This window comes from Mustela nivalis (genome assembly GCF_964662115.1).
Source record: "Mustela nivalis genome assembly, chromosome: 14".
Classification (NCBI taxonomy): domain Eukaryota; kingdom Metazoa; phylum Chordata; class Mammalia; order Carnivora; family Mustelidae; genus Mustela; species Mustela nivalis.
Window position 1 is genome coordinate 86,513,761 of NC_139033.1, and position 144,179 is coordinate 86,657,939.

General features: G+C 40.3%; 1 protein-coding gene and 1 pseudogene across 2 annotated transcripts; one reads left to right on the forward strand and one right to left on the reverse strand.

The window, feature by feature from the left end:
* Positions 1 to 1,303: 1,303 nt before the first annotated feature.
* On the reverse strand, positions 1,304 to 83,313 carry SLC5A1 (solute carrier family 5 member 1). Its single transcript, XM_082697884.1, has 15 exons — positions 82,968 to 83,313; positions 77,456 to 77,527; positions 56,736 to 56,840; positions 56,051 to 56,110; positions 54,768 to 54,872; positions 41,693 to 41,798; positions 40,479 to 40,559; positions 39,023 to 39,243; positions 38,658 to 38,793; positions 37,128 to 37,235; positions 32,333 to 32,483; positions 29,728 to 29,896; positions 19,109 to 19,324; positions 16,638 to 16,743; positions 1,304 to 3,455 (listed from the first exon to the last, which is right to left on the reverse strand). The coding sequence occupies exons 1-15, from the start codon at positions 83,100 to 83,102 to the stop codon at positions 3,238 to 3,240; spliced, it is 1,989 nt and encodes a 662-aa protein (XP_082554010.1). The 5' UTR covers positions 83,103 to 83,313; the 3' UTR covers positions 1,304 to 3,237.
* A 43,097-nt stretch (positions 83,314 to 126,410) lies between these two features.
* LOC309848032 (chromobox protein homolog 3 pseudogene) lies at positions 126,411 to 127,919 on the forward strand (annotated as a pseudogene). The gene has a single exon. The product of its transcript is annotated as a chromobox protein homolog 3 pseudogene (transcript).
* Positions 127,920 to 144,179: the final 16,260 nt, after the last annotated feature.

Here is a 144,179-nt window from a genome sequence, read left to right on the forward strand (position 1 = left end):
AAACATTAAAAAATTAAATTTACTTTGCAATACTAAAAAATCATGGGGGAAAAGCCATGCATTCCATGCTTTGCTCTCCCCTCCTCTGGAATTCCACTCTTGTCCTTGAACAGTGAGCTTGGTCTTGGCTGGATGTTCTTGCTGATCTTCTGGGGGAGAGGCCTGTTATAGTGATTATCAAGTGTCTTTGCCCAAGGCAGAATTGTACCACCCTTGCCCGGGACTGGGCTAAGTAATCTGCTTGGGTTCACTCTCTGGAGCTTCTGTTCCCTGAACATTTTCTGTAGAGCTCTGGAGGACAGGAATGAAAATGACGGCCTCCTGATCTCTGGCCGAGGGGAGCCAAAAGCTAGGGCCTCACTCCTCAGCACAGTCTCAGAGAAAAGCACTCAATCACATGCCTCTCCCTAGTCTCTGGACACACTCCAAACTCACCCAGCCTGTGACCGAGCATTTCTGTCTCTGGCAAACAGCCTGCTTGGAGTCCCCAAGCCCTGGAGATTTCTGCTGCTCTGCTCTTCCAGGGAGGTCTCCCCAGATCTGCCACAAAGAGCAGTGGACTGACTGTGCCACGTATCACAGTTTAAGGTAACTCCAAGCTGACAGAGCTCACTCCTTGGTTCCATCTCTGTAGTCAGCTTCCCCTCTCTAATACCTGTGAGTTCTGCTACACGAAGACATGCCCAACCCTTCTGTGACCCCACAGGACCTGAGACCATGCTGTCCCCACAAGAGCTCCACCCCTGCTTAGCCTCTGGAGCAATGTCCCTCGGTGGAGCAGACTTTTAAAACTTCTGATTTTGTGTTCCATTGTTCCACTACTTGCTGGCAGCCAGCCCCTCCCCCCATGGTCTATCTTCCCGTTGCTTTGGATTTGCTTCTCTGCACATTCTACCTTTCAGAAAGTGGTTGGCTTTCAGTCTCTAGAATTGCTGCTCTTCTCTTTGATTTCCTTTTGGATTTGTTGATTTTTCAGTTCTATACCCATCTTCCATTTCAGGGGGAAAAAAGTAGCTCTTCTTTGTACTCCTTTATACTTCCTCTGTACTTCTTACTGGCCCCTGGTCACCCAAACAACTTAGTCTGTCCTAAAAAGACATTATGCATTGAAAGTAGAATTACCTCATATTTACTAGAGAACTTGAGGTTGACATCATCTCCTTTGCTACCTTTTATTCAATTTGCCAGACTCCATTCTCACCTTTTTTGGGCTCCTATTTCCTAATCCACATCTTGTGCCAACTAAAGCTTACCACATGCATGGTCAGTACTTAGAATATCTAGAAAACAGGAAACCCGGATGTTACATTTTTAATGTTTTTTATTAGTATTAAAGTAATGCATTTTAATTTATGGGACTAAATGAAGCTTAATATAACATCTGTTTTGCATCTTTCAGGTATGTATCTTTCATACCATTTATAAAGTGATCTAGTCACATCCAGAGGAGGTAGGTAGATGCTATAAGCACCAAGGTCCCCATTTTTCAAAGATAAAAATACACAGTTGAGGTAAAATAATTTACCACAATATACACATGAATAATTGGCAATGCCAGAAACTTAATCCAGGACAATCTACTTTGTGCTCATTTCATCCACCTGCTTTCAATCCTTTCCCTTTATCTTCTCAAAGCTCAAAAATACCGCAAACTTCACATGAAACTGAGTTTGCTTAGTAATGCCAGCCACATGAAATTCTCCACATTTGCCTCCTCTGTGCCTCACTTAAGGGCAATATGGAGGGTGTATCAAATAGTGTCCTACCTTCTAAAAGAACAAGCCATCCCTTTGTCTGTTGAACCAATTATATGCCTAGAAAGCACTCTCAGCAACACAGAATCTCATATTCCAGCTCTTTCCTAAACTAGCTTGAAGTAGGTCAATACTAATGTAAATTTTTCTTAATTTCAACGTTTATATTACAACATAATTGAGATTTCATAGGTGGGACTAAAAGAATTTAATTAATTAATTACAACTATATTTTAAAACGTCTCCCTAGGTTGAACAAATATACTTCTGTCAACTGAAAGTGTTCAATGTTACCACTCAGAACAGAGACCACCTACCCTAACTTTGGTCAATAGATGATCACCACTTAAGACACCCAAAAAGGAAAGGCTGTGGTCACATGAATTCATGGAGAGGAGAATCTTGGGATAATTGTTACCATGTTACAGGAGAATGTGGCTGCTTTGAGAAGACAGATGCCCTAAGAGGTACCTTTGTTCTATTATGTGAGATAGATCAGTAAGCTCATTTGTCAGCATCCACGCTGTGGGGAAGAGTGGCCTCTAGAAAATGCCTTCCAATTGATGAAAGTCATCAGATTGTGTACTGGGTACTTTGTGCAGACACACACACACACACACACACACACACACACACACACACACCAGATTAACCAAGGGCCAGGCTTACATAAAAATAAAGCAAGTATTTATAAGTAAGTGCCCAAATCATTCCTTTGGTCCATAAGCATTACTGAGTGCCCAAGACATTCTAGACAAAGCAAATGACAAGTGAAATCGCAAACATAAAGAACTCACAACAGACATTTTAAAGAAAGCCAGAAAATCCCCTTGACTCAAGATTATGCACTTTCCATACTGGCCTAAGGCTGGTGCCTGGGTTCCTCCATTTGGGGTAAGTCCTGCCATCCTCAAGCTTTCCCTTCAGAGAGCAAAGCATCCAGGACAGGGACCCTATCAAGTTCCCATCTTCAGCTTCAATGCATTTCGTCTGTTTATCAGATTGATTTTTCTTGTGCCAGGAAAAACTTGGCAAGGATATAATGAGAGGGTAAATATTTTTCTTAAGAAAAGATGGTCATGAAGGGAAAAGAACATGAGCCAGGGAGATCACAATCTTAAAATAATATTCAATAATCACAAACAACACTGACATTCTGAATCTACCTGAGAAAAACTTGCATCACACATGGCAGGGTTTCTTTCTTGGTGCTCATTTTCCTGGACATGACTGAGTTGGGCTTTCCTTCTGCTGCTCTAATATGAACAGCTGATGATACCACACTGGCCTCAAAAACATAAGTTAACAGCAAATTAATGATTTTCTTTAGTTAGCCCAGTAATTACAGCTGTACACACTTATCAACAAGGCAAAATTTACAACTGACGGTTTTATCACCAGCTTAACACCACAGAATAGAACTAAAGAAGGCAGGGTAAAAAGTCTGGCCTTCCTGAATACAACCTGCCACAGAAGGCAAGGCTCAGGCAAAAAATGCATGGCAGAAAACAGCCACAGACAGCAAGATGATGCCATTGATGTTCACTACTGTTCGCCACAAAGGCTTCTCAGAGGTGTCTGTCATCTTTAGCTTCATAGCTTCCTCCTCTTCCTTTGTCATCTTGGGGCCCTTCTGCTGGTCCAAGCCACAAAATAGGTCATAGGCCCGCCTGAAGCATCCTTTTTTCTCCTCAGGAACTTCTGTGTCAGGGAAAAGGTAAAAAAAAAAGATGGTTAGATACAGAAGAAGGAGGTACAAGGAAAGGTTTCAGGAAAGACACCACAAAAGGGAAACATCTGCAATCTGCAGATATTTCCCAATTTTCTTATTTGCAAGGATGGAAATGGTACAAAATATTTGAATGAACTTAATTATAAGATGATGGTAATAGATGGATTCTATATCTTTATGATCAACTAAATTAAGCCTATATCTACCAGACCAATGCAAATACATTTTGATTTTAAAAAGTCAGAATCAACCAGGCAATAATAGTCTATGAGAAGAAATGTTAACAATGGGCTGGGAAACTATGACATAGAACAACATGGAAAATCTACCTCTGAATCACATAAAAATATCTGTTTACCACATCATTGGAAAGCAGTGAGACTTGCATGACTCAGGAGCATATTAAGCTACACCTGAAAGTTCCAAATCTTTACAACAGATCCAGCCATGTGGTAATGACTGGTCTGAATACTCCCTGATACAGGCTAGCAACAATGAACACTTCCAGAGCTTAAGATCTGATGTTGCATAACAATATTGCTGAATCAAACCACCTAACTGGTCTTGCCATTCAAAGTGGGTGCCCACCAAGGGAACTTATTCTCTACTCTGAGCCAAGATGTGGTATTAATAGAATCCCAGGTCTACAGCTCACTAGATATGATATCAAGCCCATTGTGTTTTCAACACTGTAGTCAGAGACGAGTGATCTATACTCTCCCATTTTTAAGAGTCACAGACTTTTAGAATTGCAAATAACCTTAGTAATTAAGCACATACATATACCAGAATCAAAACTCATGTTTATGGTTTTGCTAATTCACCTGTCTTATTTTCAAGTTCAGGTAAAACGTGGATAAATAATACCTTCTTCATTATAAGATTTTATGAGAGAATGCCCAGTGTGTAATAGATGTCAAGAAGTAATAGTGTCCTATTCTCTTTTCTCCCATGCACATAAAAAAAGAGAGGTAAGTCTCCATGTACCCCTCCACTTTGGCCATCCCACCAAAATAGAATCATGGAGAAGGAATAACAATAGTTGGACTCACTGACCAGCCCAAGGGAGAAATGAGTGGTTATCTGAGTGGCCTTGAGAAAGTCTTTATATATCATTTTCCCCATCTGTAAAGTTGAAAGAATTATATTTGTGTTATCTACCTTACAAGTAAGATATGGTGCTTAAATTAATCACTAGAGTAAGGTATTCATAATTAAAATATGACATGATCATATCATAATCAATCATGATGACAATGACAGTGATGATAACAATATGGGGTTGAAGATACAGCTTCATGCTCCTGTTTCTCAGATAATGGAGATGGTGACAACCATTATCTATAAAAGCCTTCAAGAGATCTTAATTTATTTTACTTTAATGATCCAGGGCCTTCCATCTGTTTTCACCATGAATTGACCAAGAAACAACAGAATTCAAGTGTTGCCATGAACCTCAGAAGTCACTAAGCCAATTTTCTAGCCAGTGGGAATCTCCTTTACGGAATCTCTGATAGATGTACACTTGCTGCTCACCCTTTTCAAATCAACTCAGAAAATTCTTCCTTAGTAGCAATCATAATGGTAATAATTATATTCAATTCTTATAAAGAAGCATTATCTCTTTCAATATTCCCAACAGTACTATAAGGTATAGGCTATCATTTAGAATGCTTTTATATTAAGAACCTAAGCTTTAGGAAAAAATGGAATCACTTGCACAAGGAGTGAATAGAGAAGTGAGGATTCAATCCCAGCTCTTCTTGAATCCCAATCCCACACTATGTGTTTGCACTATCCTGCCTCCTCACATTGAGTTAAGATTGGATGACTTCCATTCTGGTGAACAGAGGACATTGAACTGCAAAGCACAACAGGACCTCTTCTTCATAATGTCACTACTTTCAAGAGCAGGAGACATAGCTGATTTTCCAATACATAAAAACAGACACAGAGAATTAGACAAAATGAGGAGACAAAGGAATATGTCCCAAATGAAAGAGCAGGACAACACCACAGCAAGAGACCTAAGCAAAATGAAGATAAGTAATATGCCTGATAGAGAATTTAAAGTAATGGTCATAAAAATACTCATTGGACTTGAGAAAGAGTGGAGGTCCTCAGTGAGACCCTTAACAAAGATACAGAAAACAAAAAAGAACCAATCATAGATGAAGGACTCAATAGCTGAAATTAAAAATACACTAGAGGGAATGAATAGTAGACTAGAGGAAGCAGAACAGACCAGTGACCGGGAGGACAGAGTAATGGAAAGCAATCAAACTGAACAAGAGCAAGAAAAATAATAATAACAATAAATAAAAATATGCTTAGGGAAATCAGTGACACCATGAAGTGTAATAACATTTGCATTATAGAGATCCCAGAATGAAAAGAGAGAAAAAAGGGGCCAGAAATTTTATTTGAAGAAAAAATGGCTGAAAAATTCCTGAATCTGAGGAAGGAAGCAGAAATCCAGACCCAAGAGACACTGTGAACCTCCAACAAAATCAACCCAAGGAGGTCCATACCAAGACACATAGTAATAAAAATGGCAAAATGTAGAGGAGTTGAGATAGTGGAGGAGTAAGGGGATCCGGTTTGCCTTGTTCCTCACATACAACCAGATAGTACAACCAGATAGTTATCAAATCATTCTGAACGCTCGAGAAATCAGAGATTTGAGAAAACAAATGCTTTAAGTCTACCAGTAAACCACAGTTTGGAAGACAGGAGGTGTGGAGACTTGAATCTGGTGTGATATAGCTGAGGATATAGCACAGAGGAGGGACCCTGCTTAAGGAGGCTACCAAAAAGCATTATAAGCAACAGAACTTTTAGAAATCTTCTATGGTGGGGGATGTGCCTGGCTTAAAGGTGCTCAGGTGGTGAAGCAGAGCAGAATCCTAGGTGTGACAGTGAGGTCAGAGGATCCCTGGGGTCTTAAGAAAAACAGGTGGTTCCTGTGTGGCTTACTTCCCTGGCATAGGAGTGGGGAAGCCGGCTGAGAACAACTCTAGGTGCTGGCTTTCTGCTATGTTGTCATAAACTATGAACCACTGAATGGTCATGTAACCACATTCTTGGGAGGGGTTGAGCAAAAGGCAGAAGTCTCGTGAGATGCCCCCATTCCCCTGGAAGGAACAGTGTGGGTCCACACTGCCTGAGTCCATAAAATTTGGAGTTTTGAAACTCATTCATATGCTTAAGATTAAAAAAAAAAAAAATGCTTGGTCACAGACCAGGTGAACACAGAGTTCTGACAGAAACCAGGAAGACAGGGTGAGTTGGTTGCTTTTCTGTGAGAGCTCACTGAAGAGGGCGGGTGCAAATTTTCAGCTCCAGGGTTAGAGAACAGGACACAGGCATATTCATCCCACCTATCAGTGCTGAAAGCCTTCAGGGAACAAAACAGCACCAGCTAGTAGAGTCTGGGACCACTTACTCCAGGCTCTGCCTCTGCTCACTGCAGCCTCTTTTCCACTAGGGAAGTCCACCTAAGAATTCAGGCAACAGACCACTCCCACAAAAGACCAGCACAAACAACTCACTCTCACCAAGTTTACTGATCATTGAGGGCTGCAAAGCTTCAGCTCTTGGGGAAAATAGTATATAGCATTCTTTGTATTCTTATTTTTTGGTCTTCTTAGTATTATTTTTTGGTTATTTTCTCTTTTCAGTTCTTTTTTATTCTTAATTTTTATTTTTATATATACTTTATGTTTTTAAAATTTTTTTCTTACATTGTAGTGGGTGTGTGTGTGTGTGTGTGTGTGTTTCTTATTTGAGACCTAATTTCTTTTAACAAGCAGACCAAAACACACCCAGAATCCCAGAATCTAGTGGAGTGTTGTTGTTGTTGTTCTACTGCTGCTTACTGTTGTTTTGGTTGTTTTCTCTTTCTTTCTTCCTTTCTTTTCTGGACAAAATGATAAAATGGAGAAAAATCACCCCAAAAGAGAGAAGAGGAGGGAGTACTCACTTTCAGAGATTTAATCAATACATATATAAGTAACATATATAAGTAAATTCTGAACTAGAATTTAAAACAATGATTATAAAAATATTAACTGGGCTTGAAAAAGGCATAAAAGACACTAGAGAATCCCTTATTGTAGAGATCAAGAGAACTAAAATCTAGTCAGACCAAAATTTAAAATGCTATTACCAAGATGCAGTCCGAAGTAGAAGCCATAAAAATGAAGATGAAAGAAGCAGAAGAGAGAATCAGTGATACAGAAGATAAAATGATGGAAAATAAGGAAGCTGAAAAGAAGAGGGTAAGAAACCTACTGGAGCACAAAGGCAGGCTGAGGGAACTCAACAATTCCATAAAGTGAAATATTATTCATACTATAGGAGTCCCAGAAGATAGGGGCAGAGGAAAGGGGCAGAAGGTTTATTTGAACAAACTACAGCTGAAAACTTTCTTAATCTGGGGAAAGAAAGAGGCATTCAAGTCCAGGAGGCACAGAGATCACCCCCAAAATCAACAAAAATATATCAACACCTCAACATATTATAGTCAAGTTTGCAAATTACAAAGATAAAGAGAATATCCTGAAAGAAGCTCAGGACAAAAGGTCCTTAACCTACAAGGGAAGGTACATAAGATTGGCAGCATTTGTGTCCATAGAGATCTGGCAGGCCAAGAAGGACTGGCATGACATATCCAGTGTGCTAAATGGGAAAAATACACAGCCAAGAATATTTTATCCAGCAAGACTGTCATTCAGAATAGATATAAAGAGTTAAAGTTAGAGATAAAGAGTTTCCAGGACAAACAAAACTAAAGGAAGCCTGCAAGCCAGGCTTGGCTAAAGCCAATCCTGCAAGAAATACTAAAGTCGGTCTTTTGAGCAAAGAGAACTATTAGGACTTCATCCGGATGAAAATCTTTTGCACAGCAAAGGAAACAGTGAAAAAAACTAAAAGGTAACCCAGAGAATGGGAGAAGATATTTGCAAGTGATTTATCAGATTAAGAATTGGTATCTAGGGGGGTGCCTGGGTGGCTCAGTGGGTTAAAGCCTCTGCCTTCAGCTCAGGTCATGATCCCAGGTTCCTGGGATCGAGCCCCGCATCAGGCTCTCGGCTTGGCGGGGAGCCTGCTTCCTCCTCTCTCTCTGCCTGACTCTCTGCCTAGTTGTGATTTCTCTCTGTCAAATAAATAAAATATTAAAAAAGAAAAAAAGAATTGGTATTTAGGGGCGCCTGGGTGGCTCAGTGGGTTAAAGCCTCTGTCTTCGGCTCAGGTCATGGGCCGGGAGTCCTGGAATCGAGCCCCACATCAGGCTCTGCAGGGAGCCTGCTTCCTCCTCTCTCTCTGCCTGCCTCTCTGCCTACTTGTGATCTCTGTCAAATAAATAAATAAAAATTTTTTTAAAAAAAGAATTGGTATCTAAAATCTATAAATTACTTAACAAACTCAACACCCCTCCCCCGCAAAAAAAAATCCAGTCAAGAAATGGGCAGAAGACATGAACAGACATTTCTCCAAAGACATACAAACCATAAGAGACTCTTAATCATGGGAAACAAACTGAGGGTTGCTGAAGAGGAGGTGGGGGGGCAGATGGGGAAACTGGGTAATGATATAATGAGCACTGAGTGTTATATATAAATGATACTAAATTATACCTATGAAACTAATAATACATAGGAATACATGTGTGTTAACTAAGTTGAATTTAAACAAAAAATTTAAAAATAAATAATTGACTTTCTCTGCTTGACTTATTTCATGCAACATAATCTTCTCCAATCCTGTCCATGTTCATATAAAGTTGAATATTCATCCTTTCTGATAGAAGCATAATATTCCCTTGTATATATGAACCATATCCTCTTTATCCATTCATCTGTTAAAGGGCATCTTGGCTCTTTCCACAGTTTGGTGAGAGACTGTGTACTCTGAGAAACAAACTGAGGGTTTTGGAAGGGTGGGCATGGAGTGATGGGTGAGCCTGGTGGTGGGTATTAAGAAGCACATGTATTGCATGGAGCACTGGGTGTGGTGCATAATCAATGAATCTTGGAACACTGAAAAAATAAAATTAAATATAAAAAATAAATAAATACAATTGAAAATAAAAAATAAATAAAATGGCAAAAAGTAGAGGTAAAGAGAGAATTTTTATTTTTTTAATTTAATTTTATTTTTTCAGTGTTCCAAGATCCATTGTTTATACACCACATCCAGTGCTACATGCAATACATGCCCTCCTTAGTACCTAGCATCAGGCTCACCTAACGCCCCAAACCCCTCCTCTCCAAACCCTCAGTTTGTTTCTCAGAGTCCATGGTCAAGAGATAATTTTTAAAGCAGCAAAATAATAATAATAGTAATAATGAATAAAACAAAACAACTATGTACAAAGGAAACCCCATAAGGCTATCTGCTAATTTTTCAACAGAAACTTTCAGGCTGAAAGGGAGTGACATGATATACCCAAAGTGCTGAGAGGGAAAAAAAACTTACAGATAAGACTATTCTATTCAGCAAGACCATCATTCAGAATTGATAAAGGGTTTCCCAGATAATCAAAAGTTAAAGGAATTCCTGACCACAAACCCAGAAATGTTAAAAGGGCACTCTTTGAGTGGAAAAGAAAGTAGGAGTAAGAAAAATAAGAAACACAAAAACAATAAAAATAAGTTTATAAAAATCAGTCAAGAGATTCACAAAATAAAAGGATATGACACCATATACTTGAAACATGGTAGAGAGGAATAAAGACTGGGTTCAAGTTTAAGCAACCATTATTTAATGTAGACTGTATAGGCATAAAATGTAATATACAAACCTAACGGTAACCACGAATCAAAAACCAGTAATAGGTATGCAAAAAATAAAGAAAAAGGATTCCAACTATATTGCTAAAGAAAGCCAACAAACCATGAGAGAAGAGAACAAGAGAAGAAAGAAACAGAGAAGAGCTACGAAAACAACCATAAAACAAGGAACAAAATGGAAATAAGTGCATACCTATCAATAATTACTTCGACTGTAAATGGACTAAGTGCTCCAGTCAAAAGACATGGGGTGGCAGAATGGATAAAAAAGCAAGACCCATCTGTAAGCTGCTATAAGAGACTCATTTCAGACTGAAAGACACAGGCAGATTGAAAGTGAAGGGATGGAAAAGATTTAATCACGCAAATGGAAGTGAAAAGAAAGCCAGAGTAGTAGTACTTACATTGGAAAAAAATGACTTTAAAACAAAGGATATTACAAGACACAAAGAAGGGCACTATATAATCATAAAGGGAACAATCCAACAAGAGATATAACAATTGCAAATAATTATGAACCCAACCTGGGAGCACCCAAATACACAAAGCAGCTAAAAACAAACATAAAAAAAGTAATTGGTAATACAATACAATACAATAATAGTAGAGGACTTTAACACCCCACTTACATTAATGGACAGATTACCCAAACAGAAAATCAACAAGGAATTGGTGGCTTTAAATGACATATGGACCAAGTGAATCTAACAGACATATTCAAAACATTTATCCTAAAATAGCAGGATACACACTCTTCTCAAGTGCACATGGAACATTCTCGAGAATAGATTACATATTAATATAATAAGCCCCAACAACAACAAAAACAACAAAAAAAGTCCATATCATACATCCATTTTAACACAATGCTATGAAACTAGAAATCAACCACAAGAAAAATATCTGGAAAAAAGCACAAAAACATGGAGGTTAAATAACATGCTATAAACAATGAATAGGTCAACCAAGAAATCAAAGGGGAAATAAAAAAACTACATGGAGACAGATGAAATTAAAAACACAGCAGTCCTAAAATCAACAAGTCAGGAAATGACAGATGCTGGCGAGGATGTGGAGAAAGGGGAACCCTCCTACACTGTTGGTGGGAATGCAAGCTGGTGCAGCCACTCTGGAAAACAGCATGGAGGTTCCTCAGAATGTTGAAAATAGAACTGCCCTATGACCCAGCAATTGCACTATTGGGTATTTACCCTAAAGATACAAATGTAGTGATCCAAAGGGGCACATGCACCCGAATGTTTATAGCAGCAATGTCCACAATAGCCAAACTATGGAAAGAACCTAGATGTCCATCAACAGATGAATGGATCAAGAAGATGTGGTATATATACACAATGGAATACTATGCAGCCATCAAAAGAAATGAAATCTTGCCATTTGCGACAACATGGATGGAACTAGAGCGTATCATGCTTAGCGAAATAAGTCAAGCAGAGAAAGACAACTATCATATGATCTCCCTGATATGAGGAAGTGGTGATGCAACATGGAGGCTTAAGTGGGTAGGAGAAGAATAAATGAAACAAGATGAGATTGGGAGGGAGACAAACCATAAGTGACTCTTAATCTCACAAAACAAACTGAGGGTTGCTGGGGGGAGGGTGGTTGGGAGAAGGGGGTGGGATTATGGACATTGGGGAGGGTATGTGCTTTGGTGAGTGCTGTGAAGTGTGTAAACCTGGTGATTCACAGACTTGTACGCCTGGGGATAAAAATATATGTTTATAAAAAATAAAAAATTAAAAAAAAAAAAAACAGCAGTCCAAAATCTTTGGGAGGCAGCAAGTGCTGTTCTATGGGGGATGTTTATAGCAATACAGGCCTATCTCAAGAAGCAAGAAAAAATCTCAAATAAGCAACCTAATCTTACACCTAAAGGAGCTAGAAAAAGAAGAACAAACAAAACCCAAAGCCAGTAGAAGGAAGGAAATAATAAAGATTAGATCAGAAATAAACAAAATAGAAACTAAAACACACACACACACACACACACACACACACACACACAATAAAACAGATCAATGAAACGAGAGTCAGGTTTGTTGAAACCAAGTTTGCTGAAAAGACCAACAAACTTAACATACCTTAGCCAGACTCATCAAAGAAGAGATAAAGACAGAGAGAGAACTCAAGACTACAAAATCAAAAATGAAAGAGGGGAAAAAACAACCCACACCACAGAAATACAAAGGATTATAAGAGAATATTATGAAAAATTATATGCCAAAAAATTGAACAATCTAAAAGAAATGGATAAACCTCCATAGAAACATAGAACTCCCAAAACCGAATCAGGGAGAAAAAGAAAATTTGAATAGACCAATTACAAGCAATAAAATTGAATCAGTAATCAAAAAACTCCCAAAAAACAAAAGTCAAGGACCAAGAGCTTCACAGGTAAATTTTACCAAACATTTTCAAAAAGAGTCAATACCCAGTCTTCTCAAACTGTTCCAAAAAACAAAAGAGGAAATAAAGCTTTCAAACTCATTGTATGAGACCAGTATCATCCTGACACCGAAACCAGATAACAATACCACAAAAAAGGAGAACTACAGGTCAATAATGCTTATGAACATAGATGAAAATATCTTCAACAAAATATTAGCAAACCAAATCCAGTAATACATTTTTAAAAAATCATTACCATGATTAAGTGGAATTTATTCCTAGGATGCAAGGGTGGTTCATTTATCACAAATCAATCAACATAGTACAACACATCAATAAGAAAAAGAACAAAAACCATATGATCATTTCAAAGAAACAGAGAAAACATTTGGCAAAGTGCAACATCCATTCATGATTAAACCCTCAACAAGGCAAGTTTAGGGGAACATATCAACACAATAAAGGCCATATATGAAAAACCTACAGGTATTACAGTCTAGAGAAAAATTGAGAGCCTTTCTCTTAAGGTCAGGAAAAAGACAAAGATGCCCACTCTTACCACTTTTATTCAACATAGTATTGAAAGTCCTAGCCACAGCAATTAAACAATTAAAAGATATAAAAAGCATCTAATTGGTAAGGAAGAACTTAAACTTTCACTATGTGCAGATGACATGGTACTATATGTAGAAAATCCTAAGGACTCCACCAAAAAACTACTAGAACTAATAAATGAGTTCAGTAAAGTTGTAGGATACAAAATCAATATACAGAAATCTATTGCATTCTATATACTAAAAATGAAGTAGCAAAAAGAGAAATCAAGAAAACATTCCATTTCACCAAAGATGATAAAATACCTAGGAGTAAACTTAATCAAGGAAGTGAAAGTCCTGTACTCTCAAAACTATACAACACTGGTGAAAGAAATTGAAGACAGTACAAAGAAATGGAAAAATATTCCATGATCATAGATTGGGAGAAAAAATATTGTTAAAATGTCCATATTACTCAAAGCAACCTCTATCAAAATACCAACAGCATTTTTCACAGAACTAGAATAAATAATCTTAAAATTTGTATAGAACCACAAAAAATCTCACATAATCATAGCAAACTTGAAAAAGAAGAAAAAAACTGAAAGGATCACAAACAAACTTGAAGGTATCACTGTTCTGTATTTTAAGATATAGTACAAAGCTGTAGTAATCAAAACATATGGTATTGACACAGAAACAGACATATAGATCAACTGAATGGAATAGAAAGCTCAGAAATAAACTCATAAATATATGGACAATTAACCTTCAACAAAGGAGGCAAAAATATGCAATGGGAAAAAGAATCTCTTCAACAACCGGTGTTGAGAAAACTGGACAGCTACATGCAAAAGAATGAAACTAGACCATTTTCTTACATCATACACAAAAATAAACTCAAAATGAATTAAGGACCTAACTGTGAGACCTTAACTCTAAAAATGCTTGAGGAGAGCACAGGCAATTATTTCTCTGATATCAGCCATAGCAATATTTTTCTAGATATGTCTCCTGAGGCAAGGGAAACAAAAGCAAAAATAAACTATTGGGAGTACATCAAAATAAAAATTCAGGGGCGCCTGGGTGGCTCAGTGGGTTAATGCCTCTGCCTTCAGCTCAGGTCATGATCCCAGGGTCCTGGGATCGAGCCCCACATCGGGCTCTCTGCTCTGTAGGGAGCCTGCTTCCCTTCCTCTCTCTCTGCCTGCCTCTCTGCCTACTTGTGATCTCTATCTGTCAAATAAATTTAAAAAAAATCTTAAAAAAAATTTTTTTTAATAAAAATTCATCATCACTAGCCCTCAGGGAGATTCAAATTAAAACCACATTGACATATCACCTTACACCATTTAGAATGGCCAAAATTAACAAAACAGGAAACAACATGTGTTGGAGAGGATGTGGAGAAAGGGGAACCCTCTTACACTGTTGGTGGGAATCCAAGTTGGTACAGCCTCTTTGGAGAACAGTGTGGAGATTCCTCAAGAAATTAAAAATAGAACTTCCCTATGACCCTGAAATTGCACTACTGGGTATTTACCCCAAAGATACAGACGTAGTGAAAAGTAAGGCCATCTGTACCCCAATGTTTATAGCAGCAATGGCCATGGTCGCCAAACTATGGAAAGAACCAAGATGCCCTTCAACGGACGAATGGATAAGGAAGATGTGGTCCATATACGCTATGGGGTATTATGCCTCCATCAGAAAGGATGAAGAGCCAACTTTTGTAGCAACATGGACGGGACTGGAAGAGATTATGCTGAGTGAAATAAGTCAAGCAGAGAGAGTCAATTATCATATGGTTTCACTTATTTGTGGAGCATAACAAATAGCATGGAGGACATGGGGAGTTAGAGAGAAGGGAGTTGGGGTAAATTGGAAGGGGAGGTGAATCATGAGAGACTATGGACTCTGAAAAACAATCTGAGGGGTTTGAAGTGGCGGGGGGGTGGGGGGTTGGGGTACCAGGTGGTGGGTATTATAGAGGACACGAATTGCATGGAGCACTGGGTGTGGTGAAAAAATAATGAATACTGTTTTTCTGAAAATAAATAAATCAATTAAAATAAAATAAAAAAAATAAAAAGCTTCTGCACAGCAATCAACAAAACTAAAAGACAGCCTACTGAATGTGAGAAGATATTTGTAAATGATATATCTGATAAAAGGTTAGTATCCAAAACATATGAAGAACTTATTCATATGTTTATTGAAACATTATTTACAATAGCCAATTTATGGAAGCAGCCCAAGTCCATTGATAGATGAATGGATAAAGAAGATGTGAGATATATATCATGATAGATGCCAAGGAATATTACTCAGCCATAAAAAAGAATAAAATTTTGTCATTTGCCAAAACATGGTGTATAATGCTAAATGAAATAAGTCAGTCTTTCAAATCTGTTATATTCTCCTTCAGTGTAGAGACACTTTTGGAGGTGGGAGAAGCAGGCAGCATATTGATGCCTCCCTGCTCCAAGGAAGCAGAAAAGGTTTATCTTTTTCAACAACCTGATCAACTGCCTATGGCTCCAGGTTCCTTCCAGTACATGCAGAGTTGCAGGTTTCAGAACTAAAATGTCTTGGTTAAGACCACATTATATCAAAGCTGGGATAATAGGCTCTGACCTCAATTTACATATCTGTAAAATAGGGCCATAAGAATAAATGATCTTTAGGGCCCTTTCCAAAGCTAGGATTCTCTGATATTTCTGATGGCCATATTCAGAATCTATTCTGCTGTACCTGTACTTTCCTTCAGATGGAGTGATGAGACCTCTAGTCCTGCAGATAAAGCACCTATGACCTTGTACTCTCACACCTTAGCACATCATACATCTCTCCACAACCATCCTCCATCCAGTCCCAACTAAAGAGAAAAAGTTCTAATACATAAGCTGAGGAAAACTTTTCTCCATGATCAGGATAAATCTCTGAATACTGACTAAGCATTATCTTACTGGACTTCAGAGACATTTAATTTTCTAAATCTTATGTGGATATAAGACACCAATGAGCCTCTCACCATCCTTCTGGTGTCACTAGACTGACCATAGCTTAGATTCCATCTGCTTTCAGTTCACAGGCTCTGACTCTTTCCTTCTCCCATGTCATGCCCCAGTCAAGTCAGGGTAGAAAATACACCACTCATACTTAGAGAGCATTCTGAACTATGAGGTATAAGGAGGCTGAGGAGATTCTGCACCTCTCTATTCCTCTTGACCAGACCTCAGATTGAACTTCCCAAAATCCATTTATCTATCTCATCCCCCACCTCACTCACTTATAAAGAGAGATCTGAGCTTTGATGTAGGCATTTTGTAAAGACTTCAGTAAGGTAGTCTTTCTGTTGGAGGAGTAACATTTTAGGGCTTGGGATAGGCTCTAAATCACAAATTACCTATTTCAATGGTCTCTTCTGGGGTTTCTTGAAAGTCCTCCTCTCCTGCATCCAAGTCAATACGCTCCTCTTTGCTGTTGCGCAGGCTCCAACACAGGCGGTAGAGCTGTGGAAAAAGCATAACAGGTTGGCAGAAAGAACCAAACAGTGTCTGGTGCCAAGAAGTTGAGAGAAAAAAAGAAATGTGCTCAAGAAAAGAAAAAGTGCATCATTTCCTAAAGGTGTCAGTGAATGATTAGTTATTGCTCTAGAACACATAGGATACTGGAGATGCCCCTTTTAAAACATTGATTTGGTCAGTGTTTGCTGAATGAAACTCATTTAAAAATGCAAACAACAAAGAAGATGTGGTATATATACACAATGGAATACTATGCAGCCATCAAAAGAAATGAAATCTTGCCATTTGCGACAACATGGATGGAACTAGAGCGTATCATGCTTAGCGAAATAAGTCAAGCAGAGAAAGACAACTATTATATGATCTCCCTGATATGAGGAAGTGGTGATGCAACATGGAGGCTTAAGTGGGTAGGAAAAGAATCAATGAAACAAGATGGGATTGGGAGGGAGACAAACCATAAGTGACTCTTAATCTCACAAAACAAACTGAGGGTTGCTGGGGGGAGGGTGGTTGGGAGAAGGGGGGTGGGGTTATGGACATTGGGGAGGGTATGAGCTTTGGTGAGTGCTGTGAAATGTGTAAACCTGGCGATTCACAGACCTGTACCCCTGGGGATAAAAATATATGTTTATAAAAAATTCAAAATTAAAAAAAAATGCAAACAACAACAACAAAAAGGTACTGTGGTCTCTCAGTACTGACCAAAACATAGATAACAGTTTCTATCCACATTATCTCTAAATAAGTTGAGCACTTCGATGTAAATTACACACATGAATATAATATTCAAAGACTAAGAGATTGCCTTGAATAAAGAAATGTCTGTCTTGAATGAATGAACTCTTCTTATATATGATGACTAAATTTGTTCCTTTTAGCATTGGTGCTAAGAAAGAAGACCAAAAACCCATTTCTCCAGACCAGAAGTGTAGAGCAGAGTTTGCACCGTGTGTTTGTCACATTATAAGAAAATAATCTGTAGAATCATGAACCATATTAGAATTGAGTAGCACTGGAGACAGTTTCTATGTACATGAAACCAGAAACTTGAAGAAGTCTGAAAGTCAATGAAATGTATTCATTCCAGCTATGCCCTCTTCGATGACTACGTTGCTTTCTCTGCTTCAAGGGGAATCATGGATGGGGTGCCTGGCTGTCTGCCTTCAGCTCAGGTCATGATCCCAGGGTCCTAGTTCGGAGCCTTCTTGCATCAGGCTCCCTGCTCAGCAAGAACCCTGCTTCTCTCTCTCCCACTCCCCCTCCTTCTGTGTCTCTCTCTGTCAAATAAATAAGTAACATCTTTAAGGAAAAAAAAAAAAAGAGGAATCCTGGGGCTAAATGTGTTTAGGGCTGCAATACTTGCAAACACTGAGACATCAGGAAGCAGTTAATACAGCACAAAGAAAGCCTATTGACAGATTCAGCCAATAAACATAATGGTGATTCTTCTTTTATAAAAGCAGTCTGTTTGACATTAAGATTAGGTACAGTTTTGAAAATTTGGCAAGGAGGTCGAAGGTCTCTTCGGGATTCCATAAGTCCCTGTATTTGTATATGCATGAGTAAAAAGTTAAAAAAAAAAAAAAAAACCCTTCTCTTTCTCTATGGACTAACATGATCTTGGGTAAACTCTACCTCTGTTCTTAGAAACCTGAAAAAGGTTAGTATTAGCTGTGTTGGATGCCCAAATTATATTGTTTATGGTAAAAGTGACCTATAATTAGAAATTTTCATCTGCATTGGGAGAGCTATGAATGAATCCTAAACCAAGGGTGACATCTAGAATTAAAGAAGACTATTTGCCATTTTGGAGTCTTGAATCAATTGGACTTTGATATTTGAAATTCCTCAAATTATATGGATAATTGTTTGGAGGGTTAATAGGGGAAAAAATTAAGGGTATATCATACTTCAGATTTCCCTGAGCATGGTTTTTTTGTAACTATGTCCCTTGCTGAGACCCCTGAAAGTTATGCCATGGGTCTACTAGAAGAAATCTAAGTTTCTATTTGAGACTTGAGTATCTAAAACAGGCTAGTCCCTGTACTCACCCAAGTGATCTCATTCCCTTGCACCTATGCTGTTACTTGGTGAGCAGGATCCAGAGATTAGCCCCTGGACTGAAATAACTGTGGTGAGGACTCCTACAGAAGACACACACTTGACACCACCTTGCTAGCACATCGTGTTTTCTGGCTTGTGTCTTTCTATGTAAAACCAACGGTAAGCAAGGACTGTTTTAGTCATGTGAGTGTGAGATGTTTAATTGAGGAAAGGGCAACAAGGTGGGTGTTGTAGCATGAGCATGAAGCAAGGGAAGGACACATTCCCCAAAACGGATACTCACGTGCACATCTGGAATTGGTTTGGTGAAGAGAGAGACAACCACGATGACGATGACAGATATGACAAAGAGGATGATGGCAAAGTACAGGTAGTGCACACCACAGATAATCGTGGGACAGTTGCTGGGCTGCATGCAGCTCCCAGTTCCATAGGCAAATTCAGTCACCATACGGGACACCCCAACCAGAAATCCTATGACCAGTCCCCAAAAGGCTCCCTGTGAAAGAAAACCTTGGGTTAATTAACACCAAACACACAAAACATCAGGGAATTCCTGGGAGACAGAGAAAAAGGAATAAAAATGAGACAAATGATAGCTTCAGGCCTTCTGAAGCCAGAATGCTGGCGTTCAGAATATGGCTAAGAGTGTGATGTCAGGCCAAGCCTGAAGGTGTGTTTATCATGTTTCAGTGATGATTTTACCTGGGTCATAAAACAAGATTGATAATATAATGGGGTAGCAATGTCTAATAACTTGTGTCTAGTGTCAACCCAAAGCCTTAATTCCAAAAATTAATTTTTAATTTTATTTTTTTAATTAATTTATTTATTTTCAGAAAAGCAGTACTCATTATTTTTGCACCACACCCAGTGCTCCATGCAATCCGTGCCCTCTATAATAATAATTTGACTCTGATCGGAGAAAGACAACTATCATATGATCTCCCTGATATGAGGAAGTGGTGATGCAACATGGGGGGTTAAGGGGGTAGGAGAAGAATGAATGAAACAAGATGGGATTGGGAGGAAGACAAACCATAAGTGACTCTTAATCTCACAAAACAAACTGAGGGTTGCTGGGGGGAGGGGGGTTGAGAGAAGGTGGGGTAGGGTTATGGACATTGGGGAGGGTATGTGCTATGGTGAATGTTGTGAAGTGTGTAAACCTGGCAATTCACAGACCTGTACCCCTGGGGATAAAAATATATTATATGTTTATAAAAAATCAAAAAAAATTTTTAAATAAATAAATAATTTGACTCTGGTTCCTGTAGCTGCTATCACCATCAGCCTCCAGATTTAAGCACATTCAAAGGTAATGTAATTACTTATGAAATAATTTGTTTTCCTTGAAGCCTTTGAAAAACAAATTGGGTCTTTGAGGGATGGAAGAGAAAAGAATGTTTCCATCAAAATATAAATACTACTTTCTTCATAGTCCCTTTTATAGATCCAAAGTCACTGTTTTTAATTTGAAAACACAAGATTATATTATGTGTCTTTACATTAAGTTTTGGGTTTGCATATTAAAAATATGGAAATCCTTTAAGAGACTAAAAATACAGGGGTACAATTTTTCAGGGTTTTTTTTAAAACCCCTTCCCTCCTTTCCTTCCTTCCTTATTTCCTTCTTGCTTCCTTTTCAGTCAGGCCTCACCTAGAGAACCAGGTCTAAATCTAGAGGCCACATTTTAAAAGGATAAGTGACAAAGTACAGTGAGCTCATAGAAGGGTGGTAAGAAAGAGCTTTCATGTCAAATGTTGATCCTTGAACTTTCCTAGCCATGGGTACCCCTGCACTTTATATCCCAGGTGTGTTCAATTATCAGTGTATTCATGTCCTATGTCTTTGTACAGGTCACTCTTTATCTGGGAGAACACAAGCTCCTCCCTTCCTGGTAACCTTATTCTAGCTTACATGTCCCCTCTTCTCCTAAGACAGAATTGGATGGACCCATCCTCCGTGCTGTGACTGCACTATAGACACACCTCCAATTCCAGCACCAATTCCCCTTCTGTGGAATCACTCAATCACTTCTCTCTCTCCCCATCTGAACTGGGAATTTGCCCAGGGAAGGAACCAAGATTTATTCCCTTTGTGTTGTCAGCTCTCCGTCTAACTTCTGGAAGTATCTGCTAGGTAGATAGATGATGGTAGATGGTAAAGGATAGATGATAGATAGACAGATAGATAGATGATAGATAAATAGATGAGGAAAAAGATGTCCCCCATTCATTCCCCACACACATATTCATTCAAAAATTACTTTTTTACTTTAGTTTGTATGAATAGTATTGATAAAATCTGCTATAAAGTTTTTCTTCTCTTTTGCTTTTTTGCTTTTTTTTATTTTTATTTAAATTCAATTAGCAGGATGCCTGGGTCAGTTGGTTAGTGTCTACCTTTGGCTCAGATCATGATCCCAGGGTCCTGGAATTGAGTCCCACATTGGGTCCCTTGCTCACTAGAAGCCTGCTTTTCCCTTTGCCTTCTCTACCTGGCTCTCCCCCTGCTTGTGCGTGCTCTCTCTCTCTCTCTCTGACAAATAAATAAATAAAACTTTTTAAATTTAATTTCAATTTTCATTTCATTTAAATTAATTATTTAATTGAATTAGCCAACATATAGTCCTTCTCTTTTGGCAATTAGTATCTTCCTGTTCCTTTCAGTTTATTCTCAAGAGGCTCTTGAAAAATCTGGGAAATTTTGACATTTTCCTCAAGATTTTAATGAGTCACCCCTTTTTTTTTTTTTAAGATTTTATTTATTTACTTGAGAGAGAGACAGTGAGAGAGAGCATGAACGAGGAGAAGAAGGTCAGAGGGAGAAGCAGACGCCCCATGGAGCTGGGAGCCCGATGAGGGACTCGATCCCGGGACTCCAGGATCATGACCTGAGCCGAAGGCAGTCGTCCAACCAACTGAGCCAGCCAGGCGTCCCGTGAGTCACCCCTTATTAAACACAATCCCTGACCGGTCCTGAGAATCATTTTGTAGTCTCTATGTGCTGCTCTCCAGAGACTCTAGCAATGGCTTCTCACCCTCAGACCTGTGACATTTGGGCTGGATAATTCTTTTGTGACTGGGGGTTGAGCCTGAGGGGAGCTGTCCTGTGTATTGGCTTCCACACAATAGATACTAGTAGCATTTTCTGAATCAAAGCCAATCAAAATGTTGCCAGACTTTGCCAAAAGTTCCCTTGGGGAAGGGCAAAATCTCCCCCAGTTGAGAACCACTACACTCTATCCCAATTTTTAGCCTTATTTTTTGGCTGCCACAGTCCTTTGTTGAACTGAATCTGTTTTTAGTCCACAGCAATACCCAGATGGGCTTCTAGCCACACTATACTAACTTGTATTTTAGAAATCTCTCAGCTTCTGCCAATCCCTATTGAAATAAATCTGAAGAGGAGGAGTCAAGATGGCGGAGAAGTAGCAAGCTGAGACTGCTTCAGCTAGCCGGAGATCAGCTAGATAGCTTATCTAAAGATTGCAAACACCTGAAAATCCATCGGCAGACCGAAGAGAAGAAGAACAGCAATTCTGGAAACAGAAAAACAACCACTTTCTGAAAGGTGTTTTCTTTTTTTAAAAAAAATTTTTTTTTCTTTTCTTTTTTTTTCTTTCTTCCTTTTTGAACCTCTTTTTATCCCCTTTCTCCCCACTCACGATTTTGGATCTCTTCTAATTTAGTTAAAGCATATTTTCCTGGGGTTGTTGCCACCCTTTTAGTATTTTACTTGCCCCTTCATTTACTCTTATCTGGCCAAAATGACAAGACGTAAAAATTCAACGCAAAAAAAAGAACAAGAGGCAGTACCAAAGGCTAGGGACCTAATCAATACAGACATCGGTAATATGTCAGATCTAGAGTTCAGAATGACAATTCTCAAGGTTCTAGCCGGGCTCGAAAAAGGCATGGAAGATATTAGAGAAACCCTCTCGAGAGATATAAAAGCCCTTTCTGGAGAAATAAAAGAACTAAAATCTAACCAAGTTGAAATCAAAAAAGCTATTAATGAGGTGCAATCAAAAATGGAGGCTCTCACTGCTAGGATAAATGAGGCAGAAGAAAGAATTAGTGATATAGAAGACCAAATGACAGAGAATAAAGAAGCTGAGCAAAAGAGGGACAAACAGCTACTGGACCACGAGGGGAGAATTCGAGAATTAAGTGACACCATAAGACGAAACAACATTAGAATAATTGGGATTCCAGAAGAAGAAGAAAGAGAGAGGGGAGCAGAAGGTATACTGGAGAGAATTATTGGGGAGAATTTCCCCAATATGGCAAAGGGAACGAGCATCAAAATTCAGGAGGTTCAGAGAACGCCCCTCAAAATCAATAAGAATAGGCCCACACCCCGTCACCTAATAGTAAAATTTACAAGTCTCAGTGACAAAGAGAAAATCCTGAAAGCAGCCCGGGAAAAGAAGTCTGTAACATACAATGGTAAAAATATTAGATTGGCAGCTGACTTATCCACAGAGACCTGGCAGGCCAGAAAGAGCTGGCATGATATTTTTAGAGCACTAAACGAGAAAAACACGCAGCCCAGAATACTATATCCAGCTAGGCTATCATTGAAAATAGAAGGAGAGATTAAAAGCTTCCAGGACAAACAACAACTGAAAGAATTTGCAAATACCAAACCAGCTCTACAGGAAATATTGAAAGGGGTCCTCTAAGCAAAGAGAGAGCCTACAAGTGGTAGATCAGAAAGGAACAGAGACCATATACAATAACAGTCACCTTACAGGCAATACAATGGCACTAAATTCATATCTCTCAATAGTTACCCTGAATGTGAATGGGCTAAATGCCCCTGTCAAAAGACACAGGGTATCAGAATGGATAAAAAAAACAAAACCCATCTATATGTTGCCTCCAAGAAACTCATTTTAAGCCCGAAGACACCTCCAGATTTAAAGTGAGGGGATGGAAAAGAATTTACCATGCTAATGGACATCAGAAGAAAGCAGGAGTGGCAATCCTTATATCAGATCAATTAGATTTTAAGCCAAAGACTATAATAAGAGATGAGGAAGGACACTATATCATACTCAAAGGGTCTGTCCAACAAGAAGATTTAACAATTTTAAATATCTATGCCCCCAACGTGGGAGCAGCCAACTATATAAACCAATTAATAACAAAATCAAAGAAACACATCAACAACAATACAATAATAGTAGGGGACTTTAACACTCCCCTCACTGAAATGGACAGGTCATCCAAGCAAAAGATCAGCAAGGAAATAAAGGCCTTAAACGACACACTGGACCAGATGGACATCACAGATATATTCAGAATATTTCATCCCAAAGCAACAGAATACACATTCTTCTCTAGTGCACATGGAACATTCTCCAGAATAGATCACATCCTTGGTCCTAAATCAGGACTCAACCGGTATCAAAAGATTGGGATCATTCCCTGCATATTTTCAGACCACAATGCTCTAAAGCTAGAACTCAACCACAAAAGGAAGTTTGGAAAGAACCCAAATACATGGAGACTAAACAGTATCCTTCTAAAGAATGAATGGGTCAACCGGGAAATTAAAGAAGAATTGAAAAAAATCATGGAAACAAATGATAATGAAAATACAACAGTTCAAAATCTGTGGGACACAATAAAGGCAGTCCTGAGAGGAAAATATATAGCGGTACAAGCCTTTCTCAAGAAACAAGAAAGGTCTCAGGTACACAACCTAACCCTACACCTAAAGGAGCTGGAGAAAGAACAAGAAAGAAACCCTAAGCCCAGCAGGAGAAGAGAAATCATAAAGATCAGAGCAGAAATCAATGAAATAGAAACCAAAAAAACAATAGAACAAATCAACAAAACTAGGAGCTGGTTCTTTGAAAGAATTAATAAAATTGATAAACCCCTGGCCCGACTTATCAAAAAGAAAAGAGAAAGGACCCAAATAAATAAAATCATGAATGAAAGAGGAGAGATCACAACTAACACCAAAGAAATACAAACTATTATAAGAACATACTATGAGCAACTCTACGGCAATAAATTTGACAATCTGGAAGAAATGGATGCATTCCTAGAAACATATAAACTACCACAACTGAACCAGGAAGAAATAGAAAGCCTGAACAGACCCATAACCAGTAAGGAGATTGAAACAGTCATTAAAAATCTCCAAACAAACAAAAGCCCAGGGCCAGATGGCTTCCCGGGGGAATTCTACCAAACATTTAAAGAAGAACTAATTCCTATTCTCCTGAAACTGTTCCAAAAAATAGAAATGGAAGGAAAACTTCCAAACTCATTTTATGAGGCCAGCATCACCTTGATCCCAAAACCAGACAAGGATCCCACCAAAAAAGAGAGCTATAGACCGATATCCTTGATGAACACAGATGCGAAAATACTCAACAAAATACTAGCCAATAGGATTCAACAGTACATTAAAAAGATTATTCACCACGACCAAGTGGGATTTATTCCAGGGCTGCAAGGTTGGTTCAACATCCGCAAATCAGTCAATGTGATACAACACATCAATAAAAGAAAGAACAAGAACCATATGATACTTTCAATAGATGCTGAAAAAGCATTTGACAAAGTACAGCATCCCTTCCTGATCAAAACTCTTCAAAGTGTAGGGATAGAGGGCACATACCTCAATATCATCAAAGCCATCTATGAAAAACCCACCGCAAATATCATTCTCAATGGAGAAAAACTGAAAGCTTTTCCACTAAGGTCAGGAACACGGCAGGGATGTCCATTATCACCACTGCTATTCAACATAGTACTAGAGGTCCTAGCCTCAGCAATCAGACAACAAAAGGAAATTAAAGGCATCCAAATCGGCAAAGAAGAAGTCAAATTATCACTCTTCGCAGATGATATGATACTATATGTGGAAAACCCAAAAGACTCCACTCCAAAACTGCTAGAACTTATACAGGAATTCAGTAAAGTGTCAGGATATAAAATCAATGCACAGAAATCAGTTGCATTTCTCTACACCAACAGCAAGACAGAAGAAAGAGATATTAAGGAGTCAATCCCATTTACAATTGCATCCAAAACCATAAGATACCTAGGAATAAACCTAACCAAAGAGACACAGAATCTATACTCAGAAAACTATAAAGTACTCATGAAAGAAATTGAGGAAGACACAAAGAAATGGAAAAATGTTCCATGCTCCTGGATTGGAAGAATAAATATTGTGAAAACATCTATCCTACCTAAAGCAATCTACACATTTAATGCAATTCCTATCAAAGTACCATCCATCTTTTTCAAAGAAATGGAACAAATAATGCTAAAATTTATATGGAACCAGAAAAGACCTCGAATAGCCAAAGGGATATTGAAAAAGAAAGCCAACGTTGGTGGCATCACAATTCCGGACTTCAAGCTCTATTACAAAGCTGTCATCATCAAGACAGCATGGTACTGGCACAAAAACAGACACATAGATCAATGGAACAGAATAGAGAGCCCAGAAATAGACCCTCAAATCTATGGTCAACTCATCTTCGACAAAGCAGGAAAGAATGTCCAATGGAAAAAAGACAGCCTCTTCAATAAATGGTGCTGGGAAAATTGGACAGCCACATGCAGAAAAATGAAATTGGACCATTTCCTTACACCACACACAAAAATAGACTCAAAATGGATGAAGGACCTCAATGTGCGAAAGGAATCCATCAAAATCCTTGAGGAGAACACAGGCAGCAACCTCTTCGACCTCTGCCGCAGCAACATCTTCCTAGGAACAACGCAAAAGGCAAGGGAAGCAAGGGAAAAAATGAACTATTGGGATTTCATCAAGATCAAAAGCTTTTGCACAGCAAAGGAAACAGTTAACAAAATCAAAAGACAACTGACAGAATGGGAGAAGATATTTGCAAACGACATATCAGATAAAGGACTAGTGTCCAGAATCTATAAAGAACTTAGCAAACTCAACACCCAAAGAACAAATAATCCAATCAAGAAATGGGCAGAGGACATGAACAGACATTTCTGCAAAGACATCCAGATGGCCAACAGACACATGAAAAAGTGCTCCATATCACTCGGCATCAGGGAAATACAAATCAAAACCACAATGAGATATCACCTCACACCAGTCAGAATGGCTAAAATCAACAAGTCAGGAAATGACAGATGCTGGCGAGGATGTGGAGAAAGGGGAACCCTCCTACACTGTTGGTGGGAATGCAAGCTGGTGCAGCCACTCTGGAAAACAGCATGGAGGTTCCTCAGAATGTTGAAAATAGAACTGCCCTATGACCCAGCAATTGCACTATTGGGTATTTACCCTAAAGATACAAATGTAGTGATCCAAAGGGGCACATGCACCCGAATGTTTATAGCAGCAATGTCCACAATAGCCAAACTATGGAAAGAACCTAGATGTCCATCCACAGATGAATGGATCAAGAAGATGTGGTATATATACACAATGGAATACTATGCAGCCATCAAAAGAAATGAAATCTTGCCATTTGCGACAACATGGATGGAACTAGAGCGTATCATGCTTAGCGAAATAAGTCCAGCGGAGAAAGACAACTATCATATGATCTCCCTGATATGAGGAAGTGGTGATGCAACATGGAGGCTTAAGTGGGTATGAGAAGAATAAATGAAACAAGATGGGATTGGGAGGGAGACAAACCATAAGTGACTCTTAATCTCACAAAACAAACTGAGGGTAGCTGGGGGGAGGGGGTTTGGGAGAAGGGGGTGGGATTATGGACATTGGGAAGGGTATGTGCTTTGGTGAGTGCTGTGAAGTGTGTAAACCTGGTGATTCACAGACCTGTACCCCTGGGGATAAAAATATATGTTTATAAAAAAAAAAAAAAAAAAGAAAGGACCAATACCCAACTTTTGTAGCAACATGGACGGGACTGGAAGAGATTATTATGCTGAGTGAAATAAGTCAAGCAGAGAGAGTCAATTATCATATGGTTTCACTTATTTGTGGAGCATAACAAATAGCATGGAGGACATGGGGAGTTAGAGAGGAGAAGGGAGTTGGGGGAAATTGGAAGGGGAGGTGAACCATGAGAGACTATGGACTCTGAAAAACAATCTGAGGGTTTTGAAGGGGTGGGGGGTGGGAGGTTGGGGTACTAGGTGGTGGGTATTATAAAGGGCACGAATTGCATGGAGCACTGGGTGTGGTGAAAAATAATGCATACTGTTATGCTGAAAATAAAAAATAAATTAAAAAAAAAAAAAAAAAAAAAAAAAGAAATAAATCTGAAGAGTGTGCCTATTTCTCAAACCAGTCATGATCACTTGCAGGTTTAATTCTGATCTCTCAAGGGTATTTATCTGTGCATGCAGTTTTGTGTTGCCAGCAAATCTGGACTATGTTCCTAATGTCAAATGTTGAGTGAAGAGAAACACACATAATTTTACACTTCAAAGCTGGGCCATTCCAGTGAGGTATTTCCCAAGTGTATATTTGTTTCTGTCCTATTGGGAGAAAGGGGTTGTCTCTAACCAAAAATATGTCATCATTGATACTGCTTCAGAAAATGGGCTACACAGTTATTACCCCCACTCGATCCCAGCCTTCCCTGAGTGTGCAGATGGTTTAATACAGAGACAGGTGAGCAATACCCCAGTCAGAAGCCATATCCAAAGGCATCCTTTTCATGGTGCTTCAAAACCTGTAACAGCACCCCAATGAAAATCCAACCCTCTGGCCTGGCTTTTTCAAAGGAGCCATTCCTAATTTAACTTCAACATTCTTGTCTAGCATTTCTTCCATTAACTCATACACACAAACTCCTTCTCAAGTCATGTGAAATGCCTTTCAAACTCCTCATCCTCATGCTTATCCTTGCACTTCTGCCTCCAAGTTCTGGTGCTGTTCTCTCTCTGCTTTGCACACCCTCTCTTCCCTCTAGTTCAGCCCATGCTAATATAGTCTTTCTGTGAATCCTTCTCATATTCTATGCTATGTTTTATCCCTTAATTATTATCTACCTTATGTTGTTTTGCATATAAATTGCTTGAGCACCAGGACATCGCTTTTCACTGGGCCTTGAGAGGTGCTGGCTGGAAAGCCAAGCTCACTGCAGAACCACTAGAGGTACATATATACAATGGAATATTACTCAGCCATCAGAAAGGATGAATACTCACCATTTGCATCAACATGGGAGGAACTGGAGGGGATTATGTCAAGTGAAATAAGTCAAGCAGAGAAAGACAATTATCATATAGCTTTGTTCATATGTGGAATGTAAACAATAGCACAAAGGATCATTAGGGAAGGGAGGGAAATCAGAAGGGAGAGAAATCAGAGAGGGAGATGAACCCTGAGGGACTACAAACCCTGGGAAACAAACTGAAGTTTACGAAGGAGAAGGGGGTGAAAGGATGAGGTAACAGGGTGATGAGTATTAAGGAGGGCACGTGTTGTGATGAGCACTGGGTGTTACATGCAACTAATGAATCACGGAACACTACATCGAAAACTAATGATGTACCATACAGTGGCTGAATATAACTTTTTTTAAAAAGGAAATTTTTTTTAAAGGAACCACTAGAGGGAGCCTGTGCTAGGACTTCCTCTGGAGCTGCTCGCCTGGGATACAAACTTCCCGGCTAGTGCCATGTTAACAAGCCAAAGTCATTCAGGTTGGATGGAACATGTATATCATTAGTTGGGAATGAGTTTGGAACCTGCAGCAAGGAGGGGAGGTGAATCCAAAAGAATGTATACCCAGGAGAGTCCCTGAAGGCTTTGCCATAAAAACCTTCAGCAGCACATCTATTTCTGCTTGAGATCTCTGGGAAATAGAATCCCTCCCATACAGAATATGGTGCTCCAGGTGGAGCTGTGACACTTCTGTGTCAGAGTGGCTTTTCAGGACATGCAAAAATGAAACCTACCGGCTCATTGGCTCTCTTCCAGAAAATAGCAAGCAAGAAGACGGCTGCAATGGGTGGTCCCAAGTAACTGGTAATGGACTGGATGTAATCGAAGAGCTGCCCACTTTGTGCTGACTGCACAATGGGTACCCAGGCAATGCTGACACCTATCAGCACCAGGATGAACAACCTGAAATCAAAATCCCCCAATACAACGTCAATAAATGGCTCTATATGAATAAATACATATTACTATGTGTCAGATGTATGATATATATATGTATCATATGTGTATGATTACTATATGTCAGATGTGTGTATATATATATAATATATATAGCAAATATATATACACACAAATGTAGATATTTATATGTGTGTGTATCATTTTATTTATTGTATATTATATATACATATTATGTGTGTGTGTGTGTGTAATATTACCATAGGCAAGGAAAAATAATTAGCAAATTCATTCTTGAGGCTTTTTTTCCATCTGTATTCTGCCTCTATGAGAAAGTCATCTGTGCCTGTGAATAAATGTAATGCACTTGACAAACCTAAACCAGTAACTGCCATAAGAGAATCACACTTTGACAAGTAGTAGAATGTAGGAACAAGGGTCCTGGACTCAAATTTTTCTTTTCTATGTGTGACATAGGATACGTTGCTTAACCTCTCTGAATCTCAATCTCTCTGTCTGTGAATTGGGGACAATAAGACTGACCTTGCAATTCTAGAATAAGGATCAGCTATAATAAAACACCTAGCAAACAGTAAATAGTAAAGGCCATAATTTTTATTTTTTTCTCCTTCTCCTCCTTTCCCTTCTCCTCCTCTTCTTCATAATAAAGTGAAGACCACAATGAAAAATAGTTTATAAAGAAACAGTCTAGAAAGAAAGGGACACTACCAAGTATTTCCAGCTCTCCTCTTGAATTTCACTTCAAGTCATGAAGAGATTGGAGGGTTCCCTTACAAGCTCCCCTTACTTGTGCTTTTGATTTAATTAGAAGGATGGCTATGATTCCTTTATCTTACATGAATTTAAGGCAAAAGAATCTTACACTAACCTTTACAAAGCAGTGTTTTCACTCATATATTTCTCCTGGAATCCCCTTCCACTGCCCCCATATACCCAAATCCTACCTACCATTTTGGCCTCAGGTCAGGCCTCCCTCTTCCAGGAGCTTTCCCCAACTACTGCATGCCATGTTCACCTCTTCCTTCTTTGAGCCCTTGATTGCTCTTACAGTCACCATAACAAAGTCTGGAATTATTTTCTATAAGCTCATCTAGGGCAGGGATAAAATCCAGGGCAGCAGTCGTGGGATGTACAAAAGTGTGGGCCCCAACAATCTCAGAGCCAAGGGGGCCATCCCCGAGCAAAGCAACAAAATGGTTCTCTTCTCATGTTGCATCTTATAGATATAAGGGAGGAGGGGAGAAACAGGAAAAACTAAAGTCCTTTCTAAGGAAAAACCAGTCAGGATGATGGTTCTGATTTCTGTGAAGCAAAGGAGTAGACTCAGGCCTGGTTAGATATTCCCTGAGTGCTAGGTGTCTCAACACCTGACAGTGGCCTGTCCCCTTTCCTTCCTTTGCCCTAATCTTATTGATGGGGCCTATGAAGTGGCAGCCCATACCCCTCCCACACTCACTATGGAACTTTTCCTTGACTGACCTCACAGGGACTTGATTCCTCTGCTCCGAGGAAGTTGACCTGCCAGAGCCCCAGAAAGAGACACAGCAGAGCTTTAGTTAGTCCTCTCTCCAAGTATCTGCTCAATGGATAGTCAAGATTATGAGTACCTATGAGCCATGTATCAACCCTTCTGTCTTTCAGGTATTCTGTTGTGTCCACTATCTCATTTGCAATAACAAATGTACATATAGCGTGGTGTTTTAGACTTTACAGAGCATGTTCCCAAGCACAGTATCACTTGACCCTCACAGTCAAATGCAAAAATGTTGCAGCAAATGGTCAAGGCATCAGAGGCGTCTGGGCCTTGAAGATGGCCCATGTGAAGACCTACAGTGTAGAGGGCTGAGGAGGGCCACATGGGGTAGCATAAAGGGACGTGAACAAGGACTCAGTTGGCCTGAATTCCAGTCCTGTTTCTGCCACTGCCCAGACTACATGGATTTAGGCAAGACAAGCCTCCTTTTGTTTGTTGATAAACTGAGGGTTAGATTGGATGATTTCTGATGTCATATCTTACTCCAGACAGGCATTGTTTGATGATCTTCAATTTATATTTTTCTTTTTTTTAATTTATTTATTCATTTGAGAGACATACAGGCAGAGAAAGAGAGAGAGCACAAGCAGGGGGAGAAGCAGAGGGAGAGGGAGAAGCAGAGTCCCCACCAAGCTGGGAGCCCAACATGGGGCTCGATCCCAAGACCTAGAGATAATGACATGAGCCAAGGGCAGAGGCTTAACCATCTGCCACCCAGGCACCCTGATGATCCTCAATTTAAAGTTAAATGTCACTAAAGTGTAAATATAACTAATGACAGAGGTTACTGCGATTCTACCCAAGCATGTACCAGTCTTCTCTACCTTGAAGGATAGTTCAGACCATTCAAACTTTCATGGTGGGTGGCAAGAAGATGCTGCACTTACCTTCCTGCAATCATGAGCTCTTTCTCAGATGCTCCCTTCCGGATCTTGGTGTAGATGTCCATGGTGAAGAGGGTGCTGGCACTATTGAAGATGGAGGTTAAGGAGCTCATGAGAGAGGCCAACATGACTGACAGCATCAGGCCTCTCAGTCCTGAAAGAGAAGGAGGATCTGAGTGGCACACACAACAACTCAGCTCTTTTGTACTTGGAAATTGTGAGAACTCAAGGTTTGTTTGCCTTCCAATACGATGCCATGTTCTCCAACTTGTCTCTCCAGAAAGACTAGGTATTTCAAGGAATGAATTGTGGCTTTAAATTATACTGTAAGCCCAAAGCAGTCAACAAAGAGATAAGGACAAAATATATATGAGTAAATACTTTGCAACTGAATGATGATGATGATGGTGGTGGTGGTGGTAATGGGGTGATAATGGTTAATGGTGATGGTGCTGATGGTATGTGTGATTCCATCTAAGAGGAGTTTTATAAGGTCTTTTATTTAAAAATTCATGGTATAGCAGAATGATTCAAACTATGATTCAAAAGATGATGTTTTCAATAAAGTGAAATCTCCATAGAATGGAAAGAAATACTAGCAATTCATATGTCTAATAAGGGTCTAGTGTGCAGAATATAAAAAGGACGTGTATAACTGAATAATAAAAAAAGACAAATAATCCAATTAAAAATAGACAAAGAACTTGAATAGAAGCTTCTCCAAAGAAGATAAACAAGTGGCTAATAATCACATGAAAAGATGCTCAACATCAAAGAAATTCAAACCAAAAACCACAATAAAATACTACTCTGTATCCATTAAGGTGGGTATAATTAAAAAAAAAAAGAAGAAGAAGAAAGAAAGACAGATAACAACAAGTGTGGATGAAGATGTGGAGAAATAGGAACCCTCACATATTGATGGCAGTAATGTAAAAGGACACAGCCACTGTTGCAAATACTCTAGCAGTTTCTCAAATCAAACATGCAGTTACCATATGACCCGTTAATTTCACTCCTAGGTATCTGTTCAAAAGAAAAACATGTTCACATAAAAACTTGGACGTGAACAACACTCAGTCGGTTGAGTGTCTGACTCTTGATTTTGGCTCAGGTCATGATCCAGAGTCATGAAACTGAGCCCCTCATTGGGCTCCATGCTTAGTGGGCAGTCTGCTTAGGATTTTCTCTCTCCTTCTTCCTCTGTGCCCCCCACTCTCTCGCCCTCTAAAATAAATAAATAAATCTTTTTAAAAACTCAAATATGAATGTTCATAGTAGTATTATTTATAATAGCTAAAAAGTAGAAACAAGACAATGTTATCAACTGATGATAAACAAAGTGTGATATATCCATGCAATGGAATATTATTTATCAATAAAAAAGGGTGAAGTACTAATGCATGCTATAATGTAGATAAACCTTGCATTCTTCTAAGTGAAATAAGCCAGACACAAAGAACAACTATCATATAACCCTGTTTATGTTAAGTGCTCAAAATAAGCAAATCCATAGAGAGAGGGAGTAGATGAACGGTTGCCTAGGGGATGGGATAAAATATGGGGTGATAATAGGTGCAGGATTTTTTAGAGGTGATAAAAGTTTTCTAAAATTATGGTGATGGTTGCACACCTCTGAATATACTAACAAAAATTCCCTAGCAGGGACACCTTTATGTTCTCCTTGGTATGAAAGTAGTAATAGAGATTATAGCAAACCATGTTGGCCATGATTGGGAGAAATTTTTTTTAATTTATTTGTTTATTTGAAAGATCACAAGTAGGCAGAGAGGCAGGCAGAGAGAGAGAAGAGGAAAGCAGACTCCCTGCTGAGCAGAAAGCCTGATATGGGGTTGATCCCAATACCCTGGGATCATGACCTGAGCCGAAAGCAGAGGCTTTAACACACTGAGCCACCCAGGTGCCCCCATGATTGGGAGAAATTTTAAAAGAACAATCCCTTATCTGATTTGGGAATGGCAGTATTATCCCCATTCAACACACCAAGAAGTGAGGTCCAGGTTGACATAACTTGCTTAGGGTCAGAGCTGGGAATACAGCCTTGTCTTTTTTTTTTTTTTTTTTTTTTTTTTCTCTCCATTGAAATCTTTACTGAGCTATAATTCACATACATATGATTCATCACTTAAGGCACACAATTCAGCTCCTGCTGAGCAGAGAGCCCAATGTGCGGCTCCATCCCAGAACCCTGAGATCATGACCTGAGCAGAAGGCAGAGGATTTAACCCACTGAGCCACCCAGGCACCCCTACTTTAAAAAAAATTTTAGGGGAACTTGGGTGGCTCTGTCACTTGATTCCTTGGTTTTGCCTCAGATCATGATCTCAGGGTCCTAGGATTGACCACCATGTGGGGCCCTGCGCTGAGCAGAGTTTGCTTCAAGGGTCTCTCACTCTCTCCTACTGCCGCTCCCCCATTCACTCATGCTCTCTCTCTAAAATAACTTAGTAGAGACGCTTGGGTGGCTCAGTCCCTTAAGCACCTGTCTTTGACTCAGGACATGATCCTGGGGTCTTGGTACTGAGTCCCACACATCAGGGTCCCTCAGCAGGGAACTTGTTTCTCCCTCTGCCTGCCATTCCCCCTGCTTGTGCTTTCTCTCTCTGACAAATAAATAAATAAAAGCTTTTTAAAATAAATAAATAAATATAAGTAAATCATTTAAATCTTTTAAAAAAAAAAAGGAGAGAAAGAAAATAACATAAATAAATTACAGTGTAATCCAAACCAGAACTCTAAAAGAACCAGCCATGTGACTCTTCTTATTGCAACCTTAATTAATAAGCAGCCTGGTTCAGTGGAATTGTTAACGATTACCCCCATTTTTATAGAATTTGAATGCAAATGGTTTGTACAAGGTCACACATCCAGTTTGCAGTTTAAAAAAAAAAATCTTCAATTCCAGCCTTGAGCACAGTTAAGCAAGCCAGATACTGAGTTGCTGTGTGGCCTTGGAAAAAATCATTTTCCTTCTGTAGGTCTCAGTTTCCCCTAACTATGAAATGGAGAGGTTTGACTAGTCTCTAGGTTTCTTCTCAATGATAAAATTTTGTAAGTTTATTGCAAATTTTCCTGTTCAGTACCTTTGAATTTTTAGTCTCCTGAGACCCCTTAACCTAATTAAGTTTACATCCCTTGATCCAGAATTAGATTTTTTCTTTGACATGAAATATGAACAGTAACCCTACAGGCCTACCCCAAAACTCTAATTATTCTGGACTCCAAGGATAACACATTCTCTGTAGCCCCCTTGTGGCCCATCCATCTACTGCCTCAAACTTCCTCATCCTTTGTTGTTGTTGTTGTTTATTTTATTTCTTTATTAATTTTTTTATTAGGTTATGTAAGTCACCATACAGTACATCATTATTTTTTGATGTAGTGTTCCATGATTCACTGTTTGTGTATAACACCCAGTGCTCATTACAATATGTGTCCTTAATATCCATCACTGGGATAACCCATTTCCCAAGCCCTTCCCCTCAAAAACCCTCAGTTTGTTTCCCAGAGTCCATAGTCCCTCATGGTTCATCTACCCCTCTGGTTACCCTCCCCTTTATTTTTCCCTTCCTTCTCCTAATGTCCTCCGTGCTATTCCTTATTTTCCACAAATAAGTGAAACCATATAATAATTGTCTTCTGCTTATTTCACTTAGTGTAGTTTCCTCCAGTTCCATCTATGTTGATGCAAATATTGGGTATTCATCCTTTCTGATGGCTGAGTAATATTCCAGTGTTTATATGGACCACATCTTTATCCATTCACCTGTTGAAGGGCATCTAGTCTCCTTTCACAGTTTGGCTATTCTGGGCATTGCTGCTATGAACATTGGGTGCATGTCTTTTCACTTCTTTTCACTACATCTGCATCTTTGGGGTAAATGCCATGTAGTGCAATTTCTGGGTCAAAGGGTAGCTCTCTTTTTAACTTTTCGAGGAACCTCCACACTGTTTTCCAAAGTGGCTGCACCAACTTGCATTCCCACCAACAGTGTATGAGGGTTCCCTTTCTCTACAACCTCTCCAACATTTGCTGTTTCTTGCCTTGTTCATTTTTTGCCATTCTAAATGTTATAAGGTGGTATCTCAATGTGGTTTTGATTTGAATTTTCCTGATGGCTAATGATGCCAAACATCTTTTTCATGTGTGTGTTAGCCATTTGTATGTCTTATTTGGAGAAGTGTCTGTTCATGTCTTTTGCCCATTTTTTGACTTGATTCTTTGTTTTTTGTGTCTTGAGTTGGAGAAGTTCTTTATAGATCTTGAATACCAGCCCTTTATATGTAGTGTCATTTGCAAATAAAATCTTCACCCATTCCGTAAGTTGCCTCTTTGGGAAGTTTTTAAAACTTCCTTATTCTGTAGTTACAACTGCTTTGCCTTTCCCTCCAGGTTTTTCCTTGGAATACCAATGCATTTCCAAGGGAAAATTCCACTTAGTTCAAGCTTTCATGTTAATGTCTGTTGGAGAGTTCTGAAAGATCTTCTAGATGAGCACAGAAAAGCTGTGTTTTTCACTAGCACATTTTCAGATCACCTATTTTCCAACACCTGACTGATGAACACATGCTAGACCTCATAGAGCTCAACCTAAACATATGTCTCTTTTCCAATGAGGGAAGATGTGTTCAAAAGCTGAGGACACCAGAGGAAAGCCTTCCCTACTGGGCTCCCAAGCTCAGAAATGGCTTTTCCCCAGAGGGCCACAGAAATCTACGTAAAGAGGAAGCCAAATCAGCCTCCAAAGAAAGACTTTGCCAGAAAAATGACTCTCACCATCGGGCATGAGCTCCACCACCAACGTCGGGTAAGCAACATTTGTACAGCCAACCTCAGTACCACAATATTTCTTACATTCTGAGGGGACGGTGCAGGCAACTTTTTCTGGGAAAAGATGAAGAGCCATGTCAGCAAGCAGAAATCAAGGAAGTATTTCCAAGATTCACTTTCTTAAAATAAGACTTCAAACAGGACATTCCTGCCCAAGGCCCTGAATTGGTTCCACAGAGAGTGCAACTTCAAGTTGAGCCCTACAACACCATGCCCCTGCCCTACTGGTATGACCATATCCAAGATCTGACTGGGGGAAAAGAGTTCTTAGGTAGAGGAGGGAGAAAATAAAGCAATGCTCAGGGTGGATAGAGAGGGGGCACAGTCTTCAGACTTTAGCTAGACCTCCCTACAACATAGCAGTGACTATTGTCTTGTTTCTCCTGATGATCATAGTGACCCATGGCTCCTAATTTGAGGTTTATTTGCAGCAGCATTTTTACAAGTAGGATTGAACACCCAGATGACTGAGGGAATTCTTCAGTGGGGGGATGTTGGGCAATACTTCCAAAATGTGAAAAATCTGGGTTAGAGAAAGATAAAAAGTAGCCTGATATGGGAAGGGAAAATGATCTAGAGACTTGGAGAAAATTCCAGTAACTTCTTTAGAATTAAATCAATAAACATTTATTAGGTACCTACTACAGTTATATCATTTAGTGCTGCTCCATAGAGACTGCCGATTCATTATAGCACTATCTCAAATATTTTTGTGTGTGTTGTACAATATAAATCATATAGTATATAACTTACAACTTAATTATATATTATTATTACAACATAAATTATTCAGTTACAAATATAAATTATTCAGTTACAAATATTTTTCTCATGACAGGTGAGCCAGTATAGGAGTATACCTAAAAGGAGCCAATGGCAGCAAGTGCCCCAGACTGTCCTATCTTCATTTTGGGAGCTCACCAAAGTTTTACTCCCTGGCACTCTCTTTTTTTGCCATTATTTCACATTCCAAGAAACAGTTTGGCTGACCAAAAAAATGCAACTGGCAAAGCTGAAGAAGTCACAAAATGGTCAAAAAGACTCTAATACCCTAGATAGTAAAGTACAAGGCTCAGGACTCTTCAAAGAAATGGCCCAAGAAACGGGGTTAGAGACTGGCCAGGGTCCTTTGACATTAAAGACATCGTACACACTACCAGAACCTGAGGAAGACTGAGCAAAAAGTTAGCAAATATTAGTTGGAAGAAACTGCAGCTGGAGGTGTATCATAACTTCAGAAAATTTGCAAAAGGGTCTAAAGTCATTGTCAATGTTAGGAACCAGGGAAGACAACCCCACAGGTCCTGTGACCTCAAGTTTTTGCTATATAAAGGGGAAACAATAATATTTGGTAATTGTGGCAAGAAAAAAAGAAGAGGGCAGAAGAGAAAGAACAGGAAGCTACAAGGCTTTAGAAGTGACACAGAGAGAGGAAAGTGGGAGAGAGTGGCTGCTGAGTCCAGCAAGAGGCATCACCTGTGTATAGGATGCGGCTGATCATTCCTGGCATCACCATGAGGAACATGGGCAGCAGCTTCATGTACCCACATAAGATACAGCCGGCCTTCACATGAGACATGTTTTTGGCTGAGAGGCAGCGTTGCACAATGACCTGCCAGGGAAAGCCCGTAAGAGAGGGGTACAGGCCAGAGACCTCTCATTGCTCTCTGGCTACCTTCAGCTCCCCACCCACATGTCCTTGGAATTCCCTTGTCACAAGGTTCAGTGACCCTAGACCATATGAGCCCTGCCCTACTGTATCCAACACCACAAACCTTAGATAAGAGTCCCTGTAGAGACCTGGAAACACCCTGTCCACCCCACACATCCAACATGGGTACCTGATCTGTACACCAATACCACAGGGCAAGGATGGACAACCCAAAGATGAGCCCAGGCCACGGCAGGTCTCCTGTGATGGGATCTCGGAAGATGTGGAAGGAGTCAGCTCTTGGTGTATAACATTCTTCTTTGATGGTGATGTTTTCCGCAGTAACCACAGTTGGAATGGCTTTCATATACTTTTTCATGAAGGCATCATACCCTCCCACTTCGCGAAAAGCTGGAAAACATCAGCAACAAGCAACCTAAAACTCTCAGCTCTTCATGCAGGTTTCTTCCTATGAATACCTGAGAAACCATCCTCCCTGTGTGATCTTGGGCAAGTCACTTTCTGATTCTGGGCCTCAGCTCTCTCATCCATAGAATGGGATTATTAATCCTGTCCAGCTTCCTGGGGTGGGGGGTTGACTGTGAGGGTCTAAAGCAGTAATGTGTGAAAGTATTCCAACCACAGACATTTTCAAAAAGGGAAAGTATTTGAATTTATTAAAAGAGAGGTTTTGGTTTTGAAGACTCAAAGGTGTTTTTCCCCTCACACTTCACTGTCAGCAACAGCCTTTAAAATCCTGCACAGCAACCTGGAGATCCACAGACTCAGCCATACCATCCCTGGTCACAGAAGTGTGGTAGGATAGACAGAGAAAGGGGGAGGAGTCTAGAACCCTACCACCTCTTTGCTGTGTGCCCTTGAATAAGTCATTCTAGCCTCTGTCCTGCAGAACCCACTACCACCACAATCGTCACTGGGGAAAATCAAATGGAAGCTCTTGGAAACAGGGAATAGAGAGTAGATAAGAAGCTTCACAGGACCCACAGAGAGTATGAGCCCTATTTTTTAAAAAATGCATTTTAGATTCTCCCATAATTAGTATCGCTAGATCTAGAGTCTCTAGTCTTCTCTTTAGGATTTTTATAGACAAATAAAATTTCAAAGTTGGGGTCAGGGGTCAATATAGACTGGCTAATTGTTTAAATTTTGTCAAATAAGGACATAAATAAGAAAATGATCACTTATTATCATCAATTCATAAAATAAAGGACATTTAACATCAAATATAGACAAGATGTAATCTAAGGTTTAAGATACAACATTGAATATATTTAGCCTGATGCATATTTAAACATATCCCTTTTTTGTCCACTTTCTCCACGGAGAGCAGACCACAACATCAGAGGTCCACATTGGGGACTTCTGGCTCAGTTCATTTAAAGAGGGCAGCAGGGACCAGGTATTGCCTGAGCCTGGCCCAGACTGAGCTCCCCAGAGCTGAGGAAGTTGCCCCAGACATTCACTATGGTAGGCAATCCAGGCTTGACCACCCCCCTGGGGAGGGCAGAGGATACCCAGCTCACTGCCTGGGCCAGCAGCAAGCAGGGATGCTACACTTGCTTTTTTTCTCCCTAGGCCTCTGTTTCTGCCTCCCTGCCTCCTCAGTCTGCCCCAGCCCCACTTACCAAACCCAGTGAGGATAAAAGACCCCACCAGCATGATCGCCGTCTGCAAAGTGTCCGTGTAAATCACAGCTGCCAAGCCCCCTAAACAGGCAAAGGAAATAATACATGTGACCTCACATAGGAGGAACACCTGTGTCTGTCTTTTGCCCACTCCCTGCCCCTCTCCCTCTGCACATCCTCTGAGCACACCTCTCAGTCACCTGTCTGCCTTTCTTTCCTTTCCTCCCTTGTCTTGTTATAGCAATCTACTACCCAACATGTTTCTATACCTTTATTTTTCACAGAAATGCTGGGAAGACCTTGGAAAAAGGAGAATGTTTCTCCCTATTTGAGGAAGAAGAGTTTGATGTGACTGAAGGCAGAAGAAGGCGTAAAGGAGATGGCTCTGGTAAGAACTTTCTCCCACAAAGGCAAGGAAGAGCAAAGAGTGTCTATCTCTACAGGGTGTTAGGGTGTTAATGAATCAGCGCTTTTTGAAGGCTACTTCCATGCATGTCTGCTCTCTCTTTACTCAGACCATTTAAGTAACTTCTTGTCCCCAAAACTGGGGGGCTGCAGTTGGGCAGTAAATTCCATTGCTGACCCTGGCCCACTATCAGGAGCAGAGTAACACCCCAACTGCTATTCCTGTCACCAGCTTCTCTAGTTACCTCTCAAGTCTTCCTCTAAAATCTCTTTTTTTGTGCATCACTCCCTCCCTTCCCACCTACAGTGCCTCCCAGTGCCTATCTCATCAAACCCAAGGCCTTCTTCTGGCTTCCAAACTCCTTGCACTGTGACCTTTCTTGAACTACCTGGACTTATCACTCCACACACACCCACCTCAGCTACCTCCCATTGACCATCCTTCTCCAACTAATGCACCCTGCCCCAGCGCCATGCCATGCCCATTCCCGACTCCATTCCTTTGCTCTCCCTGTCCCTGTACCTGGCACTCCCTCTCTGATTCTCCCAACTCAACCAACTTCTAGCCACAACCTGGAAGGCCAGTCCCAACCACACTTCCTAGAAGAAGTTACACTGACTATTCCAGCCAACACTAGAGTTTTCTGGGGTCCCTATATAACTTGTTAGGGTCTGAGCATTGAGACTAAACAAACACTCCATCCTAAAACTGTTTCCTGGGTGTATCTCTCTTCCTCAAGAGGAAAAGCTATGTCTCCTACTTTCTTCTCCTTTCCTGGGCTTTGGCTGAGTCATTTGTATGGACTCACCTGTGATTGTGTAAAGGCCAGTGATTGCCAATAAGAGAAAGATGGCCAGGTACAGATCCAGACCCAAGGCCATGTTGATAAATATGGCCCCAGAAAAGATGTCTGCCTAGAAGAAGAAAAGAGGCAGAGTTAGGGGTTAAGGAGGCCAGCTGGCTGCAGGCTGCACCCAGAGCCTGGTTGAGGCACTTCAGCTGCAAAGACAAAGAGGCAAACTTGAAGGGAGTGAGTAGCAGAAGATGTCTCCTGAGTATTGTCAATGCCTGTGATTTCTGGGCCCAATGTTGGTTCACACCCCTCTCGCCCTTTGGTTAAATACCCCAATTAAATGTCCATATTTTTATCTCTGAATAAGAATATGAGATACAAATACTACACAATTCCACATATATAAGCTATCTAAAACACTCAAATTTGTATAATCAAAGACTAGAATGGGGAATATCAGAGGCTGAGGGGAGAAGGAAATGGGGAATTATTAATTAACAGGCATAAAGTTTCAGTTAAGTACAATGAATAAGCTCTAGAGATCTGCCACACAACATTGTGCCTATAGTCAACAATAATGTATTTTATACTTAAAATTTGTCAAAAGGACAGATAGCATGTTAAGTGTTCTTACCAGAAAAAAAATTTTTTTAATTAAAAAAAAAACACACAGAAACTCCTCAGAGCCATGTTCTATTCCTAAGTTTCTCAACAGGCTTTATTCAAGATGATAATAGATAACCCATGGGCGGAAAAAAAGGATTCCCTAGTCAGAGATCTGTAAAATGCTTAAGCAACGTTAAGACAGTTTCCTCACCACACAACTCTCTTGAGCCTTTAATATAGAGTATGTACTATGACTCCCCAGGAGGGTAACATGGTAAATGACCCTTCACAAACTTATTTAACTATAGAACTTTGTTTGCCAAGGAATAACTATTAACACCTTGAAGTTCTTCCTAACCCACTTGTAGACTGCTGATCTAAGCTATTCTTCATCATTTACACCTCAGTGTGCAAAGGTTTATTAGATCTATTCCCAAAAACAGGTACTAAAGAGTCCACGAGAAGGAAAACCCACCCATACTCTGGAATGGAGAGAAACTTCAGCAACATCAGTTTTATCTTCTCAACCCAAATGGAGTCCACCTTGACTCAAACACAAGAACATCACCAAGAATCTCTTATATGGCAGGCTTGATTCTAGGTGCTTTTAGCTAGATTATCTCATGAAATTTTAGAAAGAATTGTTTCCTCTTCACCCCCAAATTCACCAGTTATGTTCTTGATGCAGTTCTCTTTCTCCTCCCTGCTTCATATAATCCAATAAAAAACCTTCTACCTGACAGGATGGTGAGCTGCTAATTTAAACCAAACAGAGAGTACCAGAATCACCCAAAATGAATTTTCATTGCAGCTCCAAAATAATACCAGGACAGGTAGTTAGTATTAAGGGATGATCATGGTAAATCTTTTATTTCCAAATTGCTAAGGATGAAAGAAAATAGACATCCCCTAGATGCAATGAACAAGCTGTTTTGTTGCATAAAACCTAATATGTTTCAGGGTGTGTAAAGGGCCACCAGGTCATAACCCTGGGAATGATGCCCTTGCATCTCCTCTCCAATCTTAGCCTCCTTAAGCTCCTTGGGGCCCTCCAATGGCTCAGCTCCCCACCAATCACATCTCCTATTCCCTGCCTCTATTAGTTGGCAGAGAGACTGCCTCACACCAACTCCAAGCTTATATGCTAATGCACAACTCCCTCTCCCAAGACAGGTCTTCTGAGGACTGGTTTCTTAGCTCCCCTGCAGATTCTCTAGCCCCAGGAGACCTAAAATCATTATCTTTCTTGGTGGAGGAGGAGGTGCAGAGTCAGAAGGTAAGGAGAGAATGGTGACTTAGAAAGAGAAAACACACATACACACAAAGGCTAGTGGTCAGAGGATCTGGGTTGTAACACCAGTGCTGCCATTATAGGCCTGACCTTAGATAAAACATTTCACCTCTCCATGTCTCTGTGTTCTCATTAAGAAGCTCTGACTCTGAGTGCTTATGATATTCAGTGGCTGGAAGTGGGAAAGCCCTGTAGCCAAAGAAAGCATTCCCCTCCCAGGTCATGGATCTGTTCCATCCTATCCTCTATAGCCAGAGAGGAAGAAAGGACCTCCAGCTGCACATCAGCTTCGCTAAAGGTGAAATGGCCACTCTGTCCTGCGTCTGCACACTGAGCCATAGGAATTGGAATGAGTATTCATAATGCTGAACCCTCCCCTCCATGCCTCTTTAAAATCACAAAAAGTTATCTCATTTAAAGGGGTCCGATTTATTATAAAAGACCTCAGCCTGAGACAGGAATCCATCAGAATCCTAGAGGAGAACATAGGCAGTAACCTCTTTGATATCAGCCACAGCAACTTCTTTCAAGATATGTCTCCAAAGGCAAAGGAAACAAAAGTGAAAATGAACTTTTGGGACTTCATCAAAATCAAAAGCTTCTGCACAGCAAAGGAAACAGTCAACAAAACAAAGAGGCAACCCATGGAATGGGAGAAGATATTTGCAAATGACAGTACAGACAAAAGGTTGATATCCAGGATCTATAAAGAACTCCTCAAACTCAATGCACACAAAACAGACAATCATATAAAAAAATGGGCAGAAGATATGAACAGACACTTCTCCAATGAAGGCATACAAATGGCTATTAGACACATGAAAAAACGTTCATCATCACTAGCCATCAGGGAGAGTCAAATTAAAACCACATTGAGATACCGCCTTACACCAGTTAGAATGGCCAAAATTAGCACGACAAGAAACAACATGTGTTGGAGGTAATGTGGAGAAAGGGGAACCCTCTTACACTGTTGGTGAGAATGCAAGTTGGTGCAGTCTCTTTGGAGAACAGTGTGGAGATTCCTCAAGAAATTAAAAATAGAACTTCCCTATGACCCTGAAATTGCACTATTGGGTATTTACCCCAAAGATACAGAGGTAGTGAAAAGAAGGGCCATCTGTACCCCAATGTTTATAGCAGCAGTGGCCACAGTCGCCAAACTGTGGAAAGAACCAAGATGCCCTTCAATGGACGAATGGATAAGGAAGATGTGGTCCATATGCACTATGGAGTATTATGCCTCCATCAGAAAGGACGAATACCCAACTTTTGTATCAACATGGACGGGACTGGAAGAGATTATGCTGAGTGAAATAAGTCAAGCAGAGAAAGTGAATTATCATATGGTTTCACTGATTTGTGGAGCATAAAAAATAGCATGGAGGACAAGGGGAGATAGAGAGGAGAAGGGAGTTGAGGGAAATTGGAAGGAGAGGTGAACCATGAGAGACTATGGACTCTGAAAAATAATCTGAGGGTTTTGAAGGGGCAGGGGGTGAGAGGTTGGGGGAATCAGGTGATGAGTATTGGAGAGGGCACGTATTGCATGGAGCACTGGGTGTGGTGCAAAAACAATGAATACTGTTATGCTGAAAATAAATTTAAAATTTTTTAAAAGGGGGGGGGCCACTTATTGATTATACATCTAACCTCAGGAATAAATTCTTCCCTTAGAACTCTAAAAGCCAGGAGGAGTGACTCAGGATACTGGCCATACCTCACATTAACCCAGGTGCTCTGATACTAGTCTTTGAATCCTAGGTGCCCGAGCTTTTGTGCTTCACTGGGTTTTTTTCCCCCATAACCAGGGAATTTACCAAATGTTTTCAGGTACATTCATTGTTTTGATCCCCAAAACAAGGTAATAGGACAAATATATTGGCTCTATTCTACAGATGAGAGACACAAAATTAATGACAAACTCAATAGCTAAAATCCGGCTCTTTGTGTCCAAATCCAGTGACTTTCCCACAACACTAAAAGGTAAAATTTCTCTTTTCTGGAATATTTTCTGCAGAGAGCAAGATCTTTTATTGTTTAAAAAAACATTTTTTACTTACTTTTAAAATAAAATAACTTGTGAGTATAGTCAGGGGGGGCAACAGCCCAGAAAGTTATACACTGAAAAGTAAAAGTGTCCTTACTTCCATCACTTGGACCAACAGTGACCACTGTTGAGAGCTTTTGGTCCACCAGAAGATTTCTAAATGTCTTGCTGAAAATTATATATCAATCATTAAGTTTCACATCCCCCCAAAATAATAATTTTGAAGATGGAAACATGGAAAAATGTATACAGTTTGATGCTAAGATGGGAAAGAAAAATGACAAATGGTATGCACATTCTGACTGCAATTCGTTTTTTTTTTTTTATAAACATATATTTTTGTCCCCAGGGGTACAGGTCTGTGAATCACCAGGTTTACACACTTCACAGCACTCACCAAAGCACATGCCCTCCCCAATGTCCATAATCCCACCCCCTTCTCCCAAACCCCCTCCCCCCAGCAACCCTCAGTTTGTTTTGTGAGATTAAGAGTCACTTATGGTTTGTCTCCCTCTCAATCCCATCTTGTTTCATTTATTCTTCTCCTACCCACTTAAGCCCCCATGTTCTGACTGCAATTCTATAAAAGAAATCACACATAAGGGCAAAGAAACAATATGAAATATCTGTATTAGAGTCATGGGATTAAGGAGGCTTTTCCACTCTAGACTTTCTTAAATACTCCTGTCCCATCTTTCTTATAGTTTCAAAAGTGGGGAGAGCAAAAATTTTAACACACATTATATTCCTTATGGGTATATAAATATACATATATAGGTAGTAAAAATATAAAAGCAGACCAGAGGAAAACACAGTAAGTTTAAGACATGTATAACTTTTAATAAAGAAGGAAACAGGATCAAGATGGGTAGATATAGGGGAGCCTGTGTGGCTCAGTCAATTAAGTGTATGCCTTTGGCTCAAGTCAAAACCCCAAGGTCCTGGGATTGAACCCCACATCAGGCTCCCTGCTCAACAAGGAGTCTGCTTCTCCTTCTCCCTCTGCCCCTCCCCCTCTTGTGCTCGCTCTCTCTCTCTCTCTCTCTCTCTCCAATAAATAAATAAAATCTGAGAAACAAACTGAGGGTTTTGGAGAGGAGGGGGATGAGAGGTTGGGTAAGCCTGGTGGTGGGTATTATGGAGGGCACATATTGCATGGAGCACTGGGTGTGGTGCATAAGCAATGAATTCTGGAACACTGAAAAGAAATTTTAAAAATAAAATCTTTTTAAAAAAAGAAGGGTAGAAATAAGTCTTCCATAATATCTGTAATATTTTATTTGTTTCCTTTTAAAAATGAAGAGTTTTTTAAGATCTATAGAATCAGGGTGGGGGTATTTGCTACATTAGCCTTTGTACTTTTCTGTATGTTTGAAGCATTTTGTTATTTTTTTATTTATATAAGTAGGGGAATGATTAAGGACATATACCACCAGCATGATAGTAAAGAACTCTCCTATAATCCTATGAGACCATTTGTTTCACAGCTCTTCCCAGATTGCTCATTCTCTAAATTTCTCTTAGCCCTTAATAAAGAAAAAAGCAAGGAGGAAGGAAGGAAGGAAGGAAATAAGCAAATTTCCCCAATGCTGCTAAGCAAAACCAACTTGAAATAGAAATTACCATATTCTAGACCAAAGTTCAGCAAGCATTTTCTATAAAGTTTCAGGTAATAAACGTTTTGGGTTTTATATACCATATAGTCTCTGTCCAACCTGCTCAGTTCTGAAGTTGATGCATGAAAGCAGCCATAGATAATACATCAAATCAGTGTGGCCATGTTCCAATAAAACTATTTCTACAGGGGCAGCTGGTTGGCTCGGTCAGTTGAGTATCTGCCTTTGGCTCAAGGAACGATACCAGGGTTCTCAGATTGAGCCCCAAGTAAGGCTTCCTGTTCAGTGGAGAGTCTGCTTCTCCTCTCTCCGACTCTCCCTGCTGCTTCTGCACTCACTCACACTCTCTCTCTCTCTCTCTCTCTCTCAAATAAATAAACTGTTTAAAAAAAAACTATATTTATTCTTCTCCTACCCACTTAAGCCTCCTGAGGGTTGCTGGGGGGAGGGGGTTTGGGAGAAGGGGGTGGGATTATGGACATTGGGGAGGGTATGTGCTTTGGTGAGTGCTGTGAAGTGTGTAAACCTGGTGATTCACAGACCTGTACCCCTGGGGATAAAAATATATGTTTATAAAAAATAAAAAATTAAAACAAAAAAAAACTATATTTACAAAAACAGGCAGTTGGATTCAGCTCAAAGGCTTTATTCCCATCCCTTTGGTGAAAAGTTGGCTGAACAATGTCCATGAGACTCATGGGGAATAATAAAATTACAGATTCAGTTGGGAAACCTCTTAAGAGTAATTGAGTCTCTGACCATAAGACTTGCATAGATTACTTGTCTGACGCTTTGAGATCCTATGATTTTATATGTTTGCTTTGCAGCCCATTCTGGTCCGAGTTATATCTGAGCACCCAATAAATCCTGCCTGGCAACGACATTTGAGATGGAAAGCCACATTGCTCAAATTTCTCTTTTCATTTGTGAAAGCGAATGGCTCAGGTAATGAGTATTCAAACCTTAAGTAAAAGCCAAAGCTCTTATTTTCACTCAAGGATCCAAAATGGACAGTGGAGTTGCTGTAAAAGTTTATTGCAGTCATGTTAACAGCCCCAGGAAATATAAACAGGGACATTCAGTCATCACATTTAATTCATAAAATCTGAGGCTTATCTCAAGTGATTGCGCACACTTAAATAAGATACATGATACTGGGAAATTCTATAGAGCAAAATGCATCCAGAACTTGATAAGGCAGGGTTCCAGGAAGGGGAGAGCAGAGAGCCAATAAAATTCAGAGGAGTATATGGAGAAATAATCAAATCTGAGTCTTAGAGTCCAAAACCTAGCCACAAGATGGTGGCCATAGTCAAGATTCCACACCACTGCTGCTCAGTGGCTGGGTTATATCTGGGCTCTCCAACTGAAATGATTTTTCTCTCCTATCAATTACACATACATTGAATCCCTATATCCTCCCTGAAGACTTCCTGGGAGACTTGGGTCTCACAGGGCCACCCTTCTTCTTTCTTGCCCATCACAAATTGTCCATGCCTCTACATACACCCAACAAGACTGATTAATCTTTGTGTGCAATATAAATACGTATCTTACTTTGTTCGCTAACAATTATTTTCTTTTGTCCATGAACTTTGATTTCATGTGTATCTTAATGTGAGTTCCTAGGAGGTACATTCAACATCAGTGTAATTATTTTAATGATTTCATGCTCTATGACTCATGATGAACCTGAAGTAAGCCAAACTTATAAAGATAAAGTCTCACGTGTCAACCTTTCCCTCCTTCTCCCCCTGCCTAAATGTCCCTCCTTCAGATCCTTCATATACCAGTGTGCAGTCAATGTTCTCTCCTCACAGTCCTCTCAAATCCATACTCTTAGAAACTTGTTCATATTGTAAGGTCATTTAACTGGCTGTCTTAATTTTTCCCAAGGTCTTGAATTTTAACAGACCCTGTAATAAAGGAATGAAAAATTTAGAAGTCAGGGACCACATAATGCCAAAGATTTTGTGTCAATAACAGTTACCCTGCTGTTCATAGTTCTGCTACTCTTTAGCCCCACAGAGTCCCTTCCTTTCTTGGGACCTGTTTCTCCAGCTATAAAATGAGAGCATAGGACATAGCACTAGATGACCAATCCCATGTTGGATGCTGTGCATCCAAACATAGAGCAGAACTGTGAGAAGAACACAGACTCTGGGACTAGAGAGACATGGGTTCCAATCCTGGTTTTGCCACACACTTGCTATGTGATTTGAGACAAATTATCTAACTTCTCTGACGCTCAGTTATCTTATCCATGAAGTGGAAAATAAAATAGAAATCCTTACCAGGCAATGCTCATGTAAACTGGAGATGAAATAAGTAAAACCTCTATCAGAATCTAAGCAAAGAGACCAACATTAAATAAAAGGCAACTATCATCCTTCTTACACATTATTCAAAAGATTGCTGCCTCTGTGTAGCAGGTGGAGAATGTAAGATTCTGGGCAAAGCTTCCAGCAAGGAGGCCCAGAAATCATGCAGAGAAGGGGCAACCTGTACCAAGTACTTTTCAAAACCAAAATTCAGAAAAGGCTGACTGGTGGGGAATGAGCTCCATCAGGACGTGAGCTAAGCAAGACTGCCCCTCAGCTATCTGGGGGTTCCCAAGTCACAGAAAGTTTAATCAGTAACCTGAACAATAGATGAGGTGATTGGAAGGCAATGAGAGAGATTGGGTATTTAGTTTATTTATATGACTACCCCACACCAGCTCCAAGGATAAAGAGTACCCTTACATGGCAACTACAGTCAACAGATTTTACTCACTTGAACTGTGGACCTGGAGAAGACTTGATTCAAAGAAGGGGAATCCCAGTAGCCTCCTCTACACCCTCATTAGACAGGTGCCACCTCACAAGCTGAACCAAGGAGCAGTTCCCTTGCCAATCCCCACCTAGCTCCAGAGTAACCTCCTCTTCCTCCCCGCTTACATTCCTTTTCCTCCTCTTACATCTGCTCTTCTCTACCTCAGGAAGCCTGATTTCTCCACCCCTCATAGCATTTCTGAATCTAGGCTCTGCACATTGATATCTAATGACATAGCACTAAAAAGCCCAGCATCTTCATCTTATAACTAAAGACTAACCCTGAAGGAGGGGAGAAGAAACTGAAGGTGGTAAAATCATCACATTGCTGGCAAAACGCATAGGCACCAGTCAAGAGCAGTAGTGGTTTGAGTCAAAAAGCTGGGCAGGGAGGAAGTAGTACTCTGGGAATCAGTCCCAACTCCAAGACAAAGTTCTATCAGCCTTATAGGCAAGAGCATGTTTACATTGAGTTGTATAGAAATGTATGTGCAAGACCATTCAATGAGGCAATTATCATATGGTTTCACTGATTTGTGGAGCATAACAAATAGCACGGAGTAAAAGGGGAGATGGAGAGGAGAAGGGAGTTGGGTAAAATTGGAAGGGGAGGTGAACCAGGAGAGACTATGGACTCTGAAAAATAATCTGAGGGTTTTGAAGTGTCGGGGGGTGGGAGATTGGGGGAACCAGGTGGTGGCTATTAGAGAGGGCACAGATTGCATGGAGCACTGGGTGTGGTGCAAAAACAAGGAATAATGTTATGCTGAAAATTAAAAACAAAAAAAAAAAAGAAAAAGAAATAGTCTCTTCAACAAATGGTGTTGAAAGAACTGGACATGCGTGAACTTGAACCCCTACCTCATATCATATACAAAAATTAACTCAAAATGGATCAAAGATCTAAATGTAAGAGCTAAAAAGTATAAAACTCTTCAGAGAAAATAGAGGAGTCAATCTTCATGATCTTGGATTTCGCAATGGATTCCTAGAAATGACACTAAAAGCATAAACAACAAAAATAAAAATAGATGTGAACTTCATCAAGATTTAAAACTTTTGTGCCTCAAAGGACATTATAGAATTTGCATGGAGGGCAGGGTGTGGTACATAAACAATGAATCTTAGAACACTGAAAAAATTAAATTAAATTAAAAATAATTAATTAAATAAATAAATTTTAAAAAGAAAACCCACAGCATGCGGGGCGTGGGGGGAGTGGAATATTTGCAAATCCTTTATCTGATAAGGGTCTAGTACCTAGAACATATAAAGAATACTTTTAATGCAATCCCTATCAAAATCCCATCCATTTTTTTCAAAGAAATGGAACAAATAATCCTAAAATTTATATGGAACCAGAAAAGACCTCGAATAGCCAGAGGAGTATTGATAAAGAAAGCCAGGTTGGTGGCATCACAATCCCAGACTTCAAGCTCTATTACAAAGTTGTCATCATCAAGACAGTATGGTGCTGGCATAAAAATAGATACATAGATCAATGGAACAGAATAGAGAGCCCGTAAATAGATCCTCAACTCTATGGTAACCTAATCTTCAACAAAGTAGGAAAGAATGTCCAATGGAAAAAAGACAGTCTCTTCAACAAATGGTGTTGGGAAAATTGGACAGCCACATGCAGAAAAATGAAATTGGACCATTTCCTTACACCACACATGAAAACAGACTCAAAACAGATGAAGAACCTCAATGTGAGAAAGGAATCCATCAAAATCCTTGAGGAGAACACAGGCAGCAACCTCTTCGACCCAGCCGCAGCAACTTCTCCCTAGGAACATCACCAAAGGCAAGGAAAGCAAGGGCAAAAATGAACTATTGGGACTTCATCAAGATCAAAAGCTTTTGCACAGCAAAGCAAACATTTAACAAAACCAAAAGACAACTGAAAGAATGGGAGAAGATATTTGCAAACGACATATCAGATAAAGGGCTAATATCCAAAATCTATGAAGAACTTATCAAACTCAACACCCAAAGAACAAATAATCCAATCAAGAAATGGGCATCCCTGGGGATAAAAATATATGTTTATAAAAAATAAAAAAATTTAAAAAAAAAAAGAAAAAGAAATGGGCAGAGGACATGAACAGACATTTCTGCAAAAGAAGACATCCAGATGGCCAACAGACACGTGAAAAAGTGCTCCACATCACTCGGCATCAGGGAAACACAAATCAAAACCACAATGAGATATCACCTCACACCAGTCAGAATGACTAATATTAACAAGTCAGGGAATGACAGATGCTGCCAAGGATGCAGAGAAAGGGGAACCCTCCTACACTGTTGGTGGGAATGCAAGCTGGTGGAACCACTTTGGAAAACAGCATGGAAGTTCCTCAAGAAGTTGAAGATAGAGCTACCCTACAACCCACCAATCACACTACTGGGTGCTTACCCTAAGGATCCAAATGTAGTGATCCGAGGTGGCACATGCACCTGGATGTTTATAGCAGGAATGTCCACAATAGCCAAACTATGGAAAGAACCTAGATGTCCATCAGCAGAGGAATGGATAAAGAAGATGTGGTATATGTATACAATGGAATACTATGCAGCCATCAAAAGAAATGAAATCTTGCCATTTGCGACGAAATGGATGGAACTAGAGGGTATTATGCTTAGCAAAATAAGTCAATCAGAGAAAGACAATTAACATATGATCTCCCTGATATGAGGAAGTTGAGAGGCAACGTGGGAGGTTTGGGGGGCAGGAAAAGAATAAATGAAACAAGATGGGATCGGGAGGGAGACAAACTGTAAAAGACTCTTAGTCACAAAACAAACTGAGGGTTGCTTCGGGGGGGCAGGTAGGGAGAGGGTGGTAGAGTTATGGACATTGGGAAAGGTATGTGCTATGGTGAGTGCTGTGAAGTATGTAAACCTGGCGATTCACAGACCTGTAACCCTGGGGCTAATAACACATTATATGTTAATTGAAAAATTAAAAATCATATTTTAAAAAAAAGAATTCTTTCAATTCAACAACAAAAAAAGAAAAACAAACCAATTAAAAAAAAAAAAAAAAAGTATGTGCCTGTAGGTCCAGACTAGGGCTGGGAGGTAATGGCATAGAAGAAAAAAATAATTATGTTAAGTTGAAGATAAAGATATTTCCTTTAAAGAAAGTATAGTCAAATACAATGTATATACTTCATTTAGATTCTGGTTCAAACAAATCAACTGTAAGAAGACATTTTTTATATAATCAGGAAAATCTGGATATGGACCAGGTATTAAAACACCTAAATTAGAAAATTCCCTTGGATTTTGCTATGTGATAATAGCACAATGGTTATATTTTTCAAAAGGCAAATCTGTATTCTGAAAAATTCATAGCAAAATGACATAATGTCTGGGATTTGACTTAAAGTACTGCTGGGAGGAAAAATGTAGAAGAAATAGATGAACAAGAATGACAAAATGATAATCATTGTTAAAGCTGAGTGATAAGTATTGGTCCATTAGTGTTCATTATACTATTCTATCTCTGGGTGTATATGTTTGAAATTTTCCAAAATAAATAAAATTGCAAATGTTATTTAATATTGCTCTTGTCTTGGCTTTAAGTGACCACAAAAATAAAAGCAATAGCAGCTATTTTTTCAGCATGCTACATAGCTAGAGCAGAAGGCTAATTTCAGATCCAACCTGACTCAAATTTCATCCAGGAAAGATCTTTCCAAGATGCTGAGATTGATCCAGTCTTACCTTTGGAAGGACAAGGAATAGGGAAGGACAGGAAAACTGATCATAGTCAATGAGAAAACTCCTCTGATAGAGCAGTGAGTGCTTTGTAACACCCTATGTGGTCTCAGAAAATGCCACTTTTCTCTCAACCCTTGGATTTGGCAATGGATTCTTAGAAATGACACAAAAAGCATGAGCAACATCAGGGGGGAAAAAAAAGATTATAAAAACAAGAAAAGCCTCGTGCAATGAAAAGGACAGTGAGGTGGAGCCAGAAGTTTGGGTTCTACTCTTGATTCAGGATCCTGTGCAAGTATTTTCAGTTCCCAGTTTTCATTTCTCTGTCCCAAAAAGAAGAGGCAGAATTTCTGAAGTCCCTTCAAGAGTTGTCACTGACTGGCCTTGTTTAAGTGTTTTAGAAACATCACCAAAGCCAGATTCTGATCCCTTCAAGCACAAAGGCTCACAGCTAACTACAAGGTTGGAACCAGCCCTTAGATACTGCTAATTCCCTTTCAATGTTCTATTAAGAACAGTTTTCACTGAAACTCGAGCCTGTTTATGTTTTTAACCTTCCACATGATGGAGTGTAAGGAGTTCCTATGTTGACTTCTTGATGCATGAAATAGGACTTTACCTTAAGAAGCAAGAAGACCGGGGCGCCTGGGTGGCTCAGTGGTTTGGGCTGCTGCCTTTGGCTCGGGTCATGATCTCAGGGTCCTGGGATCGAGCCCCGCATCGGGCTCCCTGCTCCGCAGGAAGCCTGCTTCCCTCTCTCTCTCTCTCTGCCTGCCTCTCTGCCTACTTGTGATCTCCGTCTTTCAAATAAATAAATAAAATCTTTAAAAAAAAAAAAAAAAAAAAAAAAAAGAAGCAAGAAGACCTAGGGGACCAAGTTAATAAAACAAATACTGCTGTGCCTTGGTGGTCCAGTATGTGCTGAGGAACAGGAGTGGGCAGGTTCTGAGACAGCTAATGCCCGTCCCCAGGGCAGTAGACTCACTGAGATTTTGGTGAAAATGTAGAGTAACAGGGACAGAATAGAGAGGTAGATCTGGATCCGCTTGCCTCCAAATCGTTTCTTCAGGTACTCTGGCATTGTCACCACCTGCATGGGATGTAAGAAAGGTCATCATCAGCCAAATTGACCAGAAGACTCAAAGAAGAAGGGTCAGAGAAATCTGTAAGGTAGCCAGATGGCCCCATTCTTCAATCCAAACTCAATCCCATATGCCCTACCCCTGCAAGGGTAGGGTATTATCCCAGGACACTGAAGATGCTCAAAAGACACTGTTTTAAATGGACACATGAACACCTAACCAAGAAAGCAGATCTTCACCCTGAAGGAAGAGGAAATAGATACACATTCTTACACAGAGTGCCTACTGTGAACAAGTAGCCAGGCTGGGTGTATGGTTCTTCTGCTTTGCACACAGGCTTTGCCAAAGATTGTCACTGCAGTCCTGCTCAACTGTTCTCCTAGTTCCTTTCTGCAAATTCTGACTATACTTCTGTCTCACTCACTCAACCCTGAGCCTGCTGTCTTCTGGGATCACACACGTGTCACCAATAGTCCATGAGCCTCCAAAAGATGTGGAGTCTGTCCTGTGTTCTTTCTGTATTGCTTTCAGCTCCTAATGTAGGTATTCATTATATCTCACTAAACAGATACCACCAAAGCTGTCTTGTGTAAAATGTCAGAGATATTTAGTCAAGAGACTTAGCATGCATTCAATAGTTGAGTAGCAGCTGCAAGAGCTACTGAAAGGGAAATACAGTTCTTTTCACATGCTGCTTCCCTTCCAGGAGCAGAGGCACACATGAGCAAATGCATGGCAGTGCCTTGCAAGTGTACACCCAAGGTGAAGGGATGTGATGCTTAAGAGGGCACTGCATAGAATGAGGTTGTTTAGGGGCCTTCCTAGACAGTCAAGTCATGGCTGAGTGGATCTGTTGAATGTCCCTAAAAGTGGTCAAAAATTTTATAACCTGGAAAAGAGAACCAAGCCACAGGTGTTCTCTGCCACTTATGCTATAAAGTCTCCTTTGTCTTTCAGGAGGATGGAGCTCATACTGTATGTGTGTGTGTATGTGTATGTGTGTGAGATACATATTATATATAATATTTGTATTATATATAATACATAATAATATGTTATATATTATATATTATAATAATATAATATATTTGTATTATATATATGTGGGTGTGTGGGGTGTGTGTGTGTATGTATGTGTGTGTGTGTGTATATATATATGGAATGGAATAACAGAGGAGATACTTACCCCAGCCTTAATGTAAATGGGAACAAACACCCAGCCCAAGACAACCACCCAAATCAGTGCCTGAAACAAACAAAACAATAGGTAGAATCAAACCAGGAGGAACCTTAGCCCATTCTGCTATCTGCCCTCAATTACTACAGGAAAATCACCAAGCATTTTCTCTTGGGGCTCTGGGGACAACTCTCCAGGTGGCCTTCAGAAAATGAAAGAGGCCTTTGCTGCCTGATTGGCTCATAGGAATGGTAGTTGGGCAATAGCAGAGGGACCCCAGGGGGCCGCCATTGACAACATAGCCCCTTTGGCCTCTTCTCAGGTTTACAAGGAGTAAAATACTATTTAGAGAACTTTCAAATAATAATAATAATGATGATAATGGAAATCTGGTGGTAAGAATTTCAAAACCTCCAATATGGCCAAAAGGGTACAAGAGGACTTGGATTTTTAAGAGAAGAAAAAAATACTATTGCCATTATATCATTATATCATTATATAGTTTTCTCACACTACTCTGGTGGAAGTGGAATGGGACCATGGAGCTCCTGAAGCTGTGCCCCTTTTCCATCTACATCAGAGGGAGGCCCTGGTTGATTCCCTAACACTTAGAGCATCTCCAAGAACAGACTGAACTGGCTGACTGCTAAACTTCCTTCCAGCTCCAAGACCCAGTGTCTCTGATGTTACTCACATTCCATTCAAAGCCTCCCATGGCAATGCCTGCAGCAGCTCCTGTCCCGGCCAGCCCCACAAAGTGGCCGCTTCCAATGTTACTGGCAAAGAGAGATGCTCCAATCTGGAAACACAAAGAGAAAGTCTGGTAAGGACTTTATGCTCCACCAGGACACTCAAAGGTAGACTAAATAGAGAAGAGGCATATCACTTACAAGAAGGACAAGAAAGAGCAGAAGCAGGCTAGAAACTTGACTGTATGTTTGTAGAGACCACTGATGCACAAGGTGGATGTGGGGTCTTGGGTAATAGTGAAGATGAAAAAGAGAGGATTGGGGAAGAAGCAGTGTGTATCCCCTAAGTAGATTATCTGTGGATCCTTTGTCAACCCAATGGCCAATAACAAAGAGGACCCACAGCCCACTGAGCTTTCCTTATAAGACTTCCAAGAGGCTGTCTGCTCATAAGCAGGCCCCGTGCCATTCATCTCTGTGTCCTCAACACTTCTGACATATGACCCTGACCAAACTGACTTTCAGTAAATGTGGACAGCTTTGATGAAAGGACTCATTAAAAGGAAGTCTCTGGGCCTTAGTCCTCTTACTTATTAGAGAAGGCAAGGGGTAGAACAAATGATTCCTAATTATTAAATTCTATGATCCCCACTGGATATTATATAAGACTGATGAGTCACTGGCCTCTACCTCTGAAACCAATATTACATTATATGTTAATGGAATTTAAATAAAAATTTTTTAAAAATTCTATGATCCCATGTGCCCCCAAGTAACATGAGATGCTACTAATAATAACTCTCTAAAACAATATAGTATTTTTATTTTTTATTTTTTATAAAGGTCTCCTAGACCCCACGGACAAATGCACAAAACACTGCATTTTTTTAATTTTTTATTTTTTATAAACATATAATATATATTTTTTTTAATATAATTTTTTATTTTTTATAAACATATATTTTTATCCCCAGGGGTACAGGTCTGTGAATCACCAGGTTTACACACTTCACAGCACTCACCAAAGCACATACCCTCCCCAATGTCCATAACCCCACCTCCTTTCTCCCAACCCCCCTCCCCCCAGCAACCCTCAGTTTGTTTTGTGAGATTAAGAGTCACTTATGGTTTGTCTCCCAAAACACTGCATTTTTCAAGGAGATATATCTATATATATATCTATATATATAACTATATATATATAGATATATATATAGATATATCTATATATATAAATACATAGGTTAGAAGACAGGAAGGATATATATTAAAGACCCAAGATTAGAAGCCTAGAAGGAAAAAGGAGAATGAAACTGTGAATGGGAGATGAAGGAGAAAACATCCAGTAAAACAAGAGAGGGATCTTGCACTAACCAGTGATGATACTGTGTGCTCAGCTCAAATGCATCTAAAGTCCAAGAGAACTCTAGAAAGTTCAAGAGTCCTTCCATACCCAGGAGGAGAGGCATAGCACCATTTGATAAGTACCAAACTAGTATAATTATCCCCATTCTTGCTGAGCAGTGAGAGAAGGTTAGTAATTATTTGTCTAATATCCCTAACATGTAACAAATCTGGAAAAAAACACAGAATGCCATTTCCCAAAAGACAGATTACTCCAAGAAACTGTCCTAAATATATTAGCCCCTATCCCCAATATGAGGCAATGGTTGCTTAGTACCAAATAGTTTAGTCAGAGAAAAAGGAGTTCACTGAAGGCCAGGCCAGAAGGTCTCTGGAATGATAAGATAATTGTATAAAAGCACATTCATTAATTCACTCAATGAATATTAATTTGGTATTGACTCAATGTATCAAGCACTATTCTAGACCCTGGAGATTCTGCTGCGAGTAGCACAGACAAAATCTCTACTCTCCAGAAGCTTGAATTCTTACAGAGGAAATATATATAGTTTTTTTAAAAAGAGAGATCAGAAAAAGGCGAGTAGAGAGGATGTGATAGAGTAGCTATTTACAACTGGAGTCAGGAAAGATCCCTCTATGTGGATGACCTCTAAGTTAAGACTGAAGTGATAAAAGAAGTCCATAATCCCAAAATCAGAAGGAAGGTTGTCATTGTTGAGAAGCAGAAAGAAGGCCAAAAGGAGTATTGTTGGCAAGGAGGAAAGTGTTGTGAGATGTGGCTGGGAAGTTAGGCTGGCATACATCATGTAGCTCCTAGCAGGCAAGGATAGGAGGTTTGGATTTTATTCTAAGTGTGAGAAGCTACTGGAGTTTTTTAAGGAGATAGGGAAGGCTGAGGGAGAGGGTGAGAGAGAATATTAAGCAGGCTCCCTCCACACCCAGCACAACCCTGAGATCATGACCTGAGTCAAAATCAAGTCAGATGCCTAACCAACTGAACCACCTACGTACCCCACCACTAGAGGGTTTTAATCAGTGGAGACAGAACTTAATTTCCTTTTAAAGATTGTTCTCAGGCATGTGGATAATGTAGCGCTGGGGCAAGGGAGGAGGGAAAAACTGTATGTAGGCTAATGCTCTATATGCATGAGAGGACAGTGGCTTGGTCTCTGGTAATAGCAGTCAAGACAAAGGCAAGTGTAGAGATTGGAGTGTGTTTTAGAAATAAAGTTGACAGGAGTCCTGACTCTCAGAATTACTCTTAATGGATCAGATGTGGGAAATGAGTGAGAGAGTAATCAAAGGTAACTCCTAGATTCAGGACTTGGTAGGTGGATGCCATTTATTAAGGGGAAAAATGGATCCATAGATGAGTGGATAAAGAAGATTTGATTATACATATAATGGAATACATATATATATGTGTGTATATATATATACATGTGTATATATATATTCTATTATATGTATAACCATATGTATATATGATATATATATAATGGAATATTACTGAGCCATAAAAAGAATGAAATCTTTCCATTTGTGACAACTTGAATGGACCTGGAGAGTATGATACCAAGTAAAATAAGTCAGTCAGAGAAAGACAAATACCATATGATTTCATTCATATGTGGAACTTAAGAAACAAAACAAACAAAGAAAAAAGAAGGGGGGAAAAAAACAGACTCTTAAATACAGAGAACTAATTGGGGATTGCCAGAGGGAAGTTTGGAGCGGATGGGTAAAATAGATAAAAGGGATTAAAAGTACACTTATCTTGATGAGCACTGAGAATTGTATAGAATTGTTGAATCATTATATTGTTCACCTAAAATTAATATAACACTGTATGTTAATTATACTCGAATTTTTAAAAAGAAGAAGGGGAAATGGGAGGAAAACAGACTGTTCAGAGACATTCACCTCTTTCTTATCAAAGCTTGGTGGAGATAACAGTCCGCTTTTACTTTTTATTTTTGGAGATTAATATTTGTTAGTATGTATTAATATTTTAATTACAATTTAAGGAACAAAGAAGAGATCCTGCCATCAATTGAATTTTTTTTTTCTGTTTCTAATGTGAGAATTTCAGTTGCTCATTTACTTCATTGGTCTTTTCTGTGACAGTCTGCCCTTTGGTAAGAGTGTGTCATTGAAGGGAGATAAAACTTTGAAAACTGACTTCTTTTGAAGCCAAATACTCTTGTTCTTCACTCCGTGCACTGAACTATGATCACTTCCATACTCCCCTTTATCACTGTATAGCAAAGAACACTCACTAAGTTCAAAGAAAGCTCTACCACATGGATGAAGAAAAGCAGATGCATCAGAGAATGAGATTCCAGGAGATATACATGCTACTTCCATTTTTCTATTCTTTCTCCTCTGGAGATTTCAATGGGAACTACTTCATCCAGTGAACACAACACACATTAAAAACAGACTCTGAAAAACAATCTGAGGGTTTTGAAGGGGTGGGAGGTGGGAGGTTGGGGTACCAGGTGGTGGGTATTATAGAGGGCACGTATTGCATGGAGCACTGGGTGTGGTGCAAAACAATGAATACTGTTACGCTGAAAATAAATTTAAAAAAAAAAGAATTCCCTTCTGCCTGTCCTGGCCCATTATCCTTTTATTTATCATCTCTCACTTGATAAATTATTAAGCATAATGTTGTACTATTAAGGGCATAATTACCAGTAATGATTAACTGCATTAGATTAACCTTAAGTTCAAGTCCTCTCCAACATCCCTCCAAAGAGGAACATTGGACTTTAAGCAGTTGCAGGCTTTCCTGAGGTACCCCCTCACCATCTGATAGAATGGGGATCAGGAGAGCTTTGGGGGTACCACATGTCCTGCCCAGAGTCAGTTAATTTCTGTCATGGTCACTACTATTTTCCCAGTCACTTACCCTGTCTTCATTCTGGACTTCCTCCCTTCACTCCTTGGCCTTCACTCAATCATTTACCAAAACCCTGACTCTGTCTTCACAATGTTAAAGGCTTCTAGCACTTCTTATACTGCCCCTGTAAAGGCTGGGGTTATCTCTCGGTAGGCTTCTAGATGATCTACACTCTCCCCTACCCACATGGCTGGTTCCACAAAGTACAGCTCTGATCAAACCACATTTCCATATTTAGAGACCCTCCCCAACCCCCAGATGGGCCTGCCAAGGCAGTCTTCCTGGAAGTTCCAAGTAGTCCTCAGGGTGCCTGGGTGGCTCAGCCGGTTAACATCTGCCTTTGGCTCAGGTCATAACCCCCAGGTCCTGGGATCCAGTGTCGCATGTCTGGCTCCCTGCTCACTGGGGAGGCTGCTTCTCCCTCTCCTGCCCTCCCTCCCCCGCTCATGTTCTCTCTCTCTTTCTCTCTCTCTCTCTTAAATACATATATAAATAGCATCTTTTAAAAATATATTTTAAAAAAAGATGTAGTCTTAGGAATTCAACAAGATTTCAATTTAAAGTCCCCTCCAGTGAGAAGTTTGAAATTAAAAATTACAGTTTGAATACTTTCTTGACCTCTTACTATCTGGGTGATCATAATATCTGTGAGCTTCAATCTTCTTTCATGACACGGTTATTCAGGAGTCAATAATGACTGACATTTAGCCAGCACTCAATCAGAGTCCTTTCTCTCCTCCAAGAGGACAAAGACAATTCATAAGACCTACAATGGACACTGTTATAGACTGATTGTATTCCCCAAAATGTATGTGTTCCCCCAAAATTTAACCTTCTAATGTGACTTTATTAGGAGATAGGTCATTTAGGGAGGTAATTAAGGTTAAATTAAGTCATAAGGGTGAGGCCCTAATATGATAGGACTGATCCTTATAAGAAAACGACATCATTCCCTCTCTCTCTCTCTCTCTCTCTCCCTCTCCCTCTCTCTCTCTCTCTCCCTCTTGCCCTCCCTCTCCTTCTTCCTCTCCCTGCGTCCCTCCCTCCCACCATTCCTCTCTTCCTCTCTTTCATTCTCTACTCAGAAAAAAGGCCATGTGAATGCATGGGTGGAAGGCAATCATCTACAAGCCAGAAAAAGAGAAAAAGAGGTCTCACAGAAACCAACCCCCCAGAAATGTGGAAAATGTGGAAAACATCCAGAAATGTGGATAAATAAATTCCTCTTGTTTAAAGCTCCCGGTGTATGGTATTTTGTCAGGGCAGTACAAGCAGGCTTGTAGTAACAGACACCACTGCTTCATCACTTCCACTCCCCTGCCAGGTTTTTACTCTGCCCTTTCTCTCACTAAAGTTCATTAACAATGCTTTCATCACTCTGATTTCCCAAACACTCTCTGTCTACTCCTCACTCACATTCATGCCCATTTGGGAAACATGTCCCATCCAGGGGGTGACCCAGTGATATGAATAATTGTGTTCTTCTCTATAATTTCCTCCCACAATCCCTCTGAGTTCAGGACTTTAGACTTCATCTAAAATTTCCCCAGCTTGACCCTGCTTCTGACTAACTTCTTTCCAAGACTTTCTCATCCCCTGATGACGTTCAAGAAGCTATTACAAGTATTTAGATGGCTTTGCTGTCACTGTGCAAGTTGAGCTGGGTCTGACCACACTCAACAGGTTTGATAGCAAGGTAATTGGGGAAATAACATAATGTGACAATGAAAATGGCAAAAAGACTATTTTTTCCTTTGAATTTTGGGAAATTCATAATCACATTTGACTTCCTAAACTTCCTACCCTAGAAAGTTGGCAGGAGAGGAAATATATGGAGAAATTAGAGAATTGTAAGTCTTCCAGAGTTGTATTGGACCCACAAATGTCATGGCTTGAATACCCTCTGCAACACCCTGCAAGTGATGGTCAGTTTCTGAATGCATACTTCTAGTGACAGAGAGCTCCCCACTTTACAAGGCAGCTGAAACCATACGGGAAAAATTCTAATGGTTAAAAATTTCTCCTTTACCTTGAGCTGAAGTCTACCCATCTGGCTATTTCTGCCTTCTGGAGCGATAGAGAACAAGTCAAATCTCTCTCCTGTAAGCCAGCTCTTCCAATATCTAAGGAAAGGGGTTGTGCCTACCCACAAATCTTCTCAAAGCTAAGCTTCCCCTTCTCATATGTCTGCTTCTCACTGGCCATGGACTTGAATCTATCTCACTAGAAATTACAGGCCTTCTAGGCTGTCTGCAATCCAACCCCCTCCTCCTTCTCTATCCCCAGAAGCCTCTCCATACTATTTCATATCCCCTGCACTCCAGTTAAATTACACTGACTCAGTTTCCTAGATATGCTCTGGGCTTTCCTACCCTCTGTTTTTATTTATTTATGCTATTGCCCTCTACGTGAACCTCCTCTCCATCAAACTATGATGTCCCCAAAACACTGACCCAGTCTTCAAAAGGAATCCCAATCCCATCTCTCCACTGACACCATTCAGAGCTGATCTCTTCCTCCTCCAATCTCTAACTCCCACTCCTCATCTGTTGCACTCTCCTGGGCATCATACTGCTTCCGCACAAGTGTTGCCCTCCTCCTATATCTTCTAGTCCTCAAAGAGCATTTCTGCTTCTGCTTAGCACAGAACCTTTCTTGCACATGACAAGCATGTCGTAAGAGTCTGCTGACTGAGTGAGTGAGTGAGTGAGTGAGTGTATCAATTCCTAGGGTGGTGGCGACAAATTGCCTTAGAGTTGTATTTATTCCCACTGTCTGCATAGAGTTGGAACTCTTCATAGTGACATGTCAAGGATGGCTCTCTCCTGAGGAAGAGGCAATAAACTTGGCCTGCCAGGCCCAGATGGTACCCAGGGGAACTATGGGGCATGCTAGGACTATGCACTACTCTGAGATGTTAATATGGTGACCTGTAAGATCAGTGTTAGTAAGAACCAGAAACAAGACCTTAAGTGGAATCTGACCTTCTGAGTTAGTCCCTCAAAGAGCCAAGTAAATAGGTTCTCCCATATATTTCTGACATAAATGTAATTCTGGAAAGTAGTTTGTTGGTACATATCAAAATTTCATCTCCCTCCACCATATGATACTACTTTTAGTACTCTACCTTATGCAAGTTATCAAAAATACAGACAAACATTTATATAAAAGTATTTCTTAATGTTCATTGCCATGCTACTTATAATACAGAAAAGTTTGGAAACAACATAAAGTCCCATAATAGGAAGACAACCAGATAGATGAAGGTATATACCTGTGATAGACTATTACACAGCCATTAAATTCATTCCTTTGAAGAATCTGTTATGATGGGAAGATGAAAGTGATAAAATGTCAAATAAAAAATAATATACAAAGTTTTAAAGAGAGAGATAGTGATAGAGATAGGGATACATTTCCACATTTAACAGTGGTTATCTTTGAAAGAGAAAACAATGAATGTGTTTTTGTACTTTTTTTGTACTTTTCTAATCTTTCCACAATCAGTTTGTGTAATTTTATAAGCAGACCACAATTTGTAAAACCTTTAACAATAAAGGGAAATCATTCCAGAGCTGTCTCAGATTCATTTGCAGAACCTGAGAACAAAACATGCAGGAAAGTTGTGTTTGGTGGGGGTAATATAAGAAAAGACAACCATCATATGATCTCCCTGATATGAGGAAGTGGTGATGCAACATGGAGGCTTAAGTGGGTAGGAGAAGAATAAATGAAACAAGATGGGATTGGGAGGGAGACAAACCATAAGTGACTCTTAATCTCACAAAACAAACTGAGGGTTGCTGGGGGGAGGGGGTTTGGGAGAAGGGGGTGGGATTATGGACATTGGGGAGGGTATGTGCTTTGGTGAGTGCTGTGAAGTGTGTAAACCTGGTGATTCACAGACCTGTACCCCTGGGGATAAAAATATAGGTTTATAAAAAAATAAAAAATTAAAAAAAAAAAGAAAAGACATGAAAATGTCGTGAGTGCTGTGAAGTGTGTAAACCTGGTGATTCACTGACCTGTACCCCTGGGGATAAAAATATATGTTTATAAAAAATAAAAAATTAATAAAAAAAATAAATCTTAAAAACAAAAACAAAAACAAAATGCTACCTAAAAATTGTGTTTTGTGTGACAAGAAAAAGAAAATGGGAACTATATGGAGCAGCCTATTTACTTGCCAACATCCAGTCATCTGATGGTAGAGCTGGAATTACCTTGGAAATAATTAAGGTCAACCTTGTTATTTTCAAATGAAAACAAAATTATAGCCTTGAGGAAGAATGTGATTCAAGTTTACCATTAATGCTACAATTAGTTTCACACCTTTAGGAAAGTAGGATAGTATGACACTCCAAACCACCCACCCAAGAGTCAAGAATTGCTTATGGCAAAGGACAATGGCTGTCTTCCTTATTTCACCATCAGAGGCAGCCAATGGATTTGCAAAAAGTATCCTGGATCAATAATCATGCCTGAAAATATAAATAAGTGGTAGGGACCCCACTGTTTTTCCTTCCATCCAAAAACACTGGGAGACTTCCAAACTGGTTCTAATCTTGGTTCTGTCAAAACAAATTTTATGACCATGAGCCAGTCACTTCCTTGCCTTGAACCTCAGTTTCTTCCACAATAAACTAAGGATAAGAATCCTTAGCTTGGGGCGCCTGGGTGGCTCAGTGGGTTAAAGCCTCTGCCTTCGGCTCAGGCCCTGATCCCACGGTCCTGGGATTGAATCCGGCGTTTGCTCTGCAGGGAGCCTGCTTCCTCCTCTCTCTCTCTGCCTGCCTCTCTGCCTACTTGTGATCTTTGTCTGTCAAATGAATAAATAAAATCTTTAAAAAAAAAAAAAGAATCCTGACAACAAGGAGGTTGTCAGGCTTAAATGACATGACGAATAAGAGACATCTTTTTTTTTAAGATTTTATTTATTTATTCATCTGACAGACAGAGATTACAAGTAGGCAGAGAGGCAGGCAGAGAGAGAGGAGGAAGCAGGCTCCCCGCTGAGCAGGGAGCCTGATGCGGGACTCGATCCCAGGACCTGGGATCATGACCTGAACCTAAGGCAGAGGCTTTAACCCACTAAGCCATCCAGGCACCCAATAAGATACGTCTTCAAGAAAGTTTTCCCACTGTATGAGGGAAGTGTCAGGCAAGATAAAAAGAGAAAGGAAGAAGAAATGAAAGAAGGGAAAAGAAAGAAAGAAAGAAAAAAAGAAGGAGAAAGATAGATGATAGAGGAAGAAAGAAGAAAGGGAGGGAGGAAGGGAGAGAGGGAAGAAGAAAGAAAGAGAGGGGGGAGAGGGGGGAGGGAGGAAGGGGGAAGAAAGAAAGGAAGGAAGGAAGGAAAAGAAAGGAAAGTTAAGGGGGGCCTGTGATGTGATGAGCATTGAGTGTAATATACAACTAATGAATCAAACACTACTTCCAAAATTAATGATGTATTATTGTTGGCTAATTGAAATTTAATTTATAAAAAGAAAAGCTTTGTTCCACAAAGCTATGTTATTCTGGAGAAATACTGATGATGCTTTTATACAGCCCATGTTTTTATGGAGTGCCCCCAAATTTCCTGAAAGAGACAGAGTGGTCACTTTCTCTTAGAGGGAGCAAGATCTTCATGGCTCAAATGGAAAATAAACTCACTTAATTTCAAAAAACTGTTTTTCTTTGTTAATGGACCATATAATACCCAGAATGCCCAGACCTCTGGAGATGGCTTTTTGCTCCAGTTTCTATCTTCCCTTTAAGGAATGAAACAAAATATCCCAGAGCTTCCTCTCCACCCTGTCTTTGGGCTGTGCTAGATGATTGCCTTCAACTGTTCTCAAACTGGAACATGCATCAGAATCTAAAGTAAAAATATGGAACACCCAGTTATATCTGAATTTCAGATAAACAAAATCAGTTTTAATAAAATTATGTTCAAATATTGCATGAGACAGTTGCACTAAAAAAGTATTCATTGTTTCTCTGAAATTCAGATTTAATGAGCCACTATTTTTTATTTGTTAAATCTGGCAACTCTAAGCACAGTCATTTGGAAATTTTGTTAAACCACAGACGGTTGAATCCCATCCTTTCAACTTTCTGATACAGCAGGTCTGGGTTAAAGCTGGAAATTTTGCCCTTCTAACTAGAGCCCAGGTCTTGCTGCTGCTGCTGTTGTGGGCACCACACTTTGAGAGGCCTGTCCTGGGAGAACAAGAAAGGGAGAGAAATGACTAAAATTCGCAGTGCCTCCTCTAGGCCAAGTGTGGGGCCAGGCACCTCATTCACTTTAACTTACATCATACTCACTATAGTCTGTGAGATAATAATTATTCTCATCTTCATTTTACGGGTGAGAAGACTGAAAACCAGAATAGTGATTTGCCCAAGGTTCCATAGCCAAACTGACCAACATCCATGAGAGAGAAAGGGAGGCCATACCACTGCTCTGACTTTCCCCTTCTTCCCCAGACATTCGCTTCTGAACATTCCTGAAGGGGCACAGTCGGGTCAGACTCCCCTACCCATCTCACTGTAAATTTAGAAACAGCATGTATACATCTGCATCATGCTTATATTTCAGATTCTTCCCTCATCCTCTGGGGAAATGGTCTTTAATCTGAATTAGTATTTTGATTCCATTATATCTTTTCATAGGAGAGGTTAGGAAAGATTTAAACTTTGACTCTTACCATCTCTTAAGGATCACAATTCCTGGACTGGGACAGAAAAGAAGGTGAGGCTCATATATTCAGACCATTTTATTTGAGATTCTGGTAAATATTTAGACACACACATTGCTCCAAAGCCATCATAATCTCTGTTTACTTTATATCAGCTTATGTCCTTCATGAACAATGGTGGCCATTCACTCATTATCTTCTTAAATCTCTCTCCTTGCCCTAAGAACCAAAAGGGCAGGAAATCAGGAAACCACTGCCAAGGCTGGCACTTTCCCACAGGTTATTGGCACAAAAGGCAGGTGAGGTCTTCTGGTGGCATTCATAGGTCAAGGAGGCTAGAGATCAACCCTCTCACCAATTCAGATGGGCTCTTCTTTGGGATCATCAACACTAGGGGTCCCTCACTCAAAGGGTCTGATTGATATGCATTATCTCCCCTACTCTGGCCCCCTTTCAGTTCCTCAACTGTCCCAAGATTCTTCATCTCAGGCCTTTGACCATTCTGTTCCCTCTTCTTGGATTATTCTTTCCCCAATCTTTCTATGACTGCCTCCTGATCCTTCATGTCTCAACCTAAATACTCTGTCCTCGGAAAGGCCTTTCCTGATCCTCTTATGTAGGTTGAGAAAGACCACTTTCCTTCCCTCTCACCCTTGATTCAAATACACTTCCTTCTTAACACTTATCACTATTTGTAATTGTGGATATATTTTGTAAGAATGTGTGTCATGCACACAAAAATATATGCCAGCACCTAACATAGAACATAAAACATAGTAGGTAATCAACATGTCAATACAGAATGAAATAATAACAATGCATAAATGGATAAATAATTGAATTTGCTTTAAGAAGGAAGTTTAAATTTAAGAATTAAGTTTAAGAAGGAAGGTCTGGAGATGAGATAAAATAATAACGATGACGATGGGGGCACCTGTCTGGCTCAGTCTGTAGAGTATATGACTCTTGATCTTAGGGTCATGAGTTTCAACCTGACATTTAAGCTAGAAATGGGGGAACTAGGGTTCAAAATAAAGCAGCTTGGCTCCAGGGCCCCCGGTCTTAGTCTAAACTCTAAATCACCTCACTAATATAAAATTTACCCAAACAAAGAGAAACATAGGTGACCTAAAATGTGCCATGCCAATGGTAGAATGGGAAAGCCCAGATATATATCTAACATGAATAACCCAAAGTCTTCATCTTAGCTGATAGTTTCAGCATTCTTCTGACTTGAACACGACTAGAAATGTTGATTATGATTTACTTTTTCCTTTCTCTGTCTGGGAAAGTGCTGATGTGTTAAAAAAAAAAAAAATGCTAGGAAGGTATCCAGAGAGAAAGGAAAAACCAAGAGTTTATGCACCAACTAGATGACAGGAAATTGGCTATACACCCATCAACTGATGCCTAAGAACACAAAGAATACATGGGGTGGTCAGTGGCTGTGCATTAATCAGAGAAACTCCTCAGAGGGGATTAAGCCATGAAGAGCGACAGGGAAATAAATGGCCCTATCAAAAAGAGAGGAAGAAAGGCAGGGAGAGAAAGTGAGGGAAGGAAAGGAAAGAGGAGAAGAATGACTTGGTGGTAGAAGATGAAAAGAAGAAGAGAGGGAACAGGCTATTCAAGAGCGATGCAGCAACTGTCACATTAAGCAAAAAACCCTCATCAGAAAAGGGATACATATCTATGTAAACAGTCAAGTATTACAAAATCTTGACTCAACCTGAGAAAAACCAAATGTTTGAGACATTAAGGAAGCATAGTCATACCAGACTTTTCCAAGGAGTCCAATAGGGCCGAAATCAGGCACTCTGAATGGGGCCAGTTTGCTTTTTCAATTTTACTACCATGAGCCTTAAAAAGACAAAGTCCGAAGAAAAAAATTTTTTCTCTGTACACAGAAACAGAAATGTGGAGCACTGCTGGATGAAGGCTTGACCTGGACCCAGCGCCCTCTTAACCTCCTAAATTCTTACAGCCTACACTCTGTGGCCAGTGGCCAGAGAGCAGAATGCAGGTTAAGGTCTTAGGTGACATCAACAAGGGGATCCAGCAAGAGTGTCTAAGGACGGGACGCCGGGGTGGCTTAGTTGGTTGGGCCGCTGCTTTTGGCTCAGGTCCTGGGATCGAGTCCCGCCTCGGGCTCCTTGCCCAGCAGGGAGCCTGCTTCTCTCTCCTCCTCTGCCTGCCACTCTGCCTATCACGCTCTCTCACTCGCTCTCTCTCTCTCTCTCTCTCTGACAAATAAATAAATAAATAAAATCTTTTTTTTAAAAAAAAAAAAAGAGTGTCTAAGGACATGTCCTTCTCCTCCCTCCTATTTCTTTAATTCAGCACGTATTTCTCAAATGCCCACTAGATGCAGGGTCCTAGACTAGGTATTAGAAGAAGAGAAAAAAGATTAAGAAAAACATATCCTCAGCCCTGGGATAAACAAAAGCACACAGATCTACATGCAAGTAGAAAACAATCAGAGCAGGAAGAAAGGGTCAACTGGACTTAGTGGTCACTTCTATTAAATCTTATGAAGGTCAAGTACTTGTCTGTCCTGGGTCTCACATTTTCCCAAACTTTGTTCCCTTGGTGAGCTCTCTGCCTCTTCTGTGTCCACTCACATAGTTCATGCTCTTTCTCTCATTCATGAGTTACCACCTAAATCTTAGGCCTGCTGGACTCTTTCAAGACCCACTCCAGTAGCATCTTAATAGATATTTGATCATTAGGATTTAAAGACTTAAATATCAAATCAGATATATTTTACTCAAGAAAGTTTAGTGAGTATAAAAAGCTGTCTTCTCAGTAAACAACGTGTGTTGGAGAGGATGTGGAGAAAGGGGAACCCTCTTACACTCTTGGTGGGAATGCAAGTTGGTGCAGCCACTTTGGAAAACAGTGTGGAGATTCCTTAAGAAATTAAAAATAGAGCTTCCCTATGATCTTGCAAGTGTCCTACTGGGTATTTACCCCAAAGATACTGATATAATGAAAAGAAGGGCCATCTGTACCCCAATTTTCATAGCAGCAATAGCCACAGTTGCCAAACTTGTGGAAAGAACCAAGATGCCCTTCAATGGATGAATGGATAAGGAAGATGTGGTCCATACATACTAAGGAGTATTATGCCTCCCTCAGAAAGGATAAATACCCAACTTTTGTTTCAACATGGATGGGACTGGAAGAAATTATGCTGAGTGAAATAAGTCAAGTAGAGAGAGTCAATTATCATATGGTTTCACTTACTTGTGGAGCATAAGGTATAACCCAGAGGACATTGGAAGATGGAGCGGACAAGTGAGTTGGGGGGAATTGGAGGGAAAGACAAAACATGAGAGACTGTGGACTCTGAAAAACAAACTGAGGGTTTTGGAGGGGAGGGGGATGGGGGGGTTGGGTGGGTCTGGTGGTGGGTATTATGGAGGGCACATATTGCATGGAGCACTGGGTATGGTGCATAAACAATGAATCCTGGAACACTAAAAAATAAAATAAATAAAATGGAGGTGGGGGGAATCTGTCTTCTTTCCTGAGGAAAAATTTTCATCATGGTCTCTACTCAATCCTAAAGAAAAGAATTTCTTGGTTTTCAGATAAACCTTTAGACTATACCTATTGATCTCACAAATTTCCAACCCAAAGAATAGGAAGAAAGGAGCTGAATAACCAGAAAAAGAGAAAGAGTCCTAGCTCTGTAATTATCTTGTATGAACTTGGGCAACCCGTGGGGTTAATCTTCATTCTTGCTGGATCACTCAGATATGGGATACGATGATAGTCTTAAAAAGTTTTCAGCAACAATCTTTTTTTTTTTTTTTAAAGATTTTATTTATTTATTTGACAGAGAGAAATCACAAGTAGATGGAGAGGCAGGCAGAGAGAGAGAGAGAGGGAGAGAGGGAAGCAGGCTCCCTGCCGAGCAGAGAGCCCGATGCGGGACTCGATCCCAGGACCCTGAGATCATGACCTGAGCCGAAGGCAGCAGCTTAACCCACTGAGCCACCCAGGCGCCCCTTCAGCAACAATCTTAAGTAAGTACCATTATTGTCACTGTAGAGGTAGCAAATGTAAGACACAGAGATGCTTAGTAACTCAAGCAAGGTCACACAACAATTAAGGGGCAGAAGCTAGGCTTGAACTCTAGCAGCCTGACTCCAGATCCTAGGCCCGAACAAGGGGTCGACAAATTAGGGCTTATAGACCAAACCTGGCCCTCTGCCTCTTCTTGCAAATAAAGTTTTTTTAGAACATAGTAATGGCCATCCATTTATGTATTGTCCATGGCTAATTTCATGCTACAATAGCAGAGTTGAATAGTTGTGACAGAGACCATATACCCTACAAAGCCAAAATATTTATTATCTGGCGCATTAGAGAATGTTTTTCAACCCTCACCCTACATCACTACGGTATACTCTCTGATGATTCTCTAATAATAAAAGAAGGAAAGGAACTGTGGCTATTGAGAGATCCACAGCCATTCAATTTTCCAGATCCTCTTTGGCAATAGACTGGCTAACATGCCTACACTCATTCTTGGTTCCTTCCCTGTGGTGTGGACTCGTAAACTTTTAGTACTGGAGGAGACTTTGAGATCCTCAATCTGACTGTCCCCATTACAGTGGAAACTCTGAGACTCAGAGAAGTTAATGATTGGTCCGATGTCACAAAGCTGGGACAAGCCAAGTCCTTTGGTTTCTTTGTGAGGTTCCCACTCCTTCTGGGGTGCTTATTTCTGCCTTGAAGGAGGTTGTCAAAGGGTTTAATCAACCCCATTATAACCCACTTCTCCCTTGGAGCTGACTCAGGTAAGTATAATCAAATCCTCCTCCAAAATAAGAATTCTCCACTGGGCGGTGTATCTGAAGCCCAGCCTCTCTGATTAATTTCTGCTACCACTAGACAGTAGGGTATTTCCCCTTCAATGCTCACATTCCTGCTTCCCCATTTCCCACATCCCCAAATAATCATTACAACATAGCATACAGGCAACTGTTTGTTAAAAGCTGCCAACCACAGAAGGGAATCCTGAGCCATCAACCAACCTAAAGTTACAAAATGTATAGCTTCATGGTTTCATATTACTCAGTTGGCTTGGCTTGCTCAAGTGTGACTCAGGCTTCTGGAGGCTCCCTGCCTGGCCCACTGTGTAAGCTATCTCCTCTTGTAACCCAGCCTTGGAGTGCTTGCTCTTCAATTGTCCCTCAATTCTATTCTTTTTTTTTTCTTTTCAGCGTAACAGAATTCATGTTTTTGCACTGCACCCAGTGCTCCATGCAATCCGTGCCCTCAATAATACCCACCACCTGGTACCCCAACCTCCCACCCCCCGCCCCTTCAAAACCCTCAGATTATTTTTCAGAGTCCATAGTCTCTCATGGTTCACCTCCCCTTCCAATTTCCCTCAACTCCTTTCTCCTCTCCATCTCCCCATGTCCTCCATGTTATTTGCTATGCTCCACAAATAAGTGAAACCATATGATAATTGACTCTCTCTGCTTGACTTATTTCACTCAGCATAATCTCTTCCATGCCCATCCATGTTGCTACAAAAGTTGGGTATTCATCCTTTCTGATGGAGGCATAATACTCCATAGTGTATATGGACCACATCTTCCTTATCCATTCCTCTGTTGAAGGGCATCTTTGTTCTTTCCACAGTTTGGCGACCGTGGCCATTGCTGCTATAAACATTGGGGAATGGATGGCCCTTCTTTTCTTAAGGCAAGGCACAAATGATTTCTCTCTCTCAGGCTTATTAACTTTTTAGGAATAGGGTCTTTTTCCAGAGCCTCTAAATATTCACTGGTTACAGGTCATAACTTCTCCTTCAGCCTCCTAAGCTCCTAAGAATGTCCCCAGTGGACCTCTTTCTTCAACCTCTTTTCAGACTTTGCAAGGTACGATTTCCTCCTACTTTTTTTGTGGGTGAGCACCGAAGTCCTCCTGGCCTCTGGTGTATTAATCCCAGGTCCTCCCTTCCTCAAATCACCTAAGAACTCTTTTCCCAAAACTTCTCTGGTTGTTCACTCCTACTACATCACAAAGCAACATGACTAAAGGCAGATGGAGGGGACAAAATGTCCCAGTAGGTTACTGACAGAGATGTGAGCTCCTGGAAGCCTGTTATCTCTGTAATGTTCTCCTTGGGCTTGCACTTTTGGGAATTTATATTACAAGTATTAACTTCCAAGCCTGACAGGACTGAATTGACTTTGTATTTTAACATGAAGAGAAATATAGATGTATAGGTTTAATATAGTTTCAATTCTTTTTCAATTTTAGAGGGAAACTCCTTAGATTCACATCTTCTCTTTTAACTCCTCCTTTCAAGCATGTATTGCAATATAATTTAAAACCATTTAAAATTTTAGAATAAAAATTATCATGCTTATTTTCCTTATAAATTAACAGTTTTTAAATTTTATAAATTAGTAGAACCTTGTTCTCAAACAAAATCTTTGCAGATTCCCCTTATATAAAATAAATAAAAGTCAGTTAGCTGGGAAAGAGAAAGAGGGCAGCCTTTGAGATATTTCTGCAGTGAACATATTTGCAAACACACTGTTTTAGAATATAACCTTACTTAATTGAATCTAAGACACCAACTACTATAAGACATACCATGTAGCACCAAGAAAGAAAAAGCATTGCCACTTAAGCTATGGCATGCCACTGATGGATTATAGCACACAAGCCAATCTCAAAGATGTCAAAATGAGGTCAGTGTGTAGCTGAGATTGATGATTATAGTAGTATAAATAAATATAAATAGAAATCATGCTCATTTATTGACATGGTCAATCTGAAAGCTAAATTTAAGTGAAGCAGCAGCACTAGCTTCACATAAATGATAGTTTTCATTTATTGGGCATTACTAAGTGCTATGCCCCCAAACAAATGCCAACGGGAAGGCTGCCCTAACGCTCCTAACCTTCCTTCCATTTCTTAATAGTCTCATTTACTGAGTACTTGCCAAGTGCGGAATGGAGTACATGGATTATCTCATTTAATCCTGACGAAAACACTCCAAATTTGGTAGGCACTATTCTCCTACTTTTTAGAGGTAGAACCTGAAGCTCAGGGAAGGTCAGTGACTTAGCCAAAGCATACAATTAATAAATGTGGCAGATCAGATATGATGACTTCAAAGCCCATACATGTTCTCTATAGAATTTTTTAGAATTAAATCATTCTCAAAATGGAGAAGGACTTAGAAGTCATTGATCCTCCATTCAAGAGTTCCTCTCTCCAGCATCCCTAGCAGATGATGTTTTCAGTATATCTGACCAGATAGATAAGAGTCTACCCAAACCAGTAATTATCAAACCTGCCTGATAATAAAAAGCATCTGGACACTTTTTTAAAATGCAAATTCTTAGGCCTCTCTTCCAAGGTTTTTTTGCTTGCTTGGTTGGTTTTTGGTTTTGTTTTGTTTTTTTTTTAATAGGTCTGGAGTAAGGCCTAGAAATATGTACCTTTGGTAAGCACACCCAGATAATTCTGATACATGGACAAGTTTGCAAACCACTTATGCAATCTCACAAAGCCTTAGATGGAAACCATTATTGGAAGAAGAAGTTGAATTTCAGCCCCATCAAGGAAGTAGTGACTTCTGTACAAAAGAATAATGATGCCATGTTTCTCTGTTAGTTAGAATAATCTAACAATGAAACATAATCTAACAATGAAAGCAACACCTACGGGAAAGCCCACATGAATCATTGACCCTACATGCTTTGGAAAGAACTAATTCCTCTCACCGACCAAATCTGAGCCCAGACGCACTCCCAGGTGCTATCAGGAAGAAAAACATCATTGCTAGTTAAGATGTGATGTGTTGCCAGACCAAGCCCAAAATGCAAATTTCCTAAGGATGGCTCTGTCCCATTCTTAGCCCCACACATACACTCTCATTGGCTTCTCCACGACCCAGAGATTAGAAGTTGATGTCTTACCCCCAATAAATCAGCCCTAGAAATTTTATATAAAGAGATATGAAAGTTTCTTGTCACAGTGTGGGGAGGGGAGATTAAGCAATTCTGGATCAAACTGAGGGCAGCTGAGTACTTGGCAGGTTTACTGACGCATTAGAAGGGGTGGGGGTGCACTGCTTTCGAAATAACTAAAAATGAACTTCCTATCCGGCTCTGTAATTCAGCAAATCTCAAGTCCACTAAGATTTCATCCAGCCTTGGCCCTGAAATCTGTACAACACCCTGTCCAATAGAAATTTCTATGATAATAGAAACATTCTAGATCTGTACTGTCTAATATGGCAGACACTACCCCCATGTAGCTATTTTTTTCTCTATTAAACTTAAGATTTTTTTAATTTTTTAATTTTTTAATTTTTTATTAACATATAATGTACTATTAGCCCCAGGGGTACAGGTCTGTGAATCACCAGGTTTAAACATGTAGCTATTAAGCACTTGGAATATGGCGAGTAGGACTGAGTAAAGAAATTTTTAATTTTATTTAATTTTAATTTCAACTTAAGTAGCCCATGAGATTAGTGGCTACTATACTGGACAGCGCAGTTCTAGAGGGACTACCCTAGACTTATCTTGAACTTTGTGATCAGAGCTGCCTATTCAACACGAACTTTTAGGAAAGCACCAAAGTACAAAGCTTGAGAAGATAAAATATATCAGGAGAGAGCACCATGAGGGACCCATGATATAAATCAGCATCTGCCCAGTATTCTTGGCCACCTTAGGGATAAGACAGAAATGACTTCAGGGATAATCCAAGCAACTGTGAAGATTTCAGTTATTAAAGTCCATCCCAAAACAGCTGATCAAAGGCCAACTGCAGGGTGTGGTGTGATTTCCTTGCAACTCTTCTCATGCTCTGCATATGACTGTGACAATTTTTAATTTCTTCTCTTCCTCCAGCCAACTCACACTCACTTTCTTCTAATTGTTTCTATGCTTCATTACCCACCTCTTTCACCAGCTAGTCTTGCTTGTATCTTATGTCCAAGGAACTGGACAACTTGGCCAATCTGGTCAACCAGTCATTTTGGAGAGAACTCTGAGTTGAGATAGTCATTGGACTGAACTGATAAGCTAGCCAGAGCTCTGTGCTGATAGGATGGAAGGGGCTTCCCAGTTTCTCTTCCATGCATGTACATGTCCTTTGACTGAGATAGTTCTACCCATGTACAAGAAAAATACCTCTCAAATATACAAAACACAAAATCCTCAAAGAGATGAAGAAAACTGTAAGAACAGTAGGGGTCTCCTCCTCTATCTGTTCTATGAGTGCTTCTTGAGGTTCCCCTGTGTATCAGGCATTGCATTAGGCTCCCAACTTGGGACAAATAAAGTGTCTCTATCATGAGACATAAAGTAACAAAAAGGTTACTGTAGTGAAAGAGCTATTTATTGAGTTTCCACCCCACAAAAAATTATCCATTTCTCATAACACTCCTAGAAGGCAACTATTACCATCCTGTTTTTATACATACAAAAATGGAAGCTCAAATGTACCCAAGATCATCTCAGCCTGTGTGCTCTTTTTGCTTCTCCACACTGTCCACCTTGTGCAGTCTCTTCCTCTATGTAAACCATGAAAGATTCCAAGCATTATTTATTTACCCTTACCATAAGAGATTACGGGTACCCAGGAGACCTGGTGATCAGAATACCCATTTTCAGAGACTTAAGGCAGGAAGGAAGAATCAGTGCCTCCCAAAACCAAGAAGAAAAGGGCCTCCTATGAAGAATATTATAGTTAAGCAGGTGGTTTTTCAGAGAAAACTTACCGGCCACCACACCATACTTCGTCCTGCCAGGAAGAAGCCTCCAACAGTCCCACGATTAGTGGAAAACATAGCCTGAGGAGGAAAGGTCAAAAATTTAATAGTAAACTAGAACAGAGTGGCTTTGCCAGCCAAAATGACCCACCTCTCCATCCACATATACTTGCACTTTCTTTTATCCACTTCATGTGCTGAAATACTTCCACATTCCTTACTCCCTTGGAGCTCTTCTATACTATGCAGCCATCAAAAGAAATATACTTAGAAGAAGGAAGCAGGGATCTAGATTTGACAGACAAGAAGACTGGAGCTCAAAAGGTTTAAACAGCTTGCCCTTGTGCTAGCTCTGAAATGAGTTCACAGTACAGCTCCAAGCAAATCACCCAACCCGGACCTATTTGTTAAAAAAAGGGAAATGGGACTTTTTGTGCATTTTTTACAAGCATACCCAAGGTGCCTAATGAAATATCATTCTTTTTAAAAGCACTATACAGTATGTGAACTATATATCTATATAGTTATCAAAACAAAAAGAAAAAGAAAAATGCTATAGGAATGCTTGGTGCTCGTACTAAATACACTAAAGATGGAACATTCAAACTCAATTCAAAACTTTCCTCTCCATGATGTCGGTAGGAGCTTGCTGGAAACATTACTTTACAACATATTATGAGTACTGTAGAATGATGATTATTATAAATGCAGAGGAAGGAGGGGATTCCTTCTGATTGGGGTGTCAGGAAACCTTCACAGAAGGAACAGCACTTCAACAAGTCTTGAAGATAGAATGGGATTTATTAGAGAAAAGAAGGAAAGAACATTTTAGACAGTGGGAACAGCATGAGCAATAACCCAGAGACACAACAGCAGCAGTGTGGGGAGGAAGGGAAGAGTAAACAGTATTACCTGGTGAACCTGGCCGAGGCATATGAATGAGGAGAAGGGTGAGAAGTGAGAGCAGATCACAGACCCTCAAATTCCAGGCTGAAAAATATAGCCTTTATTCCATAGGCAGTGTGGAAGCCACTGAAGGTTTATGAGGAGAAGAATGACTGCATCTTCAATAAATGACCACCAGCACCCTTGGAATGTTCCTTCTCAACCATCAGCTTATTCCTGGTGCAGCTCAGGCCCAGGCCCAGTCTTCCATCTCAAAACTGGGACAGTGCCTCTGTCCATGGGCTCCTTCCTCCTCCCTCTTTCTTTTTGTTTTAATTTATTTACTTGAATTCCATTAGCCAGTACAGCCCTCCCACTATCTATGTCTGTGGCATTCTCTTAGCTGCTAATCTTCCTGAAAATGTTAATGGCTGATAATAACTTAGCCTTTTTAAAGGTGTTTGCATTTTCACATATGACCCCTGAGGCCAAAGAGTATCACTGGTCCAAAGGAATTAACCTCAGATGGTGACATTTCAAACACTGGAAACTCGCCATCTATTCAGCAAACATGTCTACTACAGATTGCATGTTGTTGAGTGCTCAGACTCCAAAGATGGACTGGACTCACTCCTTTAGAAGCAGGGTCATTCGTACATCCAACAACCAACATAGATTGGTAAGCACCCCTGTGTGCCAGGCAGTGCCAGCGAGATCATGCTCAGATATTTCTGGATTCCTGGGAGGGTCCTCCCTCCCAGAGGACATACTCTTAGGGTTTCCGTAGAGGTTTCTCTAATAACAAAAGGGCTAACAGACCCAAGGAGCAAAGAAGGTAGCTAGGGGCTCAACAAACATATCCCAAGGACTCAGTCTATGGAAGTTTGCCAGAGAAAGGCCATTCTGAAAGTCACTCTGAAGTCAAAGCATATGGATATGCCCCACGTGGTATCAGAGGGACACAAAAAGTGGATTTGGGGCCCAGACACAACATTTCCAAGCTGGTCTCAGAAATAAAGAGCTTAGAGGAAGAATGTGAGAGTAGAGACTAGAGTGGGGAACTGGATAATTCAGGAAAGATGTTGGGGATGGATAAAAGACAAGGAGAGGTGTTTCTAAAGCAGGACTTCTCTTCTCTAGAATGTTCATCCCCTCCTCTCCACAAGCCCAGACCCTGCATAGCCATCCTGCAAGGTCCCTCAAATGTGACCTTCCCCCATAAAACTTTACCTGACACTCCTTCACAGAAACTTCTTCCTCTCCTATGGCCTCTTCCCCTTCCCAAACAAAAATAATCTCTCTTCTGTAAACATCTAGAGAACTTCCTCCATACCTCATTTACAACCCCTACATTTTTTTGTACTCTGTGTTACCATATTACAATTTTTCCAGCTTTATTAATGCATATTGACAAATAAAAATTATTTGTTTTTAAGGGATACAATGTGATATTTTGAAATACATATTCATCGTCAGGGGCTGGGGGTGGAGGAAACTGAGAGATTTTTATCAAGAGGTAAAAGGTAAGTGTACCTGAGTGACTCTGTCAGTTAAGCCGCCAACTCTTGGGTTTGGCTTAGGTCATAATCTCAGGGTGATGAGATGGAGCCCCAAGTCAGGCTCCACACTCAGTGGGGAGTCTGCTCAAGATTCTCTCTCTCCCTCTCCTTCTGCCCCTCCCCACTCCGTGAACTCATGCTTGTGCTCTCATTCTCTCTCTAAAAATAAATAAATAAAATTTTTTTAAAAGGTGAAAGGTAAAACTATAATGTGAATAAATTCTGGAGACCTAACTTACATCATGGTGACCATAGTTTATAATACCGTATTGTATAGTTGGATGAGGCAGCCCTGGAAGAGGGTAAAACAGAACAAAATAACGTTGGAAGAGATGAGGATGGTGAGAGGGACTTGAGCTGTGAGTGTCTTTTCTAAGATGAGAAAGCACAACAGGCCAGGATTGCTCTCTCTGGGCAGCCCAGAGATCATGCAGGAATCAAGGTGCCTATCCCTAAACCAAGGCACTTTTGATAATCCAGTAGAAAAAAAGAGGAATGTAAACTGGAAGAAATCCAGCACGTTAAATGATCGGGGCCCAGAAACACTGACAAATAGGGAAGATTAAATGTAGACAAATATCAGCAGACTCATTAAGTAGCATTTAACAGGACAAGTGATACTGATTCACAGATATTTGAAAAGTGTAAACACCATAATCAACAGGATTGGCAGAGGCTAAAATAAGATTGCTTAGGGAAAGAGAGATTATCAGTGATTGTCTGGGAAACAGGCAGTATGGCACAGCTAGCAAATGATGGATTTGCATCTTCACTACAGCACTTATAAGGTGGGGAGGGGTGAGAAGGAAGGCAGGCAAGGTGGCAAAGCCCCTGGTACTGTAGAAAACCAAGAGTCAAAAGACCTGAGTTCCAGGAACAATTCCATGTACTGCAACCTTGGACAAACCACAACCACATGGGCCTTCAGTTTCCTTCTTCTAAATTGGGATTAGCATTCCTGCCCTCCTTTTCTTGAGGCTTCCTGAAAAGATGCACTACCCAATTGATCGTTTTTGCCCATTTTACTTAAAAGGACAAAAACAATTCAGGGCTTGCTTCATATTATGGAAGGCAAATGATTAATAGTATTCTTTTAAGATTTTATTTGAGAGAGGGAGCACAAGCAGAAATGGGGCAGGGGAAGAGGGAGAAGCAGACTCCCCAGCGAGCAAGGATTCCCTATGTGGGACTCTATCCCAGAACCCTGGGACCATGACCCAAGCTGAAGGCAGCTGCTCAACCAACTGAGCCACCAAGGTGCCCCGATTAATAGTATTTAAAAGACTTCTCCATAGAGAATTTTCAGGTTCATCTCTGCAGAGCTTTAAAACAACCTTGGGGAATCATAAGAATAGGTAAAATTGTACCTATTTACACCGGAGTAAACTGAGGTTGAGGTGGGTTTCCCAGGGTTGTAGAGCTAGAACCATGTCAAAGCCAGTAGTAAACTTGAGATAGGTGAGCGTGGTGGTGGGTATTAAGGAGGGTATGTATTGTATGGAGCACTGGGTGTGGTGCATAAACAATGAATCTTGAAACACTGAAAAAATAAAATTTAAAAAAAAAAACTTGAGAATCCTGGTTCCTAGTTGGACACTTCTGGGAAGGTGAGACTATTGGGGAACAGTCAGTCACACTGACCCCTTGGAACACTAGAAGAGGTTTTTACTCACATCTGGTTTCTATAATTACTTAGAAAACAAACAAACCAAAAAAAAAAAAAAAAAAAAACCAACTTCCTTTTATCCCTAAGGAAAAAAAAAATGAAACAAAACTCTGTGGCCATGGAAGGGCTAATGTCCACCCTCCTCCCCTCTAAATCAAGAGTTCAACTACCTGCTGCCCTCACAGCCTCCTGGCCCAACACCCCAACCAAAGCCACTGAGAGTGTCTGGAATATGTGCTCATTTATATTTTTTTTATGATTTATTTATTCAAGGATGCCTGGGTGGCTCAGTCGGTTAAGAGTCTGTCTTTGGCTCAGGTCATGATCCTGGGATCCTGGGATCAAGTCCTACATCTGGCTGCCTCCTCAGTGGGGAGCCTGCTTCTCCCTCTGCCTGTCCCTCCCCCCCCCATTAGTTTCTCTCTCTCTCTCTCTCTCTCTCTCTGACAAATAAAATCTTTTTATAAAATTTATTTAAGAGAGAGCTCAAGTGCATGCAGGAGTGGGAGGAGGGGCAGATGGAGTGAATTCTCAGGCAGACTCCTGGATTGTAGAGCCCCGAGCCTGGAGTCCAAAGAGGGGCTCAATCCCATGACCCATGAAACATGACCTTAGCCAAAACCAAGAGATGGTGGCTCAACTGCCTGAGCCACCCAAGCGCCCCTGGAATATGTGCACATTTAAAACACCTCATCTTCTAGTTGCTGGGTGTGCCAGAGACTGTCATAGTGAAATTTCTAAGTTCCAATTTCCAAGGCTGCTAAGAACAAGTTTCTCTGGTTTGGTGTGTCCTCAGTCCCCAAGGGGAGCCACAGACACTCTCCCCAGCACCAGGCCACCTTCCGGTCTTCCTCCTATTCCTCCTCCACCCAACTTTGCCAACTCTCAGTCATTCCAGCCCCTCCACCGGCAGGTCAGCCTTTCCCAGGAGGACCCCTACAGCCACAGCCCCGGCAGTTGGCAGAGATTTGTGTCCTTCCTGCTCTGAATTGTTTATTTTCCAATCAAAACTGTATGACTAAGAAGAGGCAGAATAGTCCTAGACTCCTTGGGGTTTATCTCCCAAGCCAAAATACTGGCCCCCAGCCTCTCCAATTCCTCCCCACCTCCTTCTCTGCTCACAGGCCAGGGGTATCCTCCTTGGATCTTCCTCACCAGCTCCCATGGGCAACCCTCTTCTTTCTGCTCATCCTTGCCTGCCCCCTCACCTCACACTGTGCCCCCTTAAACCCCTCTCAAACGCTTCCAAGTTATTTTCAACCCGCTCCACAGACCCTTAAGCCCATCATCCCCTCCTCACAGCTCACCGGTGCCATCGCTCCTTTGTGCGCCCCCCTTGTCCCTCCTGATGGCTCTTGTCCCTCCTGGTGGCCCTTGTCCCCTTAGCCCATGTCTCAGGGCCCTCACATACCCACAGCCCGACAGCCATCACCACCACAAAGTAGATGACGATGACAGAGATGTCGGCCGCATTGCGGATGCGCTCGTGGGGCGCGAGGGGTGCGGCAGTGGCGTTGGTCATGGAGCTCCAGGTGATACTGTCCATGGCGGCGGCGGCGGCGGCGATGCGTTCCTCCAGCCCAGGCCCCTTGCTCTTTATACTGCCTCTGGGTTAATGATCAGCCCCTGCTAGGCGGGGAGAAGGCACCCTCGAAGTCACGTCCCTGCCCCGGATCTCCTGCACCGCGCCGTCGGGAAGCAGCCTTGGACGCAAACCACACTGAAGGAGGAGTAGACGGATCTGTTGGCAGAAAGGTGGCAGGCGGGCAGGTAAGGGCTGTTCGGTGAGTGGGGAGGGGCCGGCCAGGGGGCGGTGCCCGCCTAGCACAAAGGCCCGCTGTGCTCTGGCAGCGGGCACCTGGCCCGGCAGCTTCAGCAGCTTCGCCTGCTCTGCTGGGGTGCAGAGAGGGTGCGGCTTCATTGAAGAACCAGGCTGCCTGAGGCCAGGGGCTTAACGGCTTCAGGTCACCTGCCACTGGATCAGTACCAAGCCCTCTGTGGACAGGCTTCTTCATGTGTAAAATGGGTGCAGGACTGTTCCTAGGAATCAGCCAAGTTATTGGTCTCTATGGAGAAAATTCTGGGGAAGATCAGTTGTCAAATATTGCTGGAAAGAAATTCAGAACAATTGCAGTCTCTTGACCACAGGGACAGCCACCTCCCTACCCACCTTTCTGACTCCCCTGCAGCCCCCAGAGGCAATGTTATCCACCCCGCCCCCACTCCTGGTAAGGATAAAGAAAGAGGATCCTGCTGGGAGCTATTTCCTTGCCCTTTGCCTCCCCCAGCAATGTGATTTGGGGCCCTTATGAGCCAGGTTTGAGGGAAGATACTAGAGAATCCTTTCCATGGAGCTCATCAAACGCTGACCCTTTTGAGGAACTCAACCTACCCATCTGGAGACACATGTCTAAGCTGAAAGTCAGGGCTCAACACAGAGATGGCTGAGAGAGGAGGCATGACTCACCCAAGGTAAGTAAGCCAGTGACAGCGCTCGTCTAGGACATGGACAGCTGGACAGCGATGGTCTAGGCCATGGCAGGCCTATTTCAGAGAAGGGTTGGAGATGCTCTCAGGAGCTGGCGCTGGAGGTCATAGAGCAGTCACTTTGGAGAGGGGAACCATGCTGGTGTGATATGTAACCACATAAGCCCTGCTAGGACTCTGTTCTGCCTCAAGCCCTCCCTTCCCACCACTAGACAACCATCCAATGCCCAAACACCAGCAACTCATTCCTTTGTACCTCACTGAATCTGAGGTCCAGTCCCCTTCCCCCCCATCAGCACTTGTTCTTCCTATTGAGGTTGCAGTCAGAGAATCATTATTTATGCAGCGTCCATGTAGGTCTTCCCCATTTCCCCCACCCATTGGCCAGGACCCATCATAATGCTTGGCCACAGGGTAAGGAATTCCTCTTCTGGAGAACCTGGAAGCAGAGACTCTTCAACATGGATGCCTTCCAAAACTCTGAGCTTAGCCATCAGCCGCAGCTTAGAGCAACTTGCCTTTCATCCACATGCATCTGTTCCCAAATTTGGCAGAGCATTTTCACCTGGCTCTGACCTAGCAAAGCCGTTGCCCTCAGGGAACATCTAGTCTGGTCTGGAAGTGAGCTCATCCACAGCAAAAGTCCAGCCCTGAACGCCCAGCTGCAGGCAGCCAGCCTGTGCTAAATTCCAAAAATGAAGTCTGGCAATGAGCAAATCTGAAAAGTGAGCAGGAGGAAGGACCTGAAGTACTAAAAGACTTCAAAGGAGAGAGAGAGCTATCACCTAATCTTTTTCAGACAGGAAAACATGGCCAAAGAAGGAAAGAAAGGGCACCTTGGAAGAGACCAGAAAACGGAATTCACTTCATTCCTTCATTCATTCATCCTTGCAACAGAAAAATACCTTCTATGTTACCAGGTCATGTGTGCCAATGCTGGGGATACAACTGTGCACAAAATCCATAGGGTTTTCACCCTCACAAGTCTTCTAGTCTGGTGGGGGAGATAGACCATCATCAAAAATGAGACAAATACCTATAAACTTAGTATTGTGGTATGTGCTTTGAAAGAGACATATGTTCCAAATGTGTAGCAAGGCTTTTGACCTGGGAATGAGGTGGAGTTGGGAGAAGGCCTGGAAGTTTCTGTTCATGCAAGAGGAGTGAGCCAGGTAAGGTGGGAAGGAGGGATACCAGGAGAGAACAAGCTGGGGGTAAAAATAAAAAATAAATAGGGGCACCTAGTGGCTCAGTTGGTTAAGCACGCCAATCTTGATTTTGGCTCAGGTTATGATCTCTGCGCTATGTGATTGAGCCCCATGTCAGGCTCCACACTGGCCGTGGAGCTTGCATAAGATTCCCTGTCTCCCACTCCCTCGGTCCCTCCCTCTCCTTCCAAATAAATAAATAAATAAATAAGCATGTAACCAGCAAGTAAGCTCCCCATTTCGTGGGTGGGGAGGACAGGGGCAAGAGATCTCCAGAATGCCTGAGGTCCCTCTGCAGTTTCTGTTCCTCACTGATCTCCTCTAAAAGGACAATTTAACTCAAGAAAAGAGCACAAAGAAAAAAAGAAAAAAGAAAGGAAACAGCACAGAGATTCTGCAAAAAAATTAAAAATAGAATTACCATGTGACCCAGGAATCCCACTTCTGGGTATATATCCAAAGGAAATGAAATCAGTATCTCAAAGAGATATCAGCACTCCCATGTTCATTGAAGTATTATTCACGATAGCCAAATTGGAAACAACTTCAAGTGTCCATCAACAGATGAATGGATTAAGGAAATGTGGTATGTGTATGTATCACATACGTGTATGTGTGTGTGTGGTGGAATATTATTCAGTTAAAAAAATAAGGAAATTGGGGCGCCTGGTTGCTCAGTGGGTTAAACCTCTACCTTCGGCTCAGGTCATGATTCCAGGGTCCTGGGATAAAGCCCCTCATAGGGCTCTCTGCTCAGCGGGGAGCCTGCTTCCTCCTTTCTCTCTCTGCCTGTTTCTCTGCCTACTTGTGATCTCCATCTGTCAAATAAATAAATGAAATCTTAAAAAAAAAAAAAAAAGGAAATGACGCCCTTTACATCACTACGGATAAACCTGGAGGACATTATGCTAAATAAAATGAGCTAGACAGGTATGTGCAATCTAAAAAAAGTCAAACTCATAGAACCAAAGAATGATGGTTACGTTACCAGGGGTTAGAGGGTGGGAAAAATGGGGAGAAGTTGGGCAAAGGTTACAAACTTACAGTTGTAAGATGAATAAGTTCTGGGATCTAATGTACAGTATGATGACTATAGTAAACGATACTTGAAAGTTGCTAAGGGAGATTTTAAGTGTTCTCACCATGAACACACATGCACACACACAAGCACACAAAATGGTAACTATGTGAGCTGCTGGATGCATGTATTGTGCATATATTAAATCATCACATTGTACACCTTTTTAAAAACCATGCTGTACAGCCTCATTTTTAAAGAAAAGAATTATTTCTCCTATGCAGATGCTTCCAGGGGGACACAATATGATGTACTACATGCCCCTAAAGCTGGCCAGAGCTGCTGGACCACTGATAATTAGTAAAGATCATTTTGGCCTCTCTCCTCCCCTCACTGGTACCAACCCAAATCAGGATCTGGTCACAAAAAGGGACATTACTACCAGAATACCAAGAGAAAGAAAAAAGCTGGCCAAACAGACAGGCTGTGGGAAAGATGAGGGTGATGAGGAAAGATAGACTTAAAAGCAAGATGCTGACCTCATCTGAGTCCATACAGGTTCACAAACTTGAGTCAGATTGGAGTCCTAAGCTTGAAAAACCAGGTGCTCACAGATTAAAAATTAAACCTGACTGTTGAAAGAAGATTATTCAAATGACTCTGAGGTCACTAAGGTAACATCTACAGATGACAAGGGAGGAACCCAGATTTGGAGCATAGTGACTCATCACTGAGTGGAAATTCTCTTTCCTCTTCTTGGCCTCACTTCCACACTACTTATCTGTCCAGGTCCCACAGGGGTCCCTACCTACTTTTGTCAGCCCAGGAGCTCTTCCCCAGCAGGCCTCAAATGTTCAGTGTCCACCTCTCACTGACCAAACTGTTCTCCATGGCAAGAAATCCCATGGTGTGATGGCCAGCCTCTGAATTCTTGCCACACTGTGAAATGAACAGTCTATGTACAGAGGCTAAGAGTTTGGGAAGTTATCTGAAGAGAGGAAACCACATGGCTGGTTTGAATCTTAGCTCAGTCATCAACCAGCAGCAGACCATGGATAGCTCATTTGACACCTATGATCTTCCATTTGAACATCTGTAAAATGTCATAGACAAAGACTATTTTCTGTACGTATGAGGTCCAAATGAGAGGAAGGTGCAAAGAGGCCTCATTGACAACAAAAAGGCAAAGATGAGGGACTGAGAGGGCTGCTATGATTTTCTCTTTTTCCTTTTCCTTGTTGCAAGCTCAGTTGTGGGAAGCAGACTGTTTGATCAGTGATTTATCTTCCTGTGGCTGCTGTTAAAAATTTACCACAATTGAAAAAGAAACCAAACATTGGTGGCATCACAATTCCGGACTTCAAGCTCTATTACAAAGCTGTCATCATCAAGACAGCATGGTACTGGCACAAAAACCGACACATAGATCAATGGAACAGAATAGAGAGCCCAGAAATAGACCCTCAAATCTATGGTCAACTCATCTTCGACAAAGCAGGAAAGAATGTCCAATGGAAAAAAGACAGCCTCTTCAATAAATGGTGCTGGGAAAATTGGACAGCCACATGCAGAAAAATGAAATTGGACCATTTCCTTACACCACACACAAAAATAGACTCAAAATGGATGAAGGACCTCAATGTACGAAAGGAATCCATCAAAATCCTTGAGGAGAACACGGGCAGCAACCTCTTCGACCTCAGCCGCAGCAACATCTTCCTAGGAACAACGCAAAAGGCAAGGGAAGCAAGGGCAAAAATGAACTATTGGGATTTCATCAAGATCAAAAGCTTTTGCACAGCAAAGGAAACAGTTAACAAAATCAAAAAACAACTGACAGAATGGGAGAAGATATTTGCACACGACATATCAGATAAAGGACTAGTGTCCAGAATCTATAAAGAACTTAGCAAACTCAACACCCAAAGAACAAATAATCCAATCAAGAAATGGGCAGAGGACATGAACAGACATTTCTGCAAAGAAGACATCCAGATGGCCAACAGACACATGAAAAAGTGCTCCATATCACTCGGCATCAGGGAAATACAAATCAAAACCACAATGAGATATCACCTCACACCAGTCAGAATGGCTAAAATCAACAAGTCAGGAAATGACAGATGCTGGCGAGGATGCGGAGAAAGGGGAACCCTCCTACACTGTTGGTGGGAATGCAAGCTGGTGCAGCCACTCTGGAAAACAGCATGGAGGTTCCTCAAAATGTTGAAAATATAAGTGCCCTATGACCCAGCAATTGCACTATTGGGTATTTACCCTAAAGATACAAATGTAGTGATCCAAAGGGGCACATGCACCCGAATGTTTATAGCAGCAATGTCCACAATAGCCAAACTATGGAAAGAACCTAGATGTCCATCAACAGATGAATGGATCAAGAAGATGTGGTATATATACACAATGGAATACTATGCAGCCATCAAAAGAAATGAAATCTTGCCATTTGCAACAACATGGATGGAACTAGAGCGTATCATGCTTAGCGAAATAAGTCAAGCAGAGAAAGACAACTATCATATGATCTCCCTGATATGAGGAAGTGGTGATGCAACATGGAGGCTTAAGTGGGTAGAAGAAGAATAAATGAAACAAGATGGGATTGGGAGGGAGACAAACCATAAGTGACTCTTAATCTCACAAAACAAACTGAGGATTGCTGGGGGGAGGGGGTTTGGGAGAAGGGGGTGGGATTATGGACATTGGGGAGGGTATGTGCTTTGGTGAGTGCTGTGAAGTGTGTAAACCTGGTGATTCACAGACCTGTACCCCTGGGGATAAAAATATATGTTTATAAAAAATAAAAATTAAAAAGAACTCTGAAAAAAAAAATTACCACAAATGTGGCAGCTCAAAACAATAGAAATGTATCCTTTGGGGTTCTGGAAGTCAGAAGTCCAAAACTGATTATACCAGTGAAACCAAGGTGTCAACAGGGCTGTATTGTTCAGGTTTTAGGGGAAGATCCTTTTTTGCTTCTTCTAGTAGCTGCCAGCATTCCTTGGCTTGTGGTCACATCTCTTCAATCTCTGTGTGTGTGTGTGTGTGTGTGTGTGTGTGTGTGTGTGTGTGTAAAATACACATAGCATAAGATTGCCCATCTTAACCCTTTGTAAGTGCACAATTCAGTGACATTAATATATTCACAATGTTGTGCTATCATCACTACTACCCATACCCCATGACTTTTTCATCATCCCAAACAGAAACATCAATTAAACACTAACTTCTCGCCTTCCCCTGGAAACCACCATTCATCTTTCTGTCTCTATGAATCTAACTATTCTAGGTACCTTTATACAAGAAGAATCATACAATCTACTCTATCTTCACATTGTCTTCTCTTCCTCATCTGTTAAATCTCCCTTGGTCACTAAGGACATTTGTAATGGTGTTCAGGGTCCACCAATAATTCAGGATCATCTATCTTCATCTCAAGATCCTTAAGTTAATCATATGTGCAAAGACCTTCTTCTAAATAAGGTAGCATTTACAGGTTCCAACATTTAGGACCTGGTATATTTGGATGGCCATTATTCAGTTACTGCAATCAGTGATGGTGAAAGAGTATGAATGTAGAAGGATTTGATGGAGGAAGTAGGATTGGAGATGCTTTCGGAAGGGTGGAGTGAGGAGGAGGGCACTGCTGGAGGGGATAAGTCAAGGTCCAGAAGTGTAAAAGCCAAAAAGCTGTCAGGCAAAGAGGAAGTGAGGATAAGTGAGAAGGGCTAGGAGAGGGAATCAGTGAGGTGGCCCCAGGCTGCCTTCCCTTCCTCCGCAGCCCCCTAACCTGGTATCTGGGCATGAAGGGAGTAAAGAGAAGGACAAAATGCTCCTGACCCTCCCTCTAGAGCTGAAATCAATAAGGAGTTGACCCCTGGTGGTCTCCATCCAATCCTCTGAGGCCTCTGACATGCTGGGTCATGTTGGGAAAGCCCCCAATGTTTGTTGGGAATCACCTCTACCGTGGGGATTCAATTTGAACTAATAGAGGCTTGCTGAGTTCCCACCATGCATGTCAGCTTTGGGCTGGGACCAAAACCCAGGTTGGTTGGTGGTGGGCTGTAGCTCTTTCCTCTATATTCCAAATCCCAGAAAAGCTTCAGGAAGAAGTTGCAGGATTAGATGCTGCAAGAGGTCTTAGCCTACCTTCCCCAGAGCTTTTCACAGGGTACTGAATCAGCCCTGGTCCTTAGCCCAGGGCAGCAGGAATAGCACATGGCCCAGAATCAGGAGACCTGGGTTCAGACACTGGTTACTCTGCCAAGTGGCCTTAGACAGTCACTTCACCCTCTAAAACTGTTTTCTTAACTATCAAATTGGCAGAATTTGACCAACTGGTCTCTTAAGAAAGATCCTGGTACCAATTCTATGACTCCTGTCAGGGCCCTGAATTTCCCTGTACCTCTGTCTTTCGTTTATAAACTGGGGATAGTAAGCCCTGGATAGTTGCATGTCAGAAGCATGCCAATCCCACCTCATCCTAAAGCTCTAAAGCAGTGTGGGAAGCCCACCTGGCTGGAATTGTGCCTTGTATGGAAAATATTTCAGCACACTACCAAGCACATATTTGGTGCTTAATCAAATGTTAACTTTAATCTTCGACTTCATCACTTATCTAGACTCAAAGTCATGGGAATTTGAGCTGGGGCCCTGCCCTCAAAGAGAGAAGACAGATATAAATAAAAATGAAAACCTATACTCTATGTTGGGACAAGTGGTACAACTTTAAGCTTTACAATGACCCTATTGTTATCCCATTTTATGGATAAAGCACTGAAACTCAAAAGTGGTTAATTAACTTGGCCAAGCTGGGGCTTACCCCCTGTAGTGTAACATCAAAGCTTATATTTTAACTACTGGACAAGAAGGTAGGTAAAGAAGGGAAGAGAAAGTGAAACCTTAGCCCTGATTCCAAGCCTACTCCCCAGGTAGCATCCCTCTATTCTTCCCCTGCCTCATCCAGGGTTGGCATTTGGCCCCAACTCCCTGTAGGTGTGAGACATTTCACTGAGTCACTAGTTATAACAGATGCAGGCAAAAGCCAGCAATATTACAGGCACTATCTTCTGCCAAACACCCTGGTGTATTTGAAAATCCACAGCCCAGAATGAGAGCAGGTGACGTAGCAAAGTTAACTGTAACTCAAGTCCCAGAGAAGGCTTTCTGAGAGCTTTCTGACAGCCACACCTCATTGTGACCATCATCCCCTGTGTTCTAATTCCCTCTAAGAGATGAGACAATGAAGCAGCAACTCCCAGGTAGCCAGAGGCCTGCAGGTACTGGCTGAGGAACTCGTCAGTGTTCTCACCTGTGAACCTTATCCCCACACAGCTAACTGCCACCCATCCATCAATCCACACTGAGGCTAGGATTCCAGGAACATGAAAACCAGGCTCAAAAATCTTTGGGCATTGGAAAATCCACAAAGGTAACAGTGGGAAAGGCAAATCATTCATTCATTCAACAAATACTAGTTGCACATCTATCTAGACATCAGAGGTACAAAGGAAGCAAAATCAATGTAGCCCCTGTCTTTCAGGAGCTTAAAATCTATGCATGTGCTTAATGGGCATGGGGTTTCCTTTTGGGATGATGACAGTAGACAGAAGCAACAGTTGCATGCACTTGATGCCACAGCGAATAATTATTCACTTTCAAATGAGTAATTTTATATTATGTGAATTTCACCTCAATTAAAAAATAAAAAATAAAAACCCATAATCATGCACAAGGCATTATGCCTGGAGACAATAAAAAGTCAATTCCCTCCCAGATAATTTCTTCCCAACTTATGGACTGGTCCTAAAATTTCATGAGTTTCATTCATTTATTCAACTAGTCATTTGAGGAGAATGAAAAGGTGAATTTATCTCGCCATCAAAAGAATATCCTCTCCCATCTAATGGCTTGCCCTCATAATTCTACATTAAGAAACTTCATTCATGCATTCCTTCAGTATCCATTCTACAACTGATATTGGGGTTACAACCTTGAATAAGACAGTCTCAGCAATGAATATAAAGGTGCAGCTATCTCTTCAAGATACTGATTTCACTTTCTTGGTATATATACCCAGAAGTGGAACTGCTGGATCATATAGCAGTTCTATTTTTATTATATTTATCTTTTTAAAAATATTTTTATTTGGGTGGGGGTGCCTGGGTAGTGTAGTCAGTTAAGGATCCAACTCTCAGCTTTGGCTCAGGTTGTGATCCCAGAGTCCTGGGACTAAGCCCCAAGTCAGGCTCCATGCTCAGCGTGAAATCTGCTTGGGATTCTCTCTTCTCTCTCCCTCTAACATAGTGATTCAACTTCTCTCTATGTTAGCTACAATTGTAGCTACCATTTGTCACCGTACAATACTTTGACAGTATCACTGACTATACACCCTATGCTGTGACTTTCATTCCTGTGACTTATTCATTCCAAAACTTGAAGCCTGTACTTCCAACTCCCCTTCACCCATTTTTCTCATTCCTCGACCCTCCTTCCCCCTGGCAACCATCAGTCTGTTCTCTGTATCTATAGGTCTGATTCTCGCTTGTTTTGTATTTTAGATATGGAAGTGACCCAGGTATCCATCAATAGACAAACAGATAAGGATGTGATGTGCATCACACACACACACAAACACACACACACACACACACGCCCTGGAATATTACACAGACAATAAAAAAGGACGCAATCTTGCCATTTGCAACAACATGGATGGACCTAGAGATTATTATGTTAAATAAAATAAGTCAAACTGAAAAAGACAAATACCATATTATTTTACTCATATGTGGATTCTATTCTTTATTTTTTGAGGAAACTCCATGTTTTCCATAGAGGCTACACCAATTTACATTACAGTAGTGCTCAAGTTTCACTTTTCTCCACATCCTCACCAACAATTATCTCTTGTTTTTGTGATAATAGCCATTTTAAAAAGCATGAGATAATATTTAATTGTGGTTTTGATTTGCATTTCCCCATTGATTAGTGATGTCAAGCACACTTCATGTACTGTTGACCTCTCAGAGTCCCTTACATTTTTTAGATATTGAAAATATGAGGTGGGCGCCTGGGTTGCTCAGTTGGTTGGGCAACTGCCTTCGGCTCGGGTCCTGATCCTGGAGTCCTGGGATCGAGTCCCACATCAGACTCCCTGCTCAGCAGGGAGTCTGCTTCTCCCACTGACCTCTCTCCTCTCATGCTCTCTCTCTCTCTCTCTCAAATAAATAAATAAAATTATTTTGGAGCACTGGGTGTGGTAAAAAAATAATGAATACTGTTATGCTGAAAATAAATTAATTAATTGTAAAAAATAAAATAAAAAATAATGTGAGGTGGTGAATGTATTAATTAACTTAATTGTAGTAGACATTTTAATATGTGTATATATAGTATATATACACATTTAGTACATACATACATTTAATATGTATATATATATATATATATATATAACATCACATTGTACATCTTAAATGCATACAATTTTACCAATTATACCTCAAGAAAGTAAGGGGAGAGAAAAGAAGAAAATACACACTAGCCAAAAGAAAAAAAAAGAGGTTGCTGGGGGGAGGGGGTTTGGTAGAAGAGGGTGGGATTATGGACATTGGGGAGGGTATGTGCTTTGGTGAGTGCTGTGAAGTGTGTAAACCTGGTGATTCACAGACCTGTACCCCTGGGGATAAAAATATATGTTTATAAAAAATAAAAATTAAAAAAAAAAGAAACAATCTCTGCCTTGGGGCCCTCCCAGTTCATCAAAGAAAGTTTACATCTGATATGCACATGCTGTTCTCTATGCAAGGACACTTTCTTCCCTGCTCTTCACCTGGCTAACTGTCATAATTCTTTCATGTTAACTTAAATTTTTTCCAAGAAGCTTCTTGACCTGCATCCCTCCCTTAACCTGAAAGTCTCAGAGAACTCAGTTTCCAAGACTTATTCTCATCCTTCCTGTCTCCGTTTATAATTCACATTTAGTTGCATAGCTGTATTTACTGTCTATGAATCCCACAAGACTATTAGCATCATGAGGGAAGTGCCAGGGTCTCTTAGCCATCACTGTGCTAGTACTGGGGTTGGCATATAGTGGATGCTCAATAGATATTAGTTGGGTGCATATGTGAATTAAAACAAAGAACATGAACAACTGTAATGTGATAGATGCTCTAGCAGTAAGGGAAGGTGAGACAGAACATGCTTTACTTCATCTTGCTAAGGGATATGGAGAGAGGGGTGAGAGAAATAATCATTAAGAGGGTATGTTTGCACTGAATCTTTAGGGCTAAGTAGGAGGAGTTCCTGAGGTAACACAGCTAATTTGAGGTTTTGAGATGTGAGAACACACAGTATGCACATTCAGAGAATGGTAAGTAGTTGTGGTCTGCATGACTGGGTAGAATAGCAGGAGATAAGGCCAGAGATGTGGGCAGAAATTAGACCACAGGAGATTTTTTGTGGCATATTAAGCATCCTGGAATTCTCCCATAGAATACTGGGAAGCCAGTAAAGCAGGGATTTCTGACCTCATACACCCATCAGAGATGGATTTTGAACTTCCATGGATTCTAAAATTGCATGTACAATTATGGTCAGATTTGTGTTTTCTTATGTTTTCCGTTTTTTGTCAGATTCTCAGATCAGTGACTCCAAAAAAATTAAGAACCAGCACCTTCCCTGACCACCCTAACTAAAACAGCCTCATCCCTCTTCCAATTCAGTGACTTTCATAGTACTTATAACAAAATTTAAGTATCTTGCTGATTCCTTTGCTACTTGCTTACTGCCTATTTTCACCTGAGAGGACTTTGTCTTGTTCAAGGTTCTATCTCTGGTGCCTATTACACATGGCCTGGAATATATAAAGCTCAATAAATATCTGTTGGCTAAGTGAATCTAACTGTGTGTGTTTTTTAATTGTGGTAAAACATACTTAATATAAAATTTACCATCTTAACCACTTTTAAATATGTGGTTTACTGACATTAAATACATTCACATTGTTGTGCAGCCATCACCACCATCCATCCATAGAACTCCTTTTACCTTGCAAAACTGAAATTCTATACCCGTTAAACAATAACTCCCCAGCCTCTGGCAACCACCATTGTATTTTCTGTCTATATGACTACTCCAGATATCTCACAGAAGTTGAATCATATTTAAAAAGAAAAAGAGAGGGGTGCCTGGGTGGCTCAGTGGTTAAGCCGCTGCCTTTGGCTCAGGTCATGATCTCAGGGTCCTGGGATCGAGTCCCGCATCGGGCTCTCTGCTCGGCGGGGAGCCTGCTTCCTCCTCTCTCTCTCTCTGCCTGCCTCTCTGCCTACTTGTGATTTCTCTCTGTCAAATAAATAAATAAAATCTTTAAAAAAAAAAAAAAAGAAAGAAAAGAAAAGAAAAAGAAAAAGAGGGCACCTGGGTGGCTCAGTGGGTTAAGCCGCTGCCTTCGGCTCAGGTCATGATCTCAGGGTCCTGAGATCGAGTCCCGCATCTGCTTCCCTCTCTCTCTCTGCCTGCCTCTCTGTCTGCTTGTGATCTCTCTGTCAAACAAATAAATAAAATCTTCAAAAAAATTTTAAAAAATTTTTTTAAAAAGTAGAATCATATAGTATTCATCCTTTTGTGACTAGCTTATTTCACTTAGCATAATGTCCTCAGAGTTCATTCGTGTTGTAGCATGTGTTAGAATTTCCTTCCTTTTTAAGGCTAAATAATTCCATTGTATGGATATACATACTGTTTAATTTATTTTTTATTTATTTTCAGCATAATGTGGTTCTCAATGTGGTTTTGATTTGAATCTCCCTGATGGCTAGTGATGATGAACATTTTTTCATGTGTCTGAAAGCCAATTGTATGTCTTCATTGGAGAAGTGTCTGTTCATATCTTCTGCCCATTTTTTGATGTGATTGTCTGTTTTGTGTGTGTTGAGTTTGAGGAGTTCATTATAGATCCTGGATATCAACCTTTTGTCTGTACTGTCATTTGCAAATATCTTCTCCCATTCCGTGGGTTGCCTCTTTGTTTTGTTGACTGTTTCCTTTGCTGTGCAGAAGCTTTTGATTTTGATGAAGTCCCAAAAGTTTATTTTGTTTTTTGTTTCCTTTGCCTTTGGAGACATATCTTGAAAGAAGTTGCTGTGGCTGATATCGAAGAGATTACTGCCTATGTTGTCCTCTAAGATTCTGATGGATTCCTGTCTCATGTTAAGGTCTTTTATCCATTTTGAGTCTATCTTTGTGTATGGTGTAAGAGAATGTTCGAGTTTCATTCTTCTTCATATAGCTGCCCAGTTTTCCTAGCACCATTTATTGAAGCGACAAAACAGGAAAAAGTATACAGTGGAAAGACAGTCTTTTCAATAAATGTATAAGAACATTTGGGTTGTTTCCATCTTTCATCCATTCTGAATAATGCTATTATGAACATGATGTATGAGTACTTTCTTAGTCCTTTTTGAAGTAAGAGTAGTCAGAGGATGGGTGAGTGGATAAATGGATAATGGATGGATAGAATGATAAGAGGGTGGATAGATACATAAATGGATGATGGATGGATAGATAAATTTAAGTGCTTTGAAGTCCACAAGCAGAGTTGTTTCCCATCCTGACTGTGACACTCTCCATCTCCATGACACACCAGGTGTCGGGGATACTGTGAAGTAACAGTGCCCCCCATTGTAACAATGGCAGTAGTATTGTGTTAAAGAGAATATCAAAATATTTTTTAATTATGTTCAGTTTGCCAACATATAGTACATCATTAGTTTTTGATGTAATGTTCAACGATTCATTCATTGTATTCATTGCTCATCACAACACATGCTCTCTTTAATACCCATCACTGGGCTAACCCATCCCTCCATTCCCCTCCCTTCTGTATTCCTCAGTTTGGTTCTCATAGTCCAGAGTCTCTCATGGTTCATTTCCGTCTCTGATTTCTCCCCCTTCAGATTTCCATCCCTTCCCCTATGGTCCTCCTCACTATTCCTTATGTTCCACATATGAATGAAACCATATGATAGTTGTCATTCTCTTCTTGACTTATTTCACTTAGCATAATCCCCTCCAGTCCATTCATGTTGATGCAAATGGTAGGTATTTGTCCTTTCTGATGGTTGAGTAATATTCTTTTGTATATACGGACCACATCTTCTTTATCCATTCACAAAATATAAAGATGAGTAACTCTGTGCTTTTTCATGATCACAATTGGCATGTGTCAGTAAAAGGATTATGTACCATACTTGAAGGTGTTGCTGACTAAGAAGAATGGGGTTTCCAAGAGTGGTAACCCTGGAAAGAAAGGAAGAGATTCTAGTTGGGTAAAAAAAAAAAAAAAAAAAAAACCCACATTCTGTATCAAATATGAAACATGAGTCAAAATAGCAACAACAGGGGCACCTGGGTAGCTCAGTCAGTTAAGCAGTTGCCTTCAGCTCAGGTCATGATCCCAGGGTCCTGGGATTAAGCCCTACATCAGGCTCCTTACTCAGTAGGGAGCCCGTTTCTCCCTTTCCCTCTGCCTCCTGCTCCCCCTGCTTGTACTCTCTCTGTGTGTCAAATAAAATATTTTTAAAAATATAAAGAAGGAAGAACTTTAAAAAAATAGCAATGATAGAGTCACCAAAAATTCAGGACCTTGAAGCAGAAGACAACACTGGTAGTAAACAGATCCAAATGCCAAAGAAGTATGTATAAATGCAGGATATAGAGAGAGGAGATTTTGAGGATATTAAGCTCCACTCTGAACTGACCACAAGATTTGTTCCTCCATAATCTCATCATGCATAACAACTGTAAGAACCAACCCCAAAGGAAAAACAAAAAAATATAAACAGCCTAGATATCTCTCTCTCTCTCTCTCTCTCTCTCTCTATATATATATATATATATATAGTCTATACAAAAGGAATACAGGGGTGCCTGGCTGGCTCAGTTGGTTAAACAGCCAACTCTTTTTTTCTTTTTCAGCATAACAGTATTCATTATTTTTTCACCACACCCAGTGCTCCATGCAATCCGTGCCCTCTATAGTACCCACCACCTGGTACCCCAACCTCCCACCCCCCCACCACTTCAAAACCCTCAGATTGTTTTTCAGAATCCATAGTCTCTCATGATTCACCTCCCCTTCCAATTTCCCCTAGCTCCCTTCTGCTCTATAACTCCCCATGTCCTCCATGCTATTTGCTATGCTCCACAAATAAGTGAAACCATATGATAATTGACCCTCTCCGCTTGACTTATTTCGCTCAGCATAATCTCTTCCAGTCCCATCCATGTTGCTACAAAAGTTGGGTATTCATCCTTTCTGATGGAGGCATAATACTCCATAGTGTATATGGACCACATTTTCCTTATCCATTCGTCTGTTGAAGGGCATCTTGGTTCTTTCCATAGTTTGGCGACCATAGCCATTGAGCAGCCAACTCTTGATTTCTGCTTGGATCATGTTCTCAGGGTCATGGGATCAAGCCCCACATGAGGCTCTGTGCTGGGCATGGAACCTTCTTAAAGATCTTCTTTCTCAGGGCACCTGAATGACTCAGTTGGTTGAGTGTCCCACTCTTGATTTCAGCTCAGGTCTTGATCTCAGCATTGTGGAATTGAGAGCTCAGGTCATGATCTTGGGGTCTTGGGATTGAGCCTCACATCAGGCTCCACACTCAGTGTGGAGTCTGCTTGAGATTCTCTCTCTCTCTCTCCCTCTAAAATAAATAAATAAAATCTTTTTTTTAAAAGATCCTCTTTCTCCCCCTCCCTTTGCCTCTCCTCCCCCCACCACACACTATCTCTCTTTAAAAAAAAAAAAAAAGGAACACAAATGACAAATAAACATACTAAAAGATGGCCAAATTCTTTCCAAAATTACAAATGCAAAACTACAGTGAGATACTATTTTTTCCTATCAGACTGAAAAAAATCACAAACAAATTGATAATACATTGTGTTATAAGAGAAAACATATACTTGCACACATACAGGATGAATTGGTACCATCTCCAACAGATAATTTGAGAATATCCAACAATATTATATCAAGAGAATGATAAGACAATTTGAAGACTGGGAGAAAATATTTACAAAGGACATATCTGATAAAGGACTGCAAACCAAACTATCAAAGAACTCTTAAAACTCAACAATAAGAAAATGAATAACCCAACTAAAAAGTAGGCAAAAGATCTAAACAGACACCACATCAAAGAAATATACAGATATCTTGATATGCAAATAAGCATATGAAAAGATGCTTAGCATCATGTCATCAAATAATTACAAATTAAAACAACTAGATGCCACTACACACCTATTGGAATGACCAAAACCCAAAACACTGACAATAACAAATGCTGGCAAGGATGTGGAACAACAGAAAATCTCATTCATTTCTGGTACATATGAAAAATTGTACAGCCATTTTGAAAGATCCTGGACGCTGGGAAACAAACTGAGAAGGGAGGGGGTAGGGGGACTGATTAACAGGGTGATGAGTATGAAGGAGGGCATGTGTGTGACACAACTAATGAATCATTGAACACTACATCAAAAACTAATGATATATTATATGTTGGCTAATTGAACATAATAAAAATCAATCAACCAATAAAAAAAAAAAGAAAGAAAAGAAAGGCAGTTTTTACAAAACTAAATATACTCCTATCATACAATCCAGCGGTTGTGCTCTTTGGTATTTACTCAAAGGAGCTGAAAATATTTTTGCACAAAGACTTTCACACAGATGTTTATAGCACCTTTCTTCATAATTATCAAAACTTGGAAGTAATCAAGATGTCTTTCAGTAGGTGAATTAATAAGTAAAGTGTGGTACATGCAGAAAACAGAATGTTATTCAATGATAAAAAAAAAGTGAGCTATCAAGTCATGAAAAGATATGGAGGAATGTTAAAAGTGTATTAATAAGTGAAAAAATCCAATCTGAAAAAGTTATATGTTGTATAATTCTAACTATACAAAATCTCATAAAAGGCAGAACTATGGAAGTAGTAAAAAGATCCATGGTTGCCAGGAGTTAGAGAGGAAAATCAGATGAATACCAGAGCACAGAGAATTTTTAGGGCAGTAAAATTACTCTGTATGCTATTATAATGGTGGATACATGTACTTATACATTTGTCAAAACTCATAGGTTAAAGAGCATTGAATGTTATATGCAACTAATGAACCACTGAAAACTACATCAAAAACTAGCGATGTACCATATGTTGGCTAACTGAACATAATTTTTAAAAAAAACCCATAGAATGTACAATACCAAGAGTGAACTCTAATGTAAACTATGGACTTTAGGTGATAATGAAGTGTTAATGTATATTCATCAATTATAACCAATGTATGACTCTGATACAGGATATTGATGGTGACACAGGCTGAGAATGGGGTAAGGGGTGGTAATATGGGAACTCTATACTTTTCATTCAATTTTCCTATAACTTAACACTGATCAAAATATAAAGCCTATTTTTAAAATTATAAATATATAAAAACTTTGACCCAAAAATTTTACTTGTAAGAATTTTTTTCAGGAGATAACATTTTCTTCTTCTTTTTTTTTTATTTATTTTTTATTTATTTTCAGCATAGCAGTATTCATTATTTTTGCACCACACCCAGTGCTCCATGCAATCCATGCCCTCTATAGTACCACCTGGTACCCCAACCTCCCACCCCTTGCCCCTTCAAAACCCTCAGATTGTTTTTCAGAGTCCATAGTCTCTCATGGTTCACCTCCCCTTCCAATTTCCCCCAACTCCCTTCTCCTAACTTCCCATGTCCTCCATGCTATTTGTTATGCTCCACAAATAAGTGAAACTATATGATAATTGACTCTCTCTGCTTGACTTATTTCACTCAGCATAATCTCTTCCAGTCCCATCCATGTTGCTACAAAAGTTGGGTATTCATCCTTTCTGATGGAGGCATAATACTCCATAGTGTATATGGACCACATTTTCCTTATCCATTCATCCGTTGAAGGGCATCTTGGTTCTTTCCACAGTTTGGCGACCATGGCCATTGCTGCTATAAACATTGGGGTACAGATGGCCCTTCTTTTCACTACATCTGTATCTTTGGGGTAAATACCCAGGAGTGCAATTGCAGGGTCATGGGGAAGTTCTAGTTTTAATTTCTTGAGGAATCAGGAGATAACATTTTTTATTTATTTTTTCAGTGTTCCAAGATTTATTATGTACCACACCCAGTGATCCATGCAATATGTGCCCTCCTTAATACTCATCACCAGGCTCACCTAACTCCCCCACTCCCTCCCCTCTCCAAAACCCTCATTTTTTTCCTCAGAGTCCACAGTCTCTCATAGTTCATCTCCCCCTCCGATTTCCCCAAGTTCACTTTTCCTTTCCTTCTCCTAATGTCCTCTATGTTATTCCTTATGCTCCACAAGCAAGTGAAACCATATGATAATTGACTGTCTCTGCTTGACTTATTTCACTCAGCACAATCTCCTCCAGTCCCATCCATGTTGATACAAAAGTTGGATATTCGTCCTTTCTGATGGAGGCATAATATTCCATTGTATATATGGACCATATCTACTTGTAAGAATTTATACTACAGATAGGCTTACATAAAGATAAAATGGTGTTCAAAATTATTTATTGCATCACTGTTTGTAATAGAAAAAGATTAGAAGCAATGTAAACACCCAACCATAAACAGCTGGTTGAATATATTATGGTTTATCCACTTAGTGGATACATTGCAACCATTTTTTTTTTAAAAAGGAAAAGAAAACTCTGTGTATGAATGTGGATCGATCTCAAAATGATTTTTTAGGTTAAAAAAACCAAAGTTTGCAGAATAATATATATATTATACTAGCAGTATAAAATAGAGGGTGGGGAGAATATAGGTACAGATTTGCTTACAAGTACATTAAAAATCTCTTGGATACACAGGAAACTGGCAAAATTGATTGGCTTTAGGGAGAAAAGTTGGATAACTTGGAGGCTTTCTCTATATATATTTATGTATTTTATGAATCATGGAAATTTTTTTTTAACTTTTTATTTTTTATAATCATGGAAATTTATTGTTTACTGAATCAATAGATAGCAGGAGGAAGGAAGGTAGGAAAGAAAGTCAAGAGAGAGAAGGAGAATAAATACTACACTAGGATCACTGAATATCCAAGCAGTTAGGAACCTCAGAGATCTTCAAACTTGACTCAGTAATATATTCACTCACTCAAAAAATTTATCTTAAGTGTCCTGTACATGTCTGGCACTGTTCCAGCTGCCATAGATAGCAAGATGCAAAGGTACAAAGATATACAATCTAATGGGGAAAGACCTTACAGTTTACCAGTGAGGCACTGAGACCAGAGAATGGATGGACCCTGGTCAAGGTCAAACAATTTGTTGGTGGAAGAGTCAGGGCTGAAACCCAGGTCTATTGGCTCCTGTTTGGTTTCATTATCTCCCCTGGGCTTAAAGAAAGCAAGGGAAATGGACTTGATTACACAATGTTTACAAGTGTGGAGATAACCACAAAACTGGCTTCTCAGAAAGAGCTTTCCTTTCCTACACATAGAAAACTTTTTTTTTAAGATTTTGTTTATTTATTTGACAGAGAGAGATCACAAGTAGGCAGAGAGAGAGAGAGGGGGGGGGGAAGCAGGCTTCCTGCTGAGCAGAGAGCCTGATGCAGGACTTGATCCCAGGACCCTGAGATCATGACCTGAGCCGAAGGCAGTGGCTTAACCCACTGAGCCACCCAGGCGCCCCATAGAAAACTTGCTAATAGTCATTGCCAGCCAAAGAAAAGATCTCTCAATGCTATTTAATACTATCTTCATCCTATACTCATACAATTATTTATGAGTGATTATAAATAATTACTGTCCATACACACGCACGCGCGCGCGCACACAGACACACACACACACACACACACACACACACACACACACACCATTCCAAACAATGATTCATCTGCTCCTGCTGAGACATGAAAAATACTAAAGAAAAGCAATAAAGCAGAGACCCAGTTAAAAAATGATCTTCTGTCTGAGCAAGAGGGGAAAACCTAACCCACAGTCAAGTGTCCCTGATCTCTTGGATTTTCTAAAAGTCTTGGGCAAACTCCTCAATAGGTTTTTTCCAAGTTTGGGAAATCCTACCAGGAAGCAAAAAAAGTGTCATTTTCACTACCCTGGATGACAAAGATGTCGTTGGTTTTGATTAAATTATTATATAACATGTTTAAGAGTGAAACTGTACGTACAGAAATACATATATACCTATATAGGCATATACACAAATGTCAACCCCAAAGCACAAAATATAAATCTGAGACAAAGAACCATTAATTTTGGATTTTCTACACTTCCGTGATGATTCAAAATGCAAAATCCTAAAATCTCTGTCTTTGGCTGATTCCGTAATTGGAGGAGTGCCTGTTGGTTGACCTTCCAGATTCAGCTCTGAGAGGAAGGCAGGACAAGGAATTGGTCCTTGATAAAACTGTCACTGATATTAGGGGAGGGATTTGGTTTAGGGGTTGTGCTTGGGAAGAGTGGAAAAGACAGGATTTGTTATATGGGCTTCTGCCATGGACCCAAACATAGGACTTCATTTTTAATGGAGGGCCACTGTAAAGCCCATTTGCTCTGCCTTCCAGCCAGCAGTAGTCATTCCAGGTCTTGGTTTCAATGTCTTATTTTGACTCTCTTTGAGTCACTACCCACTTTTTTCCCACTTCCACTCCTTGGGAAAGCACCTGGGCTGGGAGGATTTCCTTCAGTATTCACCAAAGTCACAGTCCCTGTGAAAGAGTTGTGAGCTCTTTGGGTCAAAGGCTTCTTTGAATACAACATGATTATACCTACATGGCCCTGATATGGGAGGACTGTTTGTACTTTCTTTTTTTTTTTTTTTTTTTTTTTTTTTTTTTTTTTTTTTTTTTTTTAAAGATTTTATTTATTTATTTGACAGACAGAGATCACAAGTAGGCAGAGAGCAGGCAGAGAGAGAGGAGGAGAGGAAGCAGGCTCCCTGCAGAGCAGACAGCCCGATGCGGGGCTCGATCCCAGGACCCTGGGATCATGACCTGAGCCGAAGGCAGCGGCTTTAACCCACTGAGCCACCCAGGCGCCCCTGTTTGTACTTTCTTGACCATAGGATACTGCTAGTGAGTAGCCTTAAGAACCAGTTTTGTAATGCCTGAATTGGGCATATGTCAGGTTCTCCATTTCTACAACCTCTAAGAATAGTAGACTCTTTTGGTTGAAAAGCATTCAACTGACCCTCTCATTCTGTAGTGGAAATTGATACCCAAAGAGGAAGAGCTACTTGTCTAAATCTATAGCATGGTTTCTGAACTCCTAATCCAGTGCTCTGTCTTCTCCAAAAACTTTGTTCAAAACAAATTTATAATTTCCGATAAAGTTAAAGCTATACCTATCCTATGACTTATAATTACACTTTTATTTTTTTAATTTTTATTTTTTTAATTTCTTTTTTTTAATTTCTTTTTTATTTTCAGCATAACAGTATTCATTATTTTTGCACCACACCCATTGCTCCATGCAATCCGTGCCCTCTATCATACCCACCACCTGGTACCCCGACCTCCCACCTCCTGCCCCTTCAAAACCCTCAGACTGTTTTTCAGAGTCCATAGTCTCTCATGGTTCACCTCCCCTTCCAATTTCCCTCAACTCCCTTCTCCTCTCTATCTTCCAATGTCCTCCATGCTATTTGTTATGCTACAAATAAGTGAATCCATATGATAATTGACTCTCTCTGCTTGACTTATTTCACTCAGCATAATCTCTTCCAGTCCCGTCCATGTTGCTACAAAAGTTGGGTATTCATCCTTTCTGATGGAGGCATAATACTCCATAGTGTATATGGGCCACATCTTCCTTATCCATTCATCCATTGAAGGGTATCTGGGTTCTTTCCACAGTTTGGCCACTGTGGCCACTGCTGCTATGAACAATGGGGTACAGATGGCCCTTCTTTTTACTACATCTGTATCTTTGGGGTAAATACCCAGTAGTGCAATTGAAGGGTTATAGGGAATTTCTAGTTTTAATTTCTTGAGGAATCTCCACACTGTTCTCCAAAGAGGCTGCACCAACTTGCATTCCCACCAACAGTGTAAGAGGGTCCCCCTTTCTCCACATCCTCTCCAACACATATTGTTTCCTGTCTTGCTAATTTTGGCCATTCTAACTGGTATAAGGTGATATCTCAATGTAGTTTTAATTTGAATCTCCCTGATGGCTAGTGATGATGAACATTTTTTCATGTGTCTGATAGCCATTTGTATGTCTTCATTGGAGAAGTGTCTGTTCATATCTTCTGCCCATTTTTTGATGTGATTGTCTGTTTTGTGTGTGTTGAGTTTGAGGAGTTCATTATAGATCCTGGATATCAACCTTTTGTCTGTACTGTCATTTGCAAATATCTTCTCCTTCTTTTCAGTGTTCCAGAATTCATTGTTTATGCACCACACCCAGTGTTCCATGCAATATGTGCCCTCCACAATACCCACCATTAGGCTCACCCAACCTCCCACACTCTCCCCTCCAAAACCCTCAGTTAGTTCCTCAGAGTCAACAGTCGCATGATTTGTCTACCTCACCAATTCCCCCCAACTCCCTTCTCCTCTCCATCTCCTTATACCCTCCATGTTATTCCTTATGCTCCACAAATAAGTGAAGCCATATGATAATTGAGTTTTTCTGTGTAACTTATTTCACTCAGCATAATCTCTTCCAGTCCCATCCATGTTGATACAAAAGTTGGATATTCATCCTTTATGGTGGAGGCATAATACTCCATAGTATATATGCACCACATCTTCTTTATCCACTTTATATGGAAAACCCAAAAGACCCACCCCAAAACTACTAGAACTCATATAGAAATTCAGTAATGTGATAGGAAACAAAATCAATGTATAGAAATCAGTTTCTTTCTTATACGCTAACAATGAAAATACAGAAAGGGAAATTAGAGAATCGATTCCATTTACTATAGCACCAAGAACCATAAGATACCTGAGAATAAACCTAACCAAAGAGGGAAAGGATCTGTACTTGAGGAACACTCGTGAAAGAAATTGAAGAAGCCACAAAAAGATGGAAGATCATTCCATGCTCATGGATAGGAAGAATAAATATTGTTAAAATATCTATACTGCCTAGAGCAATCTATGTTTTCAATGCCATTCCAATCAAAATTCCAGTTTTTTTCAATGAGCTGGAGCAAACAATCCTAAAATTTGTATGGAATCAGAAGAGACCCTGAATTGCTAAGGATATGTTGAAAAAGAAACACAAAACTGGGGGCATCACGTTGCCTGATTTCAAGCTTTACTATAAAGCTGTGATCACCAAGACAGCATGGTACTGGCATAAAAACAGACACATAGACCAGTGGAACAGAGTAGAGAGCCCAGATATGGACACTCAACTCTATGGTCAAATAATCTTCAACAAAGCAGGAAAAAATACACAGTGGAAAAAAGACAGTTTCTTCAATAAATGATGCTGGGAAAATTGGACAGCTTTGTGTGGAAGAATAAAACTTGACCTTCACTTACACTGTACACAAAGATAAACTTGAAATGGACAAAAGACCTCAATGTGAGGCAGGAATCCATCAGAATCCTAGAGGAGAAGATAGGCAGTAACCTCTTTGACATCAGCCACAGCAACTTCTTTCAAGATATGTCTGCAAAGGCAAAGGAAACAAAAGCAAATATAATTACACTTTTAAATATTTGTTCAAGAGAAGTCGAAGCATATGCCATGATCTGAATGTGTCTCCCCAAAATTCCTATGTTGATGAGTGGTGATGGCTGCCGAAAGTATGAATGTAGTTAAAACCATTGAATTTTGCACTTTAAAATTGTTACGATTGTAAATTTTGAGTTATGTCTATTTTGCCACAATAAAAGTGGGAGGGAGAGGAGCATGGGCCTTCCTTGCTGGTCTGGAAAACTACCAAGTAAAAACATTGTATGATTCCACTTAAATGGGGTACCTAGAATAGGCAAATTCATAGAAATTGAAAGTAGAATTGAGGTTTCCAGGAGCTAGGAGGAGGGGAAATAGAGAGCTAGGTTCAAGGATACAAAATTTCAGTTTGGGATGATGGAAAAGTTCTGAAGATGGTTTGTAGTCATGGTTGCTCAACAGTGTGAATGTACTTAATGCCACTGAACTTAAAATGGTTAAAATGGTAAATTTTACATCATGTATACTCTACCACAATAAAAAAAGAAAAATTCCTGCAAAAAGAAAATTCTAAATCCCACTATTGGTAAGAATATGCAAGAACCCACAATTTCACACTCTGTGGTGGGAAGTGTCATCTGCAGAACAGCTTAGGTTCACATATAAAAATGTTAAAAATAGGGGCACCTGGTTAAGTGTCTGCATTCCCTCAGATCATGACCCCAGGGTTCTGGGATCAATCCCCATGTTGGGGCTCCCTGCTCAGTGGAGAGCCTGCTTCTCCCTCTGCCTCTGCCCCTCTGCCTCCCATGCTTTTGCTTGTGCTCTCTCTGTAATAAATAAATAAAATCTCTTAAAAATCTTAAAACTAAGCCCTTTGACTAACAGATCCTATCTTAGGAATTCATCCTTAAAAAAGTTATCAGACAAGTGTGAAAGACATTCATCTCAGTATTATCTACAATGATAACTTAAAATGGCCTAAACATCCAAAACCAAGGTGTTTATTAAATAAATATAAATATATCAATATGCTAAAATAATTTGTGGTCATAAAAGGGATGTTTAGATCTACAAAATGTTATTCATAGTGCAATCTCAGTTTGTCCACATGTGATGCTTATTTATAAGTAGATAATATAAATATGAATATGTTTAACATGTAGGTGTATTGCATTTAATACATATTTTAAAGTCTGAAAGGACCAAATGTTAACAGTGACAACTTATAGGATATGGCTTAAGAATAACTTTTATTTTTCTTTTGGCTTGTCTATATGGCCTTTTTTTTTCCTAATAAAATTATGTATTACAGGCATAATTAGAAAAAAAACAAATGAATATAGACAAGACTTGCATCTAATCTGTCCTTATACTACTGGATGTCAAACGGGCTATCTGTAAGACAAGAAGTGATTCTGTTGTCAAGATTTGTTCTGATGCAATCAATAAAAAAAGTAACCTGACATTTGGGCTCATGAGTCCAAGGCTGTGATTTTTATAACGCCTTATATAGAGGAAGGTGTACCTAAGTGTACACCTATATAAACACAGGTGTAGGCAGAAGATGATCCCAGGGACTGATTTTTTATTCTGAGTTTAACACAGATTTATTAGTATTTTGGAGAACCAAGAAAGGCTTTACAGAGAAGGCAACATAAAAATACCCATTTAGAAGTCAGACAGAGAAAGAAAAATACCATATGATCTCACTTGTACATGGAATCCAAAAAGAAGAATTTATAGACACAGAGAACAGACTGGTGGTTGCCAAAGGCAGGAGCTTTGGGGGTGGACAAAATGGGTAAAGGTGGTCAAAAGGTACAAAATCCGGTTTTAAAATAAATAAGTCCTGGGGATATAATAAACATTATTGGGACTATAGTTAATAATGCTGTATTACATATTTGAAAGTTGCTAAGAGAGTATGAGAGTATTTTTTTAAAGTTCTCATCACAAGGGAAAAAAGCTGTAACTATATGTGGTGATACATGTTAACTAGACATTGTGATGATCATTTTGCAATATACATATATGTAAAATCATGAACATTGTACACCTGAAACTAACATTATGTTGTATGCCAATTATACCTCAATTTTTAAAAAAGAAAGAAAGAAAGAAATCTATCTAATTAAAAATAGCTAATTTATGTATAAAGCTCATCATGTATGACAGGTAAGGCACTGCATGGACAAAAGCCAGGAAACATGAATAGTCCAGTTTAGATGGAAACTTACTGTATCTGTTTATATAATTGAATAAACTGCTATTGAATAATTTCTCTGTGCCACACACACTGCTCTAGGCATTAGAGGAACCACAGTGAAAAAGATATGGTCTTTATTCATGTTCTAGTTGTAGAAGATAAATTTTGAAAAAAATAAGCAAATAGTGCATATAATATATTAGGCAATGATAGGTCCTAGAAAGGAAAATAAAGCAGAATACAGAGATAAAGATGTCCAGAAAACGGGGTGGTGATCAAGCGGGACCCCTTATGAATGGTATGGAAGGAATGAGGGATTGAGCCATGTGATGTCTGGGGGAAGGCCCTTCCAGGTAAGAGAGCAAATGCAATCAGAGAAATACAAATCAAAACCACAGTGAGATACCACCTCACACCAGTCAGAATGGCTAAAATTAACCAGTCAGGTATCGCCGTCCAGCAGCGATAATAACAACCCTCAGTCTGGTCGGGTTTCAAAAACGCGGGCTCCCTTTATTTCATATGGCCATCGCTTATATAGGGGAGCTAAGCCAATCAGCATAGACAGTGATATGCATCCACCAATCTTAAGCTTGTTACCAAGTACCCACAGCATAGCAATAGTTCAACAGCCAATAGGTAGTACTTCCTGTTTACAACCAGTCACTCTAGACACACCTTCTGGCAAATCGCCAGGCGCCATTTTGCAAAGCTCTGCGGTTGACGGATCTCCGGGCCCCTGGAGCATCCGCCCTCAACAGTTCCCCCTTTTTGTTTTATGGTAGAAGGAAAGACTCAGCAGGGGTCGTGCCTGTCTTAGGTTGTCGCAAGGCCAAGAATATCCTTACCCGTCATTGGATCATGATGCTTATAGGATCATGTCCTGTCTTAGGTTGGTATATTCCGCCTACGATCTTACCCGTCTTTGACTACCGATCCAGCATACTGAGCCATACCTGGGACTATTGTCCGGACTCGATGGATAACAGAGCTTGTTTGATGGCAATGGTGTCTCTTTTACAAATCCTCATCATGGGGCAAATGCACCATAAGCAATACACCACAGCGAATATCAGCAATCCACCCATGGATATGAACTCAAACCATTGCTTCCCCCATCCTACAACATTTTTCATACTTCTACCTTACTGGCACTAACGTTAACAATATTAGCACGAAGCTGTATTGTCAGATTCTCGAACCTGGCACTCCAGTTGCCTGTAAACATCTTGGATAGTCCCCTGGAATAATTAGCTGAGGTTATCATATCCAACTGGAGTAATGCAGAGTCCAGTATCTGAGCGAAGGCATCCTACAGTCAGTAGTTGTATTACAATGTCCATTTGTTCTTGTAGCAAGTCAATCTGCTGATTAGCAAAAAGAATACCTGCAGCGAGATGATCATTAATTTCACTCTGGGTTTGTAGAGCTTCTGCGGTATTCGTAGACAGTCGATTAATCTTCTTGGCTGTAGGAATAGCAACGGCAAGTGCAGTAGCAGCGGCAGCAGCAGAGGCAGCAACAGCTGTCACCACAGCAGCAGTGATACCAAAGTCTCTTTTATGTCTCAGCAAAACTGGAAGGTCTCCCTCTGGGACAGAGATGGGCATAGGCAAAAACACTGGAATACGCATTATCATAGTAAATGAAAAGCCTGTAGCATTCCAACATTGTGTAAGGAAGCAAGTGTTCAACGTACAGTTCAACTTATTAGAAATGGTTGTACTGTTACTGACAAGAAACATAAAAGGGGGGCGAATACAAACAGGAGTACAACAAGTTTGCACTTCAACACTCGTTTCAAACGTTTGGGAAAGGTTGTGCTTTTAAGAGGAGTTACATAATAAATTAGTAGTTAACAGTGCGGGATAAGTAGCAGCTGGATAACTTTTGACAATTGACCCTGTAAATCACCTGTGCCTTGTATGGTTTTCCACGCCGTAGCGGCAGCAGTAGCAGTTTAGCAGTTTGCAAATACACTGCAGGTGGAAAATTGATCTGATTTTGATTTTCCGAAAACTGTCCTGTACCAGTCAGCATTTCTAAATTCCAAGCTCCATTCCCAGCTCCCGCACCACGGCGAGCAGCCTCCGCATAGCCATCTTGATCTGCTATCCTCCACACAAGATATTGCCCTCCAGACAAGCAAGGATCATTATCTGTCTTTAATTGGCATGGCTTTCCCCATGCTGCGAAAGCCTGTAGGCAATGGGCGATAACATCTCTGGATTTTTCCCCCCGTATGCACTGAGGCGAAAATTATTCCAGAGCAGGTATCTACAGAGACATGAACATATCTTAACTTTCCAAATTCTGAAACATGTGTGACATCCATATGCCATATATGATTAGGTAACAAACCCTTAGGATTAACCCCCAAGGTCAGTGCAGTTAGTAAGAGCATGCAATTTCTGCAGGAGACTACTATGTCCCCTGCCTGCGCTTTTGTTATGTTAAATTTGAGGCGAAGAGTTAAAGCATCCTGTTTCTTCAAATCCTCCCCTAAGTGGTCCCATTGAGGTATGTTTAGCAAGCCTTCATCTAGGAACCATGGAGCCGCCTTTTCCACTGTATTCAAAAAGGCCCGAGCAGTTTTTGCTTTTACGTGAACGTTAAAGACTCGCGCGGCTAAATTCCGGCTCTAAGGCTGCCCCGCTTCTTATTGCAGACTTGTAAAATCCCGGCTCTAAGGCCGCCCCGCTTCTTATTGCGGACTTGTACAAGTTAATCCCGGCTCAAGGCCGCCCCGCTTCTTATTGCGGACTCGTTAAATCCCGGCTCTAAGGCCGCCCCGCTTCTTATTGCGGACTTGTACAAGTTAATCCCGGCTCAAGGCCGCCCCGCTTCTTATTGCGGACTCGTTAAATCCCGGCTCTAAGGCCGCCCCGCTTCTTATTGCGGACTTGTACAAGTTAATCCCGGCTCAAGGCCGCCCCGCTTCTTATTGCGGACTCGTTAAATCCCAGCTCTAAGGCCGCCCCGCTTCTTATTGCGGACTTGTACAAGTTAATCCCGGCTCAAGGCCGCCCCGCTTCTTATTGCGGACTCGTTAAATCCCGGCTCTAAGGCCGCCCCGCTTCTTATTGCGGACTTGTACAAGTTAATCCCGGCTCAAGGCCGCCCCGCTTCTTATTGCGGACTCGTTAAATCCCGGCTCTAAGGCCGCCCCGCTTCTTATTGCGGACTTGTACAAGTTTCCCACCACCTTTGTCGTGGTTTTACCCTGCTTACCTGCGGAATTCTCCCTTGCAAGGTTTTTCTATTTTTACTCCCCGCTTTACCGCGGAATTCCCACTTTTGAACGTGGCCTTTACTCCCCGCTTTACTGCGGAATTCCCACTTTTGAAGGTGGCTAATGTCCCTGCTTACCTGCGGACCTTTACTCCCAGCTTTCCTGCGGATTACCTTACAAGATTCCTTTATTTATTTCCCGGGTTTCGGCACCATTTACCGCCGTCCAGCAGCGATAATAACAACCCTCAGTCTGGTCGGGTTTCAAAAACGCGGGCTCCCTTTATTTCATATGGCCATCGCTTATATAGGGGAGCTAAGCCAATCAGCATAGACAGTGATATGCATCCACCAATCTTAAGCTTGTTACCAAGTACCCACAGCATAGCAATAGTTCAACAGCCAATAGGTAGTACTTCCTGTTTACAACCAGTCACTCTAGACACACCTTCTGGCAAATCGCCAGGCGCCATTTTGCAAAGCTCTGCGGTTGACGGATCTCCGGGCCCCTGGAGCATCCGCCCTCAACAGTCAGGAAATGATAGGTGTTGGCGAGGATGCAGAGAAAGGGGAACCCTCCTACATTTTTGGTGAGAACGCAAGCTGGTGCAACCATTCTAGAAAATAGTATGGAGGATCCTCAAAAAGTTAAAAATAGAGCTACCCTATGACCAGCAATTGCACTACTGGGTATTTACCCTAAAGATACAAATGTAGTGTTCCAAAGGGTCACGTGCACCCAAATGTTCATAGCCACAATGTCCACAATAGCCAAACTAGGGAAAGAGCCTAGATTTCATCAACAGATGAATGTAATACACACACACACACACACACACACACACACAGGAATACTATGCAGCCATCAAAAATGGAATCTTATAGTGAAAAGAAGGGCCATCTGTACCCCAATGTTTATAGCAGCAATGGCCATGGTCGCCAAACTGTGGAAAGAACCAAGATGCCCTTCAATGGACGAATGGATAAGGAAGATGTGGTCCATATACACTATGGAGTGTTATGCCTCCATCAGAAAGGATGAATACCCAACTTTTGTAGCAACATGGACGGGAATGGAAGAGATTATGCTGAGTGAAATAAGTCAAGCAGAGAGAATCAATTATCATATGGTTTCACTGATTTGTGGAGCACAACAAATAGCATGAAGAACAAGGGGAGATGGAGAGGAGAGGGAGTTGAGGGAAATTGGAAGGGGAGGTGAACCATGAGAGACTATGGACTCTGAAAAACAATCTGAGGATTTTGAAGGGACAGGGGGTGGGAGGTTGGGGGAACCAGGTGGTGGGTATTAGAGAGGGCATGGATTGCATGGAGCAGGGTGTGGTGCAAAAACAATGAATACTGTTACGCTAAAAAGAAATAAAATTTTTTTAAAAAATAAATCTTGCCATTTACAACAATGCAGATGGAACTAGAGGGTATTATGCTTAGCAAAATAAGTCAATCAGAGAAAGACAAATATCATATGATCTCACTGATATTAGGAATTTGAGAAACAAGACAGAGGACTGACCATAGGGAAGAGAGGGGGAAATGAAATAAGATTAAACCAGAGAGGGAGACAAACCATAAGAGACTCTTAATCTCAGGAAGCAAACTGAGGTTTGCTGGAGGGCAAGAGGGTCAGAGGGATGAGTTGGCTGGGTGATGGAGATTGGGGAGAGTGCATGCTATGGTGAGTGCTGTGAATTGTGCAAGACTGATGAATCACAGACCTGTACCCCTGAAACAAATAATGTATTATATGTTAATTTTAAAAAAAGAGTGCAAATGCAAGCCCCCTGAGAGGTGAACAGGAAGAGAATGAGAATAAAGATTTGAGAGACAGACTCCAGACTATGTTATTAAAGGCCTTGGATGCCCCTTAATTCAGTAGCAGGAATTCTTCCAGGACTTTAACACAAGGCAAGAACTTTGGAATAAGAATGAAGATTCCTGAATTCAAGTCCTGAGTCTGCTTCTAACTTGCTTTTTAACCTTGGGCTAGTGTTTCAACTCTCTGAGATTCAGTTTCCACGTGAGTCAAATGCAAGCAACTCTCCCTCTTCAGGGGAGTCTCAAAGGAAGGTGGAGTGTGTGGAACCATTAAGAACAGGCACAGTTCTCTTCAAAAAGGGAAAGGATATGACTGTGACACCTATAGAAGGGCTGGGAGAACAAGGGATCCTCAACATTTGGAAGAAATCTCTCTTTTAAAAGGGGTGGTAAATGAGGAAGTCAATTGCCCTAAAAGTTGGAAGGAAGAGGTAGCACGAATATCACCAAAATCACTTTGCAGCCCCCACTCAAGGCCAGAGTGCAGGACTCAGAAAGTACAAGAAACCATCTATGGAAACCACCTCAAAAATGTTTATATGACCTGAGAAGGCCTGGAGCCCTCCAGATTTCTGGCATCATTTGTGTGTGTGTGTTAGGGGATGGTCACAACCAGGGCAAGTCCTAATCTGTAAGAGAAAGGAGATAAAGTATACAGGGCAGGAGAGCAGAGCCAGAGAGAGGATGAAGTTCAAGGCCTTGAATCAAACCTTCACTCCTTTAGGTCCAGGGGATGATTCTCTGGATACCATTGTTAGAATAACAACAAAAGAATTATCATTAAGCAATGGCTTGCTATCGTTTATTGACCACTGTAACAAGTGCTTTATAAACATTACCCCCCTTTAATTCTTACAACACCCCATGTGATAGGCCATATTATCCCCAATTTGTAGATAAGAACACTGAGATTTGGAAAGATTAAGAAACTCGTAAAAGACAGAACTAGAATTTGAACCCATTTCTCTTAAACACACATTAAAAATATGTGCCCATAATATCAAATCATTGCAATGCACACTTTAAATATATACAAATGTTTTTGTCAACTATATCTAATTAAAGGGGGTAGGAAATTAAAAATGTGCCCAGAGAAGGTATCCAGGGGAAGGGGGAAAAAAATAGCCCTGGACAAGAACTCATAATGTTGGCTTCCAGTGCCTGCTCCACTCCTCACTCACCATGTCACTCCAACAAATCTCTTCCCCTCTCTGACCTACTGGTCCTCTGTGAAACCATCAAATTCTCAGAAACACAGCTCCACCAGCATCTCCCTACCTCCTTGATTCACTGGCCTCCTTCATCCTCTCAGAGATCCCAACATCTTGCTACCACACCTTTTCCCACATTTCCAGCTGCACCAGACTCAGATTCTGATGTGGGTCCAAAGTCTTGGTGGCCTGTGGGTGGAGGGTTGGAGAGGAGATTCCAGGGAGCTCTGCTTAGCTCAGAACACTTGGCTCCTTCCCTGTGACCTTTAGCAAGGCTCATAACTTGAGCCTTATCACATAATGAGTCTGGTTCTTTTAGAGGTCAATAAACCACACACTCCCCTCTCAGAGGGTACACAATTTATGTGATAATCTAAGTCATGCCAACATACCCCACTGCAAAAATGTGTAATTGGAGCAGAGTATTGAATACCCATTATCACAGCTCCCTGATTATACATGTGTAACAAAGCCATCATGGATCTTCAGTTACCTCACTGAGGAGCCCAGAGCTAAAGTCTTGGGAAAACCAGCTCACTGCACCCAGAAAGCCAACTGGTCTACATTTATAAATCTGCTTTCCTTGGTTACAACTCGCTAAGCTCCTTGAAGACCTGGAAATTACATAGCTTGAATGTGATCCCTGGAAAGTTCACTAGAGAGGACATAACTATCTCCACTGGGACACTGAGGCCCAATGAGGTCTCCTGGTTTACCTGGAACCAGAACTCAAGGCTTCCGCTCCCATGCCATCACCTTGATATTGGCCCCCATTTCACCCTTCAGCAGGTTTGATAAGTCAGAGCTATGAAAAAGACACCCACACAGTGCTCTAGAGCTTTCTGATAGGGCACTGAATGAAAGCTGTGTCCTGGAAGCCAGGGAGTTAGAAAAATCTCCCCAGAAGAGTGATATAAGCAGTGTCACAAAAGATCAGTGATAATGACCCAGGGGACGGGAGCTAACTGGGCTAGAGGGAAAGAAGGTACAGCTGTGACTAGGAGCATAGAGACAAGTTGGAGCACACAACTGGTGCTCAATAAGTATTTACCATATAAGAGACAGCCTGGGTCAAGAGCAGAGCTGGGATTCTCTCTTAATCATGGCATATAAACTTGGAAAGTCTCACTTCTGCCCTGAGCTCATTGTGCTCAGATGATTCATGAGGGTACCCCCAGTCCCATGATGCTTTATTTGGAAAGGAACATCAGGCTTTGGGATAGCACTCCTCCGTTCCTCCAGCTGAGTCAGGCAGGAGCATGTTTTCACCTGCTCGATTCAGGAAGAATTTGGCCTAAGAGGCTGGCACCACCCTCTACAGGTCAAACCTGTCTCTGAAGAAAAAACACTGATCACCTTATGAGCACTGTCACACCTTTTGAAAAGGAAATTTTTCTTTTCACAGCTAAGGTGAGGAGCCCAGATATTTCAGGGAGCTACATGGTCTCAGAGTCTATTCACACAGCACTGGAGCGGAACAGGAGCAATCATTGAATTCAAAGTAAAAATAAGCAACATCAGGGGCACCTGGGTGGCTTAGTGAGTTAAAGCCTCTGCCTTCGGCTCAGATCATGATCCCAGGGTCCTGGGATCAAGCCACATATCGGGCTCTCTGCTCAGCGGGGGGCCTGCTTCCTCCTCTCTCTCTCTCTCTCTCTCTCTCTCTCTCTCTGCCTGCCTATCCGCCTACTTGTAATCTCTCTCTCTGAGTCAAATAAATGAATAAAATCTTTAAAAAAAAATAAGCAACATCAGTGAGTATAAATTTGATTAATCTGATGAGAAACAAATAAATTACATTTTAAAACAATCATTTTGAAGGGGAAAGTCCTGATTAATATAGTACTAGTCAAGTTTGTTGATTCAGTATTTTTCCAGTTTTATTGAGATATGACTGACATATAACATTGTATAAGTTTAAAGTGTACAATGTGGTGGTTTGATACATGTATATATTGCAAAATGATAACCATAATAAATATGTTTTTATTTATGTTATTGTATGTACGTATAACTTCCCCCCAACTTGTATGCATACACACACACACACACACACAGAGGCATACATAATAAAGTTAGTTAACACCACCATCACCTCACATAATTACCATTTTGTACCATGCTGAGAACAAAAGTAGATTTAAGATCTATTTTCGAAGAAACTCTCAAGTATATAATAGAGTATTCTTAACTATAGTTTAACCCATTAAATTAGCTACTTAGGGAAAAAAAGTCTTGAATCCATCTGAATTATTTGCATCATATAACCCAAAATATCTGGTTCATTCTTTTCCATTTATTAACCGGTTCAGTATTGTACGTGGCCCTAGAGAAGAAGTAATAGGCCAGATCTCAACCACAGTCAATGCTATGATTGACAAATGCAAAAGTGGCATCTTGACTATCCAGCTGCTCCAAGAAGGAAGAAGCATGAAGATGGCAGTGGGCACATGTATTAGTTTCCTATAACTGCTATAACAAATTACCACAAACCTGGTAACCTAAAACAACACAGAGATTAGATTCAAGAGATAAAACCCAGTTTAAATCTATATAAGCAAAACAAAACAGGCAAAAAACAAAGTGTAAACAACATATTTGTATATTGAACAAAATCATGGGAGGAGCAATAAGGGAGCTAAATTTATGCATGACTGGATCCAGAAAGCCAAATGATATCAAGACGCCCTTGTTCTTTAAAAAAAAAAAAAAAAATCCCTCATTCTGTGGATCTCATCTCTGCTGAGTCTATGTCAACTGTCAAACTGTGGCTGAGTATTTCCATAGGGTATGGAATATGATTATTGAAAAGTATTTTTAAATCATCTGACATCCAAAGTTAAACTCTACTATTTTCCTTACAGGTTTTATTTATGTTATTGTATGCACATATAACTTCCCCCCAACTTGTATGCATACACACACACACACACACACACACACACAGAGGCATATATAATTATAATTTGGGGAGCAAATTATGTACATTTAATTTTGTACCCTGATTTTGTTACTCAGCACTTTTTAATAAAAATTTTTCTTTTATTAGTTGTATTTGAAAATGAAAACATACACATCTATTCTCTTACAATTTTGACCCTAAGGTCAGAAGTCTAAAATCAGTTTCACTGGGATGAAATCGAGCTATCAGCAGGACTTCAATTTCTCCAGAGGAATTTGTTTGCCTTTTCTGGCTTCTAGAACTTCACTACTTGCAGTTCATTGTGCCTTTTCCCGTCTTCAAAGCCAAAAGCTTTGACCATCTTGCTGCAGTGACCACATTGCTGTCTTCTGTGTCAAGTCTCCCTCTGTCTCTCTCTTATGAGAAGACCTGTGATGACACTGGGCTCATTGGGATAACCCAGGACAATCTCCCCAACTCAATCCTTAATTACATCTGCAAAATCACATATAAAGTAACATTTACAGGTTCTGGGGATTCAAATGTGAATATCCTTGGGACCCACTATTCACCCTCCTGGGGCAGGGGAGCCATGAGCAGCTAACAGACCTGTCTTAAACCATATCCAGTCAGGAGAAGGCAGCCAAGCCAGATGCTGGAGAGTCACGTCCCATAGTCTTGTGAAAAGTCATGAATTGAAAAAGAAACTCTTGGCCACCGTATAATCTTGTGGGTTTGTATTTAAATAAACTTTCTCATAGTCTCCCAGTATGTATTTAAAAGAGAAACACATCAAAAGAATTCTCAGAGTCTGGTACATTTTGCTGTGCCCTCACTCCTAAAAAAGGGTCCCCATGCTCCTCCTAGGACTTCTCACAACACCAGCTGATTACTACTCATGAAGCCCATTTCCAATAATTTTAGACACTACTCCTCTGGTAGAGCACTCTTCCCTTAACTACCCCATTGTTGATTCTCACCAGCCTGTCCTGAACAACACTTTGCATATAGTTCAGCTGGGGGAAACCAAGGATGAGTCAACTATATACAGCCCTCATCTTACTGGAGAAATGTTCCTTATATAACTCACTGTTCCTTCCTCAACAGCTTTACTCCTGCTCAGATGCTCTTCCATCCAATAATGAAAGAAAATACTAACCCTACCATGCTAATATTATGGCAGCTACTAATTGTGTGTTAGGCACTAGGCTAGTCTTTTTTTTTTTTTTCACTTTTTGATCACTCTTAATTTTTTTTTCATTTTATTTTGTTTTTTCAGTGTTCCAAGATTCATTGTTTCTGCACCACACCCAGTCCTTCATGCAATATGTGCCCTCCTTAATACCCACCATCAGGCTCACCCATCTCCCCACCCGTCTCCACTCCAAAACCCTCAGTTTGTTTCTCAGAGTCCAATCTCTTATGGTTCATCTTCCCCCAACCTCATTTTTCAATATATTGGTTAGTTTAGTTTTTGCAATAATCCTATAAGGTAAGCTTTATTACCAGGTTTCACAGATGAAGAAATGTGAAGTAAATTGCCCCCAAATCACAGGTAGTAAGAGGCATAGCTGTCATCTGAATTTATATCTTAGTCTGTGCCTTTGGCCCAACTAACCACCATTCAAGGCCCAGTCAAAGTCCTACCTTACCTAATTGACCCCACCCTGCAGGATTCTGCCCTTATTCTAAAGTCCCAAAGCCCAGGCTTTCTCAGCCTGACTCCATATTATAACCAACTGGAAATTTCAGTTGTATCTGTTGTAGTTTTAACATACCAGTGTGCAAGTCTCACCTCTACCCAATTTAGTAGAAAATTGTAAAGGGAAGGCCAGGAGTAGTTTTTAAAACTCTCTCAGGTCAACACAATTGGTCTTTACTCTTCAGAAATAGCAATATCATGCAATACAAAGACTAAGCAACTACTCAAGATGAAAAGAAAAAGAGATGTGACAACTGAATGCAACACATGATCTGGGTTTTTCTTTTCACTTGGGATGCTTGCCAAAATATGAGTAATGTCTGTAAATTAGTAGTATTACTACTTTAATATTTATAAATTAAATTATAATTTAATTATAAATTAGTAGTATCAGTAGTATTACATCAATGTTAATCCCTGATTTGTGGTAGTTTTGTAAAAATAATGTCCTTACTTTTAGAAAATTACACCATAGGGGGAGCTGGGTGGCTCAGTTGGGTAAGCATCCAGCTCTTGATTTCAGCTCAGGTCATGATCTCAGGGTTGTGAGATCAAACCCCATGTCAGGCTCCACACTGGGTATGGAGCCTGCTTAAGATTCTTTCTCTCCCTCTGCACGTCCCCCACTTCTCCCTCTCTAAAAGAAAAAAAAGAAAATCACACTGAAGTATTTAGGGGTAAAGAGGTATCATGCCTACAATTAATTCTCAAATGGGCCAGAAAAAAAATCATTTGTGTGTTTGCGTGTGTGTGTATATACACACTCATATACATATATATGGAGAGAGAGGAGAGAGAATGTGAGAAAATTAAAAGCCAGTGTGATAAAATGTTATATTTGGAAGATTTGGGTAAAGGGTGTGTGAGAATTATTTGTACTATTCTTGCAACTTTTTTAAGTTTAAAATTATGTCAAAATTATTTTTTAAAGATTTTATTTATTTATTTATTTATTTGACAGAGAGAGAGAGGCGCAAGCAGGGGTAGCAGTGGGCAGAGGGAGAGGGAGAGGCAGGTCCCTAATATTGAGTAAGGAGTCTGATGCGGGGCTCAATCCCAGGACCCTGGGATCATGACCTGAGCCAAAAGCAGACACTTAATAGACTGAGCCACCCAGGTACCCCAAAATTCTGTCAAAATTAAAAGTTCAAAGAAAGTGAACCTTGAAAGCATTATACTAACCAAAATAAGCCATATATATGTACAAATATTGTATGATTCCACTTATATTGAGGCATCTAAAAGAGGTAAATTCAGAGACTGAAAGTTGAGTAGAGATTACCAAAGGATGAAAGGAGGGCAGAATGGAGTTATTGCTTAATAGGTACAGATTTTCTGTGTTGGATGTTGAAAAAGTTCTTGAAATGGATAGTGGTAATAACAGCCTAACATTTAAAGCATAATAAATGTCACTGAATTGCACACTAAAAATGGTTAAAATGATCAGTTTTGTTTTATATGTATTTTCCCACAATAAAAAAAAAATGTTTTTTAAAAAATTGTCCAACTTGGGGCACCTGGGTAGCTCAGTTGGTTAAGCTCAGTTGATTCAGCTCAGGTCATGATCCCTGGATCCTGGGATTGGTTGGACTCCTAGCTCAGTGGAGAGGCTTCTTCTCCATTTCCTTCTGCCTGCCACTACCCCTGCTTGTGCTTTCTCCCTCGCTATTTCTCTCTGTGTGTCAAATAAATAAATAAAATATTTTTTAATCTTCAATTATGGGTTTTAGTAAGCATCTGATCCCATTTGTAATAACAACTGATGTCGAGCACAAACAAGAAAAGACAAAGCAAAGATCAAGGCCTGACAACTTCAGTCAATAAAGATACAATGAGCCACTTTTAGATTCAGATAATTTATTACTTACATAAAGAGCAAAAAGAAGTGTTGGCATAAGTGCCAGCTCCCTGTGGTACTTGTCCCACACACCAAAAGATGACATCAAAATAAAAAGAACCAGATGACTGCAAGGTAAGTTGTGAGAGATCCCATTGCTGAGGGGCTAATTCTTGACTGCAGCTAAGTGATTCTACATTCTGCAGCTCTATTCTGAGGAGATGCAGAACAGCAAAGCCCATATCTCATCAGACTCCAGTAAGCAATGAAAAACTGTTTCATGACAGCCTCCCAAGGGAGATAAGGTGAGTTGGAGGTGGTCTCATAGCAGCACTTCATAAGTCTCCCATCCTCTAGTGTTCCAGAAGGATCACTAGGCATTCTGCAAAGACTCAGCTGTGCTTCAAGATTCCTGCATCTATTAATATTCATGAAAATTCAAAGAAAAATTCCCAAGTCTTCTGGTTTTAAAGAAGATAAAGTAAACCCAATGAAACCTATCTCTTCCACTGATTAATAAAAACTCAAGACAAATAAAAAACAACTACATAAATAAAAAGACATCTATGGGAGAGACAAGATGGCAGAGAAGTAGGAGGAGGCACTGTTTCAACCTGTCCCCTAAAGTGAGCTGATTACCTACCAAAAAACTCTGATCATCCATGAAATCAGCCTGAAATTAGAATTATACATTTCTGGATCTCTACGGGTGCAAAAGATGCCAGTGGGCAGGTAAAGTGGAGTGGGAACATTGGACTGATATCGGAAGATAAACAAAAGGGGGAGGGAGCCATCAGAAGCCACCCATTGGAAAGTAATACCCCAATACGAGAGTGCCCTGTGATTGGGGACCAGCATTAACATGGAGTCTGGTTGAAAGCACTCAAAAAAAGCAAACGACCAGGGGGAAATTGTGGGAATCAGGCAGTTAGGGACAGGGCTTAAGTCCACCGACCCAGGACAACCACCACTGGCGCTGAGCCAGGTCTTGGTCCCTGAGAGCTTCTGGGTGGCTGCGCCCATGAGGGTGAGGCCGCTGGAGGCTTGCCAGCCAGCAGAACCACAGCCTTTTGCACTGTCCACGCGTGCGCTGCGTGATCAGAGTCTAAATCGTGCCCCACACCCTCCCCTGAAAGAGGAACATGCGCAGGCACCAGTCTGCGCTCTCTCAGACTGGAGAGTCTGAGCACTTCCAGCCCTGGCCAGCATGAAAATCTCAGTGCGCTATCGCTGCTTGGGACCTCTCTGGTGGTCTGGACCTGCCCAGACAGCCAAGGCTAGTATTTCTTGTGGTTTTGGGTACAAGTGGGAGTTCCTGTGATCCCAGAGACCACGACTAGGAATGTGCTCTGCCAGCAGCAGAGGGGGAATTTATGGGCTCTGGAGCAACCAGAGGGGAACAGACTGAGGCTTCTCTCTGAGAGGGAGGTCTGGTTATAATTTGCTTTCCTCTAAACCTCCAAAAACCATCAAAAGTCACCAAGGGGAGAGAAAACAAAGGAACAAACAAACAAAAAACCTCCAGAGAACAAAAACCTGAAAAACCGGTTTCCTCAGAGCCCACCCCCTTGATGGGGGCAGGAGGACTTAACTCTAGGAACATCATTGCCTGAAAACCCACATGGCAGGCCCCTCACCCAAAAAGCCAACCAAAAAAAAAAAAAAAAAAAAAAAGACAAGAGGAAAACCACCACTACTTCATAGATACAACTTTCACTTTTTTTTTATTTTAAGATTTTATGTATTTATTTGACAGACAGAGATCACAAGTAGGCAGAGAGGCAGGAGGCAGAGAGAGAGGGAAGCAGGCTCCCTGCTGAGCAGAGAGCCCGATGATGCGGGACTCGATCCCAGGACCCCGGGATCATGACCTGAGCCGAAGGCAGAGGCTTAACCCACTGAGCCACCCAGGCGCCCCACAACTTTCACTTTTAATTCATTCCCACTATCCTGGTTCTTATTATTTTTTTATATGTATAAATTTTTAACCTATTTACCATCACAATGAGATGTCTGGTACATCAAATTCCATAATAACCTTTTAACCTGAACTTTTTGATATATATATACCTTTGTTTTTCTTTTGCTTTTCTATTTTTTAATTTTTTTATTTTATTATTATTTCTTAATATTCATATAGAGATAAGTTTCAAGATAATCCCCTTTCCCCAATTAATGCTATCCCTATGGGTAATAAACCAGTTTTTGATCCCCCTTTATCTTAGGAAAGTTGAGTCCTTTAACAAAGATATCAAGATACATCCAGGAAAAGCAAAAATAACCTTCCTCACCCACACTGGGAATTTATAACCACTCTCCAATCTTTTTCTTCTGTCAGTGGTTCTGTGTATTTGTTTTTTTCCTGGTAGTATATAAATCTTATATTTGGGGTTCTTTGTGATGAGGTTCTTTTTTGTTTGTTTATTCTTATATATATATTTTTTTCTCTTGTCATCTACTTTTGTCGGTCTTTTTGTTTGTCTGTTTTTGTTTGTATACTTCATAAATCTTACCTTGGGGCCCATTTCAGCTGGGCCTTCTCTTTTATTTTACCTTTTTTTTCCCTCTCTCTCTCTCTCTCTCTTTTATTTTTCTTTTTTCTTTCTTTTGGGTGGGGACTCTTGATTGCTCAGAAGAATTCCAGGGTGCACCTTGCCTGCACCATGGTCGATACATTCAGCTACACATCTGCTCAGCCATCTCTGACCAAAATGACTAGGAGGAGGAATGCCCAACAGAAGAAAAATTCAGAGACTGGGCCTTCTGCATCAGAGCTATTGGATATGGACATAGACAGTATGTTGGAAAGGGAATTCAAGCTAATAACTATCCAGGCAATAGCTAGGTTGGAGAAAGCCATGGATGACAAAATGGAATTGATTAGGGCAAAAGTGAAAGCTACCAGGGATGATGTTCACAATGCTCTCAATGAGTTCAAATCTAATCTAAATTCTCTAAAAGCTAGAGTAGCTGAGGCAGAAGATAGAATTAGTGATCTGGAGGACAAACAGAGAAAAAGGATCAGGAAGAAACCTGGAACAAACAGCTTAGAAGCCACGAAAACAGAATTAGGGAAATAAATGATGCCATGAAACATTCCAACGTCAGAATTATTGGAATCCCTGAGGGAGAGGAGAAAGAAAGACTAGAAGATATAGTTGAGCAAATTCTCCATGCAAATTTTCCCAATCTCATGAATGGAACCAGCATTCATGTCCTAGAGGCAGAAAGGTCTCCCCCCAAGATCATAGAATCTAGAAAGACCTCAAGACACCTGATAGTGAGAATGATGAATCATAATTGTAGACAGGAGTTCTTGAAAGCAGCTAGGACAAAGAAATCCCTTACATACAGAGGAAAGCACATCAGATTAACGTCAGACCTGTCCACAGAAACCTGGAAAGCCAGAAAGGGCTGGAAAGACGTATTCAGGGCACTAAATGAGAAGAACATGCAGACAAGAATACTTTATCCAGCAAGACTGATATTCAAAATGAATGGAAAGATAAAGAGCTTCCAAGACCAGCAAGGTTTAAAATAGCATGCGACTACCAAGCCAACACTGCAGGAAATATTAAGGGGGAGGTGCTGTAAAAGAGGAAAAATCCTAAGAATATCATTGAACAGAAATATATGGAGACAATTTATAGAAACAAAGACTTCACAGGCAACACGATATCAGTAAAAACATATCTCTCAATAATCATTCTCAATGTGAATGGCCTAAAGGCGCCCATAAAACAACACAGGGTACCAGATTGGATAAAACGACAGGACCTATCCATATGTTGTCTACAAGAGACCTATTTTAAACCTAAGGATACATCCAGACTGAAAGTGAAGGGTTGGAGAAGCATCTTTAATGCCAATGGGCCTCAAAGGAAGGCTGGAGTAGCAATGCTCATATGAGATAAGTTAGATTTTAAACTAAAGACTGTAGTCAGAGATACAGAAGGACACTACTAATGGGACTATCCACCAAGAAGATCTAACAATTGTAAATATTTATGCCCCCAATATGGGAGCAGCCAAATACATAAGAAAACTGTAATCAAGATAAAGAGTCATATTGATATAAATACACTAATAGTAGGAGATCTTAACACACCTCTCTCAGTAATAGACAGATCATCCAAGCAGAAAATCAATAAAGAAACAAGAGCATTGAATGATATATTGGACCAGATGGACCTCATAGATATATACAGAACATTCCACCCTGAAACAACAGAATTCTCATTCTTCTTGAGTGCACATGGAACCTTCTCCAGAATAAACCACATACTGGGTCACAAATCAGGGCTCAACCGATACCAAAATATTGAGATTATTCCTTGCTTATTCTCAGATCACAATGCTATGAAACTGGACCTCAACCACAAGGAACAGTTTGGAAGGTACTCAAACACCCGAAGCTAAAGACTACCTTGATTAAGAATGCTTGGATCAGCCGCAGACCCGGGACCCGGAGCAGCTCGGAGGCGGTGAATAATAGCTCTTCAAGTCTGCAATAAAAAATGGCCTCCAATAAAACTACATTGCAAAAAATGGGAAAGAAACAGAATGGAAAGAGTAAAAAAGTAGAAGAGGCAGAGCCTGAAGAATTTGTGGTGGAAAAAGTACTGGACCGACGTGTAGTGAATGGGAAGGTGGAGTATTTCCTGAAGTGGAAGGGTTTTACAGATGCTGACAATACTTGGGAGCCTGAAGAAAATCTAGATTGTCCAGAGTTAATTGAAGCATTTCTTAACTCTCAAAAAGCTGGTAAAGAAAAAGATGGTACAAAAAGAAAATCTTTATCTGACAGTGAATCTGACGATAGCAAATCAAAGAAGAAAAGAGATGCTGCTGATAAACCAAGAGGCTTTGCCAGAGGTCTTGATCCTGAACGAATAATTGGTGCCACAGACAGCAGTGGAGAGTTAATGTTTCTCATGAAATGGAAAGATTCAGATGAGGCAGACTTGGTGCTGGCAAAAGAGGCAAACATGAAGTGTCCTCAAATTGTAATTGCTTTTTATGAAAAGAGACTAACTTGGCATTCTTGTCCAGAAGATGAAGCTCAATAATTGTTTGCATTGCTTTTTATATATATTTATATATATATATATAAAATCTGGGTCTTTGTTTTTTGATTTATTAGTGTGAAGAAATAACATTCTAATGAAAATCAAGTTTGATATGTTTGTTTTGAAGTAGTATTGGGGGAGTTGTTGGGGTTTTTGCATCTATAGCACTGGTTACTTTAAACAAATAAAAGCTTTCTGTAGTTGCTTCCTTTATCGGAAAAGAATATTTGAGACCATGATATATTATCCCCCTGCATTAGAGAACCTTTTCTAAATGTTGGGGGAAATCTTCATAGTCTTTACTCAGTCAGAATTTGTGTTTAACTCGTATATGCCTAAGGACCATTCTGGGTTTTTTGTTTATTTGGGGGTTTTTTGTGTGTATACTTAAAATACGTAAGTGGTTTTTGTTTTTAACATTCACCAAAACAAAAACAGCATTTTATAACCATGCATAAGCCCATGTTTCTGGGATGCTATCATTTTCAGCATTTTAAGAAATAAATCACTTAAACTGAAGTTTTTCCTGAGGCCTTAACCTTCAAATTTTGTAATTAATTGGACAATTTAAATATAATGTAAACAATTTAAATTGGACAATTTAAAAGCAGCCATATCAGAATCCATATCCTTCTCTACAGCCATATAAACGCAAGTATATTTGCAAGATCCCTCAAAGGAAAATTTTATCACTACCAACAACCTCCCCACCCAAATGACAAAACTAGACAAGTCCTTGTGTGTTTTACTTAGGTAAGCAATACTTTAGTTAAATGGACATGTAAAGGTTCCTTCTAGTGAACCATTCCTTTTTAAGAAGTTGAAATTCTCTGTGCTGTATTGACTAAAAGGTCACGATTCATGGACTGTCTACAACTTCCTTCATGGAAGCTAATCATAATCAGATGGTTAGAGATGTTGGCAGTTTAGCACCTGCTGGAGTAAATGGGTGGACAGGCTTGTATAATCCAAATTCTTCACCTGCATGTTTTTTCTTTACCCCAGTTCATTCCTGACATGTAGGCTCAGTCTTTTCAGTATTTGAGTTACTGGTTCAGCAGAAACCAGGAAAAACAGTAACTTTGTAGTCAATGTTATCCAACTGTATATTGTTTACTTTATTGTAAATACTGGTAAACAGTGGTCAATAAATAGTTTTATATTCAAAAAAAAGAATGCTTAGATCAACCAGGAAATCAAAGAAGAACTTAAACAACTCATGGAAACCAATGAGAATGAAGACACTTTGGTCCAAAACCTATGGGATACAGCAAAGGTGGTCCTAAGGGTGAAATACATAGCCATCCAAGCCTCCCTCAAAAAAAATTGAAAAATCCAGAATACACCAGCTGCCTTTACACCTTAAAGAACTGGAGAATCAACAATAAGTTAAGCCAACTCCGCACACATTAAGGAAAATAATCAAGATTAGAGCAGAGATCAATGAGATAGAAATTAGAGATAACAGTAGAAAGCATCAATGAAACTAGAGGCTGGTTTTTTTAAAGAATCAATAAGATCAGTAAACCATTGACCAAAGTAATCCAAAAGAAAAGAGAGAAGGCCCAAATTAATAAAATTATGAATGAAAAAGGAGAGATCACAACTTACACCAAGGAAATAGAAACAATCATCAGAAAGTATTATCCAACACATGGCCAAAATTAGCAAGACAGGTAACAACATGTGTTGGAGAGGATGTGGAGAAAGGGGAACCCTCTTACACTGTTGGTGGGAATGCAAGTTGGTGCAGCCACATTGGAAAACAGTGTGGAGATTCCTTAAGAAATTAAAAATAGAGCTTCCCTATGACCCTGAAATTGAACTACTGGGTATTTACCCCAAAGGATACAGAGGTAGTGAAAAGAAGGGCCATCTGTACCCCAATGTTTATAGCAGCAATGAACACAGTCGCCAAACTGTGGAAAGAACCAAAATGCCCTTCAATGGATGAATGATAAAGAAGATGTGGCCCATATACACCATGTATGGAGTATTATGCCTCCATCAGAAAGGATGAATACCCAGCTTTTTTATCAACATGGATGGGACTGGAAGAGATTATGCTGAGTGAAATAAGACAAGCAGAGAGAGTCAATTATCATATGGTTTCACTGATTTGTGGAGCATAATAAATAGCATGGAAGACAAGGGGAGATGGAGAGAAGGGAGTTGAGGGAAATTGGAAAGGGAGGTGAACCATGAGAGACTATGGACTCTGAAAAACAACCTAGGGTTTTGAAGGTACAGGGGGTGGGAGGTTGGGGGAACCAGGTGGTAGGTATTGGAGAGGGCATGTATTGCATGGAGCACTGGGTGTGGTGCAAAAACAATGAATACTGTTACACTGAAAATAAATTTAAAAAAATTATTATCAACAGTTATGTGCCAATAAGTTAAGCAACCTAGAAGAAATGGTTGCATTCCTGGAAAACTATAAACTTCCAAAACTGAACCAGGAAGAAACTGACAACCTGAATAGACTGATATCTAGTAACGAGATTGAAGCAGCGATCAAAAACCTCCCAAAAAAACTACAGCCCAGGACCTGATGGATTCCCTGGGGAATTCTACCAAACTCTCAAAGAAGAAATAACACCTGTTCTCCTGAAGTTGTTTCAAAAAATTGAAGCAGAAGAAAAACTTCCAGACTCTTTTTATGAAGCCAGCATTACCCTGATCCCCAAACCAGGCAAAGACCCCACCAAAAAGGAGAATTTCAGATGAATATCCCTGATGAATATGGATGCTAAGATTCTCAACAAGATCCTAGCAAATAGGATCCAACAGCACATTAAAAAGATTATCCACCATGACTAGGTGGGATTCATCCCTGGGCTACAAGGATGGTTCAACTCTGCAAATCAATCAATGTGATAGAACAAATCAATAAGAGAAGAGAGAAGAACCACATGGTCCTCTCAATTGATGCAGAAAACGCATTTGACAAAATACAGCATCCTTTCCTAATTATAATGCTTCAAAGTATAGGGATAGAAGGAACATTCCTGAACTTCATAAAATCTATCTATGAAAGACACACAGCAAATATCATCCTCAATGGGAAAAAGCCCACAACCTTCCTGTTGAGATCAGGAACACGACACGGATGCCCACTCTCACCATTCTTGTTCAACATAGTATTAGAAGTCCTAGCAATCAGACAACAAAGAGAAATAAAAGGTATCCAAAGTGGCAATGAAGAAGTCAAACTCTCTCTCTTAGCAGATGACATGATACTTTATGTGGAAAACCCAAAAAACTCCACCCCCAAACTACTAGAACTCATGCAACAATTCAGTCATGTGGCAGGATACAAAGACAATGTATAGAAATCACTTGCTTTCTTATACACTAACAATGAAAATACAGAAAGGGATATTAGAGAATTGATTCCATTTACTATAGCACCAAGAACCATAAAATACCTGGGAATAAACCTAACCAAAGAGGTAAAGGATCTGTACTCGAGGAACTACAGAACACTCATGAAAGAAATTGAAGAAGACACAAAGAGGTGGAAGACCATTCCATGCTCTTGGATCGGAAGAATAAACATTGTTAAAACGTCTATACTGCCTAGAGCAATCTATACCTTTAATGCCATTCCAATCAAAATTCCACCAGAATTTTTCAAAGAGCTGGAGCAAACAATCCTATAACTTGTATGGAATCAGGAGATACCCCAAATTGCTAAGGAAATGTTGAAAAAGAAAAAAAAAACTGGAGGCGTCACGTGACCTGATTTCAGGCTTTACTATAAAGCTGTGATCACCAAGACAGCATGGTACTGGCATAAAAACAGACACATAGACCAGTGGAACAGAGTAGAGAGCCCAGATATGGACCCTCAACTCTATGATCAAATAATCTTCAACAATGCAGGAAAAAATATACAGTGGAGAAAAGACAGTCTCTTCAATAAATGGTGCTGGGAAAACTGGACATCTATGTGTGGAAGAATGAAACTCGACCATTCTCTTACACCATACACAAAGATAAACTCAAAATGGATAAAAGACCTCAACGTGAAGCAAGAATCCATCAGAATCCTAGAAAAGAACATAGGCAGTAACCTCTTTGACATCGGCCACAGCAACTTCTTTCAAGATATGTCTCCAAAGGCAAAGGAAACAAAAACGAAAATAAACTTTTGGGACTTCATCAAAATCAAAAGCTTCTGCACAGTCCACAAAACAAAGAGGCAACCCACGGAATGGAAGAAGATATTTGCAAATGACAGTACAGACAAAAGGTTGATATCCAGGATCTATAAAGAACTTCTTAAAGTCAACACACACAAAACAGATAATCATGTCAAAAAATGGGCAGAAGACATGAACAGACACCTCTCCAATGAAGACATACAAATGGCTATCAGACACATGAAAAAATGTTCATCATCACTAGCCATTAGGGAGATTCAAATTAAAACCACATTGAGATACCACCTTACACCAGTTAGAATAGCCAAAATTAGCAAGACAGGAAACAACGTGTGTTGGAGAGAATGTGGAGAAAGGGGAACCTTCTTACACTGTTGGTGGGAATGCAAGTTGGCACAGCCACTTTGGAGAACAGTGCAGAGATTCTTTAAGAAATTAAAAATAGAGCTTCCCTATGACCCTTCAATTACACTACTGGGTATTTACCCCAAGATACAGATGTAGTAAAAAGAGGGGCCATCTGTACCCCATTGTTCATAGCAGCAATGGCCACAGTGGCCAAACTGTGGAAAGAACCCAGATACCCTTCAATGGATGAATGGATAAGGAAGATGTGGCCCATATACACTATGGAGTATTATGCCTCCATCAGAAAGGATGAATACCCAACTTTTGTATCAACATGGATGGGACTGGAAGAGATTATGCTGAGTGAAATAAATGAAGCAGAGAGAGTGAATTATCATATGGCTTTGCTTATTTTTGGAGCATAAGAAATAACACAGAGGACATGGGGAGATAGAGAGGAGAAGGGAGTTGGGGGAAATTGGAGGGGAAGACAAACCATGATAGACTGTGAACTCTGAAAAAACAATCTGAGGGTTTTTTGGGGCAGCAAGGGCTGGGAGGTTGGGGGAGCCTGGTGGTGGATATTATGGAGGGCACGTATTGCATGGAGCACTGGGTGTGGTGCATAAACAATGAATGCTGGAACACTGAAAAGAAATTACATCAATAAATAAATAAATAAAAGATAAAAAGCCTAAATTAATATTATTTGATCTGAATAAGCAATTTTATCAAATAAGAATTAAAAGTATTTTCCCTCTGATCATATCAGAAAGCCTGTGGGATGTATATACTATTTCTGAATGATTAGACAACTCTCTGTTAGAGATCTTGACTATAGATGTTTAATAATAAAGCATTAGTCTCATATATTAGAATATGCATTGAAATAAAACTGGGAGATTTTATAAGAAAGAAATCTTGTCATTTGCAATGACGTGATGGAACTAGAAGGCATTATGCTAAGCAAAATAAATCAATCAGGGAAAGATAATTATCATATGATCTCACTGATAATGTGGAATTTAAGAAATAAGGCAGGAGATCATAGGAGAAGAGACGACAAAATGAAACAAGATGAAACCGGAGAGGGAGACAAACCGTAAGAGATTCCTAACCATAGGAAACAACCTGAGAGTTATTGGGGAGGGGGGTGTTGAAGGGATGTGGTAACTGGGTGATGGACATTGGGGAGGGTATATGTTGAAATGAACACTAAGTACTATATAAGACTAATGAATCACAGACCTATACCCCTGAAACAAATAATATATTATATGTCAATAATTGAATTTAAATTTTAAAAATAAATAAATAAAAATCTATAGTTGTAAAACATTTTTTTAAAAGAACTATTATAGGGGCGCCTGGGTGGCTCAGTGGGTTAAGCCTCCGCTTTCAGCTCAGGTCATGATCCCAGGGTCCTGGGATCGAGCCCCGCATTGGGCTCTCTGCTCAGCAGGGAGCCTGCTTCCCCCTCTCTCTCTCTCTGCCTGCCTCTCTGCCTACTTGTGATCTCTCTCTGTCAAATAAATAAATAAAATCTTTAAAAAAGAAACTATTATAACCATACTGTATAAGGTAAAGACAAACACTTTTGAATGAATGGAAAGACAGAAATTCTCAATAGAAAATAAGCTAAATGGAAAATTTACAACAGAGAAATACAATATTTGTAATAAAAAGAATCACTGGATGGCCTCAATAACTGAATGAAGATGTAGAGAAAATAAGAAATTTGAAGATTTGGGGATAAAAAGTATCCAATCTGTAAAACAAAAAGAAAAAAATTGAAAAAATTAACAAAGCCTCAGAGACATGTGGGACAATACCAAAAGACCTGGCATTCAGGTAATTAGAATCCCTGAAGAAAAGGAGAAAAGACTGGCACAGGAAGAAAAAATAATAATGGAGAAATAATAGTTGGAATTTTCCCAAATTGGGAGAATGACATAAATTTTACCAATTCAAGAACCCCAGAAACCTCCAAACAGAATAAACTTGAAAAAAAAAAAGTCAAAATACATAATAATTAAACAGGGAAAAAATTTTTTAAGATTTATTTATGTATTTGAGAAAGAGAGAGGGCATGAGTGGGGGAAGGGGCAGAGGGAGAGAATCTCAAGCAGGCTCCCCACTGAGCACAGAGCCCAGTATGGGACTCAGTCCCACAACCCATAAGATTTTAGCTGAAACAACACATTACATATAGGGGAAACACAGTTTGAGTGACAACAGGTTTCTCACCAGAAATCACAGAGACTAGAAAACAGTAAAACAACCTTTTAAATTGTTGAAAGAAAAGAACCATCAATAAAGAATTCTATATCCAGTGAAACTATCCTTAGAAAGAAGGTAAAACAAAGACATTCTCAGATTAAAGAAAACTAAGAGAAATTTGACAGCATACAGACCTGCTCTAAAAGAAATGCAGAAAGAAATTCTTTAAATTGAAGAGAAGTAACCCCAGAGGAAAACTTAAAACTTCAGGAATAAAGATAAAGCAACAGAAATGAAAAATATTTGGGTAAACAAACCTTATACTTCACAAAAACTAACTCAAAATGGTTCACAGACCTAAATGAAAATGCAAAACTATAAAACTCCTACACAGCAATGTAGGAGAAAATCTAGGTGACCTTAGGTGTGTGATAACTTTTTAGATACAACCAGATAAGAACAATCCATAAAAGAAATCACTGATAAGTTGGATGGAATTCATTAAAATTTAAAACTTCTGCTCTGCAAAAGACATTGTCAAGAGCATGAGAAGACAAGCCACAGTCTAGGAGAAAATATTTTCAAAATGCACATCTGAATTAGAGAATCGATCCCATTTACTATAGCACCAAGAACCTGGGAATAAACCTAACCAAAGAGGTAAAGGATCTGTATTCAAGGAACTACAGAACACTCATGAAAGAAATTGAAGAAGACAAAAAAAGATGGAAGACCATTCCATGCTCTTGGATTGGAAGAATAAACATTGTTAAAATGTCTATACTGCCTAGAGCAATCTATACTTTTAATGCCATTCCGATCAAAATTCCACCGGTATTCTTCAAAGAGCTGGAGCAAATAATCCAAAAATTTGTATGGAATCAGAAGAGACCCCGAATCGCTACGGAAATGTTGAAAAACAAAAATAAAATGGGGGCATCACATTACCTGATTTCAAGCTTTACTACAAAGCTGTGATCACCAAGTGGTTTTAATATGCAATCAAGTTTAAGAACCATAGCCCAAGGCAGTTATTTCCCCACAAGGAATTTAAGAAACAAAACAGATGAATATAGGAGAAGGGAAGAAAAAATAAGCTGAAAATTGAGAGGGAGGCACACTGTAAGGGATGATGAATTCTAGGAAACAAACTGAGGGTTGCTGGAGGGGAAGTGGGTGGGGGGATGGGGTAATTGGGTCATGGGCACTAAGGAGGGCACTTGATGTAATGAACACTGGGTGTTTTATGCAACTGATGAATCACTAAATTCCACCCCTGAAACTAATAAAAAAAATTTCATTCTATGCCTATCTGATCAGCCAATATGAAAAAAAGACAACAGCAGGTATAAGAAAGGATGTGAAGAAGGGTGGATTTTAGTGCATTACAGATAGAAATATAAATTAGTACAAATACTTTGAATAAAATCTGGTCACCTCTACACAGGCAGCAACCTCTTTAACCACAGCTGCAGCAACTACTTAAAACATCGTCAAAGGCAAGGGAAGCAAGGGCAAAAATGAACTATTGGGACTTCACCAAGATCAAAAGCTTTTGTACAGCAAAAGAAAACAGTTCAACAAAACCAAAAGACAAATGATGGAATGGGAGAAGACATTTGAAATGACATAGCCGATAAAGGGCTAGTATCCAAAATCTACAAAGAACTTATCAGACTCAATACCCAAAGAACAAAGAATCCAATCAAGAAATGGGCAGAGGACATGAACAGACATTTCTGCAAAGAAGACATCCAGATGGCCAACAGACACATGAAAGATATCATGAAAGCATTAATATCGATATCAACATCACTCAGCATCAGGGAAATACAAATCAAAACCACAATGAGATACCACCTCATACCAGTCAGAAAGGCTAAAATTAACAAGTCAGGAAATGACAGGTGTTGTGAGGATGCAGAGAAAGGGGAACCCTCCAACCCTGTTGGTGGGAATGCAAGCTGGTCCAGCCACTCTGGAACACAGTATGGATGTTCCTCAAAAAGTTGAAAATAGGGGCGCCTGGGTGGCTCAGTGGGTTAAGAGCCTTTGCCGTCGGCTCAGGTCATGGTCTCAGGGTCATGGGATCGAGCCCCGCATTGGGCTCTCTGCTCCGCGGGGAGCCTGCTTCCTCCTCTCTCTCTGCCTGTCTCTGCCTACTTGTGATCTCTGTCTGTCAAATAAATAAATAAAATCTTTAAAAAAAAAAAAAAGTTGAAAATAGAGCTACCCTATGACCCAGCAATTGCACTGCTGACTATTTACCCTAAAGAAACAAATGTAGGGATCCAAAGGGGCACGTGCACCTGAATGTTTATAGCAGCAATGTCCACAATAGCCAAACTAAACTATCGAAAGAACCTAGATGTCCATCAACAGATGAATAAGGAAGATGTAAATTATACACACACACACACTGGAATGCTATACAACCATCAGAAGAAACAAAATCCTGCCATTTGCAATGACGTGGATGGAACTAGAAGGTATTATGCTGAGCGAAATAAGTCAGTCAGAGAAAGACAATTATCATATGATCTCTCTGATATGAGGAATTTGAGAGGCAGGGCTGGGTAGGGAAGGATAAAATGAAACAAGATGGGATCAGGAGGAAGACAAACCATAAGAGACTCTTAATCCCATGAAAAGGGAAGGATAAAATGAAACAAGATGGGATCAGGAGGAAGACAAACCATAAGAGACTCTTAATCCCATGAAAAAACTTGAGGGTTGTTGGGGGCTTGGAGGGGTAGAGATAGGATGGCTGGATTATGGACATTGGGGAGGGTATGTGCTATGATGAGTGCTGTGAAATGGGTAAGCCTGATTCACAGACTTGTACACCTGGGGCAATTAATATTATGTTAAAAAGTTAAAATTAACATTATATGTTAATTCTTAAAGATCTGGTCATCTCTAATAAAGATAAAGATATGCATGTAGTTTTAACCACTTCCACCTCTAAGTACTTACCCTAAAGAAACTCCTATGCCTTATACATACATGCGAAGTGACATGCATAAGAATGTTCATCGCAAGTCTATCTGTAATAACAAAAAAAAGTAAAAGCAAAATGTAACTGAAAATAAAGTTATCCTTAGAAGGGAATATCAAATAGCTATAATATATGTCATCATGGATAAATCTGAAAAACAGAATATTGAGTGAGAAAGACAACATTGCAAAGAATTTACAGTATGCTTCCATTATATGTACTTTTTTAAGTTTATTTACTTTTTTGGTAATCTCTGCATCCAAGGTGGGGCTCAAACTCATGATCCCAAGATCAAGAGTCACATGCTCTTCCGCCTAAGCCAGACAAGCAACCCTATATGTATGTTAAACCACCCAAAACTATACATGTGTGTATGTGGAAAGAGAGAGACACTGATAAACAAAAAGAGAAAGTTTATGGGTACATACATGTGTAGAAATAAAGTATAGAATTGAACATAAAGGAGTGTCTATGTGGCTCAGTTAAATGTCTGACTTCAGCTCAGGTCATGATCTCAGGGTCCTGGGACAGAGCCCCACATTGGGCTCCATGCTCAGCAGGGAGTCTGCTTCTCCCTCTCCCTTTCCCTCTGCTCTTCCCCTAACTCATCTTCTCTCTCACTCTTTCTCTCTCTCAAATAAATAAATAAAGTAATAAAATAAAATAAGATATAAATAAACATAGGAATAATAAATGAAAACTTCAAGATAGTTACCTCTGGAGAAGAAGGAAGAAAGATTGAAGGGCAGAGCTTTAGCTGAAGCTAAACAATTTAATTATTTTTTAAAAGAACAAAGAGATCTGAAACAAAGAGCACATACACAAATAAGTATAAAACAAAGAGAGAGTGTGACAATATCAGAACAAGCAAAGTGCTATGACGAAAGAGATTTGTGAGCCTGGAAGATCCAGGAAGACTTCACAGAGGGGAGATCTCAGAGCCTGGTCTTGAAGAGTGGTAGGATTCCGTAGCCTGAGATAGGATATGGGAGAACATGAGCAAAGGCATAGAAATGTGAATAGTAAAGGAGACTGGACCCAGAGGACCCATAAGCAATTGAGGTAAAGGAGTGAGAGGGGAGAGGGTGATAGGGTTCTTCCAGTAGGTGAGGGTAATGTTTATTTATGTATTTATTTATTTTGCAGGAAATCTCTCCAGGCTTTATGAGCAACTTGGAGGTCAAGCTCTGCTTTTTTATGGCCTCACTGTATATATGATAGTATCTTGCATATACAAAACAGTTACCCATAAAAGGATAGAATGAAAGCAGTGTCATCTAAGACTCCTGGAGTTTTGCAAGGGTGAGGAAAGACTAAATTATTGCCTCCACTTTGCCTCTTTTTCAGAGAACTTATCGATATGGCAGAAAGTTCTGGGAAGCCTATATGTATAGGGCTGGGGTTAGAGTTTAGAGCCCCCACTCTTTCTAGTGTAACACACTGCCATTATCTTAAAAACACAAAAAAGAAACAAAAATATTTCTAGCCATCTGAAACCTGATAGAACTTGCAATAAAACAATTAAATCATCTATTTAATTCATGAAGCCCTACATTAGTCACAGTTCTATTTGTTGAGTATTGTGCAAATGTAGATATTTTCCATCAAAGTAGAAACTAAAAGTAAAGGAAACTACAGCATCACGTTGTGATACCCAGCATTGCACTGAGATGGTTCCCCCAAGGTTGTTCAGTGGAGCTGTGCCTTGTCTGGGTCAGGACTCACTAAATGGGAGAGGGTGTCAGCAGAAGCTAAGAACTAGAATAAACAGCAGACATGACCAGGAGTCAGGAGGCCCTGTTCTGGGGCTCCCTTGAAGTACTTAGAGGCCTTCCTTCTTCCTAACATACTTCTGGCAAGATCAGAACAACAATCAGAAAACCTGAAAGACTTTTTTGAAATGGGGACAGACAGAAGAATAGCATAATGCCAATGACATCCTTTTATGGTACAGTGAGGTATATTGATTATCTATGAGCTTCAGACCCTCTTGAAAAATAACTTAATCTTTTTTCTATAAATAACTGACTGATAACAGAAGCAAGGATTACCAGCTACAGATGGCCAATAGTCTCAAATGTCAACTTCAGCTACATGATGGCGGACTAGAATCTATTAAGTAGGATTCTAAGGCAGAGTTTGAATTCAGTGGAAAGAAGGCCACTAATGATTAATATCTGTCTCATGTATGGGAAGGAGGAATAATAACATACCTATTCTAGGTAAGGTTCTATTGCTATAGATCTCTACATAGCTCTAACTTCTCTGAATCTCAGTTTTTCTCATTATAAAATGAGGATAATTTATGCTTTCTAGGCCTACTTCACAAAAAGAAAGGTCTTGAAACATCTAAAACTATATGAGATAGTACAAGTATTTCTGCTAACTTGTCTGGATGAACAAGAAAGCTAATGATTCCAGAGTTGCTAGTTGGCTTCCCAACCTAAAACTGAAGGAACTGAAGGACATTGTTTGAAAAATGTTAGGGTCTTGACCAAAAAAATTGGGTAAGCTGGAATCTAAAGAGTTTAAATCATTAGCTGGGAGGCTGGTGCTGCAGTTTATTCGGGGCAAGAGAATGGAATGAATTGAAAGCAAACAGCATCATTGAAGGACACTTACAATAATCCACCCAATAATTACTTATTAGGTTCCACTTAATAAATTCATTTGCTGATTTTACAGATATTCATTGAACATCTACAGATATTTATTGAACACCTATTATGTGCCAGTTCTGTGTTGAGGCTAGAGATACTGTTGAGAATAAAACAGTTAGTTATCTGTTCATATGAAGTTCAAAGCCTAGTAGTAAATGCTATAGTAAGAGCTGCTGGGTGGCTCAGTCAGTTAAGCATCTGCCTTTGGCTCAGGTCATGATCTCAGGGTCCTGGGATGAAGCCCCACGTTGGGCTCTCTGCTCAGAGGGGAGTCTGCTTCTCCCTCTTCCTCTGCCCCTTCCTCCTGCTCACTCTCTCTCTCTCTCTCTCTGTCTCTCTCTCTCTCAAATAAATAAATAACAAGAAGAAAGAAAGAAAGAAAGAAAGAAAGAAAGAAAGAAAACGAACAAAGGTTGTAGTAAACAAGTAATTACCATAAAATGGTAAGTGTTATGAAAGGAGAATGTGGGGCGCCAGGAGAGCCTTGGGAAGAGGCTTTATGTATCTATAGGCCAGAGATTGCAAACTCGTGGTGCCTGGGACAAATTCAACCACAGATAATTTTTTTAACTAGTGCCATGTTTTAAAAGTACCTGAATAGGGGTGCCTGAGTGGCTCAGTCATTAAGCGTCTGCCTTTGGCTCAGGTCATGATCCAGGATCCTGGGATCGAGCCCAACATCAGGCTCCCTGATCTATGGGAAGCCTGTTCTCCCTCTCCCTCTCCCTCTCCCACTGCTTGTGTTCCCTCTCTTGCTGTGTCTCTCTGTGTCAAAAAAAATAAAAATAAAATCTTAAAAAAAAAAAAGTATCTGAATAGCTTCAATGGGACATGCACTCTCCAGTTTTCCACAGTCCTCACCACTTTATACTGTGTTCTGCTCACTATTCTTACACATTGAGGAAGCCTGGACCCTGAAAAACATGCCCTGAAGGACTGAGCCAGGTAAGTGGTGTAGGAAATGGGGTGAGGGAGTGTTCCAGGTGAGCAAATGCCCACAGAGATTATGGTGTGTCTGGGGAGTGGGAAGGTCCACATGACCAACGCAAGGAAGAGACCAGAGGGTTAAACTCTCCTCTGTTATATATAAGGAAACTAATGCTCAGAGAGAAGGGACTTTGCTCAAGTCACACATCTACCAAAGCAAGCAACAGTGTCGGGACTAAATCCAATCCTCCTTCTCTCCAATGACCTATTCTTTCCTTGTAACCCTTTCCTCTTACCCATTAGGCCTACTAAGTGAAGTCCCAGGGAATGTCCAGGAATCCAGGCCCATTCACACCAGCGGCTCACAGGGGTTCAGACCAATCAAGCAAAAGTCCTTGCTCTACAAGATTGCTCCACAGCGTCCTCCACCACTTCCTTGAGTATGAGTCAGGGCTGAAATTAGGAGCTGGCAAGTTTCAGGGGCTGGGTTCAGGACCCAGCTTATCTGTACTTTCCCAGGTGGTTTGTTGACATAGAAATACCTCTCCCAGCAACAAAAGGAAACCTAGCATTCCACAATCGGCCCTTCCTTCCTCTGGCTTAAGGTTCTCTTCTGCTTTAAATGCAAATGCTCTTGGAAGAATAATACCATCACCTTTTGATGTATGGCGTCCAATCTGGAATGCTAAAATTGGAACAAAACTAAAAATTAGCCAAGCCAAACTTCTTATAATACTAATGAGGAACATGGGCATGCTGATGAGAGTGGCCCATCATTATCCTGTGTCAAAGCAAGGATGAAACCCTGGTCTCCTGATTCCTGGCTCAGGGCTCTTTCTACTGTTTCTACTCATTAGGTCCTGCTCTAAGAATGTTTTCCTGGAGGAAGAGAGGAGGGAAAGTAAAGGTGGCATCACACAAGTGGAGAAAGGAATCAGAAAAAAAAAAAAAAATAGAAGGAAACCTGGCTTGATTTTATAATTTTTCAACTCCAGTTTAGTTCATTCTTTGATTCAAAAAATATTTCTTGAGGGTCTTCCATGTTCCAGGCACTGTGTTAGAAGCTGAAGGTAAGACAGTGTACTCCCTGACCTTGAGAACTTCCACACTAGTGCCTCTGGCTGACCTACTTGCTCAGGTCCTGTATACACACAACCTCCAGCTCCTTTGCTAATCCAATCAGCAAAATCATAATAATCACTTAACTTGATGCCTTTTTCTTTTACAGGGTACTCTACATTCATTGCTTCATTAATTTTCACACACCCACACAAACACACACACAACATGACAAAACATTCCCACCTATTTTACAGATGAGGACACTGAAGCTCAGTTTTTCCTTGGTTCAAGTTCCCTTGCTTCTTACTTGAACCATGTTCCCCCAAACTGCTGGGCACTTTGTAAAAAGGAAAGGAGAAAATAACTCACCACCTTCTCCCCTAAGATTCTCCCCTCCTCCAGCCCACAAACAAGTATGAGCCAAGAGGGATAATCTATCATCTCATATGTTTTCTAGGAAAATTTGGAGCCTGGGGCTTGAGACTGGGTGCCCTCAGTGGATAAAATTGGAGATATCAGAGAAAAAGCCATCTATTTGGTTAACAGACTTGGTTCCTACAGAAACACAATATTCTACATGTGTACAGGAAAACTCCTTTTGCATCTCCAATTTCTTTTTTTGTATTCTTTGTTTTTTATTTTATTCTGCTTTATTTTATTTTATTTTATTTTATTTTTTCAGTTTTCCAAAATTCACTGTTTATGCACCATACATCTCCAATTTCATCTTGGTCCTCACAACAGTCCCTGTGGCAGTGTCCTCTGTAGATGGACACCAGAGCTCAAAGACAGGAAATGTCAGAGATCACACAGTGAGGAAGGAGGGAGCCAGACAGAAGCCCTCCTCTTCTGTTGCTATTTTCATTACATCACAATGACTTCTTTGTGACTCCAGGCAACCTCCAGCAAGAGTCAAATTCTTGACCAGACCCTCCCAATTAATAACAGAAGCCTATCAGAGTTGGAACAAGGAGTAGCACAGAGGTTGTTTGGGGCAAAGTCTTCAAGCCAGAGATCCAGGGGAAAACCTGGATGTCCATCTTGTGATCATCCTTACTCATGAACACCTTCCCCAAACCTCTTAAATCCCTTTTTCAAACCGGTTCAGGAATGCTCAGCCACGCTGTATCTGAACCCACACTGAATCTGTTTGATTTTCTGACTATAGCATCACTTTAAGATAATGTTCTCTCTGTGAACTCTTTGCCCAGTAAAAGAAGACATCTTTCTGGCTTTTGATTTATCTTAAAGCTCTTCCTTCTAATTCTGTTATATGCTACCATATAAGGGAATCTTGAAAATATTCAACATTATGTGAGGTACCCAGAATAAGTAACTTTGTAGAGAAAGAAAATAGAAAAGTGTTTACCAAAGGGTTTGGGAAGAGGAGTAACAGGGCGTTTAATTGCTTACTGGGTGCAGACTTTCTGTCTGGGGTGATAAAAATTTGTGGAAACAGAAAATGTTGATGGTTGCACAACTTCATGACTGTCCTTAATACCATTGAATTACACACTTTAAAAAGATTTAATACAAGGCACCTGAGTGGTACAGTTGGTTAAGCAACAGGCTCTTGGTTTCTGCTGCGGTTGTGATCTCAGGGTTATAAGATCCAGTTCTTCTGCACCAGGCTCCATGCTCAGAAAGGAATCTACTTCAGACTCTCTCCCTCTCCCTCCACCCCTGCATGCTGTGCGTGCTCTCAATCTCTCTCTCTCTCTCTCTCTCTCTAATAAATAAATAAATAAATCTTTAAAGAAGTGAGTTAACAGGTAAATTGTACATTCTATATATTTTGCCACAGTTTTTGTTTTGTTTTGTTTTGTTTTGTTTAAGTAGCAGCTCCTTCTTTGGAGAACAGTGTGGAGATTCCTTAAGAAACTAAAAATAGAGCTTCCCTATGACCCTGCAATTGTACTACTGGGTATTTACCCCAAAGATACAGATGTAGTGAAAAGAAGGGCCATCTGTACCCAATGTTTATAGCAGAAATGGCCACGGTCACCAAACTGTGGAAAGAACCAAGATGCCCTTCAATGGATGAATGGATAAGGAAGATGTGGTCCATATGCACTATGGAGTATTATGCCTCCATCAGAAAGGATGAATACCCAACTTTTGTATCAACATGGATGGGACTGGAAGAGATTATGCTGAGTGAAATAAGTCAAACAGAGAGAGTCAATTATTATATGGTTTCACTTATTTGCGGAGCATAACAAAAAACACGGAGGACATGGGGAGATGGAGAGGAGAAGGGAGTTGAGGGAAATTGGAGGGGGGAGATGAACCATGAGAGACTATGGACTCTGAAAAATAATCTGAGGGTTATGAAGGGGTCAGGGGTGGGAGGCTGGGGGAACCTGGTGGTGGGTATTATGGAGGGCACGCATTGCATGGAGCACTGGGTGTGGTACAAAAACAATGAATTCTGTTAGGCTAAAAATGTTTTAAAATAAAACAAAAAAAAAGTAGCAGCTCCTTCTAAGGTGAAGATGATGGTTATAGATGTCTCATGCTGCTATGCAGTAAAAATTAAAGCCATGTTTCTTCTTTCTGTCCCTGTCATGGAAATACAGACAGATAAGATCTTAGTGGTTAAGAACAAAGATTTTGTAGTCAGAACACAGCTGCATTCAGGGTTTGCATCTATGATTTACTAGTTTTCTGACCTCAAGTAACCTATGCAACTTTGTTGTGCATACAAACCCCTGGGCCATCTAACCATTTCCAGAGCCTCAGACTCCTGTGGAAAACAAGGGGATCCTCATAGC

Coding starts and splice junctions, on each gene's coding strand:
- SLC5A1 (XM_082697884.1), bottom strand. CDS start 83,102: ATGGACAGTATCACCTGGAGCTCCATGACCAACGCCACTGCCGCACCC. Junction 54,873..56,050: donor CCATTTACATTAAGGCTGGG/GTAAGTATCTCC, acceptor CATCCCATGCAG/GTGGTGACAATGCCAGAGTA. Junction 32,484..37,127: donor GGTGGAGCTCATGCCCGATG/GTGAGAGTCATT, acceptor CTTCTCTTTCAG/GACTGAGAGGCCTGATGCTG.